This window comes from Notothenia rossii, assembly GCF_949606895.1.
Source record: "Notothenia rossii genome assembly, chromosome: 5".
NCBI classification, from domain to species: Eukaryota; Metazoa; Chordata; class Actinopteri; order Perciformes; family Nototheniidae; genus Notothenia; species Notothenia rossii.
In genome coordinates this window covers 83,433,509-83,543,389 of record NC_136903.1, presented here as the reverse complement: position 1 = coordinate 83,543,389, position 109,881 = coordinate 83,433,509, and the positions used below count along the sequence as shown (strand labels likewise).

General features: G+C 42.5%; 8 protein-coding genes across 11 annotated transcripts; 3 read left to right on the top strand and 5 right to left on the bottom strand.

The window, feature by feature from the left end:
- Positions 1 to 1,867: 1,867 nt before the first annotated feature.
- On the bottom strand, positions 1,868 to 17,339 carry LOC307039849 (G-protein coupled receptor 22-like). The gene is made up of 3 exons (XM_079682279.1): positions 17,217 to 17,339; positions 5,514 to 7,089; positions 1,868 to 1,982 (listed from the first exon to the last, which is right to left on the bottom strand). Exons 2-3 carry the CDS (start codon positions 6,973 to 6,975, stop codon positions 1,942 to 1,944), a joined length of 1,503 nt encoding a protein of 500 aa, XP_079538405.1. The 5' UTR covers positions 6,976 to 7,089; positions 17,217 to 17,339; the 3' UTR covers positions 1,868 to 1,941.
- A 2,117-nt stretch (positions 17,340 to 19,456) lies between these two features.
- On the bottom strand, positions 19,457 to 24,350 carry LOC307039854 (lipid transferase CIDEC-like). Of its 3 annotated transcripts, none has more exons than XM_079682284.1 (6): positions 24,223 to 24,350; positions 23,617 to 23,685; positions 23,377 to 23,530; positions 22,474 to 22,623; positions 21,703 to 21,893; positions 19,457 to 21,012 (listed from the first exon to the last, which is right to left on the bottom strand). In XM_079682284.1, the coding sequence occupies exons 2-6, from the start codon at positions 23,667 to 23,669 to the stop codon at positions 20,823 to 20,825; spliced, it is 738 nt and encodes a 245-aa protein (XP_079538410.1). In that variant the 5' UTR covers positions 23,670 to 23,685; positions 24,223 to 24,350; the 3' UTR covers positions 19,457 to 20,822. The 3 variants fall into 3 exon arrangements, with proteins under 3 accessions (XP_079538410.1, XP_079538412.1, XP_079538411.1); XM_079682286.1 differs by having other exon boundaries at positions 24,137 to 24,266; XM_079682285.1 differs by having other exon boundaries at positions 24,121 to 24,262.
- Positions 24,351 to 27,779: 3,429 nt separating this feature from the next.
- LOC307039857 (uncharacterized protein) lies at positions 27,780 to 29,999 on the bottom strand. The gene is made up of 2 exons (XM_079682290.1): positions 29,863 to 29,999; positions 27,780 to 28,445 (listed from the first exon to the last, which is right to left on the bottom strand). Exon 2 carries the CDS (start codon positions 28,440 to 28,442, stop codon positions 28,062 to 28,064), a length of 381 nt encoding a protein of 126 aa, XP_079538416.1. The 5' UTR covers positions 28,443 to 28,445; positions 29,863 to 29,999; the 3' UTR covers positions 27,780 to 28,061.
- A 3,168-nt stretch (positions 30,000 to 33,167) lies between these two features.
- LOC307039858 (tubulin monoglycylase TTLL3-like) lies at positions 33,168 to 49,220 on the bottom strand. The gene is made up of 24 exons (XM_079682291.1): positions 49,078 to 49,220; positions 48,179 to 48,265; positions 47,976 to 48,085; positions 47,696 to 47,861; positions 47,560 to 47,606; positions 47,290 to 47,418; positions 47,082 to 47,196; positions 46,135 to 46,417; positions 45,545 to 45,693; positions 45,223 to 45,466; positions 44,657 to 44,916; positions 43,917 to 44,092; positions 40,453 to 40,593; positions 40,248 to 40,334; positions 38,056 to 38,185; positions 37,274 to 37,472; positions 36,391 to 36,470; positions 36,173 to 36,288; positions 35,906 to 36,049; positions 34,708 to 34,868; positions 34,523 to 34,608; positions 33,953 to 34,041; positions 33,758 to 33,833; positions 33,168 to 33,664 (listed from the first exon to the last, which is right to left on the bottom strand). Exons 1-24 carry the CDS (start codon positions 49,148 to 49,150, stop codon positions 33,600 to 33,602), a joined length of 3,213 nt encoding a protein of 1,070 aa, XP_079538417.1. The 5' UTR covers positions 49,151 to 49,220; the 3' UTR covers positions 33,168 to 33,599.
- A 1,242-nt stretch (positions 49,221 to 50,462) lies between these two features.
- On the top strand, positions 50,463 to 53,648 carry hmces (5-hydroxymethylcytosine binding, ES cell specific). The gene is made up of 7 exons (XM_079682283.1): positions 50,463 to 50,605; positions 50,732 to 50,950; positions 51,492 to 51,635; positions 51,719 to 51,943; positions 52,215 to 52,366; positions 52,444 to 52,636; positions 52,723 to 53,648. Exons 2-7 carry the CDS (start codon positions 50,762 to 50,764, stop codon positions 52,912 to 52,914), a joined length of 1,095 nt encoding a protein of 364 aa, XP_079538409.1. The 5' UTR covers positions 50,463 to 50,605; positions 50,732 to 50,761; the 3' UTR covers positions 52,915 to 53,648.
- rab7a (RAB7a, member RAS oncogene family) lies at positions 53,064 to 63,147 on the bottom strand. 2 transcript variants are annotated; one of them, XM_079682288.1, is made up of 6 exons: positions 63,081 to 63,147; positions 58,293 to 58,355; positions 58,015 to 58,141; positions 55,615 to 55,833; positions 54,703 to 54,831; positions 53,064 to 54,599 (listed from the first exon to the last, which is right to left on the bottom strand). In XM_079682288.1, exons 2-6 carry the CDS (start codon positions 58,343 to 58,345, stop codon positions 54,504 to 54,506), a joined length of 624 nt encoding a protein of 207 aa, XP_079538414.1. In that variant the 5' UTR covers positions 58,346 to 58,355; positions 63,081 to 63,147; the 3' UTR covers positions 53,064 to 54,503. The 2 variants fall into 2 exon arrangements, with proteins under 2 accessions (XP_079538414.1, XP_079538413.1); XM_079682287.1 differs by lacking the exon at positions 63,081 to 63,147 and adding an exon at positions 60,094 to 60,446.
- A 15-nt stretch (positions 63,148 to 63,162) lies between these two features.
- Positions 63,163 to 68,543, top strand: rpn1 (ribophorin I). The gene is made up of 10 exons (XM_079682276.1): positions 63,163 to 63,523; positions 64,196 to 64,260; positions 64,719 to 65,025; positions 65,108 to 65,317; positions 65,411 to 65,603; positions 65,701 to 65,800; positions 65,885 to 66,023; positions 66,927 to 67,046; positions 67,204 to 67,449; positions 67,547 to 68,543. The coding sequence occupies exons 1-10, from the start codon at positions 63,281 to 63,283 to the stop codon at positions 67,727 to 67,729; spliced, it is 1,806 nt and encodes a 601-aa protein (XP_079538402.1). The 5' UTR covers positions 63,163 to 63,280; the 3' UTR covers positions 67,730 to 68,543.
- Positions 68,544 to 82,529: 13,986 nt separating this feature from the next.
- Positions 82,530 to 91,312, top strand: gata2a (GATA binding protein 2a). The gene is made up of 6 exons (XM_079682282.1): positions 82,530 to 82,662; positions 82,834 to 83,241; positions 83,997 to 84,557; positions 87,262 to 87,407; positions 89,343 to 89,468; positions 90,125 to 91,312. Exons 2-6 carry the CDS (start codon positions 83,013 to 83,015, stop codon positions 90,431 to 90,433), a joined length of 1,371 nt encoding a protein of 456 aa, XP_079538408.1. The 5' UTR covers positions 82,530 to 82,662; positions 82,834 to 83,012; the 3' UTR covers positions 90,434 to 91,312.
- The last annotated feature ends 18,569 nt before the right edge of the window (positions 91,313 to 109,881 follow it).

The following is a 109,881-nucleotide window of genomic DNA, read 5'->3' as shown; positions in this document are numbered from 1 at the left end:
CTGAAAATCATACTTACCTCAAAATAAGGTGAAGTGAAATTTCACTTCAACAACATGTGGCTGTTACGAAGAGCACTGAGCATATCTGCTAAGTGGCCGTTCAGCTAATGCACAATCATATGAGCTGCTAATAGAGATTTTTTTTTAGATTACATTTATTGTCATTACGGGACAGGTACTATGTAACGACACGGTTTCTCTGCATTTGACCCATCCTAGTGCCATTATGTACGGCGCCCGGGGACATGCACAGAGCTGCACATTATCATCACGCTGTTGCCTCGCAGCAGGGTTTCCCCCTTCCTTTAGAACGTGTACCCTTTTACGACTCACCAAATGCTTTTCGGTCATCAACACTGTAAACAAGTAAGACATGAAAGGAATACTAAAATAGCCCAGAGTCTTTTTTGGTTTGAACAGAGCGGTCTTTTCACAGCAAGACAACAACGAGGGGTCTTTGTCTGAAATAATGTGATGAATTAGCTACTTTTCATTAGATATTATGTCTTTATATAGCATCCATAAATTGTATCCAAATGCTATTTCAATACATTTGCAAAAGGAAAATAAAGAGCTATGTTGTCACAAATGCAACAATCATAAACCACAATTATCTTTTTGCCTGGTCTTTCTGTGTTTGCTGTTCACAGTACTTCCTAAAATACTTTGCTTTAAGAAGTGTACTCTTTACTTTAAGTATCAGTTCTTTCAAATATTGGAAAACTTTCCAGTTAATATGAAGACAAAAAATAACTTGAAATGCCAAAATAAATGTGTAAATACGTCAAGACAAAAATATGGAAAGGAATGAATAAAAACAGGAACAAATTATATATAGGAGTTGAGAAGTACATTCATGAAATGTAAAATAAATATAGAAATCTAAAAAACGAAGCATTATAGTTTTATGTATTTTTACATCTTGCTGGTCTACCGACTTCTATGTATTTGGTTTAGAAAATATTCATATCAGATTTTTTTTCAGAATGTATTTTCTATGCTATTTGATTAATCTCCTTCATAGAAAATCTGCAATGTGTGTAGCATATACATCTCATGGACAGTTATTACACATCTGTTGATATCAACTTGCATGTTTTTGTGAAAAGCACCCTGCCGAAACCAGGGAACGAATCAGGGACCTTTAGATCTTCAGTCTAACGGTCTCCCAACTGAGCTATTTCGGCCTAGTGCACAGTGAAATTACCTGATTAGAAGACGATCAAGTTTTTTCTTTATTATAACACTTTAAACATTTTTGCTATATTGAAATGCAACAAATCACCCAGAACTGGAAGCAGCGGCCTGATTGTTCTCGCTAGTTTTACAGTAAGTGCTGCTGGATTGCTTTGCCCTGCAGGCTTCATCCCACATGAATGACCTTCTTTTTCCCATACTGCAGAGGTCTGTATCGCCTCCTTCCCACGCAACACAAAGCCCACGCAAAGTTTTGAAACAGCATGCTGGTAGCTTTTTAAACTAATGCGTACAGTAGGCAATAACTCAGAGGGAGGAACATGACATGAACACTGCCAGGTAGCGGGGTTGATCCGTGCCTACTGAGGGCACACTGAACATGGAGGCACCCACTTGATGCAGTAAAGGATGTCTTCTCATCACAAAGCCACAGTGACATTTTCAACATTGCTAACACTAATATAATACACACAAATGCACCACCTACTCACCATATTCAATATTGTTGTTCTGATTGTGAGCTATTATCATGCAACACCACAAATCACTGACCACATCAAATGCTAAGCAAGAGTGTGTATGTTTTGCAACAATGTACGCTTGTGTCCACGAGGACCTTATGTTCTCCGGCTCAGCAGTATTTCACTGTGTGTGTCCCCTCTGGCACATGGGGAATAATCATGGGAGATGTATGGACACACTTTGTCTTCATGCTGCTCCCCTCACAGCAGGTTCCCTTGTGAGTTAAAGTCTTGCTATCATCACAGCTTCATCCGAGACCAGGGCTAAAAGACAGGAATATTGTATAGTATGTTATGCTTTACATAACCCTTATATGGGAAATCATATATAGATATTTTAGAAAAGTGATAAGTGATTGATATGTTCTACATTACACCCGTATTACACCCTTATTATACCAATAGCCGCTTTCCCACCAAGTACTTTGCCATACTTAGTGCCGGCACTTAGTACCCCAGGGCATTAAGTAGGCCTACCAATCGCGTTCACACCGGAATAAGTTCCCTGAGGGAAGATTACGAAAATGGGCCGCTGACGTCACTTGGTCTTCTTCTTTGGGTTTATACTGCCACCCGAAGTCCCCGGCCGGAAGTCGCCGGAGTTGGGGACTGGCTTCAGTAGAAGCTGCTGGGACTCCCAGATCGCCAGAACGCCGACACCTCCTCATCACTCCACCGTTCCCATGTTTTTTTTTGTGTTGCCATAAAGATATTCTCTCTCCGTTGATGCGCGGGGCTAATGCTAATGCTAATAATGCTAATGCCCGCAAATACAATGGCAGCTTCAAAAAACTTTTCAGAGTTTTACGAGGCGTGGTTTGCAATTCGCCCAGCCAATAGAAATTGGTATTTGTTTCTCCCCAGGATAGTACCACCTCTCTAGCAGGGGTAGGGGTAAAAGTTCCCGGCACTAAGTACTCTTTTACCTCATTCACACCAACGGTGTTTCAGGGCCGGTTCGGAGCTGGAGCTTGAAAAGCACCGGGTTTTCCTCTTCACACCGCAGCGGAGCAGCCTCTTAGCTCCGGAATCCGGTTCATTTCGAGCACCAAATAATTGTCCAGCTAGAGCAAAAGCACCGCATACATCACGCTTACGTCGAAGCGGGGGCAGGGGCAGGGTCAGGGGCGGGATCAACTCCTGAACAACAACAAAAAGCCCGCGTTTTATCCAGTTTGTACACAACGATAGAGAAACTTAACAAGCAGCAGTGGTCCACTGAAGAGACCAGCTACCTACTGGGAATCTGGCCTTCTGAAGAGGTACAGAGGAAGCTGGAGCACAATCGGCCATTGTTGTTGTTGTTGTTGGTGTCAGCTGTGAGGGGTTTCCGCACGGTTTGTCTTTATGAAGCAGGCACGCAAACGGTTACGTCATGACGCAAACGATGACGCAATGACGCAGTACCAGTCGGACTCTGGGCAGTGTGAAAAGAGCCGGAGCTAAACCGAAGAACCGGTTCTGAACCTGAAAAGCTCTAGCACGGAGCTTGAACCGGAGTTGCGTTGGTGTGAATGAGGTATTTTTGGTGTGAACGGGACATAAGGGGTACTAACGGAACTAAACGGGAAAAGTACAGGGAAAAGTACTGCAGTGTGAACGCGCCTAATGTTGCACCATTATTACACCCGTATTACACCCTTATTATATCAATGTTGCACCATTATTACACCCAAATTACACTGTTATTTCACCCATATTACACTGTACTTAAATACACATTGCACCAATGTCCCACCAATACTACACCCATTTTACACATGGACACATCCTTTGAAATTAGTGTATCTTCCAGGATACAGAACCCATTAAGGGTTAAAAGATAAGTATAGCAGTATCCGGTATTTCACATTTATTGATACAATTCAACATGGCATGGTATACATTCACATAAAAACAACACCATGAAGAAAACATATAAATATAGCATATTCTTGGTTTACATACAGTATAATATTCATCTTTTTCATGTGTTTACATTCAAGAACACATCAATCGTTTCTGTGTGTGTGAGAGGAATCACATGGTCTCTGAAATTAGCCCCAGTGTGAGTAAAGCATTAGAGCACACGCGCAGTCAGGCAGAATAAAGTCAACAATAAGCGCTCGTCTTATTAGCGATCCCTCAATCTGCAGGGACAGTTTCTCTCTCTTGTGTTTGCTGAGGCTGACCCACTGACCCGCTGGAGTGCATGTTTGGATGACCTCTAAATCGAGAAAAGTCTATACAGACTTGTACAGACGAAGTGACTTGCACTGTATATTTCACATTAAGTATATTTGTATCTGTTCAATATTTACAAAATGTACATAAATGCTATTACAAAAGAGATCGGCACGCTTTTAACATGCCAAAACCCCAAATGAAAGCATAGAGACACCCTAAATGTAATACCACAGACCTGCAATGAGTGATTGTGCAGATCTTGGTTGGGTTTGATGAACATGGGTTTATTTTTAAGTTTGGTTCATCTTCTGGAATGCATTTTAATGAAAGGTTTTCCTGTTATTGTGTCAGTAACCTTTCCATTTTACAGTGTCCAACTAGCTACTTCATAATTATGTCAACATTCATAAATCAGAAAACTAGACTTTGTACTATTTAAATGACTTGTTAGACCGGTTGGGAATAAAGCTTATTTAAATGTTATTGAGTTTTAAAAGATGTTTGATGGCACTGTCATGTATCTATGCTTAATATGAAGTAACATTCATCAGCTGAATAGCTTAGCGTACCATTAGGAGTTGAAAACTGGGAGAATAACGAGTCTGGCTCTGTGTGAAGTCTAAACAGAGGACATTAGTTTATTTGGACGGAGCCAAACTAGCTGTTTCCTGTCTTTCTGAGAAACTAAGCTACTCGACTGTTGCCTTTAGCTTCCTATTGACTGTACACAAAGGAGATCAATCTTCCTTATCTAATTCTCTCTTGAAAAAAAAGAAGCCAATAAGCCTTTCTCCCAAAATATCATGACGTCAATGAATGTGCTTATTGTGTCCAGGCTGCATATGCAAAACACCAATCAAGACATTACACCATTTCATAACAAATTGGGACCAACAGAGTTGCATTTATAAGAAAAAGCATTGCAGGGTTTCATGTAAACACTGTAATAAGTACTTAGGCTAAAATAAAACAGCAGGTAATATGTTAGCCTCCAATTGTTCTCTAACCTTATCCCCTCCTAAACGCTGATTCATTTACATATCATCAACTATCAATGTGCCTTGCCTGTAAATGTATAAGTTCCCCCTTTGTTCTGGAAAACATGATACCCTCAGAGCAAAACTAAGACAACCAAGATAAATACATTCAAAGAGTTTGTCGAATATTTATTTTTTGTGTAGTGTATCAACATTTTTTAAAAGCTGCCTCGGAGCATCTGAGTGGGCGGCAGATAAGATCATCTGCAGGCTAAACTCATTCTTTGGAGCTGTTGGATGAACACCATAATCTGTCATACAACTCTATATGTAAACAGACTTCACTTTTTGATTATTGTTGTGTAAAATATATACATTTGTATGCTTTTGTTGTAGATGTATTCAGCTGCAGAGGCTGTGCACCACTGCTGCCTGATGTGAATGTTAGCTTTGTTTAGCTTGTTGCTGCAGCTGCTGGTGGTGGTAACGTTAAGACATTTCCCAGAGGTGGAAATGTGTTTTTCACGTTTCTTACACTGGCTTCACACACCAGTGAATTTCATAATGGAGCGCACCTGTGACTCTATTGTGTTTTTGTTTTTTTAATAAATGTGTCAGTCTCACAGGACCTCAGCCAGGCAGCGGTCAGTACCTTTGCTTGCTTCCAGCTGCACCTTCCTGCTGGTTTTCCTGTTCTCCACCCAGGAGTTGTGTATGATGGTGCTCCCCGGGGAAGGGTCCACCTGGAGCAGAGACACCACCCTCTTCTTAACCTTCGCACGGAGCACCCGGCGCAGCTTCTGCCGGGTGAAGGCGTAGAGCAGAGGGTGGGAGACGGTGGTGCCGTACGCCAGGGCTAAGAACCAGAGGCGCAGGCTGACCAGGGCGTCACTGGGGCCGATGCCCAGGATGAGGAGGTTGGTAATAGAGAGGGGGGCCCAGCAGCCTAGAAAGGTGGTGATAATGATGAGGGACATCCTGAACACCCGCCTCTGCCGCTCTCTCCGGTCCCGGTGTCTCCGCACGGCCCTCCTCAGGGCAATGATGGCCGACACTGAGGCCTGGACGCCCAGGGAGGAGGGCATGGCCGTGGCTGCCCCCGTGTCCGTGGTGACGAGCGGGGCGGAGGACACGGCCGGGGGGGAGGTGGCTGTGGGGGTGGGGGAAGGTGAAGGGATGAGTGGCGGGTGGCTGAGCTGTTTGGTGCAATCTGTGGTGCATTGCTCCCCTCCTACCTCCCCTCCGTCCCTCATTCTGAGTCCCACCCTCCTTTTGTTCTGTCTCTGCTGGGTCCCCCTGAACCGCTGGCCCTTCTTCATGTGGGAGCCGATGCGGATGTTTAAAGCCCTCAGTATCCTGGAGTAGGTGAACAGCATGACTGCCACCGTGGTGAAGAAGATGGGCACCTGCAGGATCAGATGGTAATACATACCCAGGCCTGTGTTGAAGCCCTGCCCGCCAACACACAGCAGAGTCTGGTTACGCCACGACGGCACCACGACGGCACCATGTGACGACAACGGGAAAGGCGTCACCTGCTCCTCTTCTCCACTGGACCACTGCACCTCCAAGAACGGGATAAAAAACACCGCCACCGAGGTGACCCAAACAGCCGTCAGGAGCAGCGTGGCCCTCCGGGGGGTCAGCAGCCTGTTGGCCGGCCGCACTGAGATGTCGTATCTGTCCAAACTGATGACAAGGATGTTGATGGCCGTGGCTATGCTGGCGAAGGTGACGCAGGCCTCGTGGAAGCAGCAGATCAGGGCCATGTTGGGTCCGGGAGGCAGCAGCACCACCACCAGGGTGAGGGGCAAACACAGCACACACACAGCTACGTCCAGCACGTGCAGGTTCACCGTCACCATGTTGCTCACGGAGTCCACTAGATTGGATTGGGAGCAGTAGAGCACCAGCACAGTCAGGTTGCTGCTGAAACCCAACACCAGCTCCAGCATGAGGAAGCCAGTTAGCGACACCTGGAAGCCCAGTGAGTATGGGGTGTACCAGGAGGCCGGTGGTACACCGTCTTGCTCTTGAAGGAGTCCCATTCCCTCCAGGCCATCCAACGTCCCAGCCCAGTCAGTGGTGGAGGGGGTGTAGCTGTCAGTCTCCATAATGACCTCTCAGCCCTTATATATTGTATCTGTCACACCGCTGATGAGCTCCCATGATGCACCAGGCTGAGCCTCCATGATGCATGAGGAGAGAATAACAGCTCAGTGACAGCGCTGGGGAGACAGGAACACAAAACAGACAGATGAGAAATGGACTGTGGCGGAGTAAATCAAACACACACATTTTCTTCCTCATGGCATGTCAGACATCTCAACATTACTCGGGATGGAAAAGTCAAAGCCAGGATCATAACCAGTGTTGGCGAAAAAGAAGAACATAACTCTGCTATTGCTTTCTGTCTATCTGTCTATTTCTAGGTTGAACAGGTGCTGCATTATGCATCATCCAGCCTTCAATCTGCCTCCAATCAGTATCTGTGATTACCAGTTTGGCTTCTGAGACCTGGAACAAGCTGTCAGCACCAGAGACCGCCACACAGCAGGGTAATGATTTCATCTGGATCTCAGGAGCAGGCATTTGAGTTAGATAAGTATTTAGATCAATAAACTGCCCTCTCTTAGTTAGATTAGTATAAATAAGACATTAGTTACAAACATTTGGTTATGATAACTAGGGAAATTATTGCTCTGCGTTTTTGGATGTCGTCAGTGTTTGGTTTAGCTTAGCGTAAAGATGATGCAAGGAAAAAAGCTAGCTTGGCTCTGTCAACATTTTACAAAATAGATTACGCTCATTTACTAACATATCGCTAATATGGCTGAAGACACACAAGAAAGGGGAAGAGAGAGGTTTAGTGTTATTTTAAGGTTTTTGTAGGAACGGAGGATAGATAGATATATGTTAGATATAGCCTATGGCCTTGGTAGGGTATGGGTGAGGTCAGTATTTGGTCAGCCACTATTAGTAATATTTCTTTTAAAATTGAAATTGCAGGTGAATTTCCCAGAAAATCTGATATTTAACAGCTTAAGAAATACTTAAATGTTGTTTTTGTCGGTTGTTAAAGCTTAATATGGGACGAAGGTTCACTGTTTTGAATTCTGTAGAAGTTTTCCTATGGCTGTTATACACAGCCTGTAAGCACTGATATGAGACAGTATCTCACTGTTGTATTGACAACCGCAAGATTACAGGTAGGGTACGAAACAAAGCTGATTACAGGGCGCTGGACACTGATTGCACCTGTGGGAAATCAATTCAGCTTCCTTTCCTTAAAATCGTCAGAGTTAGAAAAAAACAAAAACGTAGAACACATTTGGTGAAGACCGTACAAGTCAAAAGAAAAAGCAGAAGAACAACAAACACAACCAAACGTCAACTGCAAGAAACGATTTTGGATTGAGCGATCGACTTGTTTCCAAGGCAACCCCACTACAAGAGTGGGGGTTAATGAGGGCACAGGTGTCAAACTATTGAAGAGTGGGACTTCTTAGGTGACGCCATGCGGTTGACAGAAAAATAAAGTTACTCTGTCTACTACAAAACATTCACACAGAAAAGACTAAAAGAAATCCACACACTGTTGACCCTGGGCGTCAAGAGCAGAATGGAGGAGAAAATAGGAATCCCCGTAGCAAAGTAATAAAATCACCTCTAAGACTTCCACTGCACACTTTCTGACTGCTGTTTTAAAGGTTTCGATCTATAAAGGGACATCTCATGGGAACGTAAGGAGAAACGAAAGAAGGGATAATGGTGAAGTAAACAGCAAGAGAGGAATTGACAGTGTGTGTGCAGCGCTGCAGCCACTTTGCTGGGCTCATGCTGGAGGTTTCCAGCTGCTCCGTTCGTGAGCAGACTGTCTGATTGCCACCAGAGGCTGGAATTGGGAAGATAAGGGGGCAAGGGTTGGGTTTGGAAATGGAAATGTAGAGTAGTGAATTCTTGTTTAAAAAAGGGCATGCATCAGATGGAAAAAGGAAATCTGAAATGCCTGCTTGAAAGCTGAGACTGATTACAGAAAGGGGAAGGAAGTAGAAAAGAAGCCAGCAGCAGCAGCAGCAGCGGTAAACAAGAGGTCCCAGGGTGCAGAGGTGGCAGCTTCTTTTCCACTCTAAACCCTTACATCACCATAACTACTTCTGGTTTCCTAGTTGCCTCAGGTGCCCAACTGGCTGCCTATGTCCCCGAAGACCTGAACTCATGATTGCCTGAGTGAAAAGCACGATGGCTGCACGGGTTGGATGCTCAGCACAGGAAAAAGCAATTTGTTCGTAGTACAGCACAGTGACTGATATCTATATGATACACAGGTTTGCCTGTATCATACCAACTTTTTTACTTAAAATGATTTCGTTATATATTCTTTCCGTATGTGCCCCTGTTAAATCTATCTGAAGAAAACGTTGAAAAGGACATTGATGGGAAGCAGAGGTGTGAACAATTAATTGCTATGACACTGTTCGACCCAGAGCGCCTCACGCCTGACCCTGGAGAGAACTGTGTTGTTTCACACTGTTCTTTAGCCACAAGTTGCTATGTATTAGTTATTTCTTAATTTTAAAACAACTTGAAACCTTGTCAGAAAGCAGCTACACCACTCCTGGTAATGAGCTGTGAGCAAGAGGTGTGCAAGTGTGAAACCAGGTGCCTTTTCCTAAGATGGCGTCCTAATTATGTTGAGGAAGATGCTCCTCAGGGAGTGCTCCAGGTGACTGTGTGAACATTTTCCAGCTTTCCAAATGGCAATAATCTCACTTAGACCCTTTCTGAGAAGCAGCGAAAGGTCAAATCAAGGAGATTGCCTTTAATCAGCGGTCGCCCTGTTGCAGCAACACCTTTTCCACATTCGATGGTAATGAGGTTGAATGTGAGCGCAATGACACATCTTCATAGAAACCTGAACATCGATGGCCTGTTGCAAAAAGTCTCTTCATTTAACATTTTCCTTCGAAAGGCAAGGTCAATCATCCTTAACAACATCTTAAAGAAAAACTTGGAGAAAATGTACCATAGTTACATTTCTTCGAAGAAGCATACATGTATAGCCAGGATTTTTCTAAACGAGGAGAACAATTCTCTTCCAGCATGAACACTAAACGAAGCTCTGCCCAATGTGTTCTTGGCGTAAGGGCAACATTTATACTTTGCTCCAGCCTCCATGTAATTGCAATATGATGCAAATAAAGGCCAAATTACCCTCAGCTCCAACTTTTTATGGCGTTTTGTGGCCTTAACAGGGCTTTATTCTGCTTATGTTATCTGATTCTGTTTCATATTTGTATTTTACGCCTCTACTGTGACATGTCTCCATGCTTTAATGTTCAAAAAGGACTTTATTTTTCTCATACTGCCTGTGCTGCAGCACCTCTTTTCACCCACCAGAGCCCAGTCTGCTCTGATTGGTTAGCTGGCCGGCTCTGTTGTGATTGGCCAACCGCTTGGAGATGTCCCGGAGCGTTGATCAGTAGAAGCCAAGTGTAACACAGTGATGTCACTAGGTTGTTGAAGTAAAGAAAGGAGTCCAATGGAGGCGTTTCAGTGTGATTACCTTTTGCACATTTTATTGTTTGATATCACACTGATGTTGTTCTTCGTCTTATCTCGCTACAGTTGATGCTTGATATTTTCAGTGCAAAATGCCACACATTGTACACATTACTATGCAAAATAGTCAAAGATATTCATATTCAAAATCTGCACAGCACTTGCCATTACCTCTGAGTCCTGATCCCTAATCCTTTGATTTAGATTCAGTGTATCTGTGCTTTGTTTGATCTCACTTCAGCTCTATGTTATGAAAAAACGTACAATGTCTGTATATGTTGTATGTAACCGGTTTATGGATGCTTCATTGACGTCAGTGTTCTTCAGGATTAACAAGTTGAACACTTAAGCTATTCAGGGATTCAAAGCGAAATTGTAGAAATGTGGTCTTGCTAACAAACTTACATAAAATGTTTGTTGGTGTGTGTTGCTTCACCAATGTTTAACAACCATGATGTTTCTACCCAGATCTAAGTGATGCACTACAATCTTTTCCCCTTCAGTGTAGGAAGCCAGATTTAGGTGACAAGAGACTTCACAACATATATTATTGAGCAGCTAAAGCCCCATCATCATCGGCAGCACAAAGATTAAGAGGCAGGGAAGATAATCTTACTATTCCTGTGAGACGCGCTGATGTAACAGGTTGTCAAAATCAGAGTGACGAGAAAGGAATGCATAAGACATATCAAAGTAGAGGCACAAAATACACATATGAACCTTAAATCTAACATAATAGATCCCCTTTAAATAAAGTCAAGCAACAAGTGCTGTCTCTGAGTCCCTCACAGTCTTTCAGTCCCGCCTCAAAACACATCTTTTCAACTCTGCCTACTCATAAGCCCCCCTCCTCTCAATCAATTTCCTCTTGACTGCCTTTTTATTTATTTTACTATACTTACTTGTTTGCCTGTCCTTGTTTGTCTACCCTCCCTCATATTGTAAAGCGTCTTTGAGTCGTGAAAAGCGCTATATAAATAAAATGCATTATTATTATTATTATTATATTTGTATATTTTAACCGAGTGCTAACATTATGAGATAAAAATGACGTAATGAAATAAAAAGCATGACTTAAAAGACTTAAAATCATGCTAGCAGATCTGTGAAACTTGACTTCAAATCATGACTTGGTATGGTACTTAAAGTACATTTTAATTTGAATATGTTGTGCTTTTACTAAAGTAAGCAATTTTGATGCAGGATTTTGATTTGCAACAGAGTATTAAGGTGGTTTTGTTACGTTTACTCTAGTAAAACATTTCAGTGTTTTCTTGCCTACCGAACCTTTATCATTAAGATATCAACATATTTCACTTCACCTAACAGATGGTTATTCACATATTAGCATCGCAGGTTATAGCAGTTTGAAGTAAATCAGTTTTTCTTCATTACTGTACGTAAGATGCAAAGTTATTCTGCAAAAATCTAATTACACCATCAACTGAACCGGGGGAAGCTCTGGAGAAAGTATTTTGTTTCTGTCCTGTACTGTTGTTGATGTGAGAGTCAAAACACAGTGCGGAGGAAAGAGCCGGTGATCAGGCCCGCCGTTTACTGATCATATTTCATTTGAGCTAACATGAGATGACACAGTAATCCCATCACAAGAAACCCCAGGTGGTCTTTGCAATGATTTTTTAAAAGTTTGGAAAAAAGACAACATCTGTCTGTCAGAGTCTGTGCCAAAAAGGCAGCTTCAATCACTCGCCATGACAACGTTTAGTGAAAAATGTTTGTCTTCTTCGATTAAGCTGAACCGAACAAAGACTGGCACAGCGGTGAATTTATCAGGACATACCGAGGAGGAAACAAGAAAAGAAAGACAGCATTCCAGCCTGAGAGTCTGCCGCGTGAAGGGGACCGCGGGTAATGACAAAACGGAAAAACTGGAGCGCACACAGAAAGTATACTGTACCCTGCAATAAACTCCCACCAGCATGTGTGTGTGTGTGTGTGTGGTGTGTGTGTGTGTGTGTGGTGTGTGTGTGTGTGTGTGTGTGTGTGTGTGTGTGTGTGTGTGTGTGCGTGCGTGCGTGCGTGCGTGCGTGCGTGCGTGCGTGCGTGCGTGCGTGCGTGCGTGCGTGCGTGCGTGCGTGCACTGGTGTAAAAGACTCCCTATTGGGACATCAAACCGTTATTTGAGCACTCTCTCCATGATGGAGACAAAAGGTCAAGTCAGAGCAAAACACTCGCACACCACAGCTCGTCCTCAGCACAGCTGGCCTCGGAGAGCAACACACACACACACACACACACACACACACACACACACACACACACACACACACACACACACACACACACACACACACACACACACACACACACACACACACACACACACACACACACATACAGACACACATTGATATTAGTACATTTGTGCACAAATCCACACACAGAGTTGTAGAACATGACACCTGCTGAGCCAAAGTGGTTTTGTGGCTGTAGATGAATACAGAGAGCACCAAAGTTATATCTGGAGCAGCACTGCAGTGTAGGGCTGTAACTGCTAGCGATTATTTAACTTATTACAAGTTAAATTTAGAATTCCCCACTGGGTATGACGTCCAGCTGGCTTTCCGGCTTTAGTACGCCAACCCTCTTGAGGCTTGACCTTCAGATGTGAGGACGAATACCATTATGTTTACCATTTTCAAGAGTATCTTAGTGGATGAAACGTTCTAAATAAATTGTTGTATACAGCCAATAGGTCCACTTCATGCATGTACATAACTACACTCTGTGAAACCCTCCTGGGAAAACATCATATTTACAAACCATAGACTGACTGCAATTATATAGCGCTGTTCCAGTCTATGGGCCACCTGCTCAGGGAAACTAACTTTCACACACATTCACACACAATGCTCTAGGAAGCAATTTGGGGTAGAGTATGAACTCTTATACTTCCCAGAAGCATCTCTCATCCGTTATAACTAAATGTGTCCATGTTTTTGGCATGCTTTCTAATGGTGCTATCTGCAAAATATCTCCACTAAATAAATCCATTCTTGACTTTATAACCCTGTGGTGAACACGAGTTGAGTGTGTTTCTGCTCTTAAATCAGACTGAATTTAACCAGTGTTTCCAAGTATCTTTGAATGTGAAGCAACTGTGTCCGGGCAGGTGTACAGCTCCGAGGCAAAGAGTGTGAAGCTGTTTGTATAAGCAGTTCTCAAAACACTGCGAACAGCGATATCACAGGTCAAACATTTGTAGTGTCTGAATGGGCACGTTTCAAACACGCACTGCAACAGTTGCAATAAATAGTAAAAAGTGTTAAGCAGTTGTGTCCACAATCTGTGCGAGATGCCTATCACACTGTAATTTCTGGAGGTTTTCTTTTTCATGTGGCTTAATTCAATCCGAATTAAGGCAGGTGATGGACGACCATGGTTATAAAGAAATACCTCGAGGGAATTAGAGGTAATGTTAGCAAGTTAAGCTAATTAGCTTCCACTTTTCTTTAATGGACTAAGAACACAAAGGGTCCACCCAATGTTTAATGTCGTAAAGGGACAGATGTCTTAAATTGCTAATGGTTGGTACTGCACCACAAAAGTCGAACCATCTCCTAGAACTTGCCTTCAGATGTCAGTAGGCCGCTGCTATTGGAGTCATTGAGAGGTTTGAGGATGCCGTTTCCGCAAATGTCCAACTCTGGATTTAACTTGGAATTTTTCACTTCAAATTGGAAAAGATTGCACAAGCTGCAGTACAATTAGACTTACTTACTTGAACAGTGAGGAAAATACACATTTCAGTTGAATTCTAACTGCTTATGACCTCTAAAATATTCAAATGTGAAATGAAAGAAGAAGTTCTAAACAACACACATGCATGTCCCATGATCTACACACAAACAAATATCGCTCCTGGACACTCTTAACAATCACTACTGTGTTAACATCACAGCAAGGGCAACGGTCAGGGGTCTGCTTCATTCTGATTGGTTTATTGACCCCTCCATTAAGGGGGTTGACAGCCATCAATTGTTTCTGTTGTTAAAGCTGCATCTATACTTTCTATACAGAAATCCATTTTCATTTCAGTCTTCGTGGTAAAAAATTTGTCTGAGAAGGAGGAGTGAAATCAAAAACATCTGTTTCTTAAAGGTATGGTAGGTAAGAATGGAGAAACCAGCTCGAGTGCGCTAGAATGTGAAAGTACGCAGCCGAAAAAAATCTGCCCCTTCCTTCAGACTTTCTTACAGAGCCCCTCCTCCAACAAAAACGGACGCACACATGACCAATGAGGGCACGAGATAAGTTTGTGCACAGATGGAAGGCTGACAGGCAGGTAGGCCATCCAGTTATTTTAGTCGGGCCGGCTCAGATGATTGGTCGTGCTTTTTACAGCGCTACGGCTTCCACAGATGACACTTTTTTTATGTAATTATTGTCAAAGCATTTAATATATTCATTGCTATCGGGATGTTAAGAGCAAGTATTTAAAGTGTCTCTTAAAGCAACTGCTGGGGAGAACTAAGAGTGAACAGTGGCCATTTCGGCCACTGACCAGACTACACTACAAATCCATTATTCAGGTGTCTGTCCAAAAAACAGGCAATTCAGGTTTGAGCAAAGAATCGGCTCTCACTGAGGACCTTTCTGTTGTCCTGTTCACTAAATTATTTATCACTGAGCTGAAATATGGCCCTGATATAGCCAGCCATTGAAAAACATAAGCTTGGGGAAGAAGCAGCAAACAAAGGAAGAGTGGTTGGAAAAAGAAGAAATAGAGACAAGATAAAGGTGTGTGTTGTTAACAGACGGATGACAGATGCTGAACAGAAGACCTCTTGGGGAAAAATGATGAGGTTACTTAACAGCAGAAGGAGGCAATTAGAAGACGATTTATCCATGTGTGTGAGCTGGCGACAGAGAAGGGATGATGATGTGTTGATACAAAGGCAGAATGTCTTCAGCAGGATTTGTTTTACCTCCTTTATGTTCCCAATCAAAGTGTCGGCGGTAGAACACGGGGACGGCGTGGCGGAGAAACGCAGCTCAGGCCCAAACGCTTTCATCAAGATGTCTCTTTCTCTTTGCTTTCTTCCACCTCCACACTGTTGCACCCAGCCCCTCCCTTCTCCGTTATACTCCTCGTCACGCCTGCTGTGTCTTACTGCATTTAGTTTCACTTTTATAGTCATTATCTGTCCCTCTATACATCTCTCTTTGTTTTGTTCTTTGTCGTTTACACTGTTGTTTGTGAAAAACAGCCGAGAGAGAAACGGCATGATCCAGCATGGACAATATGAGAGAATAAGTCTGAGTTGTTTGATTCTCAGAAGGCAGATTCCACCTCTGCAATGCTGAGCAAGTATTATCCCACGAATACTGTTCGCTTTACTTGCCTGACAAACAACAAATGAAATCAATTAAAAACTAAAACTATGCATGAGTTATGATTCATTGTGGATGTAATACATGTTCTTGATTTGGTGTGAAAAATGCTCTAGTCCAAAATGTTCACCATTGCTAAAGATCAAAGGAGATGACGATAAACGGCATTTGCTATGATCTGTTTTTGCCGACCAACATTCAAAAGCCAAACAAGTAATAAAAATAACAACCACAGGAGACAACAAGGGCATTGCTAATCAAGCAAGACACAAAAACTGAAACCTGATTATGGATGGCAAATTGCCCTAAAAACACTCACAATGCGTTCATTGTGGTAAAATGTCATCACCATATAATCTTGAATATTGCAATATCGCTCATCCTTTATTGATGCAGGGGGGCTTTTTGATATATTTTCTTATTTAAAAATGTTTGCTTAAATCAATATGGATTACGTTTTATTGCCAACTAAGTATTATATAATGATTATAGGGATAGTATGTTGAATTGCAATTATTTTGGCTATGATAATGGTTACAATACATCTGTATTTCGGTCCTAAACCAGATGTTTGTGTTTGATGATTTGTGTCTATGAACTTGTACATTTGGGTAAAATAAGACCTGCAAGAACAACCTGTTCCATATTAAGGTCTAGCCTATACTATTTGTTATTATAGTAAAACATTAATATTAGTTTAAGAGGCCATGTGTTTAGTCTTATCTTGTTTTACTCATTCTGCCACGATGTATTGAGGTGATTTCTCGCCAGGGGGGGTTTAACCATAACTCAGCGTCTAACAGACCGGGTCGGACAGTGATAAAAGACTACGAGAGGTTTTAAGGCATTTATCGGATATTTTAAGGCATGTTTGGCCCCCAGGCTGTGGGCACACACAACAGCAGCTTTGATGAAGCACACAGTGAGCAGGATGGGGAGATGAATCTGCGGTGAAGACTCCCTAAGGAGCGTGGGAGAAATACAGCCTCAGAGCCCGTAACTGTGTCAAGCACCTATACTCCCACATACAGCCCGTGGTTTCTAATAAAACACAGATTACTATGCCAAATCGATATTTCCTGGAGCTCAGGGTGCCAAACAGCACACAGAGCGAGGTTAAATCCATCTCCGGAATAAGTCAACACAGAAAGTTGGAGACAATAGCGCTAACAAGTGGTGTTATTAAGAAATGTGCACGATAAGTGATGGCTTAATTGGATACAAAAATTACGCTGCGTAAAAGTACATCTACGCTGAAAGTTATTGCATGCTTTTATTGAGTCAAATGTTTCAATCATATGTAAGTTATTTGACTGGATAAGGGTTACATGCAAATCGCTAGAATGTCTTTATCAGACAATCTGCTGCACACACAAAAACAGACATGCAGAATAAAATAAAAACACATGAAATTGCTTTAGTAAAAGTGCTCTCTTACCTCTTGTTTCGGAGTCGTGCGCTCAGTGATCCATGTCTGCAGCGTCTCTTCTGTCCTGTGGATGTGCAGCAGCCGAGCACGCGCTCAGCACCACATCCAGCAGCTCCAGCAGATCCAGCAGGGGCCAGCAGGGGGCCACAAACACAGCTGCTCAGTGGGAAGGGCCACTACAGGAGGAGCTCAGGACCCTGTCAGGATGATCACTGACCGACTGGAGGAGGAGGAGGAGGAATCTGGAACGAGTTCATCATATCAGGTCTTGGTCTTTGAACTTTAAAACCCCCACCCTTAACATATTCTGTGATAAATATTAATATTGTTAAAGGCATGTAGAAAACATGTGGAGCTTTGCACAGAGAGCTGCACAAAAAAGAGATGCATTGCCCCAAGTGACGACATTGGAGTCACCTGGATTGAGGCTGAAGACTAGAGGTTTAATGGTTTGGGTTTGAAGACTGCAAGTGTGGGATTTAAATAATCTAGGAGTGGGTGGGTTTATAAATGAGATTACATCTTTATGTATAATCTATGATTTATGCTTGAGCCACATTAGCATAATACATCCTACTGTCTGAAGGTGGGCGAGTTGCTTTATGGGTATCGTAGGAGCCAGGTTCTGAAAAGGGAGAATTCTTGAAATACATTTAAAAATAAAAATAAAGGAAATGATGGTGCAAAAATGTTTCTGATCCCCTTTTTCCTATTGTTTTTATTGTTCAAGGTCAATCTAAGTCAGTGGAGCACTATACAAAGTATAACTGCAGATCATGTGATGGGATCACACGCCAAAGAACATACCAGGACTCAAGGAGCCACTTCCAACCCCTCCAGTCATTTTAGTCGGACCACAGCCATCTTAGAGCTCTAACTTCATTTTGATGCTTTGTCTTAAGTTCCTGCTAAGTGTCTCCAGGAATACAATATCATTTTGTTTTTATGGCAGAATTCATCTTGTGTTTCATTTGCTGGTGGTGTGGACCCTTTTGTTTCCTTTAGGATCAGACGCTGTGACTTCAGAATTTACAGTAAAGCTCATACTGTAGCATTTGATCTGTGTGGGGGGATACTGTGAAGCACAACACATGTAGATCAAAGCACGAGATCTGTCAGACAGCATGCACCTCATGACTCATTCCAGTGCAAACCTAGCAACATCACGTTGGGTTTGCAATGTATGCTATAGTGTTTATGCATTCGTGACATAAGGGGTGCAGTACCAATACAAAAAAATATAATAGTGGAATGTGTTAGTTATTCCCATGCATCATTACATTCAAACAAACATCCACGTCCTACAATGCATCTGCAAACAAACCAACTATTGTTTGCATTGCACATTAACATGAACTTAATCCGAAACTGTGGCCAGATTTATATTTATTCCGGTTATATTATAGAAAAAAAAGAGACAAAAGAAATATAAAACCAGGTTTGAAGCCCACATTCATACTCCAACTGTTGACCTGCTGAATATTAACCTCAGACATGTATCTTCAGGTATTATCAGACAGCCGATTCAGTTCAAAACCCGTCCACCGTTCACATCCAGATAGCAAAAGGGAACGATCTGCCACCAGCTGAAGCCATCATCTCTCTTTTCTCTGGGTATAATGGCTTGTTTCCGTCCCTCGCCCCCTGCAGCTGGTTTCTCTTCCTCTGCTTTTCTGAGGCAGGCTGCAGCTGACAGGACGGTGCAGGCCGGGGGACAATTAGGAGAACGTGGGAGGGACAGCTGGACCTGTTGCCAATTACACAGACTTCAAACAGGAGTCACACACACAAAGCCAGCTAATGGGCTAACTCTGCACATACACTATAGGCCCATTTGTAGACCTACTGTATGTATATTTAAATGGACATTCTGCAAGGGGAAGTTTAAAGAGGTGTGTTTTATAGGATTGTGTGCAAGTTAATGGTCTGCAAAGGCTAAAATCCCAAAGTTCCCTCAAAAGGAAGTTTTCTCTCCAACACCCCCCTGCCTGAAACTCCTCCATTGGACTCCTTGGATTTCTTCCGTATCATAATCACATCCATATGCAAGATTCGCACTTCTATTGGCTAGGGCTACAACACAATGTACGTGATAGGCTAAGGGGCGGCACATCTTTAAGCAATTGAGCAATCACAACAGACCCAGCCAGCTAACCGATCAGAGCAGACTGGGCTCTGGTTTCAGACAGAGGGTGAAAAGAAGTGCTGCAGCCCAGGCAGTGTAAGAGAAATAAAGACCTTTTAGAACATTATCAAATCAAATCAAGTTTTATTTATATAGCACATTTTTCAAACTATTTTGGGTCGAGCCAAAGTGCTGTACATGCAATAAAAACACTTTACTACAATAGCAAACAGAAGACAATAAATTACAACAAAAAAATTAAATCACACACAGGGAAATGTCAGGAGTCGTGCTCCGCTCTGACTAGAAGACCAGAGAGAAGAAGTGAGTCTTTAGTTAGGATTTAAAAACCCCAAGGGTCTGGGCCGACCTCACATGGAGGGGCAGAGTGTTCCAGAGCCTGGGGCCAGCTGCTGCGAAGGCTCGGTGACCTCGGGTTTTGAGCCTGGTCTTGGGCACTATCAGCAGCAGCTGGTCAGCAGACCTTAAGGCTCTGGCTGGGGTGTAGCGATGGAGGAGTTTGGCTATATAGGCCGGATCCAGCCCATTTAGGGCTTTGAAAACAAATAAAAGAAGTTTAAAATCAATTCTGAACCGAATTGGAAGCCAGTGCAGTGAGGCCAGAATTGGGGTGATGTGGTCACGCTTTTTGTGGCCAGTGAGAAGACGAGCAGCTGCGTTCTGAACTAGCTGCAGGCGTCTAATTAAGGCCTGGTCCATACCCACATACAGAGCATTGCATGAGTCCAACCTCAAGGAAACAAAGGCGTTAATAACCCTTTCTAGGTCTTTAAAAGATAAAAACGACTTGGTCTTGGGCAATATTGGTATTTTAAAAAAGCAGGTCTTGACTAAGGTGCTGACCTGCTGATCAAATTTAAAAGTGCTACTGAAGGTCACTCCAAGGTTCATGACAGAGGGGAGGATGTTTTTATTGAGGGAGCCCAGAATATCAACCGGGGACGCTGGAGGTTGGGGTCCAAAAAAGATGACCTCGGTCTTGCTCTCATTGAGGTTGAGGAAATGTTGGCTCAGCCAGGATTTTATCTCTGTCAAGCAGACCATCAACTGCTGTAGTGAGATGACATTTGAATGGAGAGGCAGATAGATCTGTACATCATCGGCGTAGCAATGGAAGGGGATGTTGCGTTTTGTGAGAATTGAACCTAGCATGTAAACATGTCACAGAGGCACAAATATGAACCTGAAAAAGAGCAGAATATGTCCTTTTAAAAACAGTTGTACTTTAAGTTATTCATCACCCTAGGAAAAAGCTACATAAGTGAGTAAACGTGCTTTCTGTCAAATAAAATGTGGTATCAGCGTCTACATAAAGTGCAGAAAAATGTAACAGAGTAAGAAAGTGACAGTGAGACTGATGCAATGTCCGCAAACTGGGACATGAACATGTAGAGATCCCTATCTCATCTGTGACCATCTAAACGGTGTCCTACGTCTCATAGTGGACCATTGTCAGCTTCAGTTCTTCATCAGTTTGTGATCCTCGCCAGCAGCATGCTCTGCAGCTGCCTGATCCGGCTCTCCTGCGGCAGCTCCGGCCTCCTCTCTGCCCGCTCCTCCTCCTCCTCCTCCAGCAGCTGCTGCTCGATGTAGCCGGAGGAGCCCAGCAGGATGTGTCCCGTGGCCTGCATGGTGAAGATGGCCCATCGCAGAGCCTCCCTGGAAGCACAGACACAGAAACAGAGAGTGGGCATGGGTTGAGTAATGGGCCACATAGCCTGGCGAGGGAACGGCTGACAGGAAATACGCACAAACTGAGACGATCTCTTTTGGACACAATCTAATGAAACCATCATCTAAAAAAACAAAGCCCTTATACTGCAAAGTGAGCACAGAAGCCCAATGTTTGCCATGTCTGCAAAATGTAATCCTCTCTGACAGGAAGCTTCGTTCCAAATCTGAAAACCAGCAGATCTCAGCAACGATGACATAACTCCTCCCTAAATTAATCTCTGTAAAATCTAGCCTTTGTTCTTCAGCAATTTGATCTTTTCAACCCCGCCACCCACGCAGGTATACACATTAACATATGAATTTAGACTTGATGTTAGTGGCTGTGTACAGGGAACTGCAACTGGTGGTCATATGTCAGAAAGGATGCTGAAACAAAGGGTCAAGTTAAGCAGGAAAACAATGGGTGGTTGCAAATGTGATAATCTGCTTGGTATTTTATGGATTATCACCTCATTCAAATGAATACATTATCCCCCCCCCTAACATGATTAAACTATTGCTAGTGATCCAAATAGCAGTTCAGTAAAACATAGATATGCTTTGAAGAAAAACAAACACAATTATATAACAGGTCATCACAAAAAGCAGAGATATTTGGATGACTGTTTCACTCACTTCAGCATGTTTTTGGCATTGTGACAGTGCAGGTCGTAGGACAGAGAATAAACACCGTACATGGTTGCTTTCACGTTCAGGCAGCCGATGAAATCCTTGGGGTTGTTTTTGTAGAGGTCAAAAGTCAACTTGACCACATCTCTCCGCTGCTGTGGCCTGAGCTCACTCAGCTGGTCGTTGGAGGGGCTGTTCTGAGGGGCGACAGGGACGGGTCAATAGGGAACAGACAAGTTTTGTTGACGTTATTTCAGACACAGCAGACTGAAGCAGCTCCTGCCGATGATGATGGGATAGGAAAATGACAATGAAGCAAGGTCAATGTGAGGTGACTGGAATAAACAGGTAGCGGGGGATGCAAATAACTGCATTTACATGGAAATGTATTTATTGTCCGTACGCACAATTCAAATTTGATGAAGTCTGATTATTATTCAACCTTAGCTTTGAATTTTCCTCAAAATAATGAATGAAAAAATCTAGTTCGCCCAGTGCACAATAGCTGACGTATCACTCCCCTATTCAGTCGGAAGGGGACAATATTTGCTGATTTAATTTAACTTATTATTCAACGTGTTATTCTCTAGTCTACAGACGTTTTGTGCTTTCCATATTCATGTTAGCTGCATAAAATATATTTATTTCGATCACTACATCAATGAACCCCTGGCATAACCAGCGCTGCACAAAAGATGGAAATGAATTTGTGGAGCATCACACTGAGCAGCTGATCCACAGTGTCCCCCAGTGGTGGGATGTGAAACACCATCATACCGGAGGTGGGGTCCACTTGCATTCCTCCTCCAGCACCATGAGGACGGCGTTTTCAGGCAGCGTCTGGAAGTAGTCCTCTGTGTCCACCCCTGTGCCGTCTTCATCCAGCACCATGGCGCCGACACACGCTACATTCAACGAGTCGCTGACCTGAGCAGAGGTGGAAGAAGTATTTAGAATTGGTGCTAAAAGGAAAATACCAATACTACAAGTCCTGCATTACACTTTACACAGGCAGGAGTTTTTAACATATGATCTGCGCAGTAAGATATTCCCTGTCAGGGTTTTATGAGATGGTTTTGGATTACTTGAAACTGTGGGTGTTTTAAAAGATTTTTGATATGCTGTTGGGTGGTTTCATCTTCAGCAATTATTCATATTTTATAACTTCATCGTATGTTCATAGTGTTGCTGCCCTCTGAGAACCATGTAACTCTAAATGGTTAAACTTTCATTTGTTTCCAAAAAAGACAATGTCTGTTTTCCTGCTTGTCTAAAGAGGGTTTGAAAAAGTTTATTTTCCATTTTATTTATTTTACTGCACATAAATGAACACAAATAATTCAAATGCCCACGTCTTGAGATACATGGTTCTAGCTTGACAGGAAGTGAATGTAAAAGTGTAATCTGAAAACCATTTTAACACAAATTTAAGTTAAAAGAACAATATTTATGAAATATAGTGGACTATAATTATAAAGTTGTATACAATGAAAATACTCTAATTTCTGTAATTTCCTTAGATACAGTACTTGAGTAAAGGAACAGAGATACATTCCTAAGGTGTTAGTTAAACACTCGAAAAAAGTGTTGAACACCAGTTGTAAAATCTGCGGCTTAACACAGAGGCCCCCACTTTTCCTAAAACGATACATCCACGCTATAATATCAAAATGTCCTTACCTTATTAATCAGGTCTTCTAGCGTGTCGGCCATGATGCCCTTCTTCAGGCTGCGGTCGGCATTTGAGACCCTGAAGGGCTTTGGCCGGGGAGCTCGACCCGTCAGGAGCTGCTGAGTCATGGAGGCTCCGGCTGAGAGGCCGGCTGTCACAGAACTGAGAAAAAATAAAGACAAAACCTTATTATTAACTATTACCTGGAGATTTACTATCCTATCCTCGTCATGAAGTAGGGCTCTTACCTGGAGAGGGAAGATGGAGTCGGCAGGGTGAGCATCTTCATGGCGTAATCCATCTGAGATCACCTCCACCTGTGATTGGAGGTAGCATCAGGTTTTAGACTTTGACTGCAGGTTCACTTCGTCACGATCAACATTACTAACAGGCGTCACAGAGGGAGCTAGTAGTGGCTTAAAATGTCAACTGCAGCTTGAGAATATAAACTAGCATATAAAGTAAATGCTGGTACAAGATGAATAATGTATTGCCTAAGTCTCCAAGTGAATATAAGGGCAGCAAGATTTATTTCTGTGGATTATGTTTTTAATTTATCAAGAAAATAATTCAGAAAATGTGTAAAAATGATCACTGTTTTTCTAAAAAGGCAAGATGACATGTTTAAAATGGTTAGTCTATAAATAGATATTCATTTTACTTTCAACGAGGAGTAAAGACAACAGATGTTAACATTTGAGAACCAGAGATTTAAAAATTATCAATTTAACAGATGACAAACTCAAGCTTACATTTTATATAACTCACGTTGTACACACGGTAATGATCTGCTTAAAAGAAACAAAATCCACAACATATAACAAATAATCTCCTTGTTATAGAAATGTCCTGACCGTGTTTGAGTATAATCCTTATAGCGTTCGATGCTGAAGTGCTGACTCCCCCAAAACTCTCCAACACTCTTCTCTTGTTCCTTTTTCTTGCTCCACTTGGTCACTGAACTTTGTGCTATTGACTGTCGCAAGCTTTATTGAGTAATTCTCCATGAACACTCCCACTGATCTTAGCCTATAATAAACTTGGATTCCAGCTTGTTATGGAGGCATGTGGTGCAGTGGGTTGTGAGTTGGTGTTCGGATCACAGGTTCAAACCCCACTGTAGTCAGCATGTCGTTGTGTTCCCTGGGCAAGACACTTCACCCCAAATTGCTCCTGTGGGGATTGCCCACAGTATTGAGTATGTACGTCGCTTTGGATAAAAGCGTCTAACAAGTAACATGTAATGTAATGTTATATTAAACAGTACAAACAGTTACATTAATTGATCCTCTTACAATAACCTTTATCACTTGAACTCATTTCTATTACATTAAAAGTCACCCAGGGTAGAGATCATGTTTGTTTAGTGGCTCTTAAGGAGAACAGGTTTTTACATTAGGACGTTGTGGGCAACATTTTCGTTTCCAACTATATGTTCCAATAAATCAGATTTGAATGGGTCTTTTATTTCTTTATCATTAGTTGTATGGTAAAACTATAAATGGTCGCAAATACAAGAAAAAGCCCTTTGTAAAGGCAGTCCATTCATAATGCTAAAATACATATTATATGTTTAAATTCCCATTATTTCAAAGGGGAACACTGATAGTTTTTTTTAATATATACCTACTCAAACTTCAATTTCTTAAATCACTTTGAGAACAATGTTCACCCTTTGTATGTCATAGTTCACGGAGAATATGTGACATAGGCTAATGTAATCTCTTGGAAATTTCCCAAATTAGGTCATCGTTCATGCGCTATCTTGCACATTGGTGTATGTATCCGGTTATAGAGAGAATGGGTGTAGTTACAGCGTTATCACTTCTTGTTACACAACTAAAGCTACAGGTAGTCACTCTGAGATCATCTGTGTGCACTACAATTAAAACCCAGTGACAGATGTGAACAATGACGCAACAGGAACTCACCAAAGTACAATCTTAAATCTACGCATACTGAGTAGCCTACTGACATAATGGTTAAGCATATTGTTGGCCTACTGGAAAATATAATCCTCAATTGGTGTTTACTAGCCTACTTCTGTGCGAGTAATACGTAACAAAACAAACTTGAGGAACAGTGAACAATCAGCCTATTGTTTTCTAAGATGATTAACATTCAGATAGACTGAGGTAGAAAATTAAGATTATACAACCACTTAAACAGGAAATAGGAGAAACAGGTCACCTTAGTATAGGCTACATTTATAGTAGCCTATGTGTGCACCAGCCTGTTTAGGACAAAATAAAACGCAGTAAAAGACACCGTGACAAAGAATGAGGTTACAGAGAACATATTCAGACTTACTGTTCCGTTGAGTGATCCTGCTGTCACAGACACAGACATAAACCGGTCACTGCCTCAGCATTAATTAACAACACCTGGATTGGACTGATTAGAGACTGGAGTAAGCGCCATTTTGGCTCCTTTCTCCCCCTCTGCTTGAATAGCTGAGCTGATGAGCATTTGGAGAGCAGTCTGGAAGTAAGGGGGACAACTAAATATATTAGACGATGTGAGCAGCCGTTTTTACCGAGCTGTAAACTAGTATTGGCCATAGTTAATTTCTGTAAATAATATGATGGGGAAGAGGAGAACCAATGAGGACATCGTGTGGACAAACGATGCACTGCTTCAGGACCAAGGCAGGCCCACTGATGTGTAACCCCATTTTATGTAAGTCAACTCTACCTTCATTTATCTAATGTTCACAGGCAGGCTCTCTTTGATATTATAAAGTATAATATATAAGTAAATGTTCTATGACAAATGGGCACAACACCATATTTAGCTGATACAACAGTTACTATTGTGGCAGGTCGTTCTCTCATACAATGATTTATTTAAAGAAGTATTCCAATACCTGCACAAGAATATGGCATTATATAAAATATAGCTTCTGCAGGGAAGCAAGGTTTTTGACCAATGTTCAGTTAAATAGCATCAACTTAAATTATAGTATATGTAATAACATATTTTTAGACACATTACTCTGCAACTAAGGAAACACTGTTGAGCTACCACTTTGTGGGAATTGATTTGGGCTTCAATATAAATATAATATGATTTTTTTATGACATACTATACTTGAAATAATATATAGTATAACATCCTAAACTATGACTTTATTGGCAAATTAAAACATACATTTACTTAGCTGTTTGTGACGCAAGCTGTACTTTTAAGTGATATTATTTCACTAATTGTATGTATTGCTGAGTAGTTAGAACAACACATTGATTGACATTGACAACACAAATTCAATGTTTCTGTCAGGTAACTGTAGAGGAGCAATATAGTGGAAAGTAGAATTAAACGGAAAGTGATGTCTCAAAACGGTAGAGTAATATGTATTTCTTGTATAAAAATACACTTGCCAAGGGTTATTTGTGAAACAACTTCTTAAACCCAAAGTGAAATGAGCATTGTGGTTCCTCTGAGTAATGCAGTCATTACATAAAAGCCTCCACATGTGGCCTTGAGTTGTTTTGATAACTGCCTTTTATTAAGATGAGTGGAGTTTTTATTTTATTCTATTGAGAATACAGCATTTTGCGACTGTATTTTTAATAAACAGAATGTCTCTCTGAAATTGCACTTTCCTTAATTGCCAGTGATAACGCTTAAGAATTAAGAAAAAGCTTAAGGAAAAAACATTTTGCCTTAACTAGATGAATGTTAAAATGATTTAATGGCAACATGGACACAAGTTTCCCTTGACGATATGACAGCAGCTGCAGCAACAATACACGGCTAATGTCGGAATAATTGCTGGATAACGGGTTTATTTGAAAGGGTTGGAGAGTTTCTGTGATATACCCAGTAGTGGCCTTACTAACAGTGCTGCATCATATCATAAAATATATTGTATTGTGTGCAATGAGGTCGCTTTCGCTATTATAACACTAAAGCTACCTGAAGTTAAACAGGAAATAATTCAAGGTCATGACGAGACGAGCAGCTTATTTCCCTCTGTTGCTTCATATTTCATGCTCATTGCAGGAGCACAGATGAGTCATGCCACAGATATTAGTGTAATGTAGAGCAGATAATGCATCAGACTTAAAATAGAATTTATTGAGTATCTGTGAACAAAGGTCTTTAGAAAGGGTCTGTTCTTCTCTCACAGGTCAATATCCTGCCCGTGCCTTTGTCCCGTTATCACACATCAGACGCTGCTGCGGGTGACGCAAGCTTATTTAGCCCAGAGCCATTCATTTGTGCTTTATGTGTTTGCTGATGCTTGTAATCATGCGCGTGCCTGACATCAATGCAGAGTGAAATGAATTAGACTTGGGCAAAAAATAATATTTTTTATCTCATTGGATTTAATTGAACAAACTTTTCTTTGAATTCAAGATTACACATGGAAACACAAGAAACCTCATCACAGTTTCTGAGACCAGCTTCATCCTTCTCTGTTTGCAGTTTGTTTTCTACAGAATTATTTCTACTTTCTTCTCTTTTCATTCAGGTGGTGAACGAGGTCATATAATCAGATAATACAAGTATAAAAGTAAAGCCGATCTAAGCTCTAAAGGACAGATACTGACCATAATGACTGATTTCCCCTGAACTAACACTGTTTCTAAGCAGGTGTCGGTCGGTGCCACGATGTAAGAGGCTAACTCCTCTGTGAGGTTTGTCCTTGGGGCCCCTGAAGGCTCCCAGGGGCCCCGGGCGCGTCTTCTTATTTCCTCTTGCCTATCCGTGCCATCAGTTCTGCATTAGCTGCCGCCTTGGTCCTCATGTCCTGGTTCTTGGCCAGGCCTATGAGGACGCTGAGGATGCTGGTGGGCACGTCGAGGGAGAGGGCGAAGCGGGACCCCTGCTGGGCTCTCTTCGGCACCTGGGAGGCCGGGCGAGGGGCTCGTTCTCGACGGAGCATCGTGTGGCGCTCTGATCGGAGCAATGAGTTCAACACCCCGCTGCGGTTGAGGATGTCGACAGCCAGCACATCCCTCTGTGTGTCTTCATCGAGTTTAGCGAGAGAGGAAGTGCCGCTCCTCTGGCTCTGGACACACCACGGCAGCAGCAGAGCCAGGCAGAAACACACACTCACACTCCTCATGGTCTGCAGGGAGGGAAGAAGAACCGATCAGCTATTGGCTCACAATTACATAACAGCACCCTGCATGTCTTCTGCGGCTGATGGCATCATTTCAACAAGAAACATCTGGAAACAGCCATTCTTTGCAGATGATATATCCTATTTAACTCTCCCCATTAGAAAAGGCAGGCTGGTGGACTTATAACTGGACTTTTCTTCACTGTTCATTTTACATTTGATTAATATGCCATTCTTTGCGCACTTAATGTAAATAATATCCTGCTTTTAAATTGTGCTAGCCGTCATTTTGCCCTTCAGAGTGTTTATTTGTCTACAGATTGTTATCTTTCACCGTCAGCTTGTATATATTTTACTTTTTAGTTCTGTTTTATTTTCTATTTTAAGATGTTTATGTTTGTTTATTATTTACTCTTTTTTTCATTTTTCAAATGATGTGCAATGCCTTTGTTTTAACATGCTGCTGTAACGAAACTATTTCCCAATTTGGGATCAATAAAGTATATCTTATCTTAGTTGGGACAGGAGGTTTTCACATGGGAATACAGAGTGTAATGCAACCATAGGATGACATTCCTAATCCTTTGTAATTGTAATATCAAGCATTACTCATGCAAGATTAAACTTCAGTTGTCATCCACAGAAAACACACTGGACGCTGCACTAGGTCAGAAACCAGAGGAGACTGTGAGGTCCACCGCAGAAGGACCACTCTTGGACAAAATGTCCTTTCCATTAAAGGCAGCTCCTTGTGGAATGGCCTCCCAACTGAGACACGGGATTGTCCCACTCTCAATAGCTTCAAAGGTCAACTCAGAGAATGGTTAAGAAACAAACAGACGTGCAATCACCGCTAAATGCACTTTAACACAGGGGTATCTCCTCTTGCACGTTATGTATCTCTTGTATCTCCTCTTGCACTTTATATGTCATTGCTGCTATATTGTACTGCCATGTGGTAAATACTTGTGTATGCTGCTCTTGCTCTTTTGCACTTTTTGCATATCATGTATTTAGTTTTTGCTATGTTTGTAAAATGTATTTTCTTAAATGTTTTATGTGAGGGACTGCGGATGGAAATGAGCTCAAAGCTAAATCTGGCACTGTTACGCTTGACACATTTTAATGTTTTACGTGTTCATTACTGTGCATTGTCGCTGCCAAGTAAACGATTAAATAAATAAAATTGTCCATGCGCGAAAAAAAAGATTACTGATAAACCCATTTAGCAATACTTGGCATATTTGAAATCTTCAAAAAGGTATTAAAAGCAAAATGTTCTGTATAAATTTAAAGATTCCCAGAACTACTTTTGCTATAAGTTATCAATATTTTGTACAGCTTTCTAATAAATCAGCCAATGTTCTGAAATATGGATAAACATTAGAAAGCATCAAGTGTCATAATCCCATTCAGTACTTACTCAGTGTCACCTGCGTGAAAAGTTGGTATCTTGTCAAAAAAGGCACTTCTCCTTCCTCTGGTCTAAAGCAAGGCTTCTGATATCTGAATAATGATCTGTTGTCTTTGCTCCTCAGATATCCTATCTCCTCCAGCCTCTTCTTCTTCTTCAGCGACAGGAGGATGTGCCACGGAGTCAGATGTTCAACTGGACTTCTGCCCGCTCGTCCACGACTTGGTCTTTATCTATGCCTGTCTTCTCCGTGACACTGCCCCTTCCCTTCATTTGTATCTCTTACATCTCAACACCCCGTCACCCTCCCCTCATTTCATCTCATTTCCTCTGCACTCATTGCTATCTTTCTTTTTCTAAAAATAACATGATGGTAATCACAATAGTTTGCCTTGAATGAATTGGATAGTTGCCCCAGTCTGCAGTCAAAGCACAAGTGAAACACACCGTCTCGGTTGAAAGTTAAGTACCAACACTGCAAAAACAAACAAAAATCCCATTGTCACTGATATGCCAATTTTTTATCCCATTACAAATTTAAAAATCTTTGTAGTTCCTATTGTGTTTGTGACATTTCTAATCCTTTCTTGTTTCAAGGTTCTGTCTTGATAGAAAATGCTCAGTAATTGTAATAAACATTCAGATGTATTTCATAAGTATCTCTGTCAGCTTGTGCTTTTTCTGATATGGAAAGTGAATGATAGTTACGAAGATCTATTGTTTACAAAGCCAAACATCACATATTATTCCGATTACACCTGATACCCTGCATCAGCTGGACCTTTACCCACCTGTAACCTGTTCAATTAAACATGTTCTGATGAATTAGTCAGACTACAGAAACATCTCCTGCACCTTAAATTAGTTATTAAGTGGTGAAGATTTTTCTACGTCACAAACTTCAAAAAAATTGTTCTGCAATTCAATTCGATTCAATTCTACAGGGGGCATTAAGTGGTAAATGTGGTGTCATCAATTAGTTAACGAAGGCAATTGCATTTCCTAAAATTTGATTTATGTGTTTCATAATAGTTAATAATGAAAGGAACTGCAAATCTGCTCCTTTGGATACAATTTTAAAATGATAGGCTGGATTAAAGATGCAAAAATCAGTGTCAGTTCTTTGTACTGATTTTGTGTTAAGACAGCCCAGTTATATATACATGTGTGTCCTTGTGTGGCACCTTAAACAATACGAAAATATTCAATAAAAAATGCTGAACACTGCGCATTGTTGCTACTTAAAGGAACATCATGTATGAGTACACAAAGGTCTATTTAAAGCCCACAGAAGAGGAAGGGGGGTAAGATGGGAGCAGTGGAGCTCTCTGGAGAAGGAGCAGGAAGAGGCTGTCAGGCCAAGGAGGGACTCCGACAAGACAAAGGTTTCCTGGGTCACCTCCTGTCCGGACATCAAGGGACTAATCCTCATCCGTCTAATGATGGAAATATTACAAGTGCAGCCTTACGATAGCTGGGCCCTCAGGGGCATTCAGGATTACAAACCGTCTCAGTTACCCTCAAATAAACAAACATGGGTCACACAAATGTCAGCCAGCAGCACACATAATCATATGTATACATGTTGTATTGCATTGTTGTCACAGATACTGGGTGACGCAGTATGTACACTCATAAGATTATGTAATCTCTATGCTTCAAGATCAAACAGCAATGTATACTTTATATCAGTGGTCCTCAACTGGTCAGGCCTCGGGACCCACTTTTTCCTTTGTCAATAAATCACGACCCGAAATTTTGAACCACTGAAATCTATTCAACAAAAAATCGTGCTGTAATATAAGCTTTTCAGCATACAATATTAATTAAAGTGAAGTACAGTGCATATATCCCTTAGATCCCTTCACAGAACTAAAGAATGCTTTTAAAATAGGTTTAATGAGATGATGGAATCAAAGCTGAACTGTATAACACAAAAAGGCACACATGCTGAAAACCCAACCCCAAAAGGGGGGTCTGGGGGGATTTTTAGAAATACTAACATGTAAACTACGCATTCTGGTACACTCTTGAGAAGAAAATAAATAAATCTATTACAACCCGACATATTAATAATATTTTATGCCATTGTTTGTTTTTCACTTTGTTCTGACAGCTGAACTTGCTGCTCCACACAGAGAGGAGAGTAAAGAGGAGATTTAAATTGTGGGTAAGGGTCGATAGCCCCCATTGTTCTGTGACCTGTCAATCATCAAACCGGGGGTCATATTTAATTGCGTGTTCATTTTTATCTGAAGTTGTACCCATGGTTGTATAAAAAGTAGTTCTACCGCAAAGTTATTCTCCGTGGGGACTTCTTGCAACAATCGTGACAGAAGTTTTCAAAACCGTTGATGGTCTCCGGTACTTCCAGTCCAGTCTATATGGCGCTGTTCCAGTCCAAGGCCGACTGCATGCACAGCGTTAGAAAATCGGGCTTCAAAATAAAAGTTTGACTTTTTTTCCACAAAAAAAAAGAAAATTATTCACTCACAAATCTGCGACCCACTCGAAACGGGTCCGCAATCCACTTTTGGGTCACGACCCACCAGTTGAGAACCACTGATGAGATCACTGATAAACCAGGGATATAAACACAGAACATGGGGAAAATTAAAGGATGACAAATGTGACATTAGAGGTCAATCTAAGACGCAGGGATGCTTGTTAATGTTTCCTAGAAATCTGAACACGTGCAGTTTCAGAACAGTATTTTTTGTTAGATGGTTAAATTGACCTCTAAAATCTTTTTTTGTCATCCTTTCATTGTTCCCATACTCTGTTGATTATATGCCTGGTTTATCAGTTGAGTTTAGTATTCATGCCTTTGTCAACAGTAATACACAAACAATCATTACCTAACACTAATTCAGACATTAGTTCTGAATACACACGTGCATTTTTGTTAGGGAGACTTTTCAGAGTTAAGAGGCTGCAAGGTTTTCTGGCACCAGGGAGCAAAGCCTATCCAGTCCGGGAGCAGAACCACTAACCCTTCAGTTTCATGCATAGTACCTATAGATTGATCTATTGCCTATTTATCAATCCCTCTATATTCAATTCAAATATTGATAATTTGATTGTCAGTCGATTGTCTGTACTCCCCTCCTCTCCCCTCCAAGTGGCATACTTGGTACACAAATGTATTTTTAAGAGTGAAATATGTCTTTAACCAAACTGAGCAATAACCAGAACATATTGCTGTTGACTTACAAACAACAGCGTGTTTTGTAAACGTGTGTATAGAATAGATGCAAGTTAAAACCTGTATATTTATAATACTATATTTCTGTACACATGAGACAAACCACAGGTACATCTTTTACAGTATTTTTATTTTGTCGGAATGACAGCTTCTGTTATGTACAATAGAGGACAGAAACAAATGTTACAGAAATTATAAATATACTCTTGCTCCAGACTTGCTGTGTTCAGGCCGTGTCCAGTGGATTATTTCCTATTCAAGTATGCTCTCTCTCTCTCGCTCTCCGCTCTGCAAGTCAGTACCAGGCAATGAGGAACTGGACAACCAAGAGGTAACTGATGTGTGATTTCAATACTCGCATGCTGCCCTCCTAACTAAGAGTGATCAGTGGGCAGGATAAGAGAGAGGATGATGTGCTGTTGAGCCAACGAGTGGACAACCCTCACGTGAAGTCTCTCTCGCAGTGATGGCGGAGGGAAGCGGGTTGAAGAGGAAGATGAGGAGCAAACGTGGGACAGTCGGAGCAACAAAACAATGCTTTTTAAAACCTCAGCCAGTACATGGCACTGCGCACTCTGTTGTAGTCGGGAAGCTGCTCGCAGGGACCTGATGGAGAGAGGCAGGAGGGAGAGGTTAGAGAACGATAATACAGCCTGGGCTCTGACTGATACAAAATGACTAAAACCACAGAGAACTCACCGACAGCTGCCACAGCGGGACACTTATCGTAGATGTATTTGCTGCAGACGTCACGCACCATCCTGGGGGTCACGGCCTGAAAGAAGAACAGTGGAGGAAGTCAGATCTCTTATCCTATAGATGGACTAGAAGCCACTTTGGAAAAGGCGCTGCTTCATGCAATCGTCTTTTATTTCCTTCCAGTTTGGGACTCACGTCGATGCGAGCGTCCCACTCTGCCAGAGGAACACGGCGTCCGTAGTTCAGGACGTGTCTGCCGATGTCGTCACAAATTGGTGTTGTTCCTAAAAGACAAAAGGGTGTGATTATTCATCTTGTTTAACTCTTAGTAAAAAATTCAAATAACAAATACACGTTGAGCAGGTTGTAAAGCCCATGATGGGGAAAGAGCAAGGCGAAGTCTTATTTCGCCTGCCCATTACTCCAAATAAATGACTGTTGAAATGTGTTGAACCAGACTTCACCACTGTAAATTTAAATATGGCAAAACCAATGAAGAATACAGAATTCGCATTGACCTTGAGTACAGCACGTTTGTTTAAAAACATTTTCTTAATATACTTTAAAAAATATTTGTTCAACTTATTTTTAGATTTGCTATATGAGCTATCCGTGTTAATGTATCATACATTATAACACCCACAAATCTAAATGCAGAACTCTGTTAGTATGCTTACTCCATCTATTCACAATGTCAAGTTGACTTGGGATTTGGAGGATTTAGTATGAATGTTTTTGTAAATGCTTGACCAACATGTCACCCACCATTGAGCTGTCCCACCAGGCTGGCCTTCAGGGCGATCTTGCCTCTGACCACATCACTCTCCGTCACTGTGGTGCACAGGTTCATCCTGTAGGGGGCAGCGAGTGGAAGAAATGAGTCCTATTGTCCTATAATTAAAAGTAAAATAAGATAACAGTTTTGATGTTCTGCGAGTGTCTCTACTGACCAGGCGTTCTGGGACCAGTGCATCATATCTTCAATCTTGAGCTTGTCGGTCACAAAGTAGATGCCCAGCAGGCCGGTGTTGCTGTAGGACGAGTGGAAGGCCTGGAAGCTGTGGCACAAGTCCTCCTCCACGGCCAGGCGGGCCAGACGACTGCTCAGGTGCTGCAGGGAGAGGGAGGGGAGTTGATATACGATTTTTAAAATACAATTTCTTGACGGTTTGACATTTAAATGCAAATTGAACCAGTTTGAAAATGTAAACAATTTATCAATGTTGCATTGGTTTGATTCAGCAACCTTTAGTTTTTCACTTCACACTTAAAACCTTTTTTTAGCACAATATATTTCTGGCTTCAAAAGCTAATACTAGAAACACATGTATATCAGGGTATATGCAGGAATCCTGAAGTCAAATGTAAAACCTTTTAAGACCTTTTTTAAGAACCTTTCCATACATTTTAAGAACTCATCGCCACTTCGAGTTTTAACCGGTTACATTGGCGATACACTTTACCTCACATTGACTATATACAGTATTGATTGTCCTTCCTCCTTATCTTCCAACCATTTGGACGCTAACTTGCATTTCCCCATAACGATGTTGTTTAACAACCAGCGTAAACGGACCTTCGTGTGCTATCAGTCAGTGAGCGTGCGATGTCCTGTTCAGATGACGTCAAATCCAACGGGATGCCATAAATAAACTACACAGAATCACACTACACACCTACGCAATGATTACATTCAGGCAGACTGTAGAATACAACCTCTTTGGACAATTTATATACTTATTGAAAACAAGCTACAAAATGTAATACCTTGGAAAATGCCGTTTAATACTTTTTAATAGCCTTCATTTTTGCTAAATTGATTTATCAACTTTGAATACTTTTTAAGACCCCGCGGACCCCCTGTGTTCAATGCAGGGATTGGCTCTCAATGATTAAACCAATGTTTGAGCAGCTGCTTTATATTTCAGCTCTTGTTCCTCCCGAGATGTCCAGAGGCAGAGGGGAGACCCCTGACCCAGGTCATCAGGGAGGATCATAATCTACCCCTTTATAATGGCCACTCAAGGTACTATCAACCTCAAGTGGGCAAAGCTAAAAGGGGACACTGCTGGATACAATTCATCCGTGTCTTTTCTCTTAACTGCATTAACCACAATTCCAGCTTAACAAAAAACCCATGTCACCAACCTTTCCACCGCCGTAGGTGAGGTCAAAGCTGCCGATGATGGAGTTGGCCACCATGAGAGTCACGATGTCCGGGCTGGAAGCATCGGCGCCTTCAACAGCGATGGCAACGTGACACAAAGGCAGAGCATCGTCACGCATACGGATCTGAGGAGAGGAGATGGTCATGTTCAGTGATTTCTCCGACTTGGCACAGTTATACATTTGAAGGATGGTGAATAATGGTTATGTTGAATAGCAGAAGAATAGAAGATCATGTTCTCAACACACCTCACTGCCTGAGAATCTGCAGGGGGACAGCACGGGGATGGCATCGTCCTCGTATTCGAACGAGACACCGCTGAAGTGAGATTTGGCCAAACCGACCAGCTCCTCGTGGTTCACGCCTGCAGAGGAAGCATGCTACGTTAACATAGCATTTCAAGTAGAAAACCACAGCTAGCAGGGTGCCTCCTCACAGTGTGCGCGTTAGGATGAAGAGGACGTACCTCCAGCAGCGGACAGCACCATGCGGGGGGCTTTGTAGTGGCTGCTGATGTAGTCCACCAAGTCCTGACGGTTCAGAGTCCTGGGAGAGTTAACTAATTGTTACACAATGTACTTTAATATAACATGGGATAGATGTACTGTAAGGACATTAAGAATGACTAACTGTTGTAACTTGTTTTATTTAAGGCAGTAAAACATTTCTTTACTTGATTCTTGATAGAAGTTAAAAAGGTACAACGTTTCACAGGAAATGCTTTTATTTTGAAGTGCAAGTATGTGTCCTCCTCTGACACCTTCCTGTTGTTATGAAAATTGAATATGTGCGTGTCGAGTGCACTTCCTCCGTCTTCCACCGTTCTTGTTGGAAACGGTTTAATGAATATAAAGTAAAAGTTCAGTTTGGATAAGACTGCCCTTGGTTCTTCAGTCGAAGCTTCTATTACACAACACTAACTAACCAGAATTAGCACCATCACATCACGGCAGTTTTTACAGCAGTGTGTCTGATGAAAGCTATTCTGAGATTGTGACTGATATTTAAAGTGGACTTATTATGCTTTAGGGGTCTTCCTTTTACTGTAGAGTGGAATAGGAGTTTCTCTCCCACACACTCCCCCCCCTGTCTGAGTGAGATCACTATGTAACACTTCTGCTTCTATTGGTTAGCGCTGCAACACATTGTACAGTACAGTTGACTAATCACAACGCCAGCTAACCAATCAGAGGAGACCGGGCTCTGGTTTCAGACAGAGGGTGAAAAATGAAGATATTTTTGAACATTAAGCTTGTAAACATGTCACAGGAGAGGTACAAAATACAAATATGAACCTGCAAATGAGCACAATATGACCCCTTTAACTGTGTGTTTGAGAATCCTCTTGCCTGGCATTGCTGGATGGTCCCAGCACGCTGTGTCCCAGAGGAGTGCCCTGGAAGGCGGTGGCGTGCAGCAGGTCCAGACAAACCTCCTGCAGGTTCCCCTCCACCTCCTCCAGCTCGCGCAGCACCACGCCTCTCTGCTGCTCGATGTCTGCCTCGTTCAGAGAGCAGCTCTGCACCACTTCGGCCAGCAGCTCCACGGCTGGAAACACAGAGGAATAACTATCTTAGTTTGTGTGCACTTACTTGTGAAGGTCTTACTAACTTAGACCCATAAGACCAGGAATGTATCAAACTAAAGGGAATACACTTTTTTTATAGAGCACTTTTCAAACATTGTTACATAGTGCTCTCCAATAAAAACAGGACATTAAAACACAAGAAACTAAATAAAATAAAACAGTGTAAAACAAAGACCATGTAATGAAACCTATATACATTCAATTATATTTGGGATTCGAGATCAGAGAATGAAATTCTTGACAACAATATCTACAATAGTTTTTTACGCAGAGACGGGTCTCCTTTACTAAACCAATGTTCAAGCATCTTCTCTGAACTTCATTTCTTGTTCTTCCCGAGATGTCCAGAGGCAGAGGGGAGACCCCTGACCCAGGTCATCAGAGAGGATCATAATCTACCCCTTTATAATGGCCACTCAAGGCACTATCAACCTCAAGTGGGCAAAGCTAAAAGGGGACACTGCTGGATACAATGAGGTTTTAGTTTCAGCTTTTCTTTACGGCATAAACCCAAATCCCATCATGATCTGAAGTTCCTCCCACCTTTAGGCAGGTCTTTGGCGAGGGTCTTCATGTAGTACGCTGTGTGCTCGCGGGAGGTGTAGGCGCTCAGGTGGGCTCCCATAGACTCCACCTGCTGCTCCAGGGCCGTCTGAGGGTGATTCTTGGTTCCCTGGGGACCGAGACAAATGGTTATTAAAGGGGACTGTGTTATGGCTTTGTTTGGGTAAAGGGTGGAATACCTAGTGATGACACCATAAGACATTTTAGTTGACCACGAACTGACGTAAAAATAATCAAGAGTGGTGATTTGGTTATCTTTTTGTCTTCATTTTGTTAGGATTTGTTACAAGACCTAGTTTCATGTTGTTAGTATCATGGGTGCTCATTTAAATGACGTGATAGGTGGAAAAGAATATGATTGGTTCTCCAAATAGCTTTCTGACATAATGTTTTCTCTCTGGCAACGCGGCACTGATTTATTTAAATATAGCCTGTTATAAAACTGTTGAGTAGGCAATGTAACAAGAACATGGTTAAACAAGGTTAAATCATGTATAAGGAACAAATTATGCTTGTTTCTTTCATTCAGAAGTTAATATTCAGTGTGGATACAGAGGTAGTGTTCCTGCCTCAGCTTCCGGTCCATTTGAACACTTTTACGTGAATTATGTCATTAGGAAAGCTAAATGAAAGCAACAAATCAAGCCTGACTTTCCCCAGAGCTGTTGGACACACTGCGGGACATCTATGGACGCCAGTGTTTCCCATACATTGATTTATTTATGGCGGGCCGCCACAATTAAATATCGTCCGCCACAAATGGAGCTAAAAAAAAAAAAAGGTTTTTTTTTTTTAGTCTAATGGATAGTGAAGTGGGCTGATGATCGGAAGGTTTCGAGTTCAAATCCTGCCTGGAACACCACTACTAGTGGGAGGGGGGGTGCGGTGCCCCCACAAATAGAATCAAATTCTGTGGGAAACACTGGACGCCTCTCTGTCATCATGTTGCTTAGAAATGAAGCATATAGTGGGTGTTTCTCAATCTCGAGGAAAGCTGCTCCAGAGCCACTATTTCAAGCATACTACGTCATCGAGTGCCGCCGAAGGATTGTTCCAATGTCCTGCATACTTGGAATTCTACCGAGGCCGGCGCACTTCATAGCGAGAAATTTCGAGGCTGCACACGTGTATCCTCCGCGGTCTTAAAATCCCCACAATGCTTTGCGCACGGACCAATTTCCAAATCTTTGGCGGAAATCGCGCAAAATGTAAGGCGGGGCCTCGCATATGACCTACACCTGTTAGCCTGTTCCACCATTCTTCGTTTTCCGAGGCTAGGAAGGATTCGTGCCTCGCTTCTGAAGGACCTGACTCGAAAGACATGTGCTACCAAGCAAGCATCCTCGACATTGAGAAACACCCACGGTTTCATCTGAGGTGGACCCTGTCCAACATCAGCTCTCTTTTTTTCCATGTTTTTCTAAATGACATTAAACTCCGTCCTCAGGTAGACACTTGATTTACCTCTACCCCTCCCAGCTGATGGAAACACAGCTTTCACTTTCTATTTGTGAAACATTTTAACATTGCCTTTATCACAATCATTTATCTATCCCTGGGAACAATCCTTCTTTGGCATTGGGTCCTTTAGTTTGTTAAGAGCATCCTTGTGTGCATGCAGTTATTACAACTCTGTTTTATGTATTAAGTATTTGTAAAAGCCTTCTATTTGGTTACATGGATGTTAATTATGCAAATGTCAAACTTTGGAGGAACATCAGCTTTGCCAAAGTATAAATATGATGAACCCTTAAAGGTGGGGTAGATAAGTTTGAGAAACCGGCTCGAGATACACTTTTTGTTATATTCCATGGAATGCTCTTAACATCCCGATAGCGATTAATATCTTAAGAGCTTTGACAAAAAACCCATAAAAAAATGTCATCTGTAGAAGCCGTAGTACAGTAAAAAGCACGAGCAATCATCTGAGCCGGCTAAAGTAACTGGATGGCCTACCTGCCTGTCAGCCTTCCATCTGTGCACAAACTTATCTCGTGCCCTCATTCGTCATGTGCGCGTTCGTGTGTGTTGGAGGAGTGGCTCTGTAAGGAAGTCTGAAGGAAGTGGCAGATTTTTTCCGGCTGTGTATTTTCAAGTTCTAGCGCACTCGAGCTGGTTTCTACAAAATTACCTACCCCACCTTTAAGGTCATGAAACCTAGAAATGTGTACCTTGAAAGCCATGTGCTCCAGGAAGAAGCCTGCTCCGTTGTTCCTCTCAGTCTCATAGCGACTACCAGCACTGATCCACAGTCCAACCTACGATAGGGAAGAATTGCAGGGAAATATTAATCTACAAGAACACAAACACATTTTTAATCAAACAGCCCAACCTCCTTAATGGCTGTAAATAAATCCACTACATCTGTGTTCTTACGGTGCAGGTTGCATGTCCGGTGTCCTCGGAGGCGACCCTCAAACCGTTGTCCAGGGTAGTGAGGTGCGTTTCAGGGGCTCCCAGCAGGCTCTGGGCATAGCTGACTGAAGACTGTCCGCGCCTCAGAGACAGCAGGATGGGCTGCAGGGGTAAGACATCAGTCATTTTATAATCCTATACAATTCAAAATTAGTGTTCGGCATTGTTTTTATCTCAAAAACATTGGACACCGCTTTTGAATGTTTTCATCATCATAAAATATTTTTCACATGACTGCATTGTGCACACATGATTCATCTTCTTTTTTATTATTCTTACCAAGCAAAGGAGGCCAAGTTTCAAGTTAGAATGACAAAATGGAGGGTTTTAGAACTGTTATCTTGTATTGCAGTATTCACCTTCACACAACCTATTAAATTACTATGCAATACATGTCAAATGAACACCCTTTAAAAAGGACTTCACATCAAGAATCTGAATTGTAGGCCTGTGTTTCCTGTTTTTACAAACAAAGTGGATTTGTCAACATGTCTAGGCATAAGCCTGACTACTGAAAACTTAAAGACTATTCATCCATGTAAACAGTAAAGCAATAGTAGAAAGGCTTGGCATAGGACAACATCTAACCTTAAAGCTAGCAGCTGACATTGACACCCCTGCCCTCTTATGCTATCGTCCAATGACTAAAAATAGACAAAACCATAATATCAGTATAATAAGTTCAATTCAGGTGAACACATTAATTTAACGCATCCATCATTTTACACTCTACGGCAATGGGATGTCATTATATAATAATTTCCCTTCCGGACTGAATATACAATAATTGGGATGTTTTTCTAAGAACATCTAGGATCAAGGTAGTTGCTAAATGCAGTATTTATAGAATGATAAGTAGTGCATGATTTAGGATGAATACAACACCCTGAATCACATTACTTTTGAAGTAGTTGCACAACCCAGTTCCACTAATATAACATCTGTGTCCCGTTGACAATTTCTTAAGGTTATTGTTCAGATTTGGCATACAATGACTTACAACAATAAAACATTTTTGACAGTTGACATTAGTGCAGGATTGTCACCATCTTCATCTGCCTGTCCAAAGTCACAATGCTAATGCTGCTAGCCATGAAGCTAGCTTTGGAAACTTAAAGAGGGCAAGCGAGGACAATCGAGAAACGACACAGCTGATGACCTTGCGACAGACCGGAATGACGACCAGCTTATCTGGATAACACGAATATAAATCGGATGGTATACATGGGGTGTTTATTATAAGACGTGCTTTTAAGTTTGACAGGTGACCTTGCGTTCACTGCTAGCTAACTAATGCTAACCGCTTCTCGTTCGATGAACATCGGACAGCTAAGCTAGCCGGTTAGCATGCTAGCCTGTTAAGTAATCAGGCGGTTTACCCTCTTCGTTTATTTTTAGCTTGGCGTCCAAACAAGTAGAGCATCGGTATAACGTTTAGATATGTCAAGGGCTTTAAAAGTGAACTTACATTTCGGGATTTGCCGAGGGCTCGACCCACGGTGCTCCCGACTCGGCACACGGACGCCGCCATTTCTCAGTACGATAAGGGAGTCTGTTCTGAATCTGTTGTCGTGGGTTTTCTTCGCTGTCAGATAAATGTGTGTCACCTGTTCAACTAAAATGTGTAGTATCGCCACCAACCGGTCATGATGTGGTGTTGCAGGTGACTTCAGTTCCGTATTGCTACTTTACTTTGTTTTTCACAACTGATTAGGAAGAAGATTTTGAGGGTGGATTTTTTTACATCTAAAACTGTATTAAAATGAATTACTATTAATACATAATCTGAACATGTATATTGTATATTCAATAGAGATACTCAATGTATACATCTTTCCTGTTGATATTTACATGTGCTGTGGTTTAGTTTTTTTAGTTTATACAAATATCTGCCGTCTGTGGTTATTATGTATTTCATAAAACCCTTATGTTGTGTTCGGGTCTCCCGTGACCCGTTTCAAGTTTAAATTATATAATAACTACGTTTTAGTTTTTTGTGTCGGAACAAGGCTTCATGATATCCTCCACAACAGCTATATAAACACTAAAAAACAGATTTTGATCATTTTAGCCAAGTCTGAAGGTCTCTATAAAAAAAGTGTATAATTTGGTGTTCGGGTCTGGGGAGACCCAGCAGAATGGTTTTGGGTGACCCGAGGTCAAATGTTGCCCAATCAAGATTCATCTTTGACTTTAGACACCCCCCACCCTCACCCCCTTCATCAACTGCAACAATAATTTTTCGCAACATGCACCTGGTCTCCCCTACCTCTGCCCCACCTCCCCCCACGGGAACTCGACCTTTCTCAAAGAATATGTACACTAACACTTGAACCTGAACACACACATGCACGTGTGTAATATGTGGTGTAATGTGTTTTGGGCCATAACTTTAAATTACAACAGTATTGTACGGTTATGGATGCATCATAAGTTAGTTATGATGTAGTTAAAACAATATTGGATGACAGTCATTTTTTGTGTGTGTTTTGGACTGAGATAAGTCATGGGTCAAAATTGACCCGGAACACCTTGAACGTTAACAGCTTTTAACACAACACAAGGGTTAATTGTCTACACGCAGCTGTGACAAAATTATTTCACAAACTGGGGCTGATAATATAATATTTTATCTTATCTGAATTCAAATGTATAACTATTAACACATACTCATACCCTGAAGGTATCTAGCTGAAATAACAGGGGAACGGTTGTCGTAGATCACATTATTGGAACAAATAAAGAAAGAAAGTGAAAAGAAGACTTAGTTATTGAATGTCATCTTTATTATGAGGTAGACCATACAACCCTGCAAAAAGAAAGTGGAAGCTGTAGGAGTGTGTGAATTATTTGGTCAAGTTTTTTCATGCACTCGAGGAGCTGGTGGCTGTTTGCCTGGGCTGTTTTGGAATAATCTCTAAAGACAAAGAAAGAACCCGGCCGTTTTTTAATGTACAGGGTTGGAATTTCTGTGAACAGACTTTTTGAACCACTCGTTTCCTCTTCCACAAAAGGACAGAGCGAGACTGTATATTAACGGGCAGTTGGATGGTCCTCACGGTCATTGGCAGCTGAACTGGGAAGCCTTTATTAGCGACAGGCACAGGCAGATCAGGATGAAGAGTAGTACAAGGTGGAGTAGAAATCCCACTGCTGATGTTTTTGAACTGATTCTTCAACAACATCTTAGGTAGAGGCTTGACTTTTTCTACCACAGGCTCCTTGTCTCTGCTGCGGCGTTTTAATCCTGGACGGTTCAGTGGAGGAAGTGTGCAGGGAGACCTGATCTTGTTGCCCTCAACAAGCAGGTTGACTCCTACATACTGTGGCACGTCTACTGCTGCCTGGAGACCAAAAGTGATATCTATGGTAACAGATATTACCATCAAATTGTGTAACTGTACACTATTATAACTCTTCCTTACCTGCTTGTATATGAGCTGGAAGTCCCCGGTGTTTGCAGTGCGGTCCGCTCTCCGGTCCAGGACGACTCGTATTGTGTCTTCCTGCACAGCAGAACAGAGGCGGGCCGTCACCGGGGTGGAGTGAGCCATCGTGGGACTGGCATTGAGTTCTATCAACCAGGGGCGCAGGTCATGGCCTAAAAACACAGAACAACACATCCAAGGGGTCACCTACACATACCCTTTATTTATTTTAGTAAATGTGCACAAAAATATTAGAATGGAATCTATATTGGAATCGTTCAATTTTTATTATATTACCAATATATTATCAAACGTAAATTCAACTGTGATAAACCCTGGTTTACTCTTACATTAACACTGCATTTATTTATACTTTACATTTCAACTTATACTGTTATTTATACTAGTCTTCAACACACTCAAACCATACATTCAATATTTGTATTTATTTAGACTGCTGTTATACTTTGCAGTTTAAATAAAACAATTAGGTTAACATATTTTCTATTTTTCTATATTTGTTATTTGTATATTGTAGTATAATACAAATAGTTTACATACTTATTTAGACGTTTCCTATCATTTCCCTATGTTCCTGAAAATAATTGTTTTAAATATAAGTGAATGCATGCTTTTCCAAGTGCTCAAAGCGCTTCACATTACATATTATATGTATTGGACATGTAATGAATCAATACTGTATACAATGTATATAATGTACAGTGATATAATCCTACCTAGCATGAAGTCAGCACCGTACAGCTCGAAGGTGTTTTTGCGTGACTCCATCAGATCCTGTGTTGTCTGTAAAGCGTGGATCACAGCCTTCTTCATCCCGGGAACCACCACCGTCTGCCACTGAGCTCCCCTCCCCTGGCTGCACAGGAAGGTCCTGAACTGATCGTCAGACCACATGTTGTCTGCTGGGATACCGTGGTGGCGCTGCTGGGAGGGTATCAGGTGCTTTTGGATGGAGTTATTGCACAGGTGGACAGAGCTGAAAAGATGGAGTAAAGAGAAATACGAGGAAATGGGTGATATGGGAATGAGAGAAGTATAATGAGACATGTTTTTAAAGGGCATGCTTAGAGAAAGGACTCAAGACTGACTACTCTACAAGTGTTATTTGTATAATTCTACTAGGACAGAAGAACTGTAAGAAAGTAAGATGGTAAAGTGTCAAAGTTATTTTTCTAGTATTCACTTAGCACAGAAACTTAAATAAACCCAGCTGATAAAAGCTAATTCAGCTATGACAAACAAAACCTGTGATGCCTTTCTTTGTCTTACTTCACTGACTTACTTGTCCATTGTATTGAGCGAGTAAGGCTGCGTAGAGAAGCGCACGTAGCACTTTTTGTAGAACCACACAGTCAAAGGGTTCCAGTCGGTGACCAGGAACCATTGGCGCAGGTCAAACTTGGTGCCATGGACCAGCAGGGGGCGCTCCAGGTACTTCTGCACCACCCACTTGCTTTCCTTGATTAGGGTTGAATCTCCATCCACCAGCTGGAGGATCTGATCCAGATGCTTGGCACATTTGATGCCTGGAAGAGAGGTTTGGCAGATCAGCCAGGACTCGGTCACATTTTGTGTAAACTGTTTGATTGTGTCTGACTTCTCACCTCTGCCCCTGGACATGGCTCCCGGTTTGATGATCCAGATGTTGTGTATGCCGTCGATGTCCAGCTGTGGACTGACCTCCACCAGCCTCTCTAGCATGGCTTTGCAGCATTGCACAAAAATATCACTGTTCTCGATCTTTTCCCCTCCACTAAAAGAGACAAAGAGAGGGAGGGACTGTATAAAATACTGAAAGTCGCTTTGAATCACACGTGGGACCCCAAATGTGGAGATGAACTGGGTTAGAGCCCTAACTACTGGCTTCACTGAAATGGAGCGCAAGGGAAACGCTGCAGGATACCTTGTAGTCTGGCACATTATAGTTAGCATGTACGCACAACCGGACTTAGATGGAGGCCCCACGCAATCTATGATCAAATGCTCAAAAGGTTGGCCAATGGATAGAATGGGAATGAGGGGAGCAGGCTTAACAACCTGACTTGGTTTACCAGTGAGCTGGCATATGTGGCATGCTTTAACATAACTTGCAACATCGCGCTTTAACCGAGGCCAGAAAAAATAGCGTAGCACACAGTCATAGGTTTTTTTGATCCCGGTCGGCTTTCTTTTCTTACACACACACAACACTCACTGAACAACAAGTTGGTAACTGTGGATAAACTCTTCCCACTGCTCCTCTGTAAGTGGGGTCTCTAGGTTTCTGTCTATGTCACGATGCTCCAGACTCTCCAGAAACTCCTGGCATACTTTGAGAGCGCTGGTAATCATTTTGGAAAGGTCCATTGGTCTTGACCGCTGTTTGCTTCGTTTCCTCGCAGCCCGAGTGTTGTGGCTCGTTCCTTCTGTCTGAACGCCTTCCTCCCTCTCCACAATGTACTTCAAAAAACTGGTGCAGGCTGTCCTCCTGTAGTCCTCTGCAGACAAAGAGGAAATTAAGCTTTTAGTACAAGGATGCTGGAAATCCATTATACTACACGTGAGCAGTAGGGTAACATTTCAATTAAGAGATATCAACATGAAATGTACCCATTTCATTCCCTAGTGCAAACATGAAATATGAAATTAGACATTATCTTATTAAATATGTGATTGCTTTCAGATAGTACAGTTCTGAAACAGAAATCTGATTATTGGATTCAAAGTTCTTGTTTCATTTTGTTGACGTATTAGAGTCTAAAGTTTTACAGAGGGAAATTTGGATATCTCTTTGTACCTCTAAAAACTTATTTTTTATGTCAATCAGACTATACATATACATTTCATTCTGCTACTGAAGTGGAGATTTCTGGCTCAAAGAATGATTCAAAACATTTATTTTGAGGAAACGGTGTTAAAAATTATGTATTCTAAATTTGCATTTGTATACATTTTGCAATTTCTGGCTCAAAGAATGATTAAAAACATTTATTTTGAAGAAAGATTATGTATTCTGAATTAGCATTTGTATACATTTTGTATTTGGGTCAAAACAAAATTGTTTTTAGTTGAATAAAACAAAGATTTCTATTTAGGATGTTTCCTTCCCACTAGTGTGAATGAAATCTTGTCATTAAGGCGAAATAGTCAGTCAGATCTCACCAATGAACGAATGCTTTTCATCCTGTGCTGCCAGTCTGTAACAGCGTGGAAAGAAGGTGTCCGGGTCAGCGGCGTCAAACCAGTGCAGCTTCCTCAGGTTCACACACAGCCCCGACTGACAGAGAAAAGACATTATTAAACATTAATGTTGGGTGTGAGAGGAGGAGACCACTGCAGTCATTTTTGATGTAAAAAGGACAATATGTACCTTGGTGGTGAAGCTGCCAGCTTTTGCAAAATGATTGATAATCTGTTCTTTTTGCAAGCTGTTGGGGTTGATGGCGTCTCTACGCATCGTCCAATAGAAATAAACCATTTCATTCCGCACCAGGCGAGACTGCATGAGAAGTGGGGAAAGAGGAGAGCTGAATCTGTTGAATTCAGCTAATAACCTGATTTTCTGAAACGTTTAACGCAAAAAACTATTTCCTGCCTGTTTCACATCACTCCAGCCTCCAACCTTAAATATTATATTTACCATGATATCATATATTCCATCAGGGTCCGGCTCTTTGTTGACATTGTCTGAGAAGAAGGAGAAATGTTAATAAATGATGGGATATACACAGATATCCGCACCCAGTATAAAATGGACTCCCTTTATTATAGCTGACCGTCATCTTCATCGCTGTCAGCAGAATCTTTAGGGCTGCCCTCCTCGCTGTGACGATGGTGAACGAGGGGCTTTGGGCAGTGCAAACGCTGCTCCACCCAGCCTCTGGCCCTCAGCGCTGTCCTGATGACAGGGTAGGGGCCCTGGACAGAGAACACCTTATGCATCTGAGAGGAATGAGAGCATACACCTAAATATTTGTAAAGCATTTTGACAGGTATGTGACCAGAAAAATGTTTTGTATACAGGGTCGGGGTGTATATTCAGTGATGTGAACTCACCCTGACAGCTTTGTCCACCTGAGCTCTGGCTGTCTTCAGTCTTTCTGGATTGAGAACAGGTAAGCTAACAAAACTGCGGGGGACTTTGCCCTCGGGAGGTGTACCTGCTGCTAGAAAAGATTCAAATATATCAGAACAGAATGTGTAATTATACTGTTAAATTGTTATAACGCTTATCATATCGACATGTAGTGGAAACCTACTTGCTTGCAGGCCTTTGCCTTCATCTTGGGTGTATTTCTGGATAAAAGCTGTGACTTTCTGATCCTTCGACAGACCTTCTGTTTCCCCTGCAGTAACATCAGGATTGTAACAGTAAAGTATAAAGTATTTTGGTGAAATGGCTCATGTAAACCGGTTTGCAATCTGAGCCAGAACAAAATGTTGTAAGCTCTTCATAACACACATTTCATAGTCTTCTTCATTACATACAGTAACATGACAACAAGTAGCAGTCCAGTACATTAAGGAAGTGAGACTAGGAATAGTCACAAACTCAAAATGTGACATATCTATCTCAGAAAACAAAATGTCCACAATTGTGATGATCAATATGGCCTAAGCCTAAATGCATAAACCAAATCTAACAGGACAGATAATAGATTTAATCAGGAAATACAGTGTGGTCATGGCCAAAGACAATGTAACTAAAGGCTGGCCATCTTTAGCTTGGAGTTAAAAAGAACAAAGTCATGAGACTTTAAGAAGCAGCCTCTGAGTTAAAACATTTAGCCACCTGTCCTGAGTGTGACCTCATGTTTTATTCAGCATTCATAAGCAGCCTGTGTATGCTGTCCTTTGGAGGTGTTAACTCATACAGAAGTCACGTTTCACGTTTCAGTTTGGAAACAGGTCTGCAGCAACAGTAACACACCCATAATTGCACCTATGGTTTGATCTGTTAACTAACAGAAATAAAGAGACACTTTTTAGAATTGTCAATCAAATTTGCAGTAGTAGATGGTTTAAATCCTGGGTTATGAATTAAGGTGATAAGACCACCCTTTGACTAACATTTGAAGATATTTAGTCCGTGATAGTATATATCATGTCTGTTCTTTGGGTTAATCACACATGTGTTATCTTTGTTGCTTTAACTCACCACTGTCTGGGCATGCTGTGTAGCGTCTATCAGTAGCCAGATGGAAAGGTTGTTTGGATTTGGTGGTCTTCATACCAACATTGGTCTTATTCTTCTGAGGCACCTCTGCTTTTGCTCTGCTTCATGGTTTAGGATATGCACTGCTGCAGGGGACAACATCTAGCATTTATAACATGTAAAGTGTACAACTGTAACACAAAAAAGGTGTAAAATACAGGGATTAAAACGATGTAAACAACTGCAGGTGTCATGCATCTCCAGCTACTGGTTGAGTGGATCCGTCTCTCTTCAAGTGCACTGGACTATAAAGTAGGTCAGCTTACTGTGCAGGAGAACACCCCAGGGTGGCTGTGATACTCAGTCTGATTTCCTACTTGCCCAGAAAAATAAATGCTACTACAAAGCCACCCATATTTTTAAACTAAAACTAGCATCAACGTCACAACCTGCCCACACTATTTTTTAGACCTACTGGGAAAGTTGCTCAACACTGTCTCTTAAACTGGAAGGATACAGTCAGCATTTAAAACCGAGGCTCTGCCCCTGTTGGTTTATTGTTTGTTTTCCTCTTACCTGCTGAGGTTCACGGGTGTATAATCTCCGTTGAAGCCGGTTCTGTTTCACCTGAGGAACTCACCTGACCAGACTCTCGCTGACTGTGGTTCCCATGGCAACAGCACGACGACTTCATCCTGCTTCCTGCACCAACTGCTGAGTAAAGGGGGGGATTTTCAACGTCATTGTTTTATATAAACGATTATTTTTTTGCGAGTTTTGTTTTATATATTTGACACTGCTTTAGGCGTCTTATTTTTGCAAAATAGTTGTTTACCTTCACTAGGATATTAAATATCGTCATGCTTATGCCCACGTGGAGGAAGTACTCCGATTATTTACTGAAGTAAAGTAGTACAAATAGTCAGTTACAACTATAAGTACATTACATTTGTACTTAAGAAAATAATATTTACCAATCCTGCACTCGGTAAAGATTGGGTTTATTTGTAATACATTTATAAACTACTGGTTAGCTAATATAATAAAATGTGTGTAGATTTACCTATAAAGAAACTGCCAATAAAATCTGCAAAGTATCTAAGTGTGTAAAAAGTTTAGTTTCAAAACATCTTCGGTGATTTCTAAACAAAACGGTAGCAAAATAAAGCTTTAAGACATTTTTTCAGTTGGTCAAAAACAAGTGGAGGTTTTCTTGTTCGCGTAGAAAATGTACTTACTTTACACCACTGGGAAAATGTCAGTATGGTCTTTTCTTTTTTTGTCTATTTTCGATATTTTTGTATATTTTCGATATTTTTGTCTGTTTATGTCGCCATCTTGTGACAGGAGGAGGGACTGCTGTATGCTACGTCACGGTGTCACGTGTGCTTCAGCCTATGCCCAGGCATTCCCCGCTCTACTTTCAGATGTGTACACATAGCCTACTTACACACATGCACGCTGAAAACACAACACATAGCTAATAACGGCAACTTCACGATACATACATATCAAACACACTCAAAAACAGGTAAGCCGACCAACGTTGTTAAATGCCTTTCCAGCTATTTGAAATTAAATGCATTTGTTTGGAAAAAATAACTCAAGCTAACATGCTAACATTGAAGAACTTACCTTGAAAATGTCTGTCTGTCAGGTGCATGCACAGTTGTTTTCTCGCAGTAAAATGTGTGGAAGGACTGCGTGCACCCTTGCTCCTGACGAGGTGAGCCGAGCCTGCAGCTACAGATCCCGGGGAGGACAGAGGAGAGAGCCCCGCTGGAGGGAGGGAGACGCGGATAAATACCGACCGTCTTACAACAAGAGCCCGCAGTCCATGAGCCCCGTCCTGCTGTCCCACAGGCACTTTGATAAGGTAGTAATGTCTTTATCCTGCTCACTAAGAAAGAGGTAAAGGACGCCACATAGGACAGGTGTACATTTCAAGAGACATTCCTGAAAAACTTCTTTAATGCAATATTAACACAGGAACAACACCAAAAAGAAGAGCTCTAATAATCAACAAGATACTTCTTCATATAATATTATTTGTATGTCTTTACTAAACAAGGACCATGTATAAAAAAACATTAATCTCTAAAAAAGAGAGGAGATTCATGCCAGATTAAGATAGAAAACAACAACACTTAAAACAATACTTTAACATGACTTTTTATACAGAAAGGATAGAGAAACGTTTCTCCGTCACATTCCCAATAAAATGTTTCCATTGTAAGCCTCAAAAAGGTTTTGCTACTTGCTAATAGTGTGTCATACATGGGCATGACACACTATTAGCAAGTAGCTTGTATATTTGCATCACTCATCAGGCATTAGAAACAGAAAAATAAAAATGGCCATTTGCATCCTCATTGAAGGTGCTCATGTTATTGTGTTCACTCCTTGTATGTGTTCAGACTGCTCCTGTGGATGAGTGTGTGTTGGCTTCCATGCGTTGGGGTCTGGTGCCCGCCTGGTTCAAGGAGAATGACCCGAAAAAAATGCAATACAGTACCAACAACTGTCGCAGTGAGAATATACTGGAAAAGAAAACATACAAGGTACAAACGGTTTGAGACAATGCTAAGCTGTTGAATTTCCTGTGTTTCATGAAACATGTACTCATTTTATCGTGTCCCCAAAGGACCCTCTGATAAAAGGGCAGCGCTGCGTCATCCTGGCTGATGGCTTCTATGAGTGGAGGAGGCAGGAAAAAGACAAGCAGCCTTTCTTCATATACTTCCCTCAGACTAAGGGAACCAGTGAAGAAAAAACCGAGGATGAAGACGACCCCATGACCTCAACCCGCAATAAGGAGAACTCGGAGACAGCGTGCCCTCCAGAGTTGGCCTCCCCCGACTCGACTCAGGTTCATATTGGGTTTTCTGCAGCAATATAAGCACTATGAACATTTCGCTTTCATCCGGAATAGAAGAATGCAGCTGTGGCGGAAATTACCACGGCTGAAAATATCCTGTGTGGGAGAGTAGCCAAAGCAAAAATGTGCATTTGTCCGCCAGGTGTTTCTTTAGCTTTCAAAGTAACATTACCTACAAAGTCATGCTTTAGTTTGGATGCTGGTCTTTCTCTATTAATTAAATCTGCTAATTCTTGTGGCTATGCCTCTCTATGTTGGCCAGGGAGGAGAACCAGGTGAGTGGACTGGATGGAAGCTGCTGACCATGGCTGGACTATTTGACTGCTGGACGCCTCCCGGTGGTGGAGAACCCCTCTACACGTACAGCGTAATCACTGTGAACGCCTCCAAAAGCCTGGAAGGCATCCATGACAGGTAAGGATCGTTCATGGTGGCTTTTTTTGTCTATGTGTCTGAAATAAACCCTATTTCCTGATTGGTTGTGTTTTTAGGATGCCAGCTGTCCTGGACGGGGAGGAAGAAGTGAGAAGATGGCTGGATTTTGGGGATGTGAAGTCTCTGGATGCCTTGAAGCTGCTCCAGTCTAAAAACAGTTTGACTTTTCATCCCGTCTCTTCGTTAGTGAATAACTCTCGCAACAACTCCCCAGAGTGCCTTCAGCCAGTGGATCTCAACAGCACAAAGGTAATTTAACTTTGTTGGGAAAATGTAGCAATAAAGTGTAAGTTTTAGATTTAAACTGAACAATCTGACTCTTGACCCCCCCCCAGGAGCCCAAACCCACAGCCAGCAGTAAGATGATGATGAGCTGGCTGAAGAGCAGTGCACCTTCAAAGAGGAAGGACCCCGACATGGGCGAGAGTCCAGAAGAGAAAGAAATCAAAGCAGAGGCTCAGAGCAAATCTGCAGGAGGCCTCCAGCAGTGGCTTCAGGGGGCCAATAAGAAACCAAGAACCAAATAAGGATGTGAACTTGTACATTTAAGCCATATGTATTCCTCTTCTCTATAGTATGCCTTTGCTTATAAACCAATAGTATTTTAAGATAACGCTTCAAATGTTTGTACCATTTCATTTCAGTATGTTAATAAATGTCAGAAATAACCAGCATGTTTTATTCAAGATTTTTTATTACTTGAAACGCGAAGACATTTCGCAACAATGTAGATTCTATGCATTTATCATATTAATAATATAATAATGATGAATGCCAATACTCCCTCCACCCCACATTTGTTTTCTTCTTTCAAAGTTACAGTATGTATGCTATCTTGTAATCTATAATGCATTTCAAAGTTTTAACATAATATGAACAGACAGTTAAAGGTCTGATCGGTTAAAAGAAATGTCAAGCACTTAAATCGTTGGCCAACGAGCGACTGGCAGAGTCGGATATGGAGAATTACAACACCACGCTTTGCCTCCCCCACACAACGATTGAGAGGTTTGCAAATATACAAAGTCTTGCAATAGTTTACAGTAAAAAGAAACTAACTAATAGCATCAGTTATGAATGGTGATGAGAAAGACCTCTGCTCAGGTAGAATGACATACTGTCTTCATTTGGTTAATTCCCACGTCAAATGTACCAAAAACAAGCGGGTATGAGATGCACCTTCACTTCCTACAGTGGACAAACAGCTTGTTAGGAGCCCAGTCACACAAATGTCCTCAACCTGAGCTACAAATGCGTTTAGTGTGGCTCCAAAAATGAGATGTCATCAGTAATTGTGGATTACAGCAAAGTGCAAAAAGAAAAATCTGAATTCTGTACACACTGACGGACCAATCACGGAGCTGGATTTCTAATTCTGTGCCAATTAACCAGCAGACAGCATATGAGTGTGACCCACCTTCACACATTCTGATCCTTCACTACCAACTGATTTCTTTATAGATTGCATGAGGTAAAGTGAAACCATGGTAACAAGTGTTTTCTATTTTAAAGTTAAACAAAATTAAGCCACAACACAAATTAGTAAAATGGGGGAGCAGTGTTTTTCCTCCATTCATGCAGCAGTGGCGGGCCGTGAAAGTAGAAAACAACCACCACTTGTTTAAGAAACTGATGAAAAAAAGCCCAACAACTAAACATTAGTTTTTTCTAATTTTACTCATCAACACAAATATGTAGATATAATGCTTCGATTGACCAAATAAAAGCAGTTAGAACCAAAACTGGGCGTGAAAGCAGCGATATGCATGGAACCGAAAATGAGGTTACCCCGAACCACCACCACCATCATCATGGAAAAGTACATGGGGGGAAAACTGGGAAGTAATAAGCATCATACAAGTAACCTCCATGATGTTTCCTTAGGGTGTTCTTTGGGCTAGGAGACTGATATTTTATAGAAAATGTGTGTTTTGTATACATAAGGAGGTGAGTGCAGAATGCCTGTGTGTGTAGTATACTCAATGAGTGGGATGCTCCTTGTTTGTTGGGCATTAGGGTTAAACACAGTGGCCCATGGGATAAGGGATATATAGACAAGGCAAGACAGGGAAGTGACGGGGATCCCCCCCCAAACCCCTGGAGATCTTCAGAGTCCTCAGCAGCTGCAGGTCTCCGCTGACGGCTTGGCTCGCTCGTTCCTGTCCAGCTTTATCGGCTCGGGGAACTCGTTGTACAACTCCACTTCGGTCTCCTGAAATCAGACGATGTAGATGCATCTTTCACAAGAATCCATGCTGAAAAATACGATTTATTTACATGCATTCAATAAGTGTTTCAGTGCAGGCCTACGTTACCTGTTTAAGGGCGTTGCGTGCAATAGTCTGGAAGGCTTGCTCCACGTTGATCGCCTCCTTGGCGCTTGTTTCAAAATATGGGATGTTGTTCTTGCTTTGACACCACGCCTGTGCTCGCTTGGTGGTTACCTGAAACACAAAGGAAGTGATGTCATACTGAGAAACGGGTCTTGAGATAAATACCAGAGAATACCATAATATTGATATTATGGTAGTAATTTGGTAATATCATGTAAATAATCTAGTGCTTCCATTCTCTACTTTATTGCTTATATGTCATTTACTCTCTAATGCTGCTTTATTACAATACTGTTTTTACCATGGATCTGTTGTTATTAAATTTGATGAACATGTGCTTGCCTCTCAACTTAATACATTAGTCTACTCATCTTATTTGCCAAAAAAAAAAGAGTCAAAATGCACAATAAACAAAGTAAAAGATACGTTTGCATTGTTATTAGCTTCTAGATAGTAGGATATTTTAAAAACTGTTCAGAACCAATTTTAAAAAGGTCTCAAAAAGTACAAACCATAACTGTACTAACTTCAATTTTCTTGGAGCCCCCCCTCCCCCCATAAACAACACCGCTGGAAAATATAACTATGATGTGACTTTTTGTTCTTGCTCTGTCTGCCTTTTCCAACACCCCCAACCACAAATCAGTGTAATACATTTGCCACATTTCAATTGGTGGCATTATTACATTTTCTATTGATATCATGATAATATTGTTACTGTAAATACTTTTGGCCACAACAATTGTTAAAATAGTGAAAATGTAATATAAAAAGACTGAAAATAATGACACGCTTAATCCAGGCTATTCCAAAACTCAGAAATAACCACTCACAACTGTAGATTTACACAAAAAAGGACATAAGGAGACCTTAAATGAGATTATCTGGACCCACCTGTCTGTTCTCCAAGTCAATCTTGTTGCCCAGCACCACGAAGGGGAAGTTCTCGGGGTCTCGGGGGCTGGCCTGGATCAGGAACTCGTCCCTCCAGCTGTCCAGGGTCTTGAAGGTGTTTGGTGCCGTGACGTCGAACACCAGGACGCAGCAGTCGGCTCCGCGGTAAAACGCTACGCCTAAAGACTGGAACCTCTCCTGACCGGCTGTGTCCCAAATCTGAGGAACAGAAAAAGAGGACAAGGTGTTTACATGCACAAAATAATCAGATTACTGCAAATAAGGAGATGAAGGTGATACTCTGGCTGCAGTGCTAACGATGTTCAGGTGAACCAGATCCACCTTATTACGTACACTGTAAAGAAACGAAAGAGTAAAAGAAGGCACTTTGATTGCGTTTCTGCCATAATTGTGTTTAGGTAGTAGGTTCATTTTCACTCTGTGGTGCATGTGTTGAACCCAAATACTGAAAGAATAAATGTTACATTTTACTTACACTGAACAAAAATATAAATGCAAGACTTTTGTTTTTGCTCCCATTTTTCATGAGATGAACTCAAAGATCTAAAACATTTTCTATATACACAAAATAACCATTTCTCTCAAATATTGTTCACAAATCTGAAAAAATCTGTGATAGTGAGCACTTCTCCTTTGCCGAGATAATCCATCCCACCTCACAGGTGTGGCATATCAAGATGCTGATTAGACAGCATGATTATTGCACAGGTGTGCCTTAGGCTGGCCACAATAAAAGGCCACTCTGAAACGTGCAGTTTTGCTTTATTGGGGGGGTCTGGGGGGGTCCGAAAACCCTAGGGTTAAACCCTAACCCTAACATGTCACCCATTGAGCATGTTTGGGATGCTCTGGATCGGCGTATACGACAGCGTGTTCCAGTTCCTGCCAATATCCAGCAACTTCGCACAGCCATTGAAGAGGAGTGGACCAACATTCCACAGGCCACAATCAACAACCTGATCAACTCTATGCGAAGGATATGGGTGACATGTTAGGGTTAGGGTTTAACCCTAGGGTTTTCGGACCCCCCCAGAGCCCCCCAATAAAGCAAAACTGCACGTTTCAGATTGGCCTTTTATACGGGGGGGGGGGGGGGGGCTAGTGGAGTGTGAACGTTGTGATCAGCTGTTTTAGCGCAGTTCTCCAGTGCAGGGGGGGGGAGTCTCCCTCCGCGGCCGGTTGGCGTAGTTTTGGCACAATTCCGTTGTACAGACCGACGTTAACAGCAGCCCTGTCCGTGCACACGGAGACCGACTCTGTCGTCCGGTGATCTAACCGCCTTCTGGAAAAGCTTCACAAGTACGTCGGTACGCAAATGCGCTTTGTGACACAAGTGATGGTACGCATTTCAGATTACGCACATAACCTGCGTACCAGTTATGTGCACCCCTGTACTACAGCAAAAGTATTCTCCGTCGGGGCTTCCTGCAACAACAACACGCCGTTATCTTGATTCTGATTGGCCAGAAGACATTATCAAAGATGTTCTATTGAGAAGACGATCACTACGTGACAAAAGTTTTCAAAACCGTTTCTGGTCTTCGGTATTTCCAGACAAGTGGCTACTGAAATCAATCTTACTAACTGCTGTCTGTGCAATGCTCGGCGCGAGTTGGCAGACTTTATTTTGCTTACTTTAACATCATTTTTCATGGTGGGCCTAAGCCATTTCTTGGTATGGGTGTAGCCTACCCTGGTGCTGCCACTGGTGGGATGTATGGGGCGGGCCATTCTGCACATGCGTTAGATGCGTTAAATATTTTACCTCAATTAATTCAAAAAATTAATTAGCGCCGTTAACGCGATAATTTTGACAGCATTCATTTAAATAAATATTTAACAACAAATGGGCCGGTTCTAAGGGGTTATTCAGTTAAGGCCTACAGCTGTGCACATGTCATCATTAACAGACGTCGTTTAAAAGTGACGTTTGAGTGAACGAGGACGTCCCAATTAATACCTGAGGACTCCTCTGTCCTCGTGTCTCCTCCTCGTGTCTCTCGCTCGCATCTTACGGAGGTGGAGCTAAGACGCAAGGAAGGGACGCGAGTGAGGGAAAGGAGGAGTCGAGGAGGGGTATTGGGATGAGGCTATTTACATTATAGATTCTTTGGATTTATTTCTCTGGGTTTAACTAAATACGACTGTTACAAAATGATTGTGGTAATGAAAATACACAAAAAGTTTGAGCCTTGTGGTTTCTTTTAACAATTCATTAAATGCATTTGACAGTTGTAGAACGAAATACTGCCTTTACTCTGGTACACATTAAAACCCTTGGCAGACCATTGTTGCATTTAGTGCTGGTTTAAGACATGTACATTGTGTTTCAATGAAAGATAGGGTAGCATGGCCTTTTTGTGAAAGTTTTCAAAGTACCTGCATTGTGACGAGTCTGTCATCCACCATGACTTCTTTCGTCAGGAAATCAGCGCCTATTGTGGCTTTGTACTGGTTACTGAACTTCTTATTCACATACTGGTTCATCAACGAGGTCTTCCCAACTCTAGGAGGAAACAAATAAATCACAGGACAACATTCAGAGACTGTGATGAAGCCACTGAGGTGCATTGATTCATGGTGCACACAAAATCATTATAGGAATAGATTAAATCCCCTAATGAAGTGCTTTGATGCTAAGGCTCAACGACACTCACCCGGAGTCTCCGAGGATGATGACTTTGAGTAGAACTTTCTTCCTTGACGTCATTGTGCCACAGCTGTAAAAAAAAAAAAAAGTAGAGAAGATGGGAGAATAAAAGTCTTCTAGTAAAAGCAGGGCAACATTGGAAGTGCTCAAACAAGACGGATACAGCGATGCCTGAGTGATGACTCTTTAGTTATGGGCCAACAGCTTTGACTGAAAGACGATAACATGTGTGTGATCTCCAAATAAATGTCAAAGAAATGGGCCTGTTGTAGGAATGAAACCAACTGCAGTCACTCCTACAGTCCAGTTTCCTTTACTTCACAAAGAAAAATACAGCAATTGGTGTAAAACAATAAGCTGCAACACAATGTACCAAGAGGCTCTAAATACAGGCTCTCAAAACAATTCATAAAACGCACAATTCACTATATTTGTTTTTTTTACCCACAGTTATTTGAACAATGCCGTGCTCAGGATGTTGATGAAATAAACTATTTTGAGCACAAACGCTAGCTGTAATTATTAATACTGTAAAGTGTAGATTTGGTGTTATATATTTTCACAAACCATTCAATGGATTAAAACAAAAAAGTATAATCTTTCCCCAAGATTAAATGTGCAGCTTTTTAAAAAGCATACATAGAAGAAAAAAAAAGATCAAAACCACATTCACTCGAAACACACTGAATGAAGCCATGGATCTTATCATCACATGTCAATACTGAATTGCTTCATGAGGACTTCCCAACTGAGACCTGTTATTGTCAAACCAGATGAGCAGGTGTTGATGCAATCTTCTTTCCCCGATTGACTCATCTTTATTTCCAAGATCCTTTAAATTCATCCTAACTAAATGTGCTAGTGAGTTTTTACAAGACAAGCAGAAATGTGTCTTCTTACATTAAAAATATATAAACCATATTTCTGATAACTAATGGTATTCAGAGGTACTGGTTGTATTTGCAATAAATCTCTTTTATGTGTCTGCTCAAGACATCACCAAGCCTTTCTGATTTTGACTGAGTGTGCTGCATTGTAATAATAAACCACCTCGTACAGCTGTATGAGCAAAGTCCAAACTGTATTACCGATGGGCTTTAAATCATAATTCCCTTCTGTTAGACCCTGGAGAAAGCATTATGGAAGAAAAAAACATTAATGGGGTTTCTCTACACAACACTCAACCACTAATGTGTATCAAAAAGCAGCGGCTTGAATCCACATCAGTGCTATTATGAGGCAAAACTAGCATAGAGCTATCGCTGCGGGCGGCTCATAATCTGCACCCCATGACACTGTGTCAGGGACTGGTCACATGGTTTTAAAACACAGGACTAACGGAACCATGACTTGGCAAGCATGATTAGCACAGCAAATGCTGTAGTTTAAGACAAAACACACCGGTATAATCCATAGGTATGATCAGTCAATATATACACTTTTCTGGTAGTATATATTTCTACTTAATAAACAGACTTCATATTTTAAATTGTAACCATTAAAACATCAAACATACATGTCGGAGATCAAATTCCAGATAGCTAGTTAAGCATAGAAGAACATTATGAAACATGGCTAGGTGAATAGTATTGTTATTAAATAAAGACAATTTACAAATCAACTAAATACTAATTTTCATAACGTGTCAGCGAACAATTACCACATCGGTGACACTTCTTGATTTAAGCTAACGTTTAGTGAGCTAAGCAAGGATTTTACCAAATGTGAAACTAAGTTGACGACAGCTATATCGTTATTGTGTATATTGTTAGTAAAAAAAACAAGTACGACAGACAACTCAAACCAACCTGGGCGATGATCCTGCGGTAGAAAAGATCAAAAGTGGGACTTTTCTTCTGCCTCAGTTGGGAGCGCTAGCTAGGCTAACTAACAGGCTAACAGATCCTGTAAACCGTCAGAAAACAACACTTTTTAGCGCATCAACAGCTCAATATTCTCCGATAGCTAGCCTCGCAGCTAAGCCTGCTTATCAAAATCGACACTGCCACTGCCGATATATCCCTCCCTTCGTGTAACAGAAGCGATTTGGTACAATGGTCGGTTTCGTTCCCGTTAATGCTTTGCTTTCCCCTGTCAAGCTAACCGTGCTAGCTGCTAGCTGAGCTCTGCTCACTTCCTCCAAAACAAGCTCTGTCGGGATGGCTGACGTCACGCTATGGACACGCCTTGTTGCACAGGACAAGTCAACAACACTTGACTCAAGCATTCAACGGTTTTATCTCATAATAATAATATTAATTATAATATATTATTATTTATATAGTGCTTTTCCTGGTGCTCAAATCGGTTAGCACCGTAGCTACAGTGAAGGTATGGCAATTACAATCCCATCACATAAGACATAAAACAATAAAAATAGTGCAAAAAGAAACAGAATAGAAGTAAAATAATGCAAGAGAATGTTGCAAGTGACCAATGTGCAAGTAATGCAGGTGAACTAAATACATGTAAAATAGAATTAGATGGGCTAAAAAAACAACATCTGTACTCTATCAATATTAATTATTATTTAATGAGTCATTGTTTATGTATTGATATCATTTTTTTATTTAATCATTGTATTTTTAATTGTCATTATAATTCTTTGAATAGCATTTATGTACTCTGTACTCTGTCACCCACACACGCCATCTAGGCGAACCACCAACCCTCTGCTTGTTAGGCATCCATTTACCCCTTCAGCCAAAGACACCAGTAGCCTACATATTATTCCAGTCAAATTTTACAGGATTGGCATCTACCTTTATTAGGGTTACAAGGCGACACAAAGATATTGTTAAAGAACATTTGTTTGAACTCATCTCCAGTAGTAACCATCAATTTTTCACATCTGTTCCGGAAAACATTTAGAAAAAACTGACCTCCACATTGGTATCCATTTACTCCTTGTGCCAGATACACCCAGATGTATTTCATCAAAATGTTACAGAATGGGCTCATTCGTATATTAGGGGTAGAATGGGACTACCTGAATATGTCCGTTAGAAAAAACTGGAATTAAGCATAAATATCTTTCTACCTTTTTCCGTTTTTTACACCACAATTAAAAACGTTTTTACAAGAGTTTCCGAGAGCTGTTATTCTCTAAAGAACTTGCAAGAGTTCCTCCCCGGCAGCTCGGTGAGGTAAAATAACAAAACAATAGAGCATGCTCGGAGTTGAACCCTCAGGTTGGCAGACATCCATTTACACACACAAGCCACACACATATTGCATTAACATCTTACTATTACCTTACATTATAACATTATCTTAAATTAAAAGCTTCTACCTTCAAGCTTTATAACCTGACCAATGGTATTTTACCTTTTAAGTAAATATCCGTTACAATGCAAAACCTTTTTTTCATAACATTTTAACGATGGAACACTTTGAGATGAGGAGGAGAGAACTTGTCAGAGGAGATATTGTAAAAACATTTGTTGAAACTCATCACAGGAAGGGACAGTCCAATTTCTTATATCTGTTCAGAAAACACAAAGCTGCCTACCAGGGCATCTGGAGTCAGGTTTCTTTCATATGTGCTTTAAAAACAATGGAGCCTCGGTACCTTTCCAACTTTACCAAACTTCAGGTTTTTTTCCCATTAAAACAAAACCTCCATTCAAACAACAAAACGGTTATCTCGATTGGGACAGTCAGGCTATGACTTCATTATTTCTGAACAACAAGCAGTTATTATGTTGCTTTATCCTAGTGTGTATTGTGCTGCTTGTTAAATGTGTGCGTTATCTCACTGCTATAGTGGAGAAGAGCTTCAAAATCAAAAATCTCAAACCTGTTAGAAATCCCATCCTGTTACTGAGTTTTAGGCATAGGTTTTAGGTACTAGCAAAACCTTTAGCAACACCATTGTTGACGCTAATAAACATTTATATCTGGCTCTTGAGGGGCTCTGAAGAGAAGTGTACTTCTTGCGCCAAATACATCAATATAAATAAATCAAAGTTTATTTTATCAGCCCGATATCACAAATTGTACTTTTGTCTCAGGGGGCTTTAAGGTTTATACAGAACATGAATATGCTGGAAATTCCCGGTGCTGAAAGCTTTTGAAATAGTTATTGAAGAGAGAAGAGTCATGGGTTTCTCCTTACATTGTGTAGTACAACTTGACACAAAGCTCCCAAATAAAAGGGGGACTGGTCCGAAGAAGTGAAATAAAATATTATAGCAACTCAAAGATATTGTTAAAGACACGTGCACAACTTCAAGAGCAACATTTGTTATAAATGTTGCCGTATCCAATGCTACCAAGCAGAACAATATTGTGTGAAACACGCAGTTTATTTATTTCCACATTTATTTATTCCCGTATTTATTTATGTATCCCTGTATTTATGTATTTATACTTGTGTCATGTTCCATCCTCCACACAGAGACTAAAAGCCAGATGCCTGCCGAAACCAGGGATCGAACCAGGGACCTTTAGATCTTCAGTCTAACGCTCTCCCAACTGAGCTATTTCGGCTTCATGTGTGGCTAAGTGGTGTGGTCAAACTAATCAAACACAATGTGTCACAAACAAACCATATAAAAACACAAAACCCCATTCGGTGAAACGCAACGAAATTCGGTGTTTTTGATTTGTTGATATTAAACTGGACCGCTGTCATCAATAGGCAAAGTAACTAACATTAATATTTCAGTTGGAATGGTATGACAGTAGAACATGACAACAATGAGAGGTAAACCTTTTATGTTGTCGTCTTAAAAGGCAAGTTTTGGTTTTATCGGTTTTATCCATAGATTTTTATCTTAAAAAAGTTGTTTACCTGTTAGATTTCACAATCGGGTCCGACGCAGGGCGCTTTGTGAACGTGCAGCACGCACCGTGACGTCATGACGTTGGTCCGAATGTAGCGTCATCCTTTCTGATGTAGAGCGGCACGGCGGCCTTTCTTTGCTGCTCTACATATCCCTCCGTCTCTGTCTGCAATTATTCCCGGTATTTCAGTTCTGAATTTCTCCAAACATGGCTCGAAAGACGCCGGTTCTCGCAGCGTGCCTGCTGCTGCTTCTGGCCGCTGTGGGCTCGGAGGTTTCTGCTGACGGGTTGGTTTACGAGGACGTGAAAAGAACCGTGGACCTGAGCACTCATCTGGCTAAGATCACGGCGGAGATCGTGCTGTCCAACCAGGGACCCTCCGCCGTTCATAACTTCATATTAGGGATAGAGGCTGAACTAGTCCCGAACCTGGCGTACATCGGAGCTTCGGTGAGCCTAAAACACCAGTGAATCTTAAGCAACGCTAACACCTCCGGCTGTAACCGGCTAGCTAGCTTTAGCATGTTAGCAACCTCATAGTAGGCTATTAAATGCTTGCCTGTGCAAAGTCTTGCTGCTGTCAAATTATGCATTTTCTTCTCATTTGGCTGCAGCAATTCTGTAAATAGCAAGCTAGCATATTTTACAATGTGCATGCATGCAATCACAGCTGCTAGCTAACATCAGACTTGTGTGATTCAGTGAGGGGAGTCACGTTATAGGAAGTCAGTTAGCTACTATTTCAGCATTTACTATTATATTGATTAGTGCAGACTTTGGGGATCAGAGGATTTGCAGTGCCCCATAATGTAACAAACAGCTCAATTTATATTAGATTAATTCATTTTTTGAATGACTAGGGATGTTAACTTCCGCAGGCTGCACGCTCTGTCAGTGGCTGAGCGACACGTATGAGCTGGGCAGATCGCTTCCGTGTGTGACTGCGCAGGCCAGCCCCCTTTCATGATGTATTAAACTGTATCAATGCTCTGTTTGAGACAATTAACTCACATTGTACATTTATTTTAAAATAACGAATTCCAATATTGATTGCTCAGAAATGTGTTTCGCTTGAAAGTGTTTTTTAAATAATGTATGCTCAAACCACCATGTTTCCTACAGGTAAAGGGTGATGAGGAGGATGATGGCACACTTGAACTCCAACAGACAACAATTCAGGGCCAAAGGTAAGAGAGTGGATTCTTACATTGTCTAAATAGATTCTGAGAACAGCCAGTAAAAACATATCAGACACGGTTTTCCAACAGTTCCTCGCTCCAGCATTCAGAAACTCCCAACACAAAAAAAGACACAGATTAATTCATTCCAGTGACTTTTTATTTGAAAAAAACAAACAAATATTTGCAATTTATAAGACAAATAATTTGTCATTTTGGCAGCATTTTTCTATGTATAATGTAAATCAATAAAACTCCATATCCCAAAAATAAATTCCTTAAAACAGGATTGCCTTTTTTAGTTCCTGAGAGGCTGATCTAAGATAGATAGAAAAATACATAGATATTTTATTCATCCTAAAGGAAAATTATTTTGTGACAGCAGCAATAATCCACCAGCAGCAGAATTTAAATTATTATGCAAATGTTCTTACCCATGCTCCTCTCTGTCTCATCCTTTTCCACAGTGGGGCTTTCTACAAAGTGCAGCTGCCTTCCAGTCTGGCAGCGGGGGCTCAGCTGAAAGCAAAGTTGGAGATGACCTTCAGCCACGTCCTGCAGCCCTTCCCCTCTCAGATCACCCAGGCCGAGCGCCAGCTGGTGGTCTTCCAAGGGAACCACTACATGTACTCCCCTTACCCCATCCGCAGCCAGACCACACGCGTCCGCCTGGCCTCCAAAACTGTGGAGTCCTACTCCAAGCTGGGTAACCCGAGTAAGAACGATGAGATCATCGAGTACGGACCTTTCCGCGACGTGGCTCCGTTCAGCGAGGTACAGCTCGGACCACATTCGACAAACTTCCGGTGAAACTGCGAGAAAGTTTGCTGAAATGTTCTGTTTTTTGTGTGTTCAGGATACATTGAAGATCCATTACGAGAACAACTCGCCCTTCCTCACCATCAGCAACATCGTCCGCACCATCGAGGTCTCTCACTGGGGTAACATCGCTGTGGAGGAGACCATCAACCTGAGGCACACAGGGGCCGTCCTGAAGGGGCCCTTCTCACGCTACGACTATCAGCGCCAATCAGACAGCGGCATCTCATCTGTCAAATCCTTTAAGGTATTAAACGTTAACTGCATCCACTTCCCATGTTTTTACTGTTACGGTGATGATGATGATGATGATGATGACTGTATACTTTCTCCTCAACAGACTATCCTCCCTGCATCGGCCCAGGACGTCTACTACAGAGACGAGATTGGAAACATCTCTACCTCCCATCTGCAGGTTCTGGATGACTCTGTGGAGGTGGAGGTCCGGCCTCGCTTCCCCTTGTTCGGCGGCTGGAAGACCCACTACATGATTGGCTACAATCTGCCCAGCTACGAGTACCTCTACACCCTGGGTGGGTTGACTTATGATAACCGCAAGAGGAGTTTAACACTGAAAAGGGGAATATCCCAGGGTGTGCTGCTTATGTCTCGAATGCTTTTCTGTTTCAGGTGACCAGTATTCTCTGAAGATGAGACTCGTTGACCATGTGTATGATGACCAGGTGATTGACTTCCTCACCGTGAAAATCATCCTCCCAGAGGGGGCCAGGTTAGTGTTTGAAAGCAAATCCAAAGCATGTTTAGTACAAATCTCTGCAGTATGTGATGCTGATTTCTGGCATTTTCCTTACAGAAACATCCAAATGGATACACCCTACAAAATTGATCGCAAGCCAAACCAGCTGCATTATACATATCTGGATACCTTTGGCCGACCAGTGCTGGTGGCCAGCAAGAGCAACCTGGTGGAGCATCACATCCAGGACGTTATGGTAAGAAGAACCGTAGGAAATGATGGGGATTGTGCATTCTATATTGTATGCATATTCATCATTTATCGGCAGATTTGCAGAAGATTGCTTTGACTAAAGTTAGCTACTATATCATTATTTACAAGATTACATGCAGAACAGAACTGTAGGTCTTTTTAGTTTTTACAAAGGAATACAAAACTGACACACAAAATATTTTAAGGTAATTGTGAAATACTTCAAATTGAAATGATTTCACAACTCGAGACACTTCCCTCCTCTGCCACTTCCTGGCAAGAAATATCTTATAATCAGCCGAGTTCACGTGTAAGAGTAGTATAAACTTGGGTGAGTTAACACGGGAATAAATGTTTTTACATCAGTCCTTCCAGATTTGAGGAGGTGGGTGAATCTCTCAGCAAAATGATGAAGGTTGCTTTGTGAAACAAGACTTGGGACAGCTTCTAGGAAAAGGCAAAGGACCAGTATGACTTGTTTGTGGTTTCTAATGATTATCACAGTCTTCAGTGGCTGATTAGTGCTGTAACTGTTATGAGTATTTGTGTGGCTATACTGTACTTTCATAACACATTTTTCACAGAACTGCATCCTCAAAGGGTATACAGTCAGAAAAAAGTGTTCAATTACAAATGTGTTACAGAAAATAGCATCCAATTCCATTTTTGGAAAGTCATTCATTGTTTTTGTCTACTAACTAATCAAAATAATGATTTTAGCATTAGATATTGGGTTATATAGCCCTCTCCTTTCAGGGCAGCCCCATGATTTACAGCTTAAGACACCGACCATTGACCCTCATTTTACCTCATCTCACTACTATAACTATATAGCAAAAGACATTGTGATGTACTCTGTGAAAGTGTACTCTAACCTAGTTTAAAAACTGTCTCTTGTGATTTTCAGGTTCATTATAACTTCAACAGGATCTTGATGCTTCAGGAGCCTCTCCTGGTTGTAGGAGCCTTCTACATCCTCTTCTTCACTGTCATCATATATGTCCGCCTGGACTTCGCCATCACAAAGGTACAGTAGCGTTTGTGTCTCTTTTTAGAAAGGAAGCCTGGTTTCTGCTGGCCTCATTTGAACCCTGATACCCTCCTCCTTTTGGCAGATATTCTGCATAATTCTGTCTACACTTATTGGCATCATAGTTTTAAATGTGTGTTGCTTGTTTGTCCAGGACCCTGCGGCTGAGGTGCGTATGAAGGTGGCCTCCATCACAGAGCAGGTTCTGACTCTGGTCAACAAGCGTCTGGGTCTGTACCGCCACATGGACGAGGTGGTGAACCGCTATAAGCAATCTCGAGACACGGGGGCGCTAAATAGCGGACGGAAAACCCTGGAGGCGGACCACCGCAACCTGACCAATGAGATCAGCTCCCTTCAGGCCCGCCTCAAAGCCGAGGGATCTGACTTGGCCGATAAGGTGGGTGACGTGTAATGAAAGCACAGATAAGTGAAATAATTTGAAAGTCATTACAAAGACGCTAATGTTTCCCCCCCCCCCCCCCCCCCCCCCTCAGGTCGGGGAGGTGCAGAAGCTGGACGGCCAGGTGAAGGAGCTGGTGTGCCGCTCCAGCCAGGAGGCGGAGCGTCTGGTGGCCGGAAAGGTGAAGAAGGAGGCTTACATCGAGAGCGAGAAGACGCTGAGCGGCAAGAGACAAGAGCTGGTCGGCCGCATCGACAGTCTGCTGGACGCCCTCTAAACTACTCCTGCCACACACGAACAGACACACACACACACACACACACATCATCCATGCGACAAGACAAGACCGACTATTTGTATGAATGAGAATTAAATGAAATGTGACACATTTGCTTACACATTTTTTGTACCATTCTTGAGACATGGACAATTAAAATCTGATCTTTTGGCAGTGACGGGTTTATCCAAAAATGTGTGCCTTGTGATAAACTTGAGGTCAGCTCTGCGTCACAAAATTTGGCTTTTTTTGTTTGTCTGTATTTCAGTTTGTTGAGCTACACTTAAACTCTGACACACTGCTCAGACTTGACACTTCATTTTCATGTTCGGATCTGGACTTTGTCTTTTTTTTCTGTATGTATGGTTATGGGACTTTTTTTTGTTGGAAACTTATTGCAGAATTGCAGATTGCCCAAATCTTTTCGTCCTCATGTCTTTACTCGCATAAGCCGTATTCAAAGATTGAACCATCTCTCGCTCTGAAGTATGAAAGTGAATGTTTTTCAAATCGTATCTCTTTTGCACTTACAACTGTTTTCTACTCGCCCCCTAACTGACATTTATATTTGAACAAATCCGAAGCTCTAAATTTGTCTCATCCCACATGCTTGTTGATGTCCCTCAGTCACATTTTCTACATTTTGTATTATTTTCTTTTTGTAAGTGATGTTTTTTTTTTCGACCATGAGATTAGTGAATACATGAGATTAGGTTTATGCGAGAAGAGACACGAGAGATGGGACACGGATGTTTGTGGAATGGGTGATGACATGAAAAGCTGTCAAATTTGAAATAAAGTTTTGAGAAACTCAGCATTTAGCATGTTTTTAAGACAACACACTGGGGAATGAAGATGGAAAATGGAGTTAACAGCTGTTGGATAGATCATCGAGGGATGCAGTCCCTTGGTCAATCAAAAGAGGGCGCACTTGTGTCAAGTACCAACAGCAGGCTTTTTCTCAAAGCTTTGATTCTCCCATTGAATACTTTGCAGACATGAAGATATCATCCAAAAAAAGCTACAAATGAGTTTTTCCTTATTCCCCTTTTTTAAAAACTGGGGATTTCCAGCACATTGTTGCATTTCTCATTTCAGAGAAACCACACCTATCACCCTCTCCTCCCCAGTGAGCGGAGCAGCCGACCTGCCTCCATCCCAGAGGTCAGTCTGAGGTCATCGCTTTCCCTCTGAGGTCACCAGGGGTCCCGGCAGGTCACTTCCTGCTCCATAATAACAGTTTTGGTTCCCCTCACAATGATAATGTTAACATATTGTATGTGCCATACAATAATCATTCTGAAAATACACAGCAGGGGGAAAGCAAAGACAATGTCTGTTAGCGCTGATGCTCGGTGCTGCTGAAAGGCCACACAATAGCATTTTTGTTTGTGTGTTTGTTCTGTGAGTGCAGATTTGGAGCGCTGAGAGTTCGGAGAGTCGCCGAGTCTCATTCACGTCTACATCAGCACCGAGACCGAGGACAAACGCTGAGCTCACGTCTGCTCGGCCTCGATGCTATCAGGTCTGTGAGTTTCAGTGACGTGATTGAAAGATTCCTTTGGAGGTTGTTTTTGATTTGTGGATTTCAGAGGGTTTATAGACTGACACTCTGGCCTTAAAATTACTTTCTTTCAAATAGAGGACTGTGAATTCATCTTAGATGTCGTAACAATACCCGAGCAGCAAGGATTTTGGTACCAGAGCCTCTATTGATCTAATCGTTAAACACATTTTAATTTTAATTGTAAATAGTTAAAAACTATCAATAATTTTCTCAAAAACTCACAGCCTTAATTAATAAGTTCTGCTATTTTTGAATGACAACATATTTTAACGATTTGACCACAAGTCGTTAACTAAATCAAATATGTAGACTCTCAGTTTTCTCTCCATTTTGTATAAAACATTGAAAGACATCACCTTGGACTTTGAGTCACTGGGATGATTATTTTTCCATATTTTCAAACATTTTATAGACCAAAAGATGAATCAATCAATATATAAAGTAACTTGTAGATAAGTTGGGTTTGTTGTTTGTTATCAGAATGACAAATCCTGTATTCCTCCTGCAGTGGGGAAAAAAGTATTGGTTGGTTTTTGTGTCAACTGCTACTGGCGATATTAAACAACAATATCACACAACAAAATGGTAATACTGCTTTTCAGAGGGAAACAGTATTATAAACGAAGTAAGTAATGTGAAATATTTCCTGTATAAATTCTAATGAACTATTCATATGCTCCTAATCTGGAAGTCGTAAAAACCATGAAGCTACATTTTTCTTGTTGTTTCCTCAGCTGTTTGGTCCATTAGAGTTAATGAGCTGATTAGAAAAACGCGGTTTATCAGGTGTTACATTTTACTCCATTACGATTAGATGGTGTTACTGTCTTATTTATGTGAGACCAAATATAGTCCCTGCAGTTAGTTTTTATCTTTGTTTTATTGTTCTTACAACGTCTACACTCATTTTCTTCCTTTTTGTGTTAAATCATGTACTTCTGTGGCATGATATTTGATTTCCTTTGGTAAAACCATAAAGCATTATGGTCTTAAAGCAAACGTAGGGAGTGAAGTTGTTACTGTTTTGGCTTTGTAGGGCAGAGTAGGCCTCTGCCTCTTTGATTGGCCCTTCATTGACAGAGCACACACGTGATTAACCATGTTACCCTCCTTAAATACGAATATGTCTTAAATGTCTTCTTCACTTTTAACAAAGGGCATATTTTTGATTCCTAATTGTCTCTTTACAGTTGTATTCATACGGGCACCGATTTTAAGTAAGAAATAAGACCTTTTAGGATTTGATGTCATAACTTTACCTTAAATAGGCTGCATTTGAGCCCCTCCATTTTATCAAAAATCACATTTTTGAATTTGCTGTAAGAATGATACTGTTAGGCTATTGGCTGCTACATGAAGGGCCTCACTGAACACGGCTTTTGTCATCACACATTGGTTTCTTGAAGCATTTGCTCTCCCATTTGACTGTTATATCATCGGGTGGTGTTTGGATGATTGGCCTTTCAGTCTTTTCAGTTCCAGGCCTGTCCTCGGGCCCAGGATGTGATTACCGGTCGCATAGGAGCTGCGGTTGATCTGTTAGCCTGAGCCGAGCAGAATACTGTTTAAACCGGAATTCATGTGCAGCACTGTATCCTGATGTGGCAAACCGTGTGTGTGAGGGTGGGTTTCAGGGGGTTTTATGCAGGGTGTTGGACTGCCTGGGTTGCCATGTGGTTGAGCTGTCATGGTCCCCCCCTTCAGATTATGATCTTCCTTTCCTGAAGTAAAAGATGCAGAGTGTGTTCTTTCTTTATCTGCCAGCAAAAAATAATGAATATGCAAAAAAAAAAAAAAAAATGTGGAGTCAAACTAGGTATCAGTTGAAGGGGGTAATCCTGCAGCCCCCGGGCCCCGTGACGTGGTGGTGATTGATTACATTGAGGGCTCACCTGCAGTACTCTTCCTCTTAATCTTTCTCGCTGTGAAACACACACACATAGACACACACACTCACAAAGAGAGAGGCAGAAGTCACCAGTCAGGGAACAATATCCTGCTCAGAAGACCCTTCACAGCACACTCTCATAAATCACTGAGACAGAGCCACCACCCTCACTGTCAGCCAGTTACACGCACACGCACACGCACACGCACACGCACACGCACACGCACACGCACACACACACACACACACACACACACACACACACACACACACACACACACAGAGGGCCACGTTCCTCACGACATACATTCATTCAGTTCAGTCAATCCCAGCCATGTCGTCGAAAAGGCAGAAATCTGAACGTGCCCTGGAGCACGCCTCACCTGCGCTGATTCCCTCTGGCTCTGCTTGAAACACACTTCCTCACAACAACAGCAGCTCCTGTGTCCCGCTCTGCCCTCTGCACCGGCCATTCCTCAGTGACAGGGGGCCGGGATGAGGGGATGAGAGGCTCTGAAGGGCGAGGTGAGGGATGGATGAAAGCCCCATAGCGGCGAAGGTCCCGGGGCCCTGCGTCCTGTGCAGGTGGCAGGTGTGATCAGGCCGGCTGCAGAAGCGTGAGGGCGAGGAAGAGGAGGACAATGAAGGCATCTGTGACCCCTCGTCGCAGCTGCAGCAGGCGGGGAGGAGCGGGGCTGACAGATAAGACGGTCGGACGGACGGAAAGATGGAGGAAGGGAAGGACAGGGCGGTAAGATGGAGATGGGACTTCAAACGGGGGATTGGGCCCTGGGTGCGGAGAGACGCATTCTTGTCTGGCATGGAGGAGGTGGGGACGGGAAAGATGGATGCCACAAAAAAAGGCAGAGCATCAAAGTCCACAGCTCCACTCCTCTAATGCAGATGTTTACATCAGAACGCTGTCCTCACTAACACTAAGTGGATCACATCACTCCAGTTCTGAGGTCTTTACACTGGCTTCCTGTCTGTCAGAGAATTGATTTCAAAATGCTGCTGCTGGTTTATAAAGCATTGAATGGTTTTGGCCCACAATACATTTCTGATCTCCTGCTATCCATCCAGAACTCTGAGGTCTTCTGGGAGGGTCTGCTTTCTATCCCCAGAGTCAGAATGTACATGGAGTTCGGTTATTATGCTCCAAACATCTGGAACAAACTCCCAGAAACCTGCAGGTTCGCTGCAACTCTTACCTCTTTTATGGCTCAATGCTTTTCTTTTTGCTGCTGCTTTCATATCTCCCACTGCACTGTCACTTGTATTCATGTATTTTATACTTGTGTTATTCTGTATTAGCTTGTTTTACGTTATTTTATTCTCTTTGCTTTTTAACAACTTTCATTTTTGTAAAGCACATTCAATTGCCTTTGGTTGAAAAGTGCTATATAAATAAACTTGCCTTGCCTTACATTGCACACTTTTTGCTCTAAGCCCCTGTGCTCTGCCCATATCTGTGCACATATTGATGTCACCCTCCCTCTCTGTATGGATTTGTATCGATGAGACAGTAATCCTCTTCCCTTGCCGCCCTTGTGTGCAACTGTCCACAGCTCCCACTAAGACCCACTGATCTCTGCCACATGGCGCTCCATCAAAGCACTGATGGTCATGCCTCTCAGGGCAAGTTTTGCCAGGAAAGAAAAGCACCCGTGTGGCTCATACATGTCCCTGGGTGCAGAGGATGAGCAGCAGATGAAGGTCTACTTTAGACTTTGTATCATCTTGGATCACAAGAGTGAAACAAAGCTGCTCTCTGTTTAAAAAAAAAAAAGCACTCCCGTCTGAGCGTGTACGGACACACGCGCACGTTTCCTACTTTCTCTATCAGCGCTGATTAGAGTGACAGGGGCACTTCCCATTGGCTGTGAGAGTGGCCCTCTCCTTCCCAGGGCAGCCAATTTCCCCTACTCCAGAGCTGATAGGAAACTTTGATTGTCCACTGAGCTCAGGAGAGACAAAGAGATTTTTTCCTCTTGCAATCCACATATCGCTCCATCACATCTCCTACAATCTCCACCCCTTGCTCTCTCCTCTGCCATCTCTCCCTCTTGAAATTTCCTTTCTTGCCCAATATTTCCAAGATCACCACTGTTGTGGGCTGCTGAATGTGAGTCCATTAAACGGGCACTGACTGCTTTGATGGGCAGGAAGCGTCACTTCATGTGGTGACATCTGCTTCCTGTGACACAATCCTACCCTGCGCACATGATGTACTGTGTTGGCTTACCACTGTCCTCTGATAGCGTTCCCATAGTTTGATACTGTGAGCACATGGCGGATGCTGCTAAAACCATTTGGTATGGGCTCAGGTTGGGTTTTTGTGGAGGCAAACACCACTTTCAGATCAAATAGAAACCGGACAGGTGGATTCAGGTTTAACCAAACTGGATTATTCAATATATGTACTGGTCAATAATACAAACCCTGACTCTATGTGTTCTGGTCTTCTTTTATAGCCTTCACATTAGCTTCTACTCCTGTCCTAATTCTTAATATGGTGTCTAATGACATCATAGTCCCACAGTGACATGTTACTAATATCCTCTTACAGTTTATTTTGATTCAACAGTTGTTGTTGTTGTTGTTGTTGTTGGGCAGTGTGTGTTACATTGCTCAATACCTTTGATATGTGCTGCTAATACATTGATACGTTTTTATCCTACTAAAGGGTGTGAAGTGAACCGAGGGTGAGGCGGGCGGACAGAATGAGCGAGGCGTCTAAACATGTCGAGAGAGCCAACAGGAAACATCTCCCTCTCTCTGTGGCCCTCCCTGAGAACACACTTCCTGTCGGAGCTCCTCTAACTTCCTGTCCAGCCACCGGGAATCCCAGCTGCAACATTCCAGCTGTGCAATAGCTGGAATTTCTGGACTGCTTCATTATTACTTAAATGCTCTGTCCCATAGTGATGCAAAGGTCAGTAGCACACAGTGGTGTAAAGTAACTAAGTACATGTACTCAAGTACTGTACTTAAGTACCATTTTGAGGGACTTAACTTGAGTATTTCAAATGTTTGTTACATTGTACTTCTACTCCACTTCAATTTAGAGGTAAATGGTGTATCTTTACTCCACTACATGTATTTTATAACTTTAGTTATTTTGCAGATTTGGATTAATGAGATATAATCAACACTTAAAAAAGACTTTAGTTCACAACATTCACAAGCTACCCTGCAGTATACAAAGTAATTAAAATTATCTACACCTTTACCATATACAATAAATACATCATCAATAATCCTAATAAAAGTATATAAATAGATTATTCTGGAATGGGCCAATTTACAGAATGAGTACTTTTACTTTTGGTACTTTAACTTTGCTGCTAATACTTACTAACATTTTGATTGCAGGACTTCTACTTTTTCTTAAGGACAAGATCTGAGTACTTCTTCCATCTCTGGTAGAACCATAGTAGAACACAAACTCTCAGGGCTCTTGTAGTTATCCTCCTCCTCACCAGGGGACGCTCTATAACAGCACATTTCTCTGCAGCGTCTCTCCAGCAGTCTGAAACTGTGCGCCTCAGTGCTGGGGCTCTCATCCATTCAGAAGGCTCTCATTTATATTACTAGTTTTTGTTTTTTTACGCAGGGAAATGCGCAGTGCCATTAGTCTAATGGCATTACACGAAATTGCACATGCATGTGTATAAATGTGCCTTTACGCGGGGTCCATATGGGCTGGGGAAAAAGCAGGTTTGGTGACTTTGTGTATGACCTTTTCGGAAAGAGAGCTAATCCCGAGCTATAATAGACTCCGGGACCGATATGGAAAACTGCTGCACCGTTATCTCGGTTGTCTTGGAGACCATCAGAGCACCGGGGCCGGTGGAGATGCCACGGTATTAAAAGGGGAGTGCGCGCGCGTGTGTGTATGGGAAAATGCTTTTCCTTTTTTTGTCGTAAGTGTCACTCATAAATACTGCATTATGGAGAAAAAAAATTCCCTGTGTTGGCCCGCAGCATTATTTTGTTTAGTATGTTAAAATTATAAATTGAATCTGAAGACACATATAGGAAAAGGTCAGTGATTGCAGTGAACTGAACGAGGAGGGGCCCACGTTATTATTCGTTACATTTAACAGCACTCGCCTGACACGAGTTATAAAATGCAGTAGGTCTTCTGTGTCCTAAATTAAAGCAAACAGACTGTTAACCAAATGCCATGGCACTTTATTTAAATGATAACACACAGGCCAATGTGAAGCCCGAGTGGAGACAAGCAGGCCTTCTGAGCAGCAGACACAGAGCAAATCAGAGGAGTCAACGGAGCATGTTAATCGGCTTACAGCCTGTCCTGAAACTGAATATAATGCTATCATGTTTCGATGTTTATTAGGAGGGAATTCATTTCACAAGTACAATATAAAGTTTGCAATGAGTGTTATCGCGTTTTTAGAGAGCCTTTACATACCCAAATCAAGGTAAATAAAGTCAATTATCATAATTTGGTGACCTTTCTATATTTGTAAATGTATGACCAAATGTATTTAATGCATAAACTCAAATTGTAGCTACATATACCCCAACCCATTTGTTATAGCTACATCCTCGAGCACTAATGACTAATCAGACAGATAGGCATCATATCACAGTGATGTATGTTTAATATAGCTTGTATTGATATGTAAAGTGTGTGTGCCGATGGCCTCGCCAATAACCTGCCTCAGAAGCCAAACAGAGCCTTATATTGGCTGTACGGCTGCAGCGCGTAAAACGTGTAAATATTTCTCATTCCCTGCGCCTATCTGTCTCTATCAACCTGCGGGAGCCCTCCCCCCAACAAATGATGCATTAGATGCATTGAATGTATTTGTTGTGCAAGTTTGAAAAGGCGGCGATAATCTGGGAGTGAGAGATAAGGAACACCAATTTATTCAGCAGCACTTTGGACCCCGCTCCCAGCCTCGGTCGGTGCTGACACCCCCAGCAGTTTGCTGATAACGATTAGGCCATTTATTATCTTCACAGAGAACAAAGATTGTGTGCTGCCGATGAAATATTACCCCTGGTAATAATCAGAAGGAGAAGGGCCTTGGCATCTAATGCAGTGTGCATATAATATCGTCCCGTGACGAAAACCGTGCACACACACACACACACACACACACACACACACACACACACACACACACACACACACACACACACACACACACACACACACACACACACACACACACACACACACACACGCACACACACACACACACACACACACACACAAGAAATGTCGTGAAGAACATGCAGAAAATCGATTTACAAAACAATTGAACGTAGACGCAAATATAACATTAGACTACAATGTTGTTATTTGGATTTATAGATAAAGATAATCGTTCTTTTTTCAAAAAAGTAATAATTATAGGCTGATAATCATTATAAGAAAAAAAGTCTAAATTAGGTGGTTGTCATTTTAAGAATATTTCCTGACAGTGCCTAAAATAAAAATGTGTATTTAATATTTGATTTCACTTTGTATTTATCTATTTGACCCTATCTGGAGGATAACTGCTGAATTTTGTTCTGATCTGAAAGAAGGATCACAAAGGCCTTATTGTCACAATACTCACCTAATTAGAGTCTAATTAACGTTTGAAGGCATGATGCGACTTACAGTAAATGTATTGTGTTTGATCTCTTATATTGCATACTAATCGTTGGTGCAACTAAAAGACTAATATAGTAAACCTAATATTCAAAAGTCAACTTAATAAAGCTAATAACATGCTTTAAGCCCAGACAAAGCCTACACACATTCAAAAAAGAGAATTCTCATTTTGAAAAGCCTGGTATATGTATTATGAGATAAAACAAATTGTGAACATAACTTCAAAGTTAAACTGTATTTCCATACGTCCATTCTGTGTTAAATATCGATATTTTAATCTCTCGCATCTTTGCTCTGTTGATTTCAAACATTGAAACAAATGTCATTAATTCAGTCAGACTTCACATTTATTTTTCTTTTCTTTCCCTTCTTTTTGTGAGCGTGTGCACTCTGGGGAGCACGAGCCCCGAGTTGCAGAGGTCCTCCTCGCGCCCCTTGCACCTGCCTGGCTGAAGCGCCGAGCACGAGCCCAGGTCGCGTGCAGGAGATTTTAGGAGCTTTGCATGTTTTACAAAGTTGTTGTTATACTCTGTTGGATATAAAGAACAAAAAAACGGGAGGGGGCGTTTTTTAAATTCTTTAATACAGAGAAGGGGGGTCATGAAGCAGAATATCCGCAAGTCAATTAGGTCCGAGGATGTCAGTCTTTCCAAGTTTTTGTGAAAATAAGAGAAACAAATATTTTTTACAACGTTTCTTGCCTTTGGTTGACTTTTATTGACTTATGAAGGACTTGTCATCTCTGCTAATGTCCCATCCAGCAGCTTACCAAGTTAAAATCCAACATTTTCTGATGGCTAAAAGCTGCAAATATGTAGCTGTGTATCCGGCACCTGGGACGAGTTGGGACCAGGGACATAATTTGCCCTTGGAGAAACCCAATTAGAGATCATATTATTTAATTCCATAATTTTGTACTGCCCAGAAATTGAAATAATGTCCTAATGTCACCACTTGTATTTAATATATCCTGCATGTATTGATAAAAAAACCCATCTCTGCCAGTAGTGTTCTGCAGGTGATTGTATCCTTTGATATGAAACGATAAAATGGTGGGCCCCTCAACAAGGGCCAAGTTAAACTCTATTGATCGCCTCTCGGGAGCAGGTATGGCTGCCAGTTTCTGTCTCTACCGGGAACCGGAAGACAGGCTGCTGGCTGACGTGCCGTTACGTTGCTGCTGCTGCTGCAGCCTCTCACACTCAAGTTATTTTGCTCATATTCAGAGAGGTTTGGAACCAGAGGAGGGAGAATAACACACTGCTGCTCTCTGCCGGGGTGAGAAACCGATCGGCGGCTAAAGGACACCGGTTGTCCCGTGTTGTCTCTCCAGCATCTTTTAAAAAGCTCGCCTGGACACTTTTTTCTTTAGCGGTCGTTTATTTTTTCGCTCAGCTATTTTTTGGAGAAAGGCGCCCGGAGCTGTGCAGTGAATCGGATGAAGCCACTTTCTCTGCGCAGATCACATTGGAGCAGGTAAGATAATTAAACCTACATAGACAATTTCTGAATATTCTGCTGGGAAATATTTTGCCATTTAAAATATTCAAATAAAAGGATATGATTACGCAGAGCTATAGCTAAGATCATTTGTTTAAAACATATTTTTTTTTTATACGAAAACATGCATTGCTTGAACGATTGCTTTCCTAACAGTTACACAATTATTATTATTATTATTATTATTATACTGCTTTTAATACAATCCACCTTCGTATGAATTGTTTTTGGGTCACAGCTATTCAGACTGTAGCAGGCTGTAAACGTCCATAACATCTGGAGAGAAAGCGGCACAATGTGGGATTAAAAGTGTACTTTTGTTATATTCACTGGAAACGTTTGTTGTTATCTTACATACAGCCATAGTATATTTTTAAATGAGTGACAAATAACAAAGGAGTCAAACATTCATATACAATTCATAATTAAAGCACCTTCCAATAATAATATTTCGCCAAGCAGACTTACGCCTATATTGTGGGCCATTTTCCAAATGTCAAAGATTTTACTCGGTCACATAAATGGTATCAACAATAAAGATTATTAGCCCCCTTTGCCGCCGCGGGCAAGGTGTTATATTGCTGAAAATGAATGAAATGTATTAGTGTATCATCAGCACGGTGTTAGTGGCGACAAAAGTGTTCAATTGTCACGCTTTATAATGCACAATGACTAGAGCGATCATCTTTCATCAGCAGAGAGAGCAATCACATCAGTACAATGGAGGGTGGGGGGGTCCACAGGCATGAAGGAGCTGTACCTGCATGATGCTTTTTGGACTGTTTGTGCATCATTCAAATACATAAAGCTTGCAGAAAGAAGAAGTTAAGGCAGTGAGAGTTAAACATAAAGCTGTTTATTTTTGAATGAATGATTGACTGTATCTCTGAATGAGCAAATAGATTGTAACACTGCTGTTTCCTGACACTTTAAGTAAAACCCAAACAGCAGTGAGAACTTTTTCCAATATTGTTCTGTATTTATAGCTCCAATGAGGGTTTTTTAGAAAGCTAAGAATTGTGTCCTGCTTCATAATCCTTTTTGTTAAGTGTGCAGTTCATGCTTTATTTCCTGCCCTATTCTGAAATGTTATTATTCTGAGCTAAATGGGGGTGAGTGCTGCTCTCATGGCCGCGTCCAGGCCCCTCTCCGGGCAGTTTTATGGCCCTGTGTCTGGGTGCTCGTGTCTATAAAGCCCCCCGGTGCCCTGGCTCGATCTAATTAGCCGTGAGTAAAGGGCACAATAATGCTTCAGCTGGTTTGTGTCATTCTCTTCTCTCGGGCTCTGCTTATCTTCACAAGCCCCACTGTGGCTCTTCTCACACACACACACACACACACACACACACACACACACACACACACACACACACACACACACACACACACACACACACACACACACACACACACACACACACACACACACACACACACACACACACACACACACACACACACAGTCCCACACCTCCACTCGGGATAATGATGGATGACCGTGGCCAATGGGAACAAACAGGTAGATAAAGCCAATCCCATTTAATAACAGCATGGATCGGAATGATAATCTTGTTGTTCATTAGCCGTTGTGGCTGCACAGCGATACAGTTGTTGCTCACAGTTCTCAGAGCAGGAGGTGTTGTGGGAGGGATAGTGTTCTCAGGATAGCATCCCTGCATGGTGAAACAATACTGCTGTGTCCTTGAGAAAGACAGAGGGAAAGCAACAACCCCCCCCCACCCCACCACCCTCTCCACTAACCTTCCCTCACCCTCTCCCATCTTTTGTTCCAGCGCAGATACAAATGGGATTAATGAAGGTATAAATTACAGAGGGCTAAATCCTGCTGAGTAATCCATTTGGCAAACATGCAAAACAACAATGGGCATGCTGCAGCAGCGAGCCTGACCCTCTCTGCAAGGCCCAACACAACACAACACACAGCTGACCACTGAAGGCTCATGGTGGCTTGTTACAGTGATCAGATACACATATATATATTTTACTACAAGCCTTAAGAACAAGAGATTGTCTTTCATCTATTCATGCTTGGACAGAGGGACTCATTGCTTCAGTTTAAAATGTGGGACAGCAAGAACAGCAGCATACAATAGATAATTTGTACAACACATGAGATAATGAGACACAAAGATACACATTTCTCTGTTAAAATCAGATTTTAGATTATTAACAGGACACGTGTTATTTTTATATTCCTTTAATGAGAGATGTTAGGACACTTATTTGTAAAGTCTGTGCATACTGCCATCAGATGAATTTTATTTAAATACAGAGAAGGATTACACGTCAATCATCTTATGTCAAATCATGTTGGAAGATATTTTGTTTTGAAAGAACATGTTTGAACTGAGCCTTGTTGGTTATCCAAAAGCTGACTTTTCAAAATATAACAGGTCACTTTTGTGTGTTCAGCAGTGTGCAAAAATGATTTTTCTATTGTAGCATTAAAGCCCAATGACTATGGTTTTCTCACTACACCTGCCAACTTCTCTCTGGAATGTGAGTTATTCAGGTAGCGGACCCTCTGCTGCCCCACATGAACTAATTTGTTGGTTTTAGGAGTTGACAAGCTCAAAGGGCTGAGCTCATCAACTCACTGCCTCTGGCAACATGCCACTGATTTAATGACTGATGACTGACACACACACACACACACACACACACACACACACACACACACACACACACACACACACACACACACACACACACACACACACCCCACACACACACACACACACACACACACACACACACACACACACACACACACACACACACACACAGCAGGTATAACATCAGATCAGAGTGATTGTTGCCCTAATGACCTGCTCCGTGAATACCATGCCATCAGAAGTAGGAAGGGGGGGTATTTTCACCTGGAGAATGTGTGCAGGTATCACAAGCTTTCACGTTACACCCCCGCAAAGTCCCGCCCACCCCCTGTGATTGTGTGACGTCACGACCAGGCGTCAGCTTGGCTGCCAGTCTAGGCTCCGAGCTACCTCCAATTATTCCCTGTCAATCACACACACACATCACACACACATACACACACACACACACACACACACACACACACACACACACACACACACACACACACACACACACACACACACACGGCCACGTGCGCACGGAGTTATCATTTTACGCACGCACTGCAGCTAATTCTGCAATTATAAAAAATATAATATAACAGATTAAGAATTGTTCTCCTTTAATTTGACCGTAACGCTATTAACCATAATAGCATTTTTTTCACACTGATGTAAAAGCTATTATAAGGCCACTAATATTGATAGGATTCTGATGAAAGTAAAAAATAATAATTAATCTAATCAGAAATAAATAAAATAAGTACGCCTATGTGGGGTCTTGATGTCTGTTTCGCCTGCTTAGTGAGTATTATATGAGGGCGTTAGAAACACTTTGATGATCCCCAACTGGTTTTCATAGGTGAGGCCTTGCGTCCATAGCTCATGGCAGCAAGTTAGAAAGAGGCGCTATTCGTATGTAAACTGTGTTTGATTGCCCTGTCCCCGAGACAAACCCACTGTTTTCACAGGAGGAATGCCCTGCTACTAATTAAAGACAATTAGGCGCTCCCAACAATGGGGCCAATTTCGGGGTCATAAATCGACTCCTCCTCTGTTGGTTTTAGAGGTGCTGAAGACGCTGTTTATTTACATAACAGCAGTATGCAAAAAACAACACTTACAATTACTGCAGGTAATTTAAAGCTCAATCAGCAACATTTAGCAAATGGGTGAGACAATCTTAAATCACTATGTGCTAAAAAAAAATCTCAGATCATTCATATTGTTAATTTAGTTTTTATTACATATGGGTTCATGCAGGTGAAGGCAATTTACAATAGAATACGCCTATAAAGTATTACAATAGGACATATATTGTGCACACTGAATTTCCCTTCATGTTAGATGTCTGTCTTTAGGCTTATAACTGCCGCTAAAAAAGCAGATTATCAGGGGCCGATTGCTCATTCAGTGTGAGCTTCATGAGAGAAAAAGACCCCCGAGAAATTACACTGCTGATTGATAAGTCTTTTAGTTTTTTCGGTGCGGGGAAATAGAAATTGAAAGAAGGAGAGCGAGGGATGCGGAGCCAATTGTGGAAGGGATCACTGTGATTGGCTCGGAGCTAAGCCCCGCCCTCCGTGGCTTGATATGGGAATCTAGTGGCGGCGCCAGACGCATCAGTCTGCGCCACATCTCATTAATGAGCCCGAACACTGCATGGATCAGGAGGTTTAACCATCAGAGCTGTATTTTGCCGTCAGCTGATCGGAATTGCAACAGGTATCCAGAAGTAAACATTTGTATTTTTTGTTTTAAACGAAGGGACGATATGCTTCGACTTTGAGACATCTTTGTTTCTGATTAGATAACAAATATAATTACGGACGTCTTTGCATTGAAGGAGAGATGGAGCTGCTGTTGAATTAACATTTTGTTTTCCTCTATTCGCAGGTAGATATTTGAGGATTTATATTTCTGAAGTAGCCTAAATAAACACAGCCGCGACTTTCACAGCTCAGGAACTATATTTTAAGGAGGATTTAACTCACACCTGGAGGTAAACATAGCCTCAAAGTAGTCCCGACACACAGAGACGCCTTCAGAGGAGAAAAGAAAGGAGATCTGAAGCCATGGAGGTCGCAGCGGCCGACCAGTCTCGGTGGATGGCGCACCATCACGCGGTGCTGAACGGCCAGCACCCGGACTCCCACCACCACAGTCTGAGCCACAACTACATGGAGCCCATGGCGCCTTTACTGCCGCAGGACGAGGTTGACATGTTTCTGAACCACTTGGACTCTCAAGGGAATCCCTACTACACCAACTCCCGGGCCAGAGTCACATACAGCCAAGCACACGGTGAGATGCGCATTATACTTTGTTCTAAGGACTGTGATTATAATTAACATTTAGAAAATGTAAATAATATTTATATTTGTGCATACTCATCTATAGGACTAAACATAGCTTAATATAGGATTTAAAAAAAAATCACATATGAGTGTCTGTGAAATATCTCTATTAATTTAATTTGCTACAGAACAATAACAATGAAGGCAATGTGCAGGAGGCTCATTTATTTGAAAAGTCCCTCTTGTCTTTTGGGCCAGTTCACAAACATAAAAGGAATTTCTAGCAAATGACAGCGAGAGGAAAGGGAAGTATGTCATTTAACCCCTCTGTGTTGGGGCAGGGGTTTCTGGAGGGAGAGAGAAAGAGAGAGAGCCACTTCCCGGATATAAAATAAAAACCGCAAATGTACTAATAACAATCTTTAGTCCGAGAGCTGCAGCCGAGGAGAAGCTACTTTATTGGGTTTTCTGCAGTAAATAGGCCTTTATTACTTCCATCTTTACTCGACAAGGTGTGTGAGACTACTGTCATTTATCGGAAAATATCCCTGGATAATTAACCGGCTGTGAGTGAACAAAAAACCCTATTTTAAATTTACAAGAAAGTATTTTATCTGGAACTAAATGTCGGACTCGAGTCATTCTGAATATTTAGCAGGTAAGATAAAGATCTTTATGTAGTGTAAGCTGGAAACAAGGCTTGTGGGTAAAAAAGCTATTAAAATAAAACATTTGCTAAATTTGTATTTGTTTGCATTTCAGCTCGCCTCGCTGGGAACCAGGTTTGCCGACCACACCTCATCCACAGCCCCGGAATCCCCTGGCTGGACCCCGGGAAAGCAGCCCTGTCCGCGGCCCACCACCACAACGCCTGGGCGGTCAGCCACTTCAGTAAACAGGGCCTGCACCCCTCCAGCTCCGGATACCCCTGCAGCAGCACCGCTCCGGTCTCCTCGCCCAACTCGGTGTCCCACTCCAGCGCGCACCTCTACAGTTTCCCTCCCACCCCTCCGAAAGACGTGTCTCCAGACCCCGGAGCCACTTCCCCGACTTCCAGCTCGACTAGAATGGAGGAGAAGGAGTCGATCAAGTACCAGGTGCATCTTTCGGACGGCATGAAAATGGAGAGCTGCAGTCCGCTCCGCAGCGGCCTGATGAACGGACAGGGCCCTGCCACGCATCACCCCATCCCGACGTACCCTGCCTATCCCCTGCATTCAACACACGAGTACGGCGGCAGCCTCTTCCACCCCGGCAGTCTGCTCGGGGGATCCAACTCCAGCTTTACGCCCAAATGCAAGAGCAAGGCCAGGTCGACCTCAGGTGAGTCTCCCTCACAGCATAAAGCACATTGCATTTAGCTGACGATTGTATCAATAATATAAAAAGTGAAATACATCATAAGGGGCTGACATATTAAATTCAAAAAGTATTGGTGCATAAGTTAAAATCTTAAGTGCTATTTTTTTTTAATGGCCAAGCTACACGCGGATCAAAGTGATTTATGTAATGTGTCCAAATGTGTGTGTGTTTTTTTATAGCTAAATTCACAACCATAGCCATCTTATTGTCAGATCGCGATTATAAAAGTGTGTGTGCACAATGCAGGAATTTACGCAAGTGTTACTATGACTTTTTATCTAGATTGTAATGCTGATGCAACTTTTTTGAAGTAGGCTAGGCTACGACTTGTTGCTCCAGTGTGACTCAAAAAGGAATGATTTCCATATTGAGTGCTTATCTCCTGTCGATTCAAACCTAACCTTGTCCTAACAAGTCTAATCTATTGTCCCATCGCACTCATCGCCACTTGTAAGCTGAATACACTTAAAACAGCTTCACTTAAGTGAGGAGTTTAACTTTTAGTTAAACCGTATCGGACTAATCGGGGTCAACTATTTACAAAATGCTCAGCTCTGGCACTGTGGTACTGAGGCTTATTTAAAATAAAGGGAAGTTATATTATAGCTATTTTAACGAATCGATTTTCAATATTTCGCCATTGATTATTGTTATGGCGAAATGTAGATGCATTATAAATTGATTAAATACTAAAATCTTTTTAAAGAGGATTTTACATTGAGTTTTTGATTGTCTTTGTTAAGGCAGACTAATTGTTTTCTTCTTCGTGCGAAAGAGTTGTTTTCTTTTTAAATGTGGCCTTTTATTGCACTTAAAAATGAAGGAGTCACGACGCCCTGGCTCCTGCCATATCCTGTATACCTCCAAGTGAACAAATCACGACCTCCACCCCGCCCACAGCTCTCCCAGTCCTAACAAAGCACAGGCGACAGAGCCCTGCTGTTTGTGTTTTTAAGCAAGGCCTTGGCCCAGTGCACCAACATCAAGTGGAGGCAAACAAGTCCACTAGATCTGCTTCTAAAAGTGTATTTAAACGAATTATTTTATGCATTAAAAAAAGGAGACCTGATCATTGAGTAATTAGAATCCAAAAATTGGTTTCACATAAAAAAAAAAACGGGGGTAATTGTTTATAATACAACATTCTATTATCTTACTGTCTGGATAAGCACCTGATTTAATAGACTGCATGTGTTGGGATTAATATAAATTAGAAAATATTATATATAGATTTATAGAAAAATATTTAGACATTAATGTGCAGACATTTGAAACTCAGTCTAATGGCTCTGTAATTTCCCTGCATTGTTCCAGCTGTTGCACTTGGAATTCATGGACAAAAAAGAGAAAAATGGCAGGCTGTTGCACTTAATGTAGCTGTGTAATTATCAATATTGTCATCCATTGTGCCTATGCCTTTTAATACACCTGGGTAATGCTCACTGGCTGATAATGGGAGTGAATGTGAGCTGTTGTAGCAGAGAAATGTTACACTGTGACATTTAAAAAGAAGCCTGAATCAGTAACAAACATATCAGCCATGGCATTAAAAAGGTTCTTATCTATCAAAGACGATGTCCTGTGCCAGTAATGGTGATTGATTGTTGTACAAAATGTCACAATGACATTTCAGCTGTCAGCACATACTGTATACCTTACCGTAGTGTGGCTTCCTGTTGAACTAACCCCACACCAGAGCCCCTCTCTAGCCTACCTTTTTCGCACCAAACTTCCCATTTTGTTAGTATTTCAACACTAATCATTGCATCAGACATAAATGCATCAGTCATTGTTGATGAATATTTTAGGTGCTAATGAGACCGCTTTCATGTGGTGGCTGACCCTGCAAAACGCTTTAGAGGAAGAGAAGGGAGGTACAAAAAAAACCCAGCAGACATGCATTTCAAAAGAGACGTCGTTTTTTTGCTCAGGTCAGATTCCATTGTAGAGCGAGGGTGGGACTGCGGGTGTCGCTGGTATTATAACAGGTATAATGAGATGATGCTCTAGGGAGAGAGGGATACCTGAATTAAATGAATCGGTCGGTTTAGCAACAGGCTGTTTGAAGTCAGTCAAACCTGAATGGGAGTGAAGAGCATGTGGGAATAACTTAAAAAGCAGGTTTCTTTAAATAAGAGTATGCGTGGGAAGTCTACTCACTTACAGGCACCGTTTAAATTAGAAACCTGGAAAAAAAACAGATGGATGGAGGCCATTTCTGTATTATTAATTGCAGCCAACTGTATGCCAGTTTTTCATTTAAGTCCACCACATTTAATACCACACACTTTTGTTTCCTCTCATGGGTGCCCACCGAACTGATGAATAATGTAGTCCTAATTTGATGGTGTTTCTCATTATTCTTGTTGGACACCTCTGGACATGTTCTGGCTGTCTGCGGCCTGCCCACTCTGGATCAGTTTACATAGAGGTGTCTGTGTCAATGACAGCCATGCACACTTGGTACACCATGCACTCTGATATGGACATTGTCACCATCATGAGAAAGATTTTGACTTCATATTACACGGCCATCTGGGGTCATCCATCATTGTGTTGTCGACCGATTGGGCCGGGCAGCTGCCATGTGTTGCTTCTGAAAGACGGTGACATTTTTAATTATATAAAATTTCTTCTTCTCTCCTCTCCCCTGAACTATATGCAGAGGGCAGAGAATGCGTGAACTGCGGTGCCACCTCCACCCCTCTGTGGCGGAGAGATGGTACGGGCCACTACCTGTGCAACGCCTGCGGACTGTACCACAAGATGAACGGCCAGAACAGACCTCTCATCAAACCGAAACGTAGACTGGTGAGTCCTCGCTTACTGCGCTTTACCCTGAGAGAAGGAACCCAAATATGAGCACAAAGCAGAGGCCCGCAGCACAATTCCAGGAAAGTTATATTTTCCCTATGATCTTCCTGGAATTGTTTGTCCCTCTCACCCCCCGATGATCTGCCTTCATGGCCCGTTACAATACTGCTACTATTGCCATTGTTCCTGCTATCATTATTGCTGGTACTTCTGATACTGTTACTGATACCACTGCCCATGCTGCTTTAGTTAACACCATGCTCGAGTCAATGAAAAGCAGCATGGACACATAGCATTCTTGTGGAGGATGTACCACTGCTCAGCCACCTCTGGCTTTAACCCTACTGACGCCGGACACATTTCTGGGCACCATCATTAATGTAAACCTTACAATTAATCTAATTATCTTTTAAAACCGGCTTTTCTTTTAAAGCAGCTTTAATTATTTTCTTATCTATTTATTTATTGTTTTTTTGAGAGCTTTGTTTTTTTGAGGATTGGTATTTTAACTTCTGAAACCTTTTATTGTAAAAAAAAAAAAAAAAAAGATTATTTTCTTTTCGACAAATCCAGCTGAGGTCTAAAAATGCAAAAAAGGGCAACAAATAACCATCTTTTGTTCGTGTGAATTTAAATTGTTTAATTGGTTAGTAAAAATAAAGACAAGCAAGCCAATTTTAAATTAATAAGTATCAGTAATTTAAGACAGCCACTAATAATAATAATAATAATAATTAAAAAACACTTTAAATAAAAATAAAGGGGACTAGAAAAAATTTGGTTTAGAGATGCGTAAAAATGATCTCCATGAACAATATTTTTGGATTTTATATATTTTTTTAGTTGTCCACGTCGCTCCTGCTCCTGAAAAGTCCATTACATTTTCCACTGGCTCGGCACATGTGCCTGTAGCTTTTGCATTTTCAGCTCAAGTGTTTTTCAGAGTTGTGTTCAAAGGGGCATCCAGTTGTTTCCTATCCGGATATCTGCCCGGCCCAGATAAGGAAGTCAGGCTCCCGGCTGTTTCCGCCTTCAACCAGCGCTGCATTCTCTATGGCCGCACTGACATATACTGTAAAGAGATTATCACAACACTGGAGGAGCCGCTTATGTGTGAAGAGACAGACCGTGAGGGGCGGGGATTGGAAAATAAATGGATTTATGTTCTCCTCTTGTTTGCCATTCTCGGTGGGCAGTCTAAACGCGCTTTTTTGATTAAATTTATATCTTTTATTTTGCGTTTTAAAAAAAAGAAGCCAGGGTTGTTTTTACTTTGCAAGTTAATAGCAGCGAGTCCACCGGAGATACATTTAGAGAGGAACCTGGATGCTGCTTGCAAAGCAAAGAGCCGCGGGGTTCTTGCATGTAAACCTAATGTTTCTTATTAAGTGTGAAGAATTGATCCGCAATGGACCAGGAGCACGTTGCCAGGCAGGACACCGGGTCTCACGACTTGTAGCCCAGTTTTCCGGGATCAGGATAAATAGAGGGTTTACACAAGGCCCTCATTATGACATGTTAATACCAGAAGATTTATAAGATATGAAAATCAGCGCCAGGCGTGCACAAAAACATGCACCTTCTAAAAAAATCTTATTGCACAAACCAAAACATTGGATCACGGTGGATTTAAAAAGGGACTTATGTTCGCTTCTTTTGATGCTTTTCTGCACATGGTTCTGCGGTCTCACGAAAACCGAAATTCTGACGATTAATTTCGGACAAACTTTCTGTCTCTTATTGATTTCGCGCTAGCACAACACAATCACATTCATTGCATGCTATGTCAGAGGCTTTCATAACATAAATGTCAAATGATAAGCCTCCTATTTGTGTCTGTAAACGGTGACTCGGTTTCCGCAGTGACCTATCTACAACGTGCCACTGCCAACGACTCATTATTCATGGTGTATTTTTTTCTGCTCCCTATAGTCCGCTGCGAGACGTGCAGGCACCTGCTGTGCAAACTGCCAGACCACCATCACCACCCTGTGGAGGCGCAACGGGAACGGAGACCCGGTGTGTAACGCCTGCGGCCTTTACTATAAACTGCACAATGTAAGTAGCCTGAAAAAAAAAAACACCGCTGCACTCAAGTGCGGGTTTTCGGGGGAGGAAGGCGGAGGGATACTGGTGGTTAACTGGTCAAGTGGGCGGACAGCTCGCATCGATTTAGGAGCAGAGAAAGTGAGTGTTGAGGCAGAGCCTGCTCACCCTGTCGAGCAGAACCCACCGGTTGCTTTTTTTTTATTAATCCATCGTTGTTTCAATGGGGGGCGTTACTCCCAGGAGAGGCTGCAGGGTGGGACTGTCATTCAGTGTAACGGCGTCGGTTACACTGATGAGGATTTGTCTGCGGCTGCTCCTTTCAGCTGCCGCCAGGCCCTCATCTCCATGTATTCATATGGACCAGGACTGGTCTGTTTGCTTTGAAATTACACAAAAGCCCCAAAACGCCCCTGACTCGCCTTTTAATGCAGCCATATATGCAAAACAACTGCTCATTAATAATAGGAGTTATTTGGTGGGCTACCATGACACAAATGCATGTTACCCCTAATCGACAATGCTTGTGACATATTCCTAGGGACATTTTTTTTAAATTATGAGCTGCAGCTAACCGCAAAACATATTCAACAGCTATAATGAACTATTCACAGTTTCAGTGAGTCTTTTGTCTGGCGTGCCTTGAACTAATGTGCCGTTCTCCACAGGTCAACAGACCCATGACCATGAAGAAAGAAGGCATCCAGACACGAAACCGCAAGATGTCCAGCAAGTCCAAGAGAGGCAAGCGACCAGGGGACGGCTTCGATGAGCTGTCCAAGTGCATGCAGGACAAGGCCTCTCACTTCGGCGGGGGACCCGGCCTCCCCAGCCACATGACCCACATGGGTCACCTGACCCCCTTCAGCCACTCGGGACACATGCTGCCCACTCCCACGCCCATTCACCCATCTTTCGGTCACCACCCCCACCACTCTAATCGTTCGCCGGTCTGGGCTGAACCCCTGAGTCACTGAGGCCGCTTTTGACCCAAAAACTCCTCTGCCATCATATCGCCATGAACACTAAATGGCCTCCACGTCACGCCGATAGCTGAGCAGACATGTTGTACAGTGCGGAGGGGAGAGACCTTCAGCTGGACTTTAGGACTGAAGGTCGCGTCATGTCTGACCTCACTGATGGGACGCTGCAGAGCAGGACTTTAGCGGACTCTGTGAAGAGCTTAATATGACGAGGGGTTTCTGAGTCCCTTGGTGACCCAGGCTTGCAGGAATGGAGTGAATGGAGACGCTTGTCATTCTTTTTGCTTATTTTTACTAAGTCACTTTGGTACCCACCTCTTCATGACCCTGTAACAGGAGACTCACGAGAGGTCTTTAAAAGAACCGCTGTTTTCACCTCGCGATCGTCCCATTATATACTGAGCTACGTGCACCCTGTCCCTCCCCGGCTGCCGTCCATGTGGACAGACAAACTCTTTAGTGCTGGAGGTCTGAAGACTGGCTGACAGCACTCTCTGTTACAAACTACAGTACCCACAAACCTGTGCTCTCCTCACATGCTGGATTGTACGCCCACCACGAAGCTCACCTCCTGTTTTTAATAATGGACTTTTATGGAAAAATACACAGTAAATAGAGTGTTTATAAATGCTTAATTGCTATTATTGTTGTTATATTTGATGTTATAATTATTGCTTCGATAATTTATTTTCCCTCTTTAAGCTTTCGTCAAAGACAAATGGAAACTGTTATGATTTTGATTTCATGGTTATTACGTAAGAAAAACACTGACCTATCTTAGATGAAAAGTCCCTGAGCTGTACGTTTTTATCATTTTTTCCATCTCACAAAAGTAAAGGAAATAAAGGAAAATAAAGTTTAATACTAAATTAAGATCTGCCGACGCCTTGTGCGTTCAGTCTTGTCTCTTTCTAACACTCTTACATTCACACAAACATACAGCATGAGACTCCTTTTAATGAAAAGTGCTTGATTATCAAAATCATAAGGGATATCAGATGCATCAAGGGAAGCTCTGTGATCCCTTGAGCGTGGTAATGCTTTGGTCAGGCTCCTCCTCCATCTGTGATGGCGTGTTGTTAAGAGAAGGCCTCTTTGTGGAGCTGAGGCCCCGGGCTGGACCATTGTACCCAGACAGCAGACTCCAGCGAAGGGCTCCGGAGTCACACACAGTCATACATATGCACACACCCACATGCTCATACACACACTCATGGGAAAAAAACAAACACAAAAACCGATTCACCAAATTAGAACCAATATAACCCATGGCATGAAAGGTCTCTCTTTTATTTTAAATGTAAAAGTCTTAACAGATGAGTTTCAATAATTTGAATGTGACAGAAACGGAGTCATGAGTGCAGTTCAGTGGGAGAGTGTCTGCTGCAGGAGCCCTCTCTCTTGGCTGCAGTAATTGGAGTGAGAGGAAGGACAGCGGGTCTTTAGTGGCAGAAGAGGAGGAAGGAAAGGCAATCAGGCGACCTGAGCAAACACGTGGGGGTCTGCTCAGACCCTTCGCACACAGATGTGCACGCAGCTGAGGCTGCCAGGAAGCAGGCTTTCGACTTTGTTGCTCCCTCATGTCGTCCTCTTTTTCAATCTCTTTCCTTTGTTTTTCTTTTTTCCAGCCTCTCTCTTTCTGATCACCTATTCTCTGTTTGTCTTTTATTCTCCATTCTCCATTCTCCCTCTACATTGTCCTCTCTGTCTTGCTTTCGCTTTGGGCCGATTACTGTAAAATAAAGGGGCTAAAGAAACTTTAAACAGAGCCAGCCACTAATGACTGCTCGATTAGGGCCAATTTGAGGTCATCATCGCCAAGTTCAACATACCCTCACACACCCACAGCACAAACCGTCCGGTTAAGCGGTCCAAGCTAAAAGTGGACCGCTACCCCTCCCTGAACCCTCCACCCTGCTCACATCTGCTGGACTGCTGTGGAGGTTGATCTGCTGGGTTTTCCCAGAGGTTGATCAGTTCAAATTAGAAATAATATTTATACAGGGACTTATGGAGGTGCTTTTCTAGTTATCCGGTGTCGTTGGAGCGCTGTGTTGTCAGCTTATGCTACATCATAGCAGCCACAACACTAACGGAGTGTCTGTTTTCACAGAGGGGGTGGGAGCCACTTGCGGAACAGCAGAGAGAAACTGTAAAGCTCGACTGCCAATAAGTAGTCTAGTCGTCTGTGTGTAGAGCACAGTGCTGCGGGTGCGGGGGACGTGTGTGTGTGTGTGTGTGTGTGTGTGTGTGTGTGTGTGTGTGTGTGTGTGTGTGTGTGTGTGTGTGTGTGTGTGTGTGTGTGTGTGTGTGTGTGTGTGTGTGTGTGTGTGTGTGTGTGTGTGTGTGTGTGTGTGTGTGTGTGTGTGTGTGTGTGTGTGTGTGTGTGTGTGTGTGTGTGTGTGTGTGTGTGTGTACAGGCCGTGGCTCCAGCACGTTGCGTTCTGCTGCAGGCAGCGAGCCCGCTCGGACGGGCTTGGCTGGACTCCCGGAGCTGAGAGAGGGAGACGCAGAGAGCCAGCTCTTCAATGAGGCCCTCCAGAGGGAAGGAGCAGCCCTCCCAACAATAATACAGCCAGGCCAGCGAGTCCCAGAGCCGCGCTCGCCTGAACACACATCCAAACACACACATGATCCGCATATGTACAAACAGACAGGATGGTGTCTGACAAAGCTTCTCATGTCTGACGCAGAGGCAGTGTTTGTGGAAAGCATTTCATCGCTTGGGCCTGAACAGACATTAGGCATGGGTACAATGAATGCTTTGCTAACTGCTAACTTGGTGGTCACCGTGTGCCACCGCTGTTTGCATTTTCTACCCAATTTAATTCAAACTGATTTATACTGTGAGGGTTTTGTATTGTTTTTTTACTTAGAGCAACAGCTACATTGAACTGCACATCCCTTCCCCACTCACCTCATGAATCATGAGACACCAAAAGAACCATAAAACAGTTTGTTACTTATCTTCACTATCAGAGAGGAGTTCCAGAGAAGAGATGAGGAGGGGGGATCTCGGATGCGCTGGCGGGGTGAACATGGTGGCCACCTAGATCAGAGCAGAGAGAGGTTTACGACTTCAACCTGGAACTGGATGTTTCAACTCATCTCATCTCTACTCCCTACCTCCTTTTCTCTCTCCACTCTTCCGTTTGTCCTCACCTCCCCACCCCCCCCAAACACCACCACCACCAGCGCTCATTCCCTCTGAGCTCCATGTAACTCTCCATGTTTCCCCTCTCCACCCCCCTACTACTTCTCCCACTCTTTTCTTGTCTCCCACTCCCCCAGTGTATTTGTTTTTCCATCAAATTGAATTAGCGGAATCAAAAGGTATCCCGACCATCCCCTCACAAAGTTGAGTTAGGGAGAGAGACATAGAAGATGAAAGGAAGTGGAGCGCAGTTCAGACGCAGGTCTCTTAGTGTGTGTGTGTGTGTGTGTGTGTGTGTGTGTGTGTGTGTGTGTGTGTGTGTGTGTGTGTGTGTGTGTGTGTGTGTGTGTGTGTGTGTGTGTGTGTGTGTGTGTGTGTTGCAATGGGGGTTGACCTTTGCCTGGGTCTAACTAAAAAAAGCATCCCTCCTTCCTCAGAACCCTAGAAGGATATTAAGGCTGGGACAGTATTTAGATAATACAAACGGGGGACATTTATTCCTGCCTTTGTTCGTCGTAAAGTTTAGTCATTAAGTCAAATGTTTGTTTGTTGACCTTGAGCAGCACTGTATGCTTTCTTATGCCGTTAACTCTTAACTTTTTGAATTGTTATGGCTACTGAGTCATAGAGAATGTGCTATACTCAAGTCAACTTCCTCTTTTCATGGTTCAAGAGAAATTCATAGAAATACCCCTGTGACAGGAACATGGTGGGTACATTCAGTGAAACACCTGGTGAACACTATTCATGGAAGCCGCCTCAGATACACCATTTGACACTTGAACGAGTCTCACTCCAATTCAAATGAATCAACCATACCACGTAGCGATGATGTGATCGGAAAAGCTTTGACAGTAATAACTGTCAGTCAGAGAGCAGCAGGGCTGACAGCAGATATCACTGCGGATCACTGATGACCTCTGTCGACAGGCAACATCCTGACCTGCTATATCTCACCATTGATCTCTCCAAATGTCAATTTCTTCTGTCAGAAATAATCAAAAAAGTGTTTTTACTCATGCATAATGTTTGACTCGTTTGTGGGTCCCTTCGCGCCTTTTACTTCTCCACTTCAGGCCCGACATTGAAAGGCTGCTTTACTAGTTTCAGCTGCATACCAGACTTGACTAAGAACATGGTAGTGCAAAAATTGAAGGAACAGGAAGTGAGAAGTTCAAACAGGAAATACTTATGTTGTACGATTAGGACCAATTAAGACCACAAAGGTCCAACAGAGACAGTAAAAAGAGATGGATTACGAGGGGTGACAGGATTGTACAGTACTTAAGTATAATTCTCTGCAAGGTAATATCCTGCAGAGTAACATCCTGTTTGACGAAAGAGCCTTCCGACTAAAACCATTCTAATACTGGATTTGTACAAAGAATAGTGCAGACTGTTGATAATGGGGTTAAATCATCCACAGTCGGTGTAGATGATGATGGTCTGCTTGCCCTCAGTTGGGAGACACCAAGAAATAATAATATCAGTAAAAGTGTATGCGAGAATTGGAATAGTTTCACAAGTTTCACAATCTGAACTAATCTTTAAAAGCGACATCTAAAAACACAAACTAAATAACTGATTAAGACAGTGGTAGGCCACAAAGTGCTATGTTGTGTAAAGTAAAATGACAGTTTTTATCAATAGGGCTGGTGTCTGTGAAGAATCCGTGAATTCCCATTCAGAAAGACTTGTCTGACTGCTGGCTTTAGCGATACACATATTCTTAATATAACATACAATTAAACTGATATAGCATGTTTTTTTACGGTGGTTAATATGTTTTGCTGCAGCCCCCGCCTATTGCATTGCTCCTGTCGACATCTTCCAACTGGAGAACATTAACTGTAGTCAAAACTAATAAATGCTGCATTCAACCCAACTTCTAACAATCTGAATTATCCCTTTAATCATGAGGACTCTTTGAACCTGACAGACTATGCTAGGACACAAGAGCTAACCATATGAGTATTGGTGTCAAAGTATTTTAAAGCTAACTTGAGATTAAATCTGCATGTATTTTGAACTGAAGCATGGTTAAAAAAAAAAGAAGTAGTTTATTAACAAGTAAGTGTCAGCATTTCAATTTGTAGAAGTCAAATGAAGTCTATTTTTGCCCTCAGAGACCCCTTTCTGACATTTACACAAGCTTGTGAGGGAAAGAAGAAGTGAAAGAGAAGAGAGAGTGTTTCACATCATTCATCGATGACTTGAGTTAGTCCTTATTGCCACAGTTTGTGGTTTTGAATAGGATTCTGGGTATAGTCTTCTAAAAATAAAATATGTTAATGAGTGTGTAGGGTTACAGGTCTTTGTGGCCTCTATGTTGTGCCCCCAGATCAAAACCCCCTCTCTACTGGGGATGGTGCTTGCTACCATCACATTATGAATTAGCATCAATCATCTGACAATTCTTTCGCATCTCACATATTCTCTTCAACAGTAGTCGAGTGTGTAATCTGTTGTCAGAAGCCAGGTGTGGACACGTATAGCTCCCCTCCCTCGACTCACCCTGAAAATGAGGTCAGTCTCCTCTCACCTGGGACAGGGTGCATTCAGGATGTTCACCTGGGACAGGTAGTGTTCTCATTCATGCCGCGTTCTGCTGAGCGGAGGCCCTCCTGCTCACCTGCTCCGACAGACAAATTCATCCCCACTGTCTGAGGACAAATGAGCCCATTCATCTGGAGGCTCCCATTGACAAACGGGGGGGCAAGTACATTACTAATGCCTGGGAGGGCTCAGGGGAGAGGGCGTCTGGACCTGCCATCCTCTTCCTCGCCCATATCCCTCGCCATTCCCAGCCCCCGCCCCACTCCACTCGCTTTCACTGGCAGGTAACTGGAGAAAGGCATGAGTGGGGGAGTCCAGGGCACCTTGGCCCGGGTCCAGATCGAGAGGATGGGACCCAGGTGCCTCTACCCCTGGATGGATCCTCTGGACCCTCCCACAGGGACGGATGACCAGACAGAGGACGGAGGACGACAGGAGGAGCCCGCAGAGACCGGCCGTGCCCCGCTCAGAATCCCAAGCTGTTCAGAGAGCTATTGTAAACGAACGGTAGATCCTTGTGTGGTGGATTAAGTGACAGCGCTGCTCTGTGGATGCCCTGAATACACTTTCAAGCCTGCTTCATTCTCATGTCCTCACAACAAAGCAGAGCTACTCTTAGTGTATTCAAGTATTCAGGAGCCTCTAGATTACTTGCTTGCAGGATACACTTCGGCTTACCAGAGGCTTGAGAGAATCCTCCCCTTGGGGAAATCATCTTTTCATTCGGCTGTTATATTCTTCATTCTCCCACACATGCATCAATGTGGAGAGAAGGAAAGGTAGCTCAGCTCAGCGCCTGAGGAGTTGGTGTTTGCTAAAGAGTAGCTCAGCAGTGCCTAGGAAGTGAACTTACTCCTCTCCACATGCTGTACTTGGTCCATGCAGGGGCTTGAACCGACACTGCAGATGGTTTGTTACGCATTGTCTTAGAAGCTGTTAGAAAAAAGGGCCCACTTATAAAACATATGCTTGGCAGGTGATTGGATGAAACATCAGTCCATCAAACTCTCACTGAAGCCAGTTTGAAGAATAGCCAGTAATATAGTTTACTTTAAGAAAAACTGTCAGTGCAGTTCTTTGCTCTTCTTTCTTTATGTTGTATTTATAATTGTGTCATCTTTTACGGAACTGCAGGATGGAGTCCAAAACAAACGTCCTCAGAATGACAATAAAGTGTATCGTATCTTTCAATTAATTAAAGCGGAAGCCGTTATGCTAACCTTCTTTAGCAGCCACCATTTTTGTTTTGAATACAGAAACAGACGCTCTGGTTCCCAAGCCAAGTCCCCACAGACTGAGCCACTGCCGCCCAGATGCTAAGTCCCACAGAGGAGTCAGGCGGCCGGTCAGGGCTCATTGCAGTCCTGCTCCCAACTCATGCACAAACACTGAGGGAGGTGAGGGCATTCCTAGCTGACTGTTCTGAATGTTTATCCTTTTTCTAGATTTCTACTGGATTGTGTTGTGTCTATGACTTTGTTTACCCAGTACTTGTCAGGTTAATTCAGATAGGCAGACACAAATAAACAAACACACACACAAACGCAGGACAGTCTTTTAAAGAAAAAAACAATCAATGAAACAGTGTGCTTAGTTTTACAAAGCGTAATATGATTAAACCACTATGGGGCCACAGGGGCATTTTGGAGATCCATGAGAAAGATGAAAGTGTTATTTCTAAAAAGGCAAAATTGTGGATAGGCAGAGCTCTTTTAGATCCAAACAGCAGATACAAATGAAGAAAGAACCTTTTGATAACTATTACTGTGTCAACGTTTTATTCTTTTATAAGAGTAGGCTGAATAAGAGTAAGCAGAAGTTTAACACTTCCTGTTATTTTTGATAAGAAAGATCAGGGAGACTACATCCGTCACATGCATTACCTCGATCGCCTTCAACATTAATACATTCCACGACAACCTGCTCTCCAACCGTCTCTCCTTATGTAACTTTTGTTTTACTTTAAACCAGTTTGAGGACAGGAGATGTGCAGATCTGCCACTTACCAACAGACGATGCCTGAATTCATCGTAGACGGAATTTATCAGTGGCATCACACATGCATACACTCACTCACACACGCACTGCAGGCCTATCTGTTGAGGATCGGCATGTTGCGCGTTGTGCTCACTCATTGGCTCAGTGGGATGTTGCAACCCCAGCGCCTAACTGGTCCTTATCTCCCCTGAGCAGACTGCACAGCTTGATATGCATCTGTCATATTTGTCGGAAAGAAAAGACACCGCGGCGAGAGTGCGATGAGTCAAAAAAAACGGGCCAGTGACATAAACTCGCTTTCCAGCGGTTTCTGCATGACCGTGATTATTTTTGCTGGTTGAGGAGACAAAAACGCTCAATACATTTCTGGATGCACGATATTCAGCGCTTGTAATTCCAGTTTTCTCGATATACTCCTCATCATGCCGCGCTTACATGTCTGCACAGGTGTACATTTTGTCCTGTAAGAGAAAAATCCAACAGCAGATTGTCATCATTCCATCATGGCCATTACCATGACGACAGATAAGGCCCTGTCCTCTTGTCGTCATAGCGGCCTTGCATCAGCTCCATCAGTTGCTGTGGCTAGCTGAGCCTCTAACTGTGCGGGTATGAGTGTCTATCTGAGGGCTATCTGTCCTGATAAGAGCTGGCAGAGAGACAGCAGGGCGACACGTTTACAGCCGCGCCGCTCGTAGCACTAAATGTAGCAAAAAAGATGAAGAAAAGTCGAAGGTGAGAGGGTTTAAGTGTCCCGGACAGATCCTGCATATGTATACACTGCTCCTACAAACAAACTGATTACAAGAGAACAACAAGAAATGCTCTTTGACATCTCCTACTTCTGCTCAGTCAGCTTGCTAAAGAGGCCAAAGGTCATGTGGGCGGGTTTAATCTCTAGTCAATTCTCTCATTCTGTGCTACATGTATTCCCCTGATTGACTTTTAGCCTGCCAAGCCATCATTAATTGGCATCACACACACACACACTCTTACAAACACATTATACACGCCTGCACTGATGCATGCATATACACACAAATACAGAGCATCTAATCCAGCTAATCCACCCTGCCGGTTGAACAACTGGTAACATGGTTAATCACCCGTGTACAAAATAAAGACAAGACCAAATTGACTGATAGAATTATTCCATTTACCCGTCTGATTAAAACATTTCACCACTGCCATGGTTCACTGGAGATCATCTCGGGGAAAAAAGAAAACAACACATGAAAAATTAATTAAAAGTCAGCGATGTAAACGGCCTCATTCAATTATTGGTGCAAATAACAAGCTCTGTAGCACGATAACTGGCATGTACAGGCACAGCGAATTAGCGTCGTAGAAAAATAGGGAATCAGGGAGATACTTTGAAACTCTTTAAAAGGGCAGGACTGACTTCTTGAAACAGGAGACACTTTCTCCAAACAAGGGAAGCACTCTCCTGAAAGAGAAGAATGAGCAGTTTACGACATCCCATTCAGAGCGCAGAAATGCTCGCTGGACACGAGCTCGTTCAACCTCAGGTCACTTCCCAACAGCCCCCTGCTCCCGGTTTGACATCATAGGCCATGCAGGGGGGTCAAATTGAAGTGTGCTAAGACAGTAGGGTGCCGAGCGGGCAGAGGCACGAAAACGGCCGAGTGAGACAAAGGAAAAGTGTGGCGGCTGAGAGAGGGCTTTCTGATTTGTTTCCTTGGCAAGATGACAAAACTGTGCGGAATGCGGCGGAGAGGGGAAAGAGAAGCGATCAAGAGCTCAAGAACGAAAAGAGGCCAAAGAAATAGACGACAGACGAGAGGAGAGAGGCCTGCTGGATGAGGCGGGGCTTTCCATTGGTTCATTTCCCAACCCAATTACCATTCTATGTTTCCCACTGTAACAACCATTAGCTACAAACCCACTGTTATTTTTCAGTCTCAAGACAGAACCTTTCTTACCTGATGAGCGGAATCAAAGAAGGGCAGGCAGTAGCTCTCTATACATTTACACATACGATCTATACATTAAAGACAGAGGCAGAAAATTCAACAAAACCTACAATTGGACACAAGTATTCTCATCCACAGTTGAAACACACACACACACACACACACACATACAATTATAGTGGAGAGGGCAAAAGGCTGCCTCTGTCAGGCACATTTCACAGTGGCCTATCATGGCCAGGCGCACCAGGCCTGTGGCCAACCGCTGCTTATGCACTGGGTAAACACTACCACCTCGGCCTGAGGAGTCTCACACACACTCCCATAGTGCCATCCAACGCACAGCACAGGCTGTGTGATTAATGGAGTGTGAGCATTAGATATGACAGCATTACTAAGCCTCTGTGATAAAGAGCCACACACAGCCACTCTGTTTCCTTTTGGCCGTTGTTGTGCCCGTCGCTTGTGTTTCATTCTTTCTATCCTCTGACTCTGGACTCCTGTCAAGCCGGCGAGGCATTTTCTGCTCAGAAATACCACCTTGGCATAATGTTTCATTCTTAATTTGACAGTGATGAAATGCTCTGCCGCGGTAAAGTATTTTTAATACCTCCATTATGCTTTACAGGCTCTATACTGAATACTGGCAGCAGATCCAAGTTTCGAGGACACACACACACGCACACAGTATCAAAGGACAGCGAGAACATTAACAAGCATGTGTTGTCTAGATCTGGACTGCATCAATACATTGTCAGAAGTGTATCCTCTGATGTGGCGCGGTGTGCAGAACACTGAACGGAAGAAGCTCCATGTTTACACAGTGTTAATTCAGGTCATGAGTCATTTGCGCAGTTATCCAACAGTTTGAATGTAGTTTGGCTTCGTTATATGCCCATCATGTGACAGCAGTCAGCCAGAGCGCCCCCCTCTACAGCTCCATAGCTCCACGGCTTCTTCTCATGCCCGTGTCTTCCCCCCGCCTCCCCACCACTTTCTACTGGCGCCTGCACGGTTAGTTAAGGATTGCCACAGGACATCATGTGACAAACAAGCAAACACACACAAACACGCCGCCGAGTGTGAGTGCGCACAGGCACACACGTACACACACCAGCAGATGTACAAGCATGTAAACTACAAGCACCAACACACTCATTGGTCATTCTCTCTGCCATTGACTTCTTTCATGTGGGCTCAGTTGAATGAGCAGCGCTGGCCCCAACAATAGAGTCCATTCTTCTGGCAGCGGCGGGGCTGCATGTCCGTTTGTGTTAGTCGCGGCAGTGGCCAGACGCACCTTGAGGCAAAATGTTATCTCTCACTTACTGTAGTTACAGCCTTGCCAAATCTAGGATTTGCTACTTGTGTTCTGACATGACATGTTCATTTATGCCGGTCCTGAATCAGACTGTTTCCAAAGTATTTATATGGTTTGTCCTCGACGACTCCGCTGCCATTAATATTTCTGAGAAAGAAGACGGTTTAGGCTTCAAGCGCTTTGATTTATGAGGGGACTTCTCTATTTTGAGACTTATGGGTGTCAGAACAACAGGACATATTAGTATCTTGAAAGGAAACCATTCTTAGGAGGACACCATGTTGATCCCCATGCGCCGACCCCCGTACCTACAGCATCCAACCTCAGCTCGCTTCAACCCCCCTCATCACTTTCCCTCCTTGTCTGGCAGACCTCCAACCTCTGAAACTCTAGACAGCACTGGTTCTGCCCTTTCTACAAAATGTAGGAAGCCATTAGCAACATCAAATCATTACTTCAGGGAAAGGGAGCGAACGGTGCGTGGGGGGGTGGAGCGACGACGAAAGAGAGGAAAAGAACAAGTGAAAGACACACACAGAAACAGAGAGAGATATCAGATTTCTCCTGTGCTCAGTCACTCCATTACAGTAATGTGCAGGGACCCATTTCGCTAATACATAATGGAATGATACCCATAATACACAACGGGGGGGGGGGGGGGGAATAAGAATCACTGGATGCAACAACACATTCACTGTAGGAAGGCCTTGCATTACATACATGCAGAACTAAAAATAAAGTTAAAGCGCAACATTTGTATTGTTATAAAACACAAAACTGCATATCCAACATACTGAAATGATGTCAGAAAAACAACTACCAACTGTTAGATTTAAATGAAAAGGCAATTGATTTCTCTTTTCATGCCCTTCAATACTTCTGCTTTCCCCGACTCTCACTCTCTCCGTCGTTACTGCACTGTCATCCCAACACTAATCCAGTTCAAATGTAAACAGGCTTAGGTCTTCATTCCTCACTTAAACCGTATCAAATGTATCAAAGCTCAAGCTCAGTGGTGTCCTTGGCTACAGCGGGGCCAGAGCGGGGCCACACGGGGCCACAAACTCTACTCAATTAGCTGAAGAGCCAGTTAGTCTGTCCGACCAACACCGTGTGTGTTTCTGACTGTGTGTGTGCCATAAGGGAAACACTCGGTGCACGTCCGTGTCTCTGTCTGCAGCACAGTACATGTATTACCGGAGTGTGTGTGTGACTGAATGTAAATGGTGCTGTGTACTGGGTTAATAGGTCAGTTCACGGTTGTAAGGGGCATGATTCTGTGTGTATATAATCGAGGGTGTGTGTGTGTGTGTGTGTGTGTGTGTGTGTGTGTGTGTGTGTGTGTGTGTGTGTGTGTGTATGTGTGTGTCTCTGCATGTGTCTAGCAGAGACATGAAGTCTCCAAGCTCCATCAACCAAAAGGGAAAATATGTGAAAGGTTGTCTGCAGGCTAAGGACAATAATGCAGTCTGTGTCTGCAGAAACATTATTTCTCTGATTAAGTCAGAAGCCCTGGAGGAAACCTCGATGAACTTGGGAGCGTATCGCCTCTTGTTTTCTAAAAATAAGTATCTTTGACCTCTTTAAGAGCAAATCACCAAACACTTTATTCACAAAGCAACAACTTGTAACCTGCAAGTTTACATAAGACATTCACCACAAGTGCTTAATGTGTCCATTTTGTCGTTAAAAATCTAACATTGGTGTCTGGTTTTACACATGTGGCTATTTATTTGTTATCGTTGCCTGGGGGGGGGTTTCACCCCTCACATGGCATGGTTGTTCTAGATCAAATCATTGAATCTACCCTTTGACCCTTCCCATAACATGTTGGTGCATCAATGGTTGACACATATGTGGGAAAGCTGTCATCATTTAACTATCTTGTTCCATCACGCATCAGGAGGAGGAGATGAAAGCTCCCACGAGACTTTAATTACAATCTGTTTTGCTGTCAAGCTCCAATCTCATGAGATACAAATATCTTATTATTGCTAACACTCACAATCTGGAGCAAAATGGCAATAATCAGACTAATAACCGTCAATAAAGTGTAAATTCACAATCCAAACTCAACTAGACACAATTCTAATATAATAATAATAATAATAATAATAATAATAGAAATGTCTAATTTGGATTGAATCATTTCCCCCAGTCAAGTAATCAGTATCATTACGGTTAACATATTTTGTTGGCTCTGCTGGTCCCTTAGGGGCCCTCCAGTATAAGGGACCCTCCTCCCAATCTCAATCCCAAGCCCATCACTCTTCCTCAGGCACTCAACTGTCAATCTGACCCTGATCTGGGAACCAGGTCTTATCTGATCCCCCAGGGCTCCCTGGAGGGGTCCGAGGGGTAGAGGTGGGGCGTCCCAGCCAAGCCAAGCCAAGCCATGTCTACACACCACCTCCTCATGAACAGAACTTTCCCCCCGAATGGTGCAAACCAACTGTGAGAATGTATGTTTCCTGGCTTAGAGATAAGAAAACACAAATACGGCACTGTGTCCAAGATGTGTGATACATGTCAGGAAATCTGCTTAAAATATGTTGACTCCAATTTCATATGGAGGACACATTCAACCCTTCTAAAAGTCCTGGTTTCAAAAGTGTTCTGTAAGTATAATCAAAAAACCCTTGAGTGTTCTAATATTTGACATGCTCATGTGTAAGTGGCCATATATGTCAGATATCAAGCAAATATTAATTTCCAAATAATTGTTAACTATCAGATAAATGCAGTGGAGTAAAATGTATAATATTTTCCTCTGATTTGTAGAGTAATATACAAATTAACTTACAATTGAAATACTCTATTACTGTACTTATTTACAACTTTGAGGTACTTAAGTACAGTGGTTGATTAAATGTAGTTAATGGTAATCTTGCATCAAATATGACTCCTTCTTTGACTCTTTATTGGCAATATTAATATATATTTATAGAGCAGAACATCAGACTTTCTCACAATCTAAAGATCCTCTTTTACTTACTTTAGGTCCTAATGTATGCAAATGTGGTGCAGATTATCTGATTCAAATTCAAATGGTAAAATAATGATTTTCCTTTATTTGAATTAGGTACAAAATTAATAAAAAGAAAAAGATGATGATTGAAAAACATTTGATGACACTATACTTCATCAATGAATTCAGACTGATACGATGGCCTCGTAAGAACTCAGATGCTCAATTCCGTTGCTTGGTAATCTTCTTTATTGTTAAGAAAACCAAAGCTATCAATAATGACTCCTAGGCTCTACTAGGATTCTCCATATAATCACTAGGTTCAACTAGGTAATGTAACATGAATCTCTGGTAAACAGGCATAGAGATAACGACATCACAAGACGAACCGATACCAGATAAAGAGAGAGAAGGACTAAATATACACATTAGGCAATGGGGCACAGGTGGACACAATCAGGGGTGGGAACAACAATCACTCTAGCAGGTGCCACACGGACAGGAAGTGCCGACACCTGGAGAGAGAGAGTAGAGTAATTAACATCAAAAGACAGATATACAAAACACTAAAACACAACAGCTAACAGGATACTATTGCTAAAACCTTACAGTACCCCCCCTTTCACGGACGACTCCAGACGTCCCTGAAGCCTGAGACCGTAGTCTGTCAAAATCCGTGATAAGGGACTTGTCGACAATAAAGCTGCTCGGCATCCAGCATCTTTCCTCTGGTCCAAACCCTACCCAGTCAACCAGGAACTGTCTCCCTCTACCGCGCTTTCTTTCTGACAGTATTTTTTTCACTGTATAGATGATTCCTCCGTCGATGACCCGGGGGGGTGGAGGTGGTGTGGGGGGGGGGAACCAGTCTGCTCTCTACAACTGGTTTCAGCTTGCTGACATGGAACGTGGGGTGGACCTTGAGGGACTTTGGGAGACATAGGCGAACGGCAACAGGTTTAATAACTTTTGAAATGGGAAATGGACCAACGAACCGGGGAGCCAGTTTCCTGGAGGCGACGTGAAGAGGAAGATCCTTGGTGGACAACCACACTCGTTGACCGACCTTGTATTTAGGAGATGGACGTCGTTTTCAGTCAGCCAAACTTTTCATGCAGGTCGTACTTCTCTGCAACATCTGGCGAACTCCCTTCCAAACCCGGCGACAGCGGCGAACCAAAGCATGTGCTGATGGTACAATAACTTCCTGCTCGAGCTCCGGGAACAATGGAGGCTGGTATCCATGGACACATTGGAAAGGAGAGATTCCGGTGGCTGATGTGGGTAAGGTATTGTGTGCATACTCAACCCAAATCAGATGTTTGCTCCAGGTGGTAGGTTTCTGGGACACCAGACATCTCAAACAGGTCTCCATTTCTAGATTCATCCTCTCCACTTGGCCGTTTGACTGGGGATGGTATCCGGACGTCAGGCTCACAGTGGCTTGGATCAGGCGACAAAACTCCCTCCAGAAACGTGAAACGAATTGTGGGCCTCGGTCTGAAACGTCATCGCTTGGGAAACCATGGATACGAAAAACATGGGACAACATGGCCTGTGCTGTTTCTCTAGCAATAGGCAATTTGGACATGGGGATGAGATGTACCATCTTGGAAAAACGATCAATGACTGTGAGTACTGTGGTGTAACGTGCCGAAGGTGGAAATCCTGTCACAAAGTCCAACGCAATGTGCGACCATGGTCTGTTGGGAATGGGCAGAGGTTGGAGAAGACCTGCCGCAGCTTGACGAGAAGTCTTGTTCCTAGCACACACAGGACATGCTGCCACATATTCTGCCACATCCTTCCCCATAGCAGGCCACCAGAATCTGTGTTTCACCATAAAGAGGGTCCTCTTGGTTCCAGGATGGCAGGAAAGAACAGATGTATGGGCCCAATGAATCACCTGAGAACGAAGTGTCCCTGGAACAAACAGGCGATTCTGAGGACACCCTTTATGGACAGGATTCCCGCTGTTTGCCTGTTTGACCTTGGCTTCAATGGGCCAGATCACACTCCCTATCACTCGGTCTGGCCGCAGAATGGGGTCTGGACTCTTGGGGACTGGCTCAGGATCATACATTCTGGAGAGTGCATCCGGCTTTCCATTCTGCGAACCAGGTCGATATGACAGAGTGAACCTAAATCTATTAAAGAACAAAGCTCATCTGGCCTGTCTAGAATTCAGGCGTTTGACCTTCCTGATGTATTGCAGGTTTTTGTGATCCGTCCAGACCAGGAAATCCTGCTCCGCTCCCTCCAACCAGTGCCGCCACTCCTCCAAAGCCATCTTCACCGCCAACAGTTCCCGATTTCCCAAGTCGTAATTCCTCTCATCAGAAGATAGCTTACGGGAGAGATATGCACACGGATGAAGTTTGTTGTCCCCCGCTGATTTCTGGGACAGTATAGCTCCAACGCCGTCGTTGGAGGCGTCTACTTCCACCACAAACTGTCGGTGGCGATCAGGTACAGTCAGGATGGGAGCTGTGGTGAACCTTCTCTTCAGTTCCAGGAAAGATTAATCTGCCTGTGGATTCCACACAAACTGAACATGGGGCATGGAGAGGAGAGGCAATAGCACTGAAATTGCGTATGAAATGTCTGTAAAAGTTAGCAAATCCCAAGAATTGCTGAACTTTCTTTCTAGTGTCTGGCGTTGGCCAATTAGCCACGTCACAGACCTTAGCTGGGTCCATTTCCACCTTGTTAGGGGAAATCACATAGCCCAAAAATGCCACAGTGTTCACATGAAACTCTCATTTTTCAGCTTTCACAAACAAATGTTTAGCCAGGAGTCTCTGCAGAACAATGTGAACATGGTTAACATGAGTATTCTCATCTGGAGAAAAGATGAGAATATCATCGAGATACACAAAACAGAAAACATTCAAGAAATCTCTTAACACATCATTAATGAGGGCTTGGAAAACAGCAGGTGCATTGCAAAGTCCAAAAGGCATCACCAAATATTCGTAATGTCCTGTAGGCGTATTGAAACCTGTTTTCCACTTATCCCCCTCCCGGATGCGCACAAGGTGATAAGCATTCCTTAAGTCGAGCTTGGTGAATATCTTGGTAACAGTTTGAATGCTGTAGAGATGAGTGGAAGGGGGTATATGTTCTTAACTGTGATCTGATTTAGCGAACTTTAGTCAATACAGGGTCTCAATGTCCCGTCCTTTTTCCCCACGGAAAAAGAAACCTGCCGCTGCTGGGGATGAAGACGTCCGAATCAAACCAGCTTTAAGTGAAGAATCGATATATTCCTTCATGGCCTCCCTTTCTGGCCCAGAAAGTGAGTACAACCGTCCCTTGGGAATAGTAGAGCCCGACAGAAGGTCTATGGGACAATTGTACGGTCTATGGGGTGGCAAAGAAGTAGCTCGTGTTTTATTAAACACCTCCTTGATGTCTAAATAACACGCCGGAACTTTAGCCAAATCAGGAAAGTCAGAAGGCTTAGAAAAAATGTCACTGTTATTGCCTGATCCCTGCTTAAGGTTGCTTGATCTGTGCAAATTACTCAACCCTGTTTTACTGGTTAAACAGGAACGAGAGCACTCAACCCCCCACCCTTTAAACCTTCCTGTCTGCCAGTCAACGTGAGGGTTGTGTTTAACAAGCCAAGGGTACCCCAAAATGAGAGGATGTTGAGCAGTTAAATAAATGAAAACTTATTTGCTCACAATGTTCCTGATCTATGACCAATACCATGGGCTCAGTGCGATGAGTAATAGCACATAAAAGGCGGCCGTCTAAAGCACTAGCCTCTAAGGGCGGATCTAAAAGAACAACCTTTAAGTTTAAACTTTTAGCCTTCCCAGTCTAACAAGCTCTCATCAGCCCCAAAATCGACTAATGCATCCTGAGTCATAGTATTATCACCAAGTTTGATTTGTACCTGCATTAATCTTCTGACCGGAGAGTCGAAGGAAGTCACTCGGTTCACCAGCGTCTTCCTTCCCGCTGATGAGCCTGATCTTTTGCCGAACAGGCTGCCGAAACATGACCCTGCTGACCGCAGTAGAAGCACCGCCTCTCCCGTAGACGGCGCTGACGTTCCTCCGGAGTGAGTCTGGCTCTACCGAGCTGCATCTGTTCCTCCGCGGCGATAGGGGGCGCTGGTCGCTCTGAAGATGAAGACTGGGAATTCCTCTGCCAAACGTAGTATTCCCTTGGTAATTCCTGTCTGAAAGGTGGAGTGGATTCTGTATTCCTTCCTTTTTCCCGCTCTCTTTCAGCTAGACGTTGATCAACCCGGATAGCCATGGCGATGAGTGAGTCCACATCTTCAGGCAGCTGTAATGGAGCCAATTGATCCTTTATGGGATCCGCTAATCCATGCAGGAAAGCATCAAAGAGAGCCGCTGAGTTCCACCCACTCTCCGCTGCCAAAGTACGCTGACTCTCTCCCGGGTGATGTCAGATCAAAAATCTTGCTCATGGTATCCACGAACAGTCTTAATGACTGACAAACAGGCGAGGACGGGGACCACTCCGATGTTGCCCAGGCTTCCGCTCTCCCCGTCAGATGAGAAACAATAAAAGCTACCTTAGCTTGATCGGCGGGAAATGATGCGGGCTGGTGTTTGAAGTGGAGATCGCACTGCACCAGGAAAGGACGACAGTTTCCAGATTCTCCGGAGAATTTCTCTGGCGAAGCGAGGCGGATCGTAGGCGAATGCACGGGTACTTGAAGGGGAATATCGACAGACCCGACCCCCGCTGGACCGGAAAGCTCTGCCGCAGGGACACCAGGATGAGGTGAGTGAGTACTTCCCACATCTTCTCAGCCAGTAGGTTTATTTCCGTGGACACAGTAGCTTGAAAGTTGTCCTGACGAACATTTAAGCCCTGGACCCCTTGGTTAATTGCTGACAGCTGTTCCTCATGTTGGTGAAGGAGTTTACCCTGCACCTGCAGGGCCGTTGTTAGCGTTGTGGAATCGGCTGAGTCCATCTTGTTTGGTCGGTTCGTTCTGATACGATGGCCTCGTAAGAACTCAGATGCTCAATTCCGTTGCTTGGTAATCTTCTTTATTGTTAAGAAAACCAAAGCTATCAATAATGACTCCTAGGCTCTACTAGGATTCTCCATATAATCACTAGGTTCAACTAGGTAATGTAACATGAATCTCTGGTAAACAGGCATAGAGATAACGACATCACAAGACGAACTGACACCAGACAAAGAGAGAGAAGGACTAAATATACACATTAGGCAATGGGGCACAGTTGGACACAATCAGGGGTGGGAACAACAATCACTCTAGCAGGTGCCACATGGACAGGAAGTGCCGACACCTGGAGAGAGAGAGTAGAGTTATCAACATCAAAAGACAGATATACAAAACACTAAAACACAACAGCTAACAGGATACTATTGCTAAAACCTTACACAGACGAGTCAAATGATTGAGACGTGGTTACCTGAACTTCCCAACGTAGCTTCTGGAGTTTTCTGAGCACTTAGGAAAACCTTTCGAAAATAAGTTTTAAAATGGCCTTAGAG

Coding starts and splice junctions, on each gene's coding strand:
- gata2a (XM_079682282.1), top strand. CDS start 83,013: ATGGAGGTCGCAGCGGCCGACCAGTCTCGGTGGATGGCGCACCATCAC. Junction 83,242..83,996: donor CACATACAGCCAAGCACACG/GTGAGATGCGCA, acceptor TTTGCATTTCAG/CTCGCCTCGCTGGGAACCAG. Junction 87,408..89,342: donor TCAAACCGAAACGTAGACTG/GTGAGTCCTCGC, acceptor TGCTCCCTATAG/TCCGCTGCGAGACGTGCAGG.
- LOC307039857 (XM_079682290.1), bottom strand. CDS start 28,442: ATGAGGAGTGTGAGTGTGTGTTTCTGCCTGGCTCTGCTGCTGCCGTGG.
- LOC307039858 (XM_079682291.1), bottom strand. CDS start 49,150: ATGAAGACCACCAAATCCAAACAACCTTTCCATCTGGCTACTGATAGA. Junction 36,471..37,273: donor GGACCATCCAGCAATGCCAG/GCAAGAGGATTC, acceptor TAACTCTCCCAG/GACTCTGAACCGTCAGGACT. Junction 33,834..33,952: donor AGTGGGACGCTCGCATCGAC/GTGAGTCCCAAA, acceptor TTCTTCTTTCAG/GCCGTGACCCCCAGGATGGT.
- LOC307039849 (XM_079682279.1), bottom strand. CDS start 6,975: ATGGAGACTGACAGCTACACCCCCTCCACCACTGACTGGGCTGGGACG. Junction 1,983..5,513: donor GCAGCTGGAAGCAAGCAAAG/GTACTGACCGCT, acceptor CCTGTCTTTTAG/CCCTGGTCTCGGATGAAGCT.
- rab7a (XM_079682288.1), bottom strand. CDS start 58,345: ATGACGTCAAGGAAGAAAGTTCTACTCAAAGTCATCATCCTCGGAGAC. Junction 58,142..58,292: donor ATCATCCTCGGAGACTCCGG/GTGAGTGTCGTT, acceptor GTTTCCTCCTAG/AGTTGGGAAGACCTCGTTGA. Junction 54,832..55,614: donor TTGACTTGGAGAACAGACAG/GTGGGTCCAGAT, acceptor TTTGTGTTTCAG/GTAACCACCAAGCGAGCACA.
- rpn1 (XM_079682276.1), top strand. CDS start 63,281: ATGGCTCGAAAGACGCCGGTTCTCGCAGCGTGCCTGCTGCTGCTTCTG. Junction 65,318..65,410: donor CATCTGTCAAATCCTTTAAG/GTATTAAACGTT, acceptor TCTCCTCAACAG/ACTATCCTCCCTGCATCGGC. Junction 67,450..67,546: donor GATCTGACTTGGCCGATAAG/GTGGGTGACGTG, acceptor CCCCCCCCTCAG/GTCGGGGAGGTGCAGAAGCT.
- LOC307039854 (XM_079682284.1), bottom strand. CDS start 23,669: ATGGATTACGCCATGAAGATGCTCACCCTGCCGACTCCATCTTCCCTC. Junction 23,531..23,616: donor ACTCCATCTTCCCTCTCCAG/GTAAGAGCCCTA, acceptor ATTTTTTCTCAG/TTCTGTGACAGCCGGCCTCT. Junction 21,013..21,702: donor AATGCCAAAAACATGCTGAA/GTGAGTGAAACA, acceptor CTGTGCTTCCAG/GGAGGCTCTGCGATGGGCCA.
- hmces (XM_079682283.1), top strand. CDS start 50,762: ATGTGTGGAAGGACTGCGTGCACCCTTGCTCCTGACGAGGTGAGCCGA. Junction 51,636..51,718: donor TGGAAAAGAAAACATACAAG/GTACAAACGGTT, acceptor GTGTCCCCAAAG/GACCCTCTGATAAAAGGGCA. Junction 52,637..52,722: donor TGGATCTCAACAGCACAAAG/GTAATTTAACTT, acceptor ACCCCCCCCCAG/GAGCCCAAACCCACAGCCAG.